Here is a 144179-nt window from a genome sequence, read left to right as displayed (position 1 = left end):
AAACATCAAGACACACGAATGTAAGAAATAAAATTGCCGCATTCTCAGCATTTTTAAACACAATCCGTGAAAATTTTTCAAGCAGTGAAATTTCACCAAATCTTAAACAAGACTTTAAAAAAATCTTAGCATGGTTCATAATTGCCTATTTCACACACAATATTGACTTAATTGCACAAGCAAGAAAAAATTTAAGACTTCAAAGTACCAATGATGACACGGTCCTTGCCGAACAACCAGATTATATTTGGGACCCTGATTGGTCTCATCCATTATTCCTGAACATCCCAGTAGACATCTCAAGTCAAGCAATCAGTACAATTTCTATTCACAAAGACTATGTATGCAACACCTTTAAACTTTAATTCATTTTTACCCAATAGAAGACAACATAATAGCTTAAATTCAACTCTTGTACAACAGGAAAACTTGAATGGAACTAGAAATCTCACACAACAGGATATTCAAACACCATCACAATTTATAAATGAAGAAATAGTTGAAACAATAGTGACAACTACAAGGCAAAGTATTTCACCAATACATCAAAATCTTACAATGCCCCAACCTAAAAATCAAACATTACCACAAGTAACATTACAATCCACGGTTAAACCCTCAGTTGCTCCAAAATATTTACATATGGATTATCAGACATATAGACCAATGACAAAACCAACACATAAACAAAGAACATTCACCAGAAGTATTTTCGGAGAACACAATTATAATTATGTAAACCCATCAAAAACAACTCATCCTCCCCGAATACATAGGCAAAATCATTTATATTCACAAAAAACGAATTTTCTTTTGACATCAACAAATTCAGTAAATTTCCATGACTATCCACATCCCTCACAAGACCATAGTGAAAATTACCCATTTTCCCAACAAAATAGAAATAAACAACAAAAACCATATCATACTTCAAATTATTTATCATCAAATGATGACGATTTTTACCAACCAGATAATTTCGCACCATACACACAAGAATATCGTGCATAAAAACCTCGACAAAATCAAATATCTCAACACATAAAACATCACCCACAAAACTTAGCTAATACACAAAGCTATCAACCGATGCACATACAAAATCAACCAAGCACACAATCCTATCAACCAGCACAATCACAAATCCCGGCCATTATGCATTCTTACCAACCAACACAAATGCAAAATGAAATACCACTACCATAATATTTACAACAACACGAAATAACAAAAAATCAACTTACAAACTTTTCACAAATGCCAAATGCCGCAGAATCACTACAAATGACAATGGATCCATACCTAATGGGTGGATCAGCAAAGATATCAAAAAAAACATTGATGGTATTTACAGGCACAGACCTTGAATACTCTGTAGAATCTTATTTAAATGCAGTCGCAGCAAATTTAATTTTAAATTTAGGACCTGAACCAATTATTACACCACTTCACCAAAATTGGATACATCGACGCACTGCGTTACTACAAACAACACTTGATGGCGCAGCTCAAAAATGGTTTTCAGTTTTACCTTTAGACATAAAAACAGATTGGAAAAAATTCACACAAGAATTTCAAAAATGTTTGACTCTGAAAGAAATAAACAACATCAAAGAGTTTTATGTAATGAAGTTCGCAGACTACCAAATGAAACAATTATACAATTGGCAGTTCGAATCAAAACACTAGTTCGAAAAGCATATTCACTTATCACTCATGATTATAAAAACACGAAAATGACAGAAACTTTGATGATGACTCTAACACCTCAATTCAGAAAAATAGCTATTAAAAAGAGAGCATCACATCCCTCCTCAATTCGAGAACCAGGTTTGGATTTCAGAAAATTAGTTGATAAACTAAACAAGCAGAAATCACAATGAAACTCGAAGAAACAGAAAATCTTAAACTACAACACGTCAAAAGAATCGAAACAAACACTACACAAATAAACAACATTCAAGATTCAGATGTAGATCTAACTGAAAAATCACTGAAAATTTAATCATATATGAGAAAAACCCAACTTTCAAAGGTAAACCATCGTTCAAAAAATGGTGTAATTATTGCCGAAGATACGGACACAGTATTGCCGAATGTAGACAAAAACAACAAGATAACCAGAACAAACCGCAAAAATACAAAGAACCAAATAAATCATTCTATCAATACATGAAAAAAGACCAAAATTTACCAAACAAAAATAACAACAACTCTGGTAAACCACTTCCAATCAATTCAAATTATTCAAGAAACCAATCACCCTATAATTCTACTTATAGAGGTAGCTCACCAGAACAAAGAAAATCACGAAATTTCTCACAAAATAGATATAGTCGATCAAACAGTCAAAATAATCAGTATAGAAATAACTATTCACGATCAAATTCAAACAGAAGAGATTTGTTTGATAACAGTTCCTACTCAATTTCTACGATTAGACACTATGCAAACGATAGATCACGAAACTCATCATACAACAGAAATAGAAACTATTCAAACAATAGGAATAGAAGTTATTCAAATAATCCAAATCAACGTTACCAAAACAGTAGATCAACAAATAATTCAAACATCAGATCCAATTATCATTGAAAAAATAACAACAACTACCATACTAGATCACGAAATAATTCACAAAATAGGAATCCAAACTATAACAATCAGCAAAGGAATTATTCTCAATCTCCTGATAGAAATGATTATCGCTACTCCGATTCTCAACACAATTATAGAAGCAACACACCGAAACATCAAAGACAAATTAATCAGGTACAAACAACTGAAGAAACAACTTTAGACCCGCCTGGTATCGATGATACAGACAATAAAGAATTACAATTAAATCACATTAATTGTGAATCAACAGACAGCGAAAGTGATACAAATAATACTATTTCAGTTAATATGATCAAAGTTGAAAATGATTACGAACCTATTATATATGAACAACCTTTCACTTCACACATTTACGAAAATTATTTGGAACTCCTTCAAAACTACTACACTACAACTATTAGTAAAAATGAACCAGTTGAAAAAGAAATAAATAGAATTAACACTGTAATTAAACCCGAAAAAGACGAAGTACAAAGCTCAAGTACAAACCACATTTATCAAAATATACAAAAAGAACAGCCAAGAGAAAAAATTTGGACAATTCCCCTTCTCTTAGTAAGTCCAAAAAGTAAAGAATTTTAACCATCAGATCTTGAAACAGATTTTTTAATTGACTCAGAAGCAGAATCAAATATGAAATCAAAACACTACACCCAACCTTAATACCTATAAAAACAGCAAGCAAAATAGCAACAGCACAAGGCTCAACATTAATAAACTATGGAAAAACCCATATTTTCCTCGTTCCCCCTAGAACAATGGAACAAAACAAAATATTAAACAAACCATTTAAACAAGCATTCCACATAACAGATATAAAACACAATATCATTGGCATACCGTTTATAACCAAGTAATTCCCACAATAAACATCTTAAATAGTAAACTTCATATAAAAGACAAGTACACAAGAATGAAGAATACATCTTTAACAATCTTTCAAAGATTAAACAAACAACCACCATTTTTCTCCAAATTTTACCCTATATACAATCAAGAACGAAAATACCTGAAACCACTATCAGGAAATGTGTATAAATTTTCAATCAAACAAGTTCACCAGTATGATAAAAAACGAAAACAAACAATATCTCTTTATGTCAGACCTTGAATTTAAACCCATTCTTAATTATTTCGGATCACAATTTCATCCATAAAATATATGAAACAGTCAAACTCCAATTTTATTTCATTGCACGTGTATAACAATTCACCATACCAGATAACACTACCTCTAGGACTCTTAGGATACTGTGAAACAAATGCCACAAATATAATAAGCAATGAAAAAAGAAACATTGATTATTTCACAAAACACCATATTTTATACCAACATTTAAAATATCAAAATATACAGAAGAACAACAAAAATTTCTAATAAATGACTTAAAATACACAATAAATCAAAGTTTTGACCTTCATGACCCACTCGACACAATTCCCCTATCGAAAATAGAAGTCGAAAATATATTTCCAACACCAACAGAACCAATTACACTACAATTATTACAAAAATACCAAAATTTTGACCCTGTTATTAGACAACTCAAATCATGGCACAAATATAAAACAAAGCCAGCAAAAGCTGATGCAACAATATTAGGAAACAAAACACTCCTCGGATACTTTTGAAAATTTAGTAATACTACTATAAATGAAAACACAGATCTTCTAGAATACCAAACAGCCGATTTTAAGGTACCCTGTCTTCACCTCAGTATGATGTTGGTAGCATTCAGTATATCACACACACAAAATACAAAAGGACAGCCAGGATCAGAAAAGAAATATTCAAATTTTACACAAAATTTTCAGTTCCCAAATGCACCAATTGGATTAAAGTATTATGCAACGATTGCATAATATGTCAATTAAAAAAACCTTATCCAAATCAAAAACAAATAGCACCAAAACAAGATTTTAAAGGACAAAGTCTATAATTCAATCATAGAGTTTCATTAGACACAAAAGGACCAATTTCACCATCCTCCGAAGGAAAATCTTATATTATGGTCATTGTTGATGCATTTACGCACTAAGTGGCACTCAACCCAGTACCCCATTGTAATGCTTATTACGCATACACAACAATTTACAAACATTGGATAGCTAAATTCGGACTACCCGAGATACTAGTCGCAGATATTGGAATAGAGTTTATAAATAACGAAATCATCACATTATGCCACCTATATAATATCAAGCATAAACCACGTACATCTCATGCACCTTGGATAAATGGATTAGTTGAAGGTATGAACCGTTCACTACAAGAATATCTTCGATGTATCATAAATGATAATGATACACGATACACTGAATGGTCAGCAGATGTAAAATTATTCCCCTTATCCTATAATTCACAAATCACAACAACTCTAGGAATGTCACCATACGAAATTGTTTTTAATCAAAAGCCTCGAAAACCAATTATGTTCACAGCAAAAGCCCATAAAATTACACAAGGATATTGTCAACCAAATAAAGATTCAATTTGTATTTGTTATAATCTACCATTACATACACATGATGAAAACCGTTTTCATCATCCACAAACTTTAAAATTAGCTTCCGGTACACATACCGAATGAATTTTAAATAGAAATAAAAAACATAATGAAATATACCAAAAAGTAACAAAGAAATTGTTACAAGGCAAAATATAAACACCCAAATTAATTCACGCTTCATGCCAGCCACCGATTTAAAAATTGGATCATTTGTTTTAATAACTAATTTCAATACACAAAAAGGAATATCCAAAAAATTACAACCACTTCGAAATGGACCAAACCAAATAATTGATAAACCTACTGAAGTAACATACAAACTTACTGACTCCAGCAAAGAAGAAATCGTTCAACACCCTAACAACCCTCTTACCTTATTATCCAAAAGATTACGCACTCCGCAAATTAACTCAATTATATTCCTTCACAGGTTTACACATCGTTCAAAACAATCCACAAACGGAACAAAATCAAAACGATAATACCAATAAAAATCAAAAAACAATCCAACAGCAAAACGCAAATCCTCAAACATCAAACACACCAGAACCAAAATCATCTCAAAAAGAAAGAAAAAATTGAAAAATGACAAAAAAATCTTACCACAGGATCAACAACGAAAATTCGAACATAGAAAATTATCACGTCTTAGAAGTCAACCTCGAAAAAACTATAAGACATTCATCCCACAATCTAAAATATTAAAGAAAATTGAATTTCAAAAACAACTTTAATTTTGATTACCATCAACATTCTCTTTAATCACTTTAAACTTTCAAATTTCAGTAAAAACATGCTGAAAATAACCTCAATCAATTCTAATTCAAATTCAGTCAATAGAAACTATTCAAATTGCTACCTTTATATCTCTAACACAAACTCATTAGCCGACAGATAATAATCTCCAGGCATATCTATAACTATAACTTTACAACCTCCAGGTCAAAAATAAGCAACTTGCTAAAAACTGACAGCTAAAATAAACACTACTTCAATATTACAACCCTCCCCTATTAGATTATGCAAAAATCAACAAAATTTTCCCAACTCAGACCTCAAAAACTCTCCAACCAAAAATGGCAAATTAGCCTAAAGCAAAAAAGACTCATGATCATTTGGCCTAAGGTACAAATAATCCCAATATACCCCCAATTACCCAACAAATAAAAACAAAACTATGAAGACCTCCCAAATACCATAAAAATACACCCTCAACAATTTTTGACAAAACTCAACCCACTTGTCAAAAAATCAATAATTAATCCAACCACACTTGAATTTCGCCTAAAAATTTTTAAAAATATTCGACAAATCAAATCATTTCTTAGACGCTTCTTTCTATAGCAGTTGATAACATAAAACAAAAACTTTCAAACCTTTTTACAAAATTTTCCACTCTATTAAAATTTTTGCTCTTCCTTTTCATTGAAAATTTTGAATCTCTAATAATCTTTTCTATAACTTTTTGCAATCTTTTTTAAATTTTCTATTCCCTATTCGAAATATATCTCCAATTTTCCCAAATCTTTGACCACAACTACAGGTAAGAAAACATAAAATCTATTTAAATGATACGAACCATTTTTAATCGAAAAGATATTTTTCTTTTATTCATAATTTTTCTCACATTTTCAATATCCCTAATCATGACGATGTGCAAATGTATAAAAAAGGCAAAAGTCACATTCGCCTTGGCAACTATTCTTTTGATACTTTTTATTGAAGAATATTATAATAAACACAAATTTTGCCAAAAAGAATTAAACCCTCAAATACCTTTTCAAAATTGCTAATCAACCACCACCAAACCAGCCCCCAACAACAACATCCCAAGAAAGTCCAATAACACCAACAACTAATCCCCCACCATCAATACAAATTTCTTTTCAATACAATCCATACATTTTGAAGAACGACACGCACGATTATCTGAACCCTTAGAACCAGTTCATCGCCAAGCATCTTTAAGCAAACCAACATATAATTTATATCCCACCTTAAGATCTTAATCGAGTAGGACATATAAGCCAAAATCAAAACACACTTGTAACAAATAGACAGACCATACACCCAAGAAGAAATAGAATTTTTCAAACCCACAGAATTAATTTTAACATAACCCAATTGCCGACACCAACTAGCTCAGAACTTTCAAGTAGTACCCTACCAGAAACTCCTACATTTGCTTCACAACAAAGCATCTCAAACATTCCATCAGACTATCTAGGTTCAACTCCAGCATCAGAACAAATTCGAGAAAATCCTTTTAACCCTCCAGACCACCATATTGGACAACACACTCATACACTCAAGGTGAACCAAATTTAGTGAATGAACCAATAGATTTTTCTTCTGATACAACATTATCATCTCTACCAGAAACACTTTCGCTTCCATTAACACCATCTTTATGTCAAAATTCACCAACACTTTTCCCCCTTAATTTCCCCACCAATCTTGACGCAAGATACCAAGAACATTCATCGACAAATACCCCTCTACGGTTAGATTGGAACACTTTCGTAGCATCTCCCCCACTATTTGGACAACATCCAGAAATTAGCCGACTCCACAAGTGGGCACTAAATAGATTACAGTATAGGCAAGATATTCACAAAGATATTCAAGAACACAATATTCAAATACTTCAACAAAGTAGTCTCCAATTAAAATTTGAAATCACAGTCAGACTTAATAATATTGTTCAACAACCATTTCCCCTAAGTCCACCAAATATAACAGCTCAATCATTACCTCCCCTATTTATAACGACTGAAGTCATATATAAACACGACAGATATACCAAAAACACAATTGGATATATCACTTTTTATAACCCATACTCAGGATTATCATACACATGTCTATTTTAAAAATATTAATATTTCAACACATCCTTTTCTAATTTTTTTCCGAACAAAACACAAACCCATCTCCTCGCGCAGGACCTCAGGATTTGTTAGTAACACACTACGATTGTGTTAATTACAGCACTCAATTACAGGGTTGGTAATATCAAACTTTGCAAAAGTTTTTATATTCAAGTTTTTTGAATTCAAATTCTGAAAAAAAAACTTAAATTTTGAAGTTATATATTGAAAAAATTCAAAATGAACTAAGGATTGTCACATCTCGGAAACTGAAAGCAATTGAGCAGTTTCATTTAGTCGCTAGATTTGCTACTCCCGAGAGTACTCTTAAAGTACCCAACTACAGCGTTGGGAAATTCAAAATATGAGAAACTTCAAACTTAATTGACATATTTGGAGGAAAAGCTTACAACTCTTGGGAGTACACTGGTAGAGCCTCATTGTAGACACTAGAACTTCAATAATTGTAATTCAAAAATTTGTGTCTAAGTTCTTTTTATCTAAGAGTACCCCCACAGTTTCCAACGGAAGGATTGAGATCTTCTACAGGAAAATGGAAAAAAAATCTCAACCATTGCAATATACGACATAGCTCAAATGTGAAAAAAATTTTTTTGTTAATTATGCAAAAAAAATACATTGAGAAAGCTCAAACATGGCGCGATTGTGAAGCCAGCATTTAATTATATAATAGATATGAAATCAAATCATAATACCTGTCTTTTCATAACACATTTTCATAATACCTGTTTTTATCAAACATGAAAATTAGGCTTATGGGAAGAAACTTGGAAGTTGAAAAAATTCAAGAAAAAAGACAAGTTCAAATTCTTGTAACAAAATTTGTTAAAGGGAAAAAAGTCTAGTTCCCGATTACAAGTCACTAGTTCTCAATAGCTTAAGTTCCCGATTACAAGCGTCTAGTTCTCGATTACAAAAGTTTAGTTCCCAATTACTAGATATTTGCACTCGATAGCGAAAAATATATTTAAAAAAAAAATTGTTTTTTGATTAATATATTTTTCACTATCGAGAGCAACTTATTTTTTTTAAAAGCTCATAAGCGCTCAAAGTACAAAGCAGATGAAAAAAAAACTTTCAGAATTTCTCAGATACAAAAGGATTGTTAATGAAAAAAATCTATATCATTATAGCAACAGCGATTAGGGGGAGAGAACAAGTACAAACGGCTGCTACACAATTAGTAATGTTAGCTCTGACGACGTCAATTCTGGTTAAACATAATTTAAACACAAAGATTCCACAGAGAGGCCAAAAGAGACAAAATAAATGAATATTTCAATGAACATTTTTTTGAGCTAATTTCGAAAAAAGAAGGTTCGCACTAATACATTACACTCGCAAGCTCGCTAGTGAAAAAATCAAATTTCAAAAAAATCTGAACAAAAAAATGTACTGAAACTAATGAGCTATTTTATCAGCACCAATTAAAATGAGGTAAATACAGCCGATCGAACAACCAAAAAAAGAAAGAAGTCTAGTACCCGATTGCAATATTCTTCCTCAACTCAAGGATAAAAAATGTGATGTAAAAACCCTAGCTAGAAAAAACATTCGGTTTCTAAAATATTTCAATCGCCTGAAATTTTGAAAGTTATGTTTGAAAAAAATGTACGGAGCTAGAATTAAATTCTAATCATTATGGCAATCAAAAAACATCGGCGCCAAGACCGAAAAAAAAACAAGACGAAATCAATGGACCTAAATAACTGATTCTAAAACATAAAAAATGCGGGCTGTATAGGAGGTGAATGTCCCACGTTTCGCCTCACACATTTCGCCCCTTCTTAAATCTAGTGGCACATTTCGCACCTAATAATTTCACACATTTCATCCTCGCACGTTTCGCCCCGAACGTATTACACAGTTAATTAACGCCGCTTTCTTAGGGGCGAAATATGCCAGTAATTTGAGGGGCCAAATGTGCCACCAGATTTAAGAGGGGGCGAAAAGTGTGAAGGGCGAATTGTGTGAATACCATAGGAGGTGTACTTACTCAATTGAAAGAACATTTCGCTTTTATTAGCAAAATTGCTAAAAATAGGACTTGAGAACATAATCTTAAGCGTGCAACGCAGTCCACGGGTTGGTAGCAGTTTTATTCGAAGCAGTTTTATACGCAAGCGCAAAATAATTCGAATTTTACTTCGCTCTAATTATCCAAACGCAACCAAGCATTCTATAAGTCTCATCAAATTTTACGCGATAGCTATTTTTAAATCATTCGACGAGCTATTAGATAGATCATTAAATTATGTTCACATAACCAAAATTTAAAAACTTAACCACCAAACGCCTTGTTAGTTGAAGAAAAATATAATTTTTGACACACATCTTAGATAGATCATTAAATTATGTTCACATAACCAACATTTAAGAACTTAACCACCAAACGCCTTGTTAGTTGAAGAAAAATATAATTTTTGACACACATCTTAGATAGATCATTAAATTATGTTCACATAACCAAAATTTAAAAACTTAACCACCAAACGCCTTGTTAGTTGAAGAAAAATATAATTTTTGACACACATCTTAGATAGATCATTAAATTATGTTCACATAACCAACATTTAAGAACTTAACCACCAAACGCCTTGTTAGTTGAAGAAAAATATAATTTTTGACACACATCTTAGATAGATCATTAAATTATGTTCACATAACCAAAATTTAAAAACTTAACCACCAAACGCCTTGTTAGTTGAAGAAAAATATAATTTTTGACACACATCTTCACAGCCTGAAAGAAAAATGGTTGATCTGTACGTAAGAAACGGTTGTATGTGCTACTTATGCGGAGAGCCTTTTAATAGACCGCGGGTGTTGGATTGCGGCGACTCTTTCTGTCACGAATGTCTGGATAAGATCTTGAAGGAGAATAGAGGCAGCGCTCTAAAGTGTCCCCAATGTTACCATCCACTGGACAGTAAGAGGACTTATCCGATCAACACAAACCTCCAGAAGAACGTCGAGTTGAGTGCAACTTATTTACAACTCATTTTCAATATTTACAATGAACAATTGATTCTAAGATGCACAAGTATCGCAGACTTTTTTTCTAAAAGTTTCAGATCACGGTTTCCATTTTTTCAAGTAAAATTTCCAAAAAAACGCGTTAATTCAGACCATAGAGGCAGTCCTCATAGAGTCCTCAGCATCGAGGCAGCTAAAAAACGACGCGAGCAAGTGGGAATATCGTTGGAAGCCTACTCACGATCTGTAAAAGAAACATCAGAAACTTTGAGCAAGATGAGCGCATACATCCAAACATTTATCTCCAATGATTTGCAGAGGGCTGAAGATATCTGCTATATTTACCAACAATCCTCAATTTATGAAAGAGAACTGAAAAAAAAGCGGGAAGTGCTAGACGAAGCGCTAGAGGAGCAACGAATCCTGGTTGCTAGATTCCACAGAGAGGCCAAAAAAGAACTGGATGAAAAGTTTACCGCGGTTGAAGACGCTCTGAGGAAAGTTGGCGATCAGAATTAGCCTTAAATGCCTGAAGAGTCTACAAGAAAAGTCTAAAATACCTGAAAAGTTAAAACTGTCGACTGAAGTAATTGGCTTGAAAAAATAAGACTTTCTTTTGTTTGAAAACTAATTATTTTAGCCAGACGTGTTAAATCATGAATTTATTTCGTTAACTCGTTCTCTCTTTAGAATCTGTTCAAAAAAGCGGCCCTTGTTCACACGTATTTTGTGAGATCGTATATTTTTTTGGCTAATTGTTCCGACTTTCGATACGAAAGTAACGGAATATTTGTGCTCGGGGTGGGTTTTTTTTTCTTCAGACAAATTTCGACTTTTTAACTAGCCATTTTTGACGGAACTTTTTTTATATATCATTCGAAAGGTATTGTTGTCCTGAGCTCAAACTCGAAAAAATATTTCACCTGTGATCATTTTTCGTAAAGTTATGGGGGTTTAAAGATTGCCATTTTGGCCAATTTGGGACAATTAACGCGCGATATATTTCGCGCTATTAACGCGTAAGCGCTATTAATCCGTCTTAGAAATCGTTTCAAATTGGTTAAAAGAAGCTTATTTGCCATAATTGATTTGTTACAAGGAGCGAAATCTATATTTTTGTATTTTATATGGCGTGTGGGGGGATGATTTTCATTAAAAAAATTTCAAATTTTACAAAAAAAAATATTTTCATTTTGTTTTATTACTTTATTTTTTTGATGTTATTGCTGCTCCATAAACCTTTAAAGGCAGTCGGAACATTCAGGGCTTCGCCCTGATACGAGCAGTCTTGTTTTCTTTTATGGGCTTTTCTGGAAACCCCCGTAACAGCAAAAAAAAAGCTTGTGCCACACGCAATTTTCCGATGAAATACTGTTGCAAGCACTGGGAATTTTTAATTTTTTCTCTTCCACTTCCTAGACAGGGGAAGCTGCAGTTCGCACGTCAATAAAATGGCCACGAGGCAATTGCCGTATTCATTAATTAATCCACTGATGCTCGGACATCACAACTTTCGCCGATAGGTAACAAGATCGCTCTCGAATCACGCTATATTATTTTTTTTTGTCGGATCAATTCGCTGCTTACTCCGCTACAAGCCACCAGCGGATTTAGCCCCCCCCCCCACCTCAGGGATTCGACCCCCAGCCGACCCAAAGGGTCCCCCTTTGTAATATTTTGAGATTTCAATTTTTGGCTGACTGACCCTAAAATTTTTGTAAAGGCGCCAAAATATAGCAATTTTGTGTGTTGGGGGGGGGGGGGGGGGGAGGAGGTAGCACGAACCGAAAAAACGCGATTTTTGGTCAAAATTTTCCAAAAAAATCTTAAAAACGCCTTTTTTGACTGTTTTTTCAAAAATTTGCCTGCGCGCAGCAAATTTGGTCAAAATGGGGTCTTTATAGCGATGCGATTTGGGTGAGCTCAGAAAATCATTTTAGTCGACCTAAAAAAAAGGTCGACAAAATGTTCGAACTTTTTTTTGGAAAATCCGCCCCCCCCCCCCCCGAGAAAATCCTAGATCCGCCCCTGCTACAAGCTGAGAGAAAACTGGTATTTAGCGCGAATCAATTGAACCAAATTGGTTCTATTATTTAACGTTCAAAACTTTGCGAAAAACGATCACAGCTGAAATATATTTGATTTTTGCTGACGTCATCGAAATATTTCAGATGGTGTAAAAAAATTCCGTCAAAAACTGTCAGTGAAACAATCGGACAGTAAACAATTGCCTGTATTAAAATTGTCTAGGATTTTACTTTATCGCTGGTTTAACTATATGATTTAGTGCAGAACACCCGAATGCAGAAAGTGAGTAATATAGAATCCGCAATAATTTTTGTGACGTAGAAGGGAAAATCTGCCAATATAGACTCTTGCCTCAAACGAAACGCCAAGAACAGAATAACAAATTTGCACATATTAGCTATATATGTTGCTGAATTACCTTGCTTCAATTCAATTACTATTTCTACATCGCATAATTTTTCTCACATATTTAATATCCCTAATCATGATAAATGGCAAATGTAGAAAAAAGGCAAAAGTCACATTCGCCTTAGCAACTACTCTTTTGATACTTTTTATTGAAGAATATTATAATATACATAAACTTTCCCAATAAGAATTAAACACTCAAATACCTTTTCAAAATTGCTAATCAACCACCACCAAACCAGCCCAATAACACCTACAATTAATCCTCCACCATCAATACAAAATTCTTTTCAGACAATCCATACATTTTGAAGAACGACATGCACGATTATCTGAACCCTTAGAACCAGTTCATTCCCAAGCATCTTTAAGCAAACCAACATATAATTTTTTATCCCACCTTACAACAAGATCTTAATCGACTAAGACATATAAGCCAAAATCAAAACACACTTGAAATAAATAGACAGATCATACACCCAAGAAGAAATAGAAATTTTCAAACCCCCACAACTCATTTTAACATACCCCAATCGCCGACACCAACTACCTCATAACTTTCAAGTAGTACCCTACCAGAAACTCCCACCCTTCTTTCACAACGAAGCATCTCAAATGTTCCATCAGATTATTTAAGTTCAACTCCAACATCAGAACAAATTCGAGAAAATCCTTTTAACCCTCCAGACACCACCGAAAGACCACCATATTGGACAACACACTCATAAACTCAAAATGAACCAAATTTAGTGAATGAACCAATAGATATTATTTCTGATACAACATTATCATCTCTACCAGAAACACTTTCACTGCCATCAACACCATCTTTATGTCAAATTTCACCAACACTTTTCCCCCTTATTTTCCCCACCAATCTTGACGCAAGATACCAAGAACAATCATCAACAAATATCCCTCTACGGTTAGATTGGAATACTTTCGTAGCACCTCCCCCACTATTTGGACAACATCCAGAAAGTAGCCGACTCCACAGTTGGGCACTAAATAGATTACAGTATAGGCAAGATATTCACAAAGATATTCAAGAACACAATATTCAAATACTTCAACAAAATAGTCTCCAATTAAAATTTGAAATCACAGTCAGACTGAATAATATTGTTCAACAACCTTTTCCCCTAAGTCCACCAAATATAACAGGTCAATTATTACCTCCCCCATTTATAACGACTGAAGTCATATTTAAATACGACAGATATACCAAAAACACAATTGGATATATCACCTTTTATAACCCACACTCAGGATTATCATACACATGTATATTTTAAAAATATTAATATTTCAACACATCCTTTTTCTAATTTTTTCCGAACAAAACACAATTCCATCTCCTCGCACAGGACCTCAGGATTTGTTAGTAACACACTACTATTGTGAAGAAAATGAACAAAAAACGCTACACAAATAAGCAACAAACCAAGTAACACAATGCGAATCAGAACCACAAGCTATAGAAACCACAAACATAGTAGCAACATTATACTCACCGAGCAACAACCGAGCAACAACACTAACAGGCTATAAATTTACAGCAACCTTTTCCGAAAAGAAAGTACATTGTTCACAAGTTTTAAATGGAAATAAAAACCGACTTGATCACAAATCACTCTACCAAAGTAACATAGAAAAACTTTTACATCTAAGTCCCGAAGATTGTAAAAACGAACTACTCAGATTAAGCTTGACAAAGAATAAAAAATCAAACAGAAAAATAGTAAACTTTCAAGTTTTGGCAGACTCTGTACATCAAGCAGAACTTGAAAGATATTAAGGTCATATTAAACTAGACGAAAGATATCCATACAACGGCGCACACGGACGACTAACTTATGATATTCACGACAAACACTGGATACCACATATTGGAATAAATAATCCTTCAAACTGCACAGCAGATACAAAAAATAAAGGATACCAAGAAATAATGTTTTTTGACTGGAAAATACAACTCGAAAAAATACAACTCACATGAGATTCAAAAGATAACACTTTAATTTATCAAGGCATCAGACCACTTTGCAAAAATGACCAAGGTTATTGTGACCCTACAACAAGGACACAAGCAACAATTGTTTGGTTTCCCGAAGATACTTGTACAACATTTCAAGTAGCCAAATTCCACGCTCGAATGATTAAATTCAATAAAAAATATTTCATTAATTCCATCTCATTTGACAATGTCAACCCAAGTCAAATTAGAAACCGCAATATTAAATTTAGGAACATTCGCAATATAGAAAATAAATTAACACGTTTTCAAATCTACCATGAAACAGAATTTGCATGTAAATATAAAAATCCACTCCACAAAACACAATATTCCGAAATACTTGTCAAATACGGCGAAGGTTTCGGTATGACCACTGGAAAACTAAAATATAATCCCCAAGCAACACATCAACCTCTCAACGAAAGAACATCATAAATCCCAGTAAATTTATTAAAAAAGCAGGAAACCCTCGTGGAAAAGCAAAACCACAAGACACTGAAAGCACACGATTACAAGAATTATCACTAATGAAAAATACGTATTTTAGTGCAATACACTATGACATCTACTTAGATATGAAATTAGACTACACAATTAGTAGAATTTTTCAAGAAATGTCACTTTCAGAATTAGAAACACTACATCAACTATGTGAATTGGAACAAACTCAGATTCTACAATCACTCGCACTGGCAGTTTTAAAAATACCCTACGCAGGATATTTATTCTCCGGAAATAGATCAAACTTCCTTGAATATGAAGGAAATATATTATGGTTTTATACTTGCACCAAAAAAGTATCACCATTATATGCTTTTGAAGATAAACGTTGTTACAAACGAATCCCAATATTCTATAAAAATAAAGTTCATTTTAATGATACACTTTCAAGACGAACATATTTTTGGGATACCGCAGTCCCATGTGGATCAGAAAAAAGCCACAACGTCGTACAATTAAATCCCGACGAAGAAAAATACTACCCACTCACACCATACCCAACATTAATGCAACCACTGAAAAAAATTTCACCCGAAAGTATTCGAACTATTGCTCGAAATCCTAATATTGATCTACAATCAATAGGAGTTACTCTAAATCAGATATGCAACATCACATTCGTACACAGCAATTTCAGGAAACAATAGGAGTTACTCTAAATCAGATATGCAACATCACATTCGTACACAGCAATTTCAGGAACTACAAATGGACACCATACAACGACAATCGATAGATCAAAATTTAGGAAAACTTGCAGAAACCGCAGGATTTTCAGACATCTATACACAAGACTACAGTGGATATTTTAAAGATATTAAATTTACATATATTTAAACGGTGAAAAGTATAGACAACAAGATATCTCACCAATAAATATTTTTATTTTTGTAACCTTAAAAAACGAAATCCTTGCCTTTCTAGGATGGCCATATTACATCTTAGAAAGATTGACTATCTTATACGCTATGTTTAACTTTATTGGATTTCTTTTCTCATAACTGAAAGGAATCTCTAACACATGTGCAATACACACACAAGTAAGCCGACAAGCAAGCGTAGCACGCATATTATTCGCAGGATTTTTCGGAATATTTTCATCATCAATAAATAAAATCCTCTTAGATGCACAAATCAAAGAATACAATACAAAACTATCAACAAACCCGAACACATACGACAAACCAAACAATAATACAAGTGCATTACCTACAGCACCACACTTATCAAATCTCCATCATAACCATCCATTATCATTAGTCTCACGAAATTTTAGGAACTTAGCAATCACAAACCCCCCAAACTTGAGACCAAGTCACGTACAAACCCCATTCAGCATATAGTAACACAACACCTCCAAATTGACAATACATATGAACAAATTATTGAACAGCCCCATACCACCACTTTTTAGTCTCAAAATAATCATTTTTTCAGCCCACGATGAGCAGACAAATTGGATCACTCCACCGATCAAGCTCCCACCCTTCCAACTTCCAAAATCCAATCCATATTATTCCACTTTTTGCTTTCCCGCCACCTGATTCACCACAAACTAATACATCATCAGGCATGAAATCTGATACTAACTCAGATATCACAGTTTTTCAAACAACATAACAATTTAATAACTCCTATCTAGAAACTCCCGATGAATTTGCAGATTCCGAACCATCCCCTTCTACCCACACCCAGACCAACTCCTCAACCTTCTCAAAACCCTCTTTTCAACCTATTCAACCCCAAAACCAATGTACATCTCCGTACACCCCTTCTCAAGTGACCCCAACCTACTCCCCATTTCATTATGAACGATCAATCAACAATTCCCCAGATAACTTTCAAATTTCTAATGAATTAGATAATTTTATAACATTGCAACAACATTTACTATCTCCCCACACTCTCACCATTCACCAACTATCATCAACGATCACATCATCAAATCCACCAACACCTACACCAATTTCAGATAATACTTCATCACTCGCTCAATCGACCATATCAACAGAAACATCCACTAGTACTAACCTTATAGAACCTTTAGCTTATAGAACCTTTTAGCTTATAGAACCTTTAAATGTAAATTCCCAAATCACCCGTTTCCATCCAAACCCGGAACCGCCCGAGAATACGTAAACTATCCAGACCACACCAATACTACAAATTATTTTCAAATAACGCTACCCTTTTTCACCCAATATACGCTAAACTAATCCGACCCTAACCCTGAACCACGTCATTTTGTAGATGAGAATGTATTAATACCCACACTTCATTGGACAGCTTATTATTATTTTAATGACCCCCTTACGCTACCACTCTATAACACCACAGAAGATATTGAGAGAAACAAGGACGAATTATTCAAATTAACCACATCACTCACACCTCGACAATTTACATACGTAGGATATAAAAAATACTAAGAACATTCACTGCACCCCGAGCTAACGACTTTTCAATTGAATATTATGATCATAACATCATTAGATCTAATCAAGACCAATTTCGTGACGACGATCAGTTTGCAAACCCTTAATTAACCGAAAAATTTTTCATTAAAACACCCTACTTATTCACACTTAACATACTAGATAAAAAGCATGACCACATTCTTTCAAAAGCATTATCAGACATTCAAGCATGCGAATCATTTCAGGAAAAATTTCAAACATTTTCACTAACCTTTCATTTCCTCACACCACAAGAACGTGATTTGCACTGTTCACACGACATCATGTTGCGAACTAAACAAACACACACCTACACTTATTATCGTTTTATCCAAAATCATTTTCCTTTACACTCACCATCACGACAGCCACACCACAGATTTCAATTCATCAATTCTAAATACACCTCACAGTTTTTCCTAAACTTCACGTATTGTATTAAAAATACTAACCTTCAAGTCATCCTCCGGAATTATGACCCAATCACCGAGATGTATATATTTTTACCCTCACCAAGACTTTCAACGATGAAGAATCCCGTCCCCTAATAAACCCGCATGAATATATTCAACCTATAGAAGTACCCATTTTAGAATTCAATCACAAAACTAAATACAATCATAAAATTTATAATATAATTCAGAACACACTCATGAATTTGCAGTAGGCACCGAAGAACTTAAATCCATAAAAGCATTTCAATTGCTTTGGCCACTGCTTCAAACTAAAAACATCATACGCATACTAGCAAAATTACTAACCACATCAGATGGTATTCACGATGTTTTCCCTCATGGCTTTTTTCCCGAAGACTAAGGTAAGGATGAGTTTAATATCTTAAAACTAACTAATTTAATATGAAAACTAACCATTCTTTATAAGTAATTTACATTTTCTTTAGTCTTCACACCATGATCACCTACAACAAGAAGAAAAACAAATAGAAATACAAACTCTTTCTCATAATAAACTCTATTAAACCTACAGCACTGAATGATGCAGTAAAATCCAATTCGAAAGCAATAAGTTCATGTATAAATTATTTTCCTAAAAGTAGTAAAATTCAATACGGTGATAATCAATTTATAATTTTCAACCCCACAAAGCAGTAAAATTTAATCTTAAATTAGTAAACTTATACAAAGAAATGCAGTACTAACCTTTTATATATCTTCTGTTCACCCGCACAAGAATCCAATCCACAATCGCACAACTCGCCCACGAAGAATTGTTTAAAAATAATGAATTTAAGTTTTAAGTTTGCACTAACAACAAGTTAAACAAGCGATAACAAGTTTCCAACTTTCCTTTAACCCGGTTGGAATGGAATTATATAATAACCAAACTAACCAACTCAACTAACTAAACACCATAAACCGCAAACTAACAGCATGGCTAAGAAAAGAACACCTACGGTACCCAAACTGGATCAAAACCAGCTTAAAATTGAATAAGTTATTCTTTTGAAGACTATTACCAAGTCTAAAAAAGAAATAATAAAACACCAAAAAGTCGCAAGACAAACCCAAACAAAAACAATTTGATTTTTGAGAAAAGTTCACAACCAATGTAACAAAAGAAAAACCAAAAATAATATAACAAAAACGTTAACACAAAACAGGACCCCTTAAAAAACCAGCATGAAATCATACTCCCACTCCTGGCCTAACCCACCAGAGAGGACGTCCTGAGCATGCTCTATAGCCGGCCTAACCCACCGTGCTACATCCACGCTTTGTGACTACACTATATTTTTGACAAAAGGTACTCAAGGGTGAGTAACTCTCAAAAATAACTGAACTAAAACTAAAACGCTTTTGCGAAAACAATTAACCAAAATCATAACTAAAAAATTGAATTAACAAAATTTTATAAAATGTAAATTAAAATGTGCAGTACTTTGATCACAAACAACCACAAAGACGAGCATCCAAAGACTAGACGACCCCATCACACTCAACCTACAGAATGGCTAAACACAACCGACATGCCGCCCACAATCACGACTCAAAAAGGATTTAGAGTACGACTTGACTTCGCAGAAAAGGACTTCATTGAATCAGACCAATTACCACCTCGATGTTCAAGTATACGTACAGATCCGAGTTACAAGGCATTCCCTCGAAACACTATCTTCACGCCATTCCCAGACAAGAGTGACACTCGATCAATTCTCCACCAAAGCAGAACAACCAATCATAACAAACCATCTTGAATTCAGATTGATTTCACCTGCGATCGCTCTCATCGTCGAACAAACAGCTAACAACTTCATATCGACGATTCCAGCTTCCTGGAGCTTTCTTCTCCAAGAACGAAACAAGAAATGATGCTCGCCAAATACCAACGATCATCATCCATCCTTCATCACAGATAGAAGATAAAAGATTCAAAACTCTGTAAGCCCCGGATGGGTGGAACCAGATCTAAACTACATTTTATTATTGGTTATATATTAGATATTTTATCATTATATTGCAGTATATAGATCAACACACAACAACCAAACATCCAAAGACTAGACGATCCCATCACACTCGAACAAAGAATGGCTAATCACAACCGATATGCCGTCCACAATCACAACTCAAAGGATTTAGAGTACGACTTGACTTTGCAGAAAAGGACTTCATTGAACTAGACAAATGACCACCTCGGTGTTCAAGTATACGTACAGATCCGAGTTACGAGGCATCCCTTCCACACACGATCTCAACGCCATTCCCAGACGAGGTTGAACACAAAACAAGTTCTCTACAGAATACAGAAAAACCCGTCATAGCAAATCATTTTGAAATCAGATTGATTTCATTGGGGATCACAGTCGTTGTCACAAGACGACGCAACGATTGTATGTCCCTAACTCCAGCGTCCTGGAACTTCCTTAACAAGAGGAACTGGACAAGAATATGATGTTCGCCAAATACCAACGATCATCATCCATCCTTTGAATTGCAGAAAGATAATTCTAAAAAACTCTGTAAAACCCGGATGGGTGGAACCTGATCTAAATTACATTTTGTAATTGGATAAATTGGATATTTTACCACTGTAAAATATTTAATATTAACCAATCATAATCCATCTAACTAACAACCCACTTATTTGTAAGTGCTCAAATTACTTGTAATTTCAGCACCAGAGAGATTTGAATTTAACTTAGAAATTAGTTGCCTCTCCAAGAGAACTTCAGCAGCCGCAATAAACCAGTATACCCTAGATCTATTGAGCCTAGCAGAGACTAGTTAAACACCCTGAGACTAGTAAGTATAAGAGTAAGATTAGGATCGGTATTAGACTAAGAAGTTGCACGAATTTATCCGGCCGAAAATATGATAGCGTGACGAGCAGACGGTGTACCCTATCCGAAATTACTCTATGAGTTAAACCTCAGACATAACTCACTTTGGTCACAAATACAGGTTTTTGTCTCAAACGATTTTAAATGTAACTGGTTTCAAATTTTTATGGACACCCAACCTAAAACAATTGAATCATGAAACGTTAGAAATATCAGAAAAGCAGCAATAAAAAAAATTGTTGTTTTTGCTTTTGTGTTCAGAAAAATTTTTCAGCAGCCAGAAAAAAAATTCTTCATTATTTTTTGTTTTGAACTTTTATAATTAAAATTTAAAGCATAGTGTTAAATTATAAAACTAAATATCTCAATTTTGCTATTGCTTTGGAAAAACAGAGATTCCAACCCTTTTTTGGGAACTTTACTAATATAGTTTAGTTCAAAGAAATTGAGTGAAACTGTTTAGTTTTATCATTTAACACTATGCTTTAAATTTTAATTATAAAAGTTTAAAACAAAAAAGAATAGTTGGGATCTCTGTTTTTCCAAAGCAATTGCAAAACTGAGATATTTAAAGAAATAAAAAACCTGCAGATGCTTAAATATTGATTTAGTTTTTTATGTAGTTGTTTTTTAGTACCAGGTTTCAGTCTCAAATTGATTTAGGGAGAGATTGATGATTTGGTTATGACTTTTTAATGACTCGTCTTCCGTTTGTTTGGGTAGGGGAATAGTTCATTCGGTCAACTAGGGTATATTGTGATTGTTCACATGTGCAATTAATTACTCACTAAGTACTATATGGATAGAGGTTAGAAAGTAGATATAATGATTGGTTAGTACCTTCTGATTGGGTTATTGGCTTTCATTTTTTGTCTGCTAGCTTTGCAATGAAATTTTTGCGTGGTATTGCAATGGTGCGAAGCTCCATTTCGCCTCTGTGCCTAATTTCTTGATATATAGGGTAAGTAGTAGCAGTGCAAAAAAGTATCAAAATTGAATATTTACTGCTATATTAAAAGTTTTTAATGAAAAGAGCAAGTTTCGTACAGAAGAGAAAAAATTAGAAATTTTCTATGATTTCGTTTTAGAAGAGAAAAAAATTAGAAATTTTCTATGATTTCGTTTTAGAAGAGAAAAAATTAGAAATTTTCTATGATTTCGTTTTAGAAGAGAAAAAATTAGAAATTTTCTATGATTTCGTTTTAGAAGAGAAAAAATTAGAAATTTTCTATGATTTCGTTTTGGAAAGTACAGTTTCAGCCATCGGCTTCAGAAACTAATCACTTTTGCTAGCTGATAACAGGTTTTGGAATGATACATGTTTAGCATCTCATGATTAAGGACTCGTGCTATACAAAATAACTTAATTAAGAAAAGCTTGAAACCGTTATTTTTCAGGGAAATTATTTGTCACATCACGGCTGAAAGGGAATTTCTATCATATAAATCGACTGTAGACCGGTTTATCTAGTCTTTTTATTTATTCCACTCAGAACTGAAGGTTTAAACTACATGAACTGAACTAGTGTTCAAATCCACATAAAACTAAACTGAATCGGCCAAAAAATCCTGGTGATTTCTGCGGTCCGAAGAGGATCTATGAAAAGGTATTCAACCTGTACGGGATTGTCTTTTTCTTTTATCTTCCCTCATTCCAGACTGATTTATTTTGTTTATGCGACTCAAGGCATTTTTTCGTGTCTAGACGCTTTGACGTGGCACCACTTTTGTAGACGCTCTACCTCTTTTCTAAGTATTACGATTATTCTTAGTCTTTCCACTATACTAAGTACCTCTAAAAATCGAAAGTTAGGAGTTTGGCAAAATAAATCGAATAAAACGTAATTTTTTACCCAGATCCAAAATTAAAACAGAAACAAGACTGCTCGTATCAGGGTGAAGCAGAAATAACTTGTAATGTTCCGACTGCCTTTTAAGGTTTATGGAGCATTAATAACATTAGAAAGTTAATGTAACAAGACTGCTCGTATCAAGGCGAAGCCCTGAATGTTCCGACTGCCTTTTAAGATTTTATGGAGCAGTAAAAACATTAAAAAATTAAATGTAAAATAAGGGAAATTTTTTTTCTTCTAAAAATTGAAACTTTTAATGAAAATCATCACCCCACACGTCATATTAAGTACAAAAAAATAGATTTCGCTCATTGTAACAAATCAATCATGGCAAATAAGCTTCTTTCAACCAATTTGGAACAATTTCAAGACGGATTAACTCTCAGCTTACGCGTTAACAGCGCGAAATATATCGCGCGTTAATTGTCCCAAATTCGCCAAAATGGCAATCTTCAAACCCCCATAACTTTATGAAAAACGATCACAGGTGAAATATTTTTTGAAATTTGAGCTCAGGACAACAATACCTTTTGAATGATATAAAAAATCCGTCAAAAATGGCTATTTAAAAAGACGAAATTTGTCTGAAGAAAAAAACCCACCCCGAGCACAAATATTCCGTTACTTTCGTATCGAAAGTCGGAACAAAAAAAAACAAAATGAAACTTTTTTTTTCTAGAAATTGAAATTTTTTGTGAAAATCATCTCCCCTCAAGCCATATAAAGTACAAAGAGATAGATTCCGCTCGTTGTAACGAATCAATTATGGCGAAAAAGCTTCTTTCAACCAGCTTGGAACGATTTCTAAGACGGATTAACTCTCCGCTTACGCGTTAATAGCGCGAAATATATCGCGAGTTAATAGTTCAAAATTGGCCAAAAATGCAATCTTTAAACCCCCATAATTTTACAAAAAATGATCACAGTTGGAATATTCTTTCAAATTTAAGCTCAGGACTACAATAATTTTTGAATGATAAAAAAAGTTTGGTCAAAAATTGCTAGTTAAAAAGTCGAAAATTGTCTGAAGAAAAAAAACCTACCCGGAGCACAAATATTCCGTTACTTTCGTATCGAAAGTCGGAACAATGACAAGAAAGAGATAAAAAAGAGAGGAAAAATTGGTAGCAACAAAAAATTGCTTTTTTACACAGAATATTACGTTTTTGCTCTTAATTTCGGATGCAGTTTCACTGGAATTTTATTAGAATTTAATAAGTTACATAATTGCGTACACTATTTTTTTTTCGTCTTGAACGCCACAAAAAAAGCGAACAGACACTATCGAGCACCCAAACTATGGGCTGTTTTGGGAACTATATAAGAAAGGGTTTGATTTTTACTTATCTTCCTAAATTGTAGCTATAAAAGTGAACTCTAATTGCTAAAGTCTTATAGTTTTATAAGTTGGAATTTACGAAATGTGACTTTCTCGCTGCTTAAGATAGCAATTCACGCTGCTCGTAATATTCCGAGCGAAAGAAATACAAGACTGCTCGTATCAGGGCAAAACCCTGAACGTTCCGACTGCCTTTTGAGGTTTATGGAGCAGTAATAACAAAAAAAAATTGAATGCAATGAAATAAAATGAGTTTTTTTCTAAAACTTGAAATTTTTTTAATGAAAAACATTGGATCATGTTAACTATCCCCCCCCCCCCCTATTGCAATAGGGGGGAATAGTTAACAAGGTTTAGATGAAATTTTTTTAAACAAAGTCAACCAATAGGAATGCGAATTGAAATAACGTCAACCAGTAGGAATGCGACAGAATAAATTTCTGAGAAATACAAAAGCAATCCAATTGAGCATAAATTCAATATGTTTTTATAGGGGTGGGGATTCTTTACAAGGTGCCATAGGGGGGGGGGGGGGGAGGAAATAGTTAACATGATCCGAAACATTCCCCCACACGCCATATAAAGTACAAAAGGATAGATTTCGCTCCTTGTAACAAATCAATTATGGCAAATAAGCTTCTTTCAACCAATTTGGAACAATTTCTAAGACGGATTAAATCTCCGCTTACGCGTTAATAGTGCGAATTATATCGCGCGTTAATTGTCCCAAATTGGCCAAAATGGCAATCTTTAAACCCCCATAACAGGTGAAATATCTTTTCAAATTTAAGCTCAGGACAACAAAATCTTTCGAACGATATTTAAAAAAAATTCGTCAAAAGGGCTAGTTAAAAAATCAAAATTTGTTTGAAGAAAAACAACCCAACCCAAGCACAAATATTCCATTACTTTCGTATCGAAAGTCAAAACAAAAAGGACAAAAACGTGCCATCTGAGAGTTCTCTTACAATTAATGACACATGCCAAACTAAAACTAAAACTGCTTCACCAAATTGAAGTACTGAATGCCTTTTGCTTTTTATGGGGATGCAGGTTGATAAATCTTCCCTGGAATGAAGTATACATGTCTCTGGAAGTGTTTGACATGAATTCAAACAAAAGATAATATTTGGAGACATCTGGTAACGAGAAAAGAGATTGGGAATTGTCATGATTGAAATAGTGATTGGTAAAATTAACGTCTGGCAAGAAATTGAAATTCCTCAAAATATCGAATTTCAGTGTCAAAACAAATGAACGAACTAACTTCAACACAGTGGCTGCATAGTTTTTTTATGAAAAGTTCTTGTTCCAATTTTTGAAGAAAATGAGGAACGTATATGCTCGGGTGCTTTTTTTCATTTCAGTTTTTTTTTCGAAAAGAACTTTTGATTTTGGAGGATCAATCCCTGGTTCTTCGCTGGCCCCAAAGTGTGCGTACAACACTTTGTTAACCTGACAATCGCCAACCTAAAATGCTCGTTTTTTTTAGAGTGACGCTCAAATTGTGACGCGAAATATTTATGCGTAGCAGTTTATTCTGCACTAAAAATCATTCAAAATTGAATTGAGGCAAGCTAATGGGCCATAACGATTACATGCACGACTAACATTTTAACACTTAAATAATGATCTTATCAGCCTGAAGATCATACTTTCCAATATTTAATATACCAAAAACTATTTAACACCATCTAAAGGGCTGCTGAAACACTCAAGATTTCGCCACTATACGAATAGTTTTGTTGAATCTGTAAAATTCAATAAACAAATTTCTTTACTCCAATGGCGGCTCAGTGAATATCATTGAAATTGAAAAATTGAGTATTACCAATCACTGTCATTTTTGGTACTCTTGAACATGTAATTTTCCTTAAACACGCCCATGAAAGCAAACAGAAATTCTTCTTCCAAATCACGCATTAGTTCAGTGAACTAAACAATTAATGATGTTATAATCATCTTTTTGGCCCTAAATTAATTCACAAAATACCCTGCACGCTGCTTTTATAATTTTCTACGTTCTCAAATAATTTTAAAGCAGAAAAATTGTAAGGCTCTTGATAGATGACATACGGGATGACCCTCAGATTAAGGCATGTCAAAAGATTGAACATCGTAACCAAATATCACATATAATGGTTCTCAAGTTGCCTTTGAACATTTTAGGAGTAGTCAATCAAAAGAAAAATTTGACATTCAGATTTGAGGGGAAATAGTATCATAAATGAAAGTCTTGCAAAAAAGGAAAGAGTTGGACCAATCGAAATCTGCCGCATTCATTGCGAGGCCAAACCATTTCGAGGGATAGGCGCAAAATTTTGTGTTTGTATGTTCCTGGATTCCACAGACAAATCTTTAAACATGGTCAAAATTTTTAGGAACGATCAAAGAGAATGAAATAACAGAAGAACAAACGGAGCATCCTTGTTGCGGAATTCGCTTACAATTCAAAAAATACACCGTTTGGCCTAGAAATGTTTTTTTCCCAATATTATTTTGCCAATTATGAATGGCAAGATTAAGTTTTTTGCTTTAGAATCGAAAAAACTTTGCTCTTTGTTTTGATTCAAACGCGGCAGAAAAATTTTGTCTGCAAAGAGTTTCTTCTGCTTCTTAAAACGGAGCTCAGTCATAACATTTGATCTTATACTCCGTTGCAAACTCAATGAAACTTCATCACAATTTCAGAAGTTTAAGACTTTCATTTTTTGTCAGTTTTCATTACTCTTGAAAGTCCCAAGAGAAAAATAACATATTTTTTTTCTGCTAAACCACGATGTGTTTTTTAAATTTAATGTTAAATGTTCGTACTTATTCTATCCTGACTGAAACTTTGAAAACAAAATCAAGTTACGTGGTTTTTAATGGCAGCATTTAGTAAAATACATCTGGATAATAAGTCAAATTTTACGACCAAAAATATATAAAAACCCACAATAAAAGCCTTATGACATGACCAAGACACTGGTAAATGTCAAATACAAATGTGAATTTTTGTTTCAGTTCAGATTAGGAAAAGGTTTTTGTTTTTTCTGGGCATACATCATGCATGTTCATCAATCCTCAAAGCTAAAAAAAACTGCTGAGAGCGCACATCAAAAATTTAGCCTTGCAAAGGGGGACCTTTTGGAAAAGTTGGACAATCAGATGATTTCGCGGGGGTTGGGCGATGAAGGTTGTGAATAATGAAAAACCATAGCAGTTTTTCATTGGATTCCGTTTGGTAACTGAAACGCAGTTTTTTGCAATTCTTTATGATCATAATGTGAGAAAAAAAGATAAAAACTGTTTTTTTTTTCAGCGTTCATCAATACTGATAAAATAAAACTTCAAATCTGACGTTTCCAATATTTAATTCACCAAAAAATATTTAGGATCATCTAAAGGGCAGCTGAAACACTCAAGATTTCGCCACTATACGAATAGTTTTGTTGAATCTGTAAAATTCAATAAACAAATTTCTTTACTCCAATGGCGGCTCAGTGAATATCATTGAAATTGAAAAATTGAGTATTACCAATCACTGTCATTTTTGGTACTCTTGAACATGTAATTTTCCTTAAACGCGCCCATGAAAGCAACTATAAATTCTTACAAATATATAAAAACCCACAATAAAAGCCTTATGACATGACCAAGACACTGGTAAAAGTCAAACACATTTCCAGTTGAATTTTTGTTTCAGTTCAGATTAGGAAATGCTTTTTGCTTTTTCTGGGCATACAGCATGCATGTCTACCAATCCTCAAAGCTAAAAAAAACTGCTGAGAGCGCACATCAAAAATTTAGCCTTGCAAAGGGGACCTTTTGGAAAAGTTGGACAAACAGATGATTTCGCGGGGGTTGAGCAATGAATGTTGTGTCACTATGATGAAAAACCAAAACGAAATGCTTGCATCAGGCAAAAAGGTTGCAGTTTTAATTGGATTCCGTTTGGTGGCTGAAACGCAATTTTTTGCAATCCTTTATGATCGTAATGTGAAAAAAAAAAGATAAAAACTGTTTTTTTTTCAGCGTTCATCAATACTGATAAGATCAAACTTTAAATCTGACGACAATCTTATGACAAAAAAAATATCAGCGCTTATATCAGGCAGGACTTTCACATCCAGTATAAATGCAAGATTCTGTCGCATATTTAAGAAACAATTTCCGATTCAGTTTGGATAAAAATGAAACAGACAAGAAATATATCAAGGTGGTATAGCTCTTGACTGTTTCATTTTCAGCTAAATTAAATCTGAAAATGTTTTCCAATTATGTGACAAAATTTTGAGTTTATACTAGAAAATCCGCATGATAGAAAAGACAATATTCATAACTTGTTATCAGGTTTAAAGTTTGAACTTAACAGAACTGATGACTGCTGGAAAAATACAGTTTTCAGTTTTCAACTTTTTGTATGTTATGAAATTAAAGGCTTACAAAAAATTACGTTTCAGCTAACAATCGGAATCCGGTTATAGACTGCAACCTTTCTGATTGAGGCAAGCATTCTTTCTGGTTTTGGTTCTTCCTTATTCACAACACACACTGCTCACCCGCTGGAAATTCTCTGATTGTCCAACAATTTCTGATTGTTCAAAAGACCCCGCGTTGGTTGATCACACCTAAAATGTATTCTCAGAACAGGTTTACACTAATTTGGAGAATTTCTGGAACTGCTGCATGCCCTGCTGTATGCTGTCACTTTCTTAGAAATTAATTTCACATTTGTTTTACTTGAAAATAAAACAGACAGTGCTATACCACCTTGATATAGCTATTGTCTGTTTCATTTTTATACAAATTAAACTAGGCATTGTTTCCTAAGTATGAAACATAACCTTGCTCTTGTTCTAGATAAGAGATTCCCGCATAATAGTAAAATTTGATATTTGAATTTAATTCTTTTTTTTCCGAGAAATAAAATAAAAATTCCAAAATGTGATGTTTTACGACCAATTGGAAGACGCTTAAATAACGCTTTTGACTGATATAATCGGTTCCATGACATTCTACCCTATTCCAATCTACCCTATGCTAATCTACCCTATACTATTCTATCCTACATACCAATCTACCCTATACCAATCTACCCTATACCATTCTACCCTATAATTAAAGCAATTGAAACTTACCCCATCCTCTTGAAGAATCCGAAACAGTATATTTCCGAACAAATCAAAGAACCATTAATTATGATCAAAGAATAATTGACGCACGTGAACAAAATATCAAAGCAACGTAAAACTTGCGCGTTCAAAATGGAAATGAGTTCAAAGCATGAACGAACAGAAATTTTAATCCAATGTTGCTATAGAAATGCGTTGCGGCTATTTCTTAAACAAACAAAAGTCATATCACATCAAGTCGACATAGCGTAGCGGATAATGCCTGTGTTTGAAAATCAAAAGCTCGAAAGATCAAATCACCAAGAAGTCAAATTTTGAATGAAATTCGAAAATTACTGAGGGTTTGACTAGTTGATCACAAAAGGAGGGGTAGACCCCCCAGTACCAGGCCAAGGCGGTACTGGGGGGCGGGGTGAGGGAGAAGGTAAAATTCTTTTGGTATTGGCCTCTATTACCTCCCAAAATTTCAGCCCTCTACGGCCACTGGGAAGAGAGGTTCGCGAGAATTCCTTCCGATGGTTTCGCCTTTAATGTAGGTGCGCTGAAAGTATGAGGCTACCTCATCAAGTTTTTGAGTGATATTGTCGTCAAGATCAAATTTGTCCGACACGTTTTCGATTTCCTCAATGACCAAGTCAAAAGCAGCATTGACCATTTCAACTGGTACGAAACTTAGAGCTGGAATTAAGCGCAATGAACAATTTCCTTAAGTGAAAGACTCAAATTGAGTCCAAAAATTTAGACTCAAATGAATTAACACGTGCTGTATCTTTCCGATTCTAATTAGGACTTTGAAAGATTACATTATGATACCTCATTATGGTATATAGGGCAGATTAGTATAGGGTAGATTAGTATAGGGTAGATTGGCATAGGGTAGATTGGTATGTAGGATATAATGGCATAGGGTAGAATGGTATAGGGTAGTTTGGAATAGGGTAGATTGTCCTGCCACCATATAATCAATTCATCAATGATATAGGCCATTCAATGATGACAATACCCCTCCCCACTCAATCCTCTGATTGTCAATTTTTCGAAACCTTCACTCTTTGACTGATCGCCCGAATTATACACCACAAAATTTTTTGTTGTGGTCTGATCGTTTGTAATTTTTCTAAACTTTTTGTCCCATTCAATAATTTTCAGGAAAACGAAGCAATCAGCGTTTGTTTTCAAACATGAAAAAGAATTAAAAAAGTGTTTTCAAAATTTTAATTTCATGGTACTATGCGTAATTGAATGAAAAAGCATACATTGGTAATATAATTACGCTCAGCGACACAATATTATAAATTTAAAAACATTATTTCAAATTATTCGTCAAATTTTAACACCTACGCTGATCGTTTCATTTTTCTGAAAAATTTTAACTGGAACAAAATAAAGAAAATATTCGATTCAGTAGCCAGCAACTGAAATAAACTAGGGCATGAAGAAATTGTATGTAGAGGTCAATTGAAATGGCAGCTTTGGGTGATACTTTTGCCTAAAATCAAGAAGTGAAAAAAGTGGCAGGTAATGAACGCTAGCTCCGTTTCCCTCCTTCAAAATGAGAGGTGCATTTCACGATTTTGACACTAATTTTTTTGCATTTTTTTTTGCATATGAATTAAGTAGTGATTTAAAATAATTAAGTTAAGCTAGCTTTATTTTCGACAAAAATTATTATGGTGCTGTGTTAGATAATTGATAATATAATCAGCATATGCATTATGGCTGAGGCTAACCTTATAATCAAATCATAAAATTTAGTTGTTATTTGAGCAAATAATTGTCGGATCATGGTATTTGATTTGATTTATTTAGAGTGTTTTGAAGGTTCATTTCCAATCTAATATCAAATCAGTATTGCGTGAAATATTTTCAGCATTTTCTCCAAAATGTATACTTGTCGTGGCTTCTCGTTTTTCATACTTTTGAGTGTTTCTACAATGTTTATTGATGCAAAAAACATCGTGAGCAGTGAAAACAGAACAAACATTAGCCAGTCTTTAGTGTCAGCAATAGTGGATGGAATAGACAGTAAATCTAGAATGTTCTTTGTTATTGTGCACACTACTGATAGCTACTGTGGGGGGACAATGATAGATCGCCACTGGGTCATAACAGCAGCTCAGTGTGTTTTCGGCAGACAAAGTAAGTCTGGTGGTATATAAAAATCAACCGAAAATCAACCGAACTTACGTATCAACCAGCTGAAAATACGTAAGTATTACATACTAGTTATTTAACAATTATGTGAAAGTTGCGAGAGTCATGAAAAAATCATTGATGTGACGTAACGTTTCTGCTGGCTTATACTTTCGGTTGATTTCGCGCGTTTTCGGTTGGTTCGGCAGGGCATACAACAGACACCTCATTTTACGTGTGAAAATCAGCGAATGGTCCAAACAAGTTACCTGGAATGATGTAAAGAATCTCAAGGTTACGAATAATGTCATTAATTTGGAATTAACAAAATGTTTTTTTTTCTGGCTACAAAGTTCAACTGGAAAGGTCTTTAGCGATTAGGTGTATTGATTAAAGTTCTATTCAAGTGATAGACATCGCTCCTAGTAACAAATCAGTTATGGCAAATAAGCTTCCTTCAGGCGATTTGGAACGATTTCTAAGACGCTTAAATCTCCGCTTACGTGTTAATAGCGCGAAATAAATCGCGCGTCAATTGTTCCAAATTGAAAAAAATGGTAATCTTTAAACCCCCATAACTTTACCAAAAATGATCACAGTTGAATTATTTATTCAATTTTAAGCTCAAGACAAGCAGAATGGATATCTTTTGAATGATATAAAAAAATTGTCAAAAATGGCTAGTTTTTGTCTGAAGAAAAAAAACCACCCGAGCACAAATATATCGTTGATTTCGTTAGTAAAGCCGGAGCAAAAATTTGTTTATAATTTTCGCTGATACTTTTTGCTGAAGGTATCTTTAGAAAATCCCAGCAAAACTGTTTTGCTTAGATTTCGAGATTTTTACGTACAATGAAAAATGATAATTCCTTTTTGTTTGAGAGGCAAGATTTATGGGGTAAAGATCGAACCTACATAATAGAAAACTTTGAAGCATCTCGATGGCCAGAAAATAATGATGATATTGCTTGCCATAATTGTGTAAATTGTTCGATGAAATACTTCTGATTTGAAAACTTTTTGATAATTTTACTACTAAATAAAAGATTAAAGAATATTGTTGCACCGCGATTCAAGACTTTTTTCTAGGAATAAATTTTTTCAAAGAATGACTGAACTTCGTAAGCTGCTCCGACTCTCTTAATTTTTCATTCAGAAGGCATGTTGCATATTTCGTTTGATCGTGTCACTATTTTAAATGCAGAGTTTAATCAAAAATGGAATCTACTATCCGTTTTTTTTATCATTTCCGCTTTCATTTCTCATTTTTAATTTCTTGTTTTTTCGTTTATTTGCTAGAAAATATTTACCATTTACATATTTCGAGATAGCGTGTTTTTGATTAACTATTTTTTTGTGAAGCAACTTTTTTGGCTTCAGGGCTGTCTACTAATGACATCAAGGCTGTCTGCAAATTGTCGGTTATGAATTATAATATAAGTTTACTAATTTAAGCTTCATAAGACTAGCTTTGATGCTATATCAACATTCAATTGTCTTTTTTTTTTCAAAAAAGTTCCAGACAAAGAAACAAAATAATTCGTATTTAACTATTTTTTTAGCATTAAAATGCTTTAAAAATAGTTAAATACGAATTATTTTGTTTCTGTGTCATGAATATTCTTTAAAAGAAGACAATTGAATCTTGATATAGCATCAAAGCTAGTCTTATGAAGCTTAAATTAGTAGACTAAATATTTTTTTGACTGTTTTTCTCAGTTTTTGTTGCCTAAACTGTCATGTAATGTTTGTATTGAGTTGCCAGTGGTGCAAAACTTGCCTTATTTTGATGCTTGTTTGAAAAGCTGAATTTTGATTGACGATGAGCAGCCATTCCGACGTTGGGTATTGGAAATGAGTACTGGAAGGCTGGGTGTCGGAAATCTTTCTTTTTGACAAAAAAACCTGTTGATTTTTTGTCAAAAAGGCGCAAAAAAATTTCATCTGATTTATGAAAAATTTTACAATGAAGTATGGGCTGCTTACTTTCTATTGGGGGATGGGGCTAGCTTCGACATAAAACTTGGTTATTACTGCTAATTTTATCCGACACTGAGTGGTGAAAAATTACCTACGCTGTGGTCAAACTCCAATCTAAGACGATAAAAGTTCCTAAAAATGACTTTTATGAGCGCACGAATAGAACCGGTTTAAGCGAAGACGGTTGAAACCACACAAAAAAGTCTACTATTGGCGTCTAATTGATCAAAACACGCTCGGTAGCACTTAACTACACAAAAATTGCAGCTAAAATCCAAGTTCTACAGTCATATTATACCATTTTTGCTTACAAGGCGCAATTGAAAACGATCAAAATTTAATGCGATGCCCTTAGCGCATCCAAAACTAACAAATGACAAGAAATCAAAACCAGAAAAACATTCAGTTGAGACCCAGAGGGTACCCAAAATTTTGGAGCAGGCTCAAGTCATCTTTCATTACCTTCTGCGTTCTCCATTATTTCCGGTACTCTCAGGAAATTTGCATTACTACTGACATCAATTAGTTGTAGGATGCAAATTAAGCTGAACGCAGATAACAAAAACTCAGATTTATCATCCATGTCGCTTTTTACTTCCTTTCTTAATATATTTAAAACATAGAAGAAAACCACACAAAGTTTTCTTCTTACGACACAATTTTTTTTCTAAAATAGGAATACTCAATGATTAAATGTCTTTTTTATGAAAATTTGTTTTCTCCGTAAATTACCTGAGACATGATTTTTACGATTAGTTGAATCATAAAAACTTCCATTAAACGATGCACTTGAAATCTAAATCAATGAGTATGTAAGTTTTCAATTTCGTATGTAAGTTTTCAAATTTCGCTAAAAACTGGAGAAATTAAGAATAAAAACAATTGAAAAGAAAGAACAAATTTTTTCGTTCAGAACTTTTTTTTTCAGAAAAAAATTTTGAGGTCATTTTTAAGCTTGCAGCGAGCTGCTGAAAACAATTAAAAGACGCTTTAATTAAACTGTCTGACTCAAGCTAATTAAAGATGTTTATTTTCCAAATTTTTTTACGTCTTTTGTAACTTTTAACGAAAATTTTTTGAAACGTGCAGTCAACGCCAGAAAAAAGATAATAAGTCATATTTTTTGAAATAAAAACTGAATTTAAAGCTCTTAAAAAGTTTAAAAAAACATGCATGATTGATATTTTTTGCTCTCAAAATATTTTTTGACCTTGCGATGATGATGAGAAGAGTGAAATGTCATTATTTGGGACAATATTTCATAACAAGGTACCGGCAATCAAAATTCTTTTAAGCTCTTTGATTGCAAATTCCTTTTATTTGCTCCAACTACTTTCTCATGGGATTGCTCCGCATGCTCAAAAGTACTTTAATTTTTGCTTAATGCCGTAAATTGACTCTGTGAGTTTTACTGCTCCAAGAAAAAGTAAATCAGTCCAATGGGCTTAACCCCGATTTTTTGACACTGCGAAAGACAAAATGCAAAAACAACACGCACAAAAAGCCACAGTCGGACTTTGAGTTTAATTGTAAAAAAAACTCTGTTGGCCAATTTTGAAAACCAAATATTGTATCAATCAAAAAATAGATGAAATTTTTGTAGTTCAAAATTCTCTTTATTTTTAGAAAAAAGATGAGACAAAAAAAAATTAAAAAAATTTACATCAAAAACTGAGTTTTATTCTTCAACGAGTCGTGGATTATCAGTGCTTCAGGATCTTTTTTTTTGAAAAAATTGGCTTGGTTTTTTCGGTCTCATATCCTTACAACACTGGTTGCTCTAAGTTAATTTAGATGTGGCAAGTTTCAAACAACTAACTAGAACTCTTTCAGAGCTGTAGAGCCTTCGCTTAAAACTAAATTCACCACAGTTTGTATGAAGTAAATATCATTTAAAAAACAATTTTGAGGCGGCGCGTCCATCAAGCTAGCTTCCTGTGAGCTCTACTCCATGCTTCACCCGCTCAAACTTGAACAACTTCCTCGCCTGTCTATTTTTTTCTTTGGCAAATTAAGTTTTTTATGCCTTTTTTCCATTGCGAGGCCAAACTGTGCACTGGATAGGCGCACAATTTTGTGTCAGTATGTTCCTGGATTCCAGAGACAAACCTTTAAACATGTTTCAAAAAGTAAGTGGATTCCACTTTCAAAAGTTTCGTGGATTCTGCGTACAAATAGCTGTAACGTAAATTTTATCGGCCCATTTGTTTTGTGGCGGGTTCCGCAACAAGCAAATATAGCTAGTTGTTTTGAATTCCCCAACTGCAGGAGACTTTCGCAAAATGTTAGTGGAATCCGCAAAATGTAAGTGGAATCCGCAAATATAAGTGGAATCTGCAAACAAAATGCGGATTCCACTTACAATTGGCGGTTTCCATTTACAATTTGCGGATTCCACTTACAGTTTGCAGATTCCCCAACAGCTCAATGTAACTATGCACATGTCTTATTATGTGTTCTGGATTCCGCAATTTTTTCCTATTTTTGGAGCGACTTTGAGCTGTACAATGTTTTAAAAATTTATTTGTGGAATCCAAAACAGCACAGAAGATCAAGAAAAACTAGCAATGTTGCGGGTTCCGCGACAAATTTAAATTTTGGCGTGTTGCGAAATCCGTTTACAATGCACAGAATTCACAGTTTGGCCTCGTAATGTCTTGTGTATTAGATAAAAAAAACAGTTGGCCTGATTTGTCTCGGCAGAGTGACCATAGTTTTGATAAATAGATACTCCCAACCTTCATGCATAAATCCTAAAACTGTTCCCGTACTCCGAACACTCAAAACTGCATGAATACACGACTAGAAAGAAAAAAACAGACATTTATGATTATGCAAAAAAAATTTTCAGACAATCAAAGGAAATTGTGATCACAAAAAAAAAGTTTCTACTTTTGAGCTGATGCAAACAATTCAAATTGTTTCAAAAGATCTTAAGTTTTTCAAAAATACATTTTATCACATTTATCTAGCTTTTGTTTACTTATGAAAAATGTTTGTGAAAAAAGTGAAATTCAACCAAAAATGATCATAAGTCGAATCTTGATCAAACAATTAATTGTAAAGCTCTTAAAGCCTCGCAAATTCAAAAAACTGCACGGATGATTTTTGTAACCTCAAGTTTTTGACACGGCTATTCAAAGTGAGTCAAAATGATATTCACAATTTTCTCCAACCCATTTGATTGCAGAATTGTTTGAATTTGATTTTCTCCAAGTATTTTTCCACAAGCTCAAAATTGCTTTAATTTTTCCTTAATGATATAAACTGCGTCAAGACTAAAGTAGATCAATCAGTTTAGTTTCATTTTGATTGCAATTTTTTGGTACTTATCTTCAGACTTATGTTCAGGATTTACATCATGTACCAAGGCGGATCGATTCAGACTTATAAAGCCTGAATATAAAACCACGGCCTCGACCCGGGGTATATGGTCGTCTTCTCTCCTCGTTGAGATAGCTGGAAGTCGATCTTCTGAACGTTAATAGGTTTCACCCAGGCAATTGAAAGTTGAAGGCAGTTTTTTTGTCAGTAAAATAGTTTTCCTCCAAACCGGATGCAGTCATACAATAGGATAAAATTGCAGATAACTAGCATCACTGTGTGGATGTTTACAATGGGTACGGCATGATTACCTCTGTTACACGCTTTTTTCCCATTGAGTCTCGTTTTTTTTTAGCCGTAATTTTTGGTTGTTAACTATCGCTGGCTCGTTTGGATCCACTTTTTCTGGTTTGGCTTGGTTTGTTGGTTCTCAATCAGTAGTCGGTGGTGATGCATCTTGATTTAATATCTCGAACTGAACAGATCTGAGCTGTTCGCGGTAATTTCAAAAATGGCATTATCCATCCAGTTCTAAGTCAAGTCAAATTCTGCTAACACACTTAAAGCACTTGAATGAAGTCTTTAGTTATGGGAGTGTATCTTCTAATGAATGTTTTTCAAAAAACAGCGAAAATAAATCAACCGTAGTAAAGGAACCCTAAAAACAGTTAAAAGTTACACATATTTTTTTGCTCAACACCAGCAGCTCGATTTGATATCAAAATCATTTTGCAAATATTAAGCAAATAAAATGGGGGGCACCATAAAAATCATCGGAATGGGTCGAGTGATAAATAACATTAAAGACTGACCCAATCGTATTGTAAAAGTTTTCGTTAAGGTGTCCCATTGTCGAGAAAATTCAGTGTGAAACTTTTGAGTTTTAGTCTTATTTTGAGCAGGCATTTTATTGAAAGATAAAACGTCAAAAATAAATAAGAGTTTAGCGCCATTTTGGAATGAAAAAATTTTAAAATGCAAAACACATTCTACAAAAAAAATTGGAAAAAAAATTGAATTTTTTATGACTGTTGTTTTTTTACTAGTCAATTTTTGACAAAAAAAACTTTTACCTGATTTGCTTATTTTACTGTCAGTCAAATATAGCTAAATCAGTAGCTAATTCCATAGGGATTCGACCTCCTGCCGACCTAAAGGGTCCCCCCTTTGTACTGTTTTGAGATATCCATTTTCCTGGCCTTAAAATTTTCCTAAAGACGCCTTTGACGCCAATCTACGCTAATTTTGAGGGGGGAGCGAGCGGCGAAAAAACGCGATTTTTTGGTCGAAGTTTTCCAAAAAGTGCCTAACAACGGTATTTTTGGCCTGTTTTTCAAAGTTTTGCCTGCGCCGCAGAAATTTTGGCCAAAACAGGGTCTTTATAGTGGTTGGGAGAGCTCAGAAAATCAATTTGGTCGACCTAAAAAAAAGGTCGACAAAATTTTCAATTTTTTTTGAAAATCTACCCCCCCCCCTTCGAGAAATTCCTAGATCCGCGCCTGAGCTAAATTTCAGTGTTTTTTTTTCAGATCCTTTCATCACACTACGCAGAAACAGAACACTATTTGAACTTTTTTATGGCTTTTTAAGAATACGGTGGGAAGATTCTGCGCTACTTGCACAGCGATCTTTGTTATGATTATTATCATCGATCTTGTTTTGATTTGTGCTTTGATTAGGATTATCAAGATCATTTTTATCTCGAGTTTTAGTTTTCTCATTATTTTTTGATAACAGTCAAAATCAAAATGCTTTCATGAACAGATGACTGTTATTTTTTTGATGACAGTCAGGGGCGGATCTAGGATTTTCTCGAGGGGGGGGGGGCGGATTTTCAAAAAATTTTCCAAAATTTTGACGACCTTTTTTTTTAGGTCCACCAAATTGATTTTTCGAACTCTCCCAAAGCACTGTTTTGCCCCTATTTTGGCAAAGTTTTCTGCGCCGCAGGCATATTTTTGAAAAAACAGTCAAAAAAGCCGTTTTTGGGCACTTTTTGAAAAATTTTGACAAAAAAATAGCGTTTTTTTGGCGCGCGCTCCCCCTCAAAGTGAGTATATATTGGCGCCTAAGGCGCCTTTAGAAAAATTTTAGGGTCGGTCGGCCAAAAATGGATTTCTGAAAAAGTATCAAAGGGGGGACCCCTCTAAATCCGCCCCTGATGACAGTCAAGTTCAAAATGCTTTCATTCCACAATCTCGATAACTGACATCTAACCTCTCAAAAACACAATTTTGACGTCATCAAATGACACCAATTTTCGGCCTACCCATAAGGCTCAAAACGGTGTTTTGTTTCATTTTCTGAAAAAATTGTCTCTGGTACTAGATTTTTCCCCAAAATAAGGTCTTCTTAGGTTTTTCAGGAAGGAGTATTTTGGTGAGCCATGTTTTTTGCAGAATTTCTATCGAATTATTTTAACATTGCCGGTCTCTGCTCTCAAAAAACTTAGTTTGATTGTGCTGTGTCATTCTCATCAGACGTGTGACTTGTTAACTTGACCCACGAGGTAAATTGTTTTTAGCGAGGTATGGTTTCTCACAATTTTGTTATTGATGGCTTTTACTAATTTAATAACTTGTCGTCTTTGCTTTTGACTGAAATGGTACTGTCAATTTGAAAACTTTTGCATCCTTTTTGCGCTTCAATTAATCAAATTAGTTGGGTTTGGGTTCTATTCTAATGTGATTCCCAGTTTGAATTATTCTGACTTCGTTCTTGAACCTCTAGTTAATTTTTGGTTTTTCGATACTTAGTTTTCAATATTTATTTTGCACCACAAGAGGAATTGAAATAAGGAGTGGGTTTGTAAGGCTTGCTTTTAGCAACAAGTTTTGCACAACAAGCAGAAATGAATTTATGATTGAGGTAATAGAACTTGCTTTTAGCCACAAGTTTTGGACCACAAGCAGGTGTGAATTTAGGTGAGGGGTTATAAGATTTGCTTTTAACCACAAGTTCTGCATCACAGGCAGAAGTGATTTTAGGATTGGGGTAGTAAGACTTGTTTTTAGCCACAATTTCTGCATCACAATCAGAAGTGACTGTAGGGTTCAGATAGTAAGACTTTGTGTTAGCCACAAGTTTTGCACCACAAGCAGAAGTGAATTTATGATTGAGGTAAAAAAACTTGCTTTTAGCCACAAGTTTTGGACCACAAGCAGGTGTGAATTTAGGTGAGGGGTTATAAGATTTGCTTTTAACCACAAGTTCTGCATCACAGGCAGAAGTGATTTTAGGGTTGGGGTAGTAGGACTTGCTTTTAGCCACAAGTTCTGCATCACAAGCAGAAGTGATTTTAGGGTTGGGGTAGTAAGACTTGTTTTTAGCCATAATTTCTGCATCACAACCAGAAGTGACTGTAGGGTTCAGATAGTAAGACTTTGTGTTAGCCACAAGTTTTGCACCACAAGCAGGTGTGAATTTAGGTGGGGTTTTAAGATTTGCTTTTAACCACAAGTTCTGCATCACAGGCAAAAGTGATTTTAGGGTTGGATTAGTAAGACTTGCTTTTAGCCACAAATTCTGCATCACAGGCAGAAGTGATTTTAGGGTTGGGGTAGTAAGACTTGTTTTTAGCCACAAGTTCTGCGTCACAAGCAGAAATGACTGTAGGGTTCAGATATTAAGACTTTGTGTTAGCCACAAGTTTTGCACCACAAGCAGAAGTGAATTTATGATTGAGGTAATAGAACTTGCTTTTAGCCACAAGTTTTGCACCACAAGCAGATGTGAATTTAGGTGAGGGGCAGTAAGACTTGCTTTTAGCCACAAATTCTGCATCACAGGCAGAAGTGATTTTAGGTTGGGGTAGTAAGACTTGCTTTTAGCCACAAGTTCTGCATCACAAGCAGAAGTGACTGTAGGGTTCAGATAGTAAGACTTTGTGTTAGCCACAAGTTTTGCACCACAAGCAGAAGTGAATTTATGATTGAGGTAATAGAACTTGCTTTTAGCCACAAGTTTTGCACCACAAGCAGATGTGAATTTAGGTGAGGGGTAGTAAGACTTGCTTTTAGCCACAAGTTCTGCATCACAGGCAGAAGTGATTTTAGGTTGGGGTAGTAAGACTTGCTTTTAGCCACAAGTTCTGCATCACAGGCAGAAGTGATTTTAGGTTGGGGTAGTAAGACTTGCTTTTAGCCACAAGTTCTGCATCACAGGCAGAAGTGATTTTAGGGTTGGGTTGGTAAGACTTAGTGTTAGGCAGAAGTTTTGCACCACAAGCAGAAGTGATTTTAAGAGTGGTTCAGTAAGACTTGCTGTCCTCAAGAAAACTACTTCCTTGCCAAGGGTCTATCATTGTCGCTATTTTACAGAATTCATATCCGGCCGCCGAAGCATAATACTTCGCTAAAGTTTTCTCTAGTGCCGGATAAGTGAGCACCAAAGACGCATTTTTGGGCCAAAACCTAAAAAGGATCAAAATTATTTCTTTCGTGTTTCAGCTGACACAACACATATTCAGGCCGGAGACTTCACCAAACAATCTGCTAAGCAATTCTATGAAGTAAAGAAGGTTATTTACGCAGACGGGTAAGCATTTATTTTTAATGACAGTTATTCTTAATAAAAACGGTCATTATTTGGACTATTTTTGAAAGCACTGTCATTTGAAATTTTTTTTGAACACATCCAATTTCGGTCAACCAATCCTGAACGTTTTCTTAAAATTGTTGTAAACGTTTTCATAAAAAAAAAATTTACGCAGATTATCTGTCGCATAATTTGTAGAAAAACTGGATTGGTTTGGTGCAGATGTCAATTGTTTTGCGCATTTCAAATATTAGAAAAAATTGAAAAACATTTTTTTGAGGAAGCGAGAGGATCTCAGTTTAAAAATCATCACGAATAAGTCAAACACATTATTCAGTTTTTTTTTCATTTTTCTGATAGCTCTAAGCTTCGTAACAAGCCAATCTTAACTTCATTCGGGAGCCAAGAGCAGGTTAACGAAATTTTTGCAAACTTATACTGAAATGACGTAACTTTCGACTGGTTTGTTAACTCTGCTCTTTTTTGACATGCTGATATTTTAGTTGGTTTTCTCCACACTCAACAATTAAATTTGTGTAACTTATATTAACTTACAATAAATGGCCATACTTCTAGTAAGAGGGGGACTCAACGAAAATGTTACACAAATCGACGATCACACAGAAAAATGTTTTATGTACAATAAATTTTTTGTTACTTGGTATTGTTAACTAAATTGAAATGTTGTTTCAACAATTTTTCGGCTTCTAAAAGATTTTTGTTAGATTTTTTGTTTTCCTGTCTGTAGCTTTGATAGCTTTTGCCTTGTTTGGTTATTCGGGTTTTGTAGTATAAAATATGAACTTTTGTTTTTTTAACCAAATTTTGAGGGTTTTTTTCTTTTATCGTTCAGTTTTGTAGAAAAACTGATCTAGCCGTTAAACAGAAATTTGCCGAACGTTTTTAAAACCTAGTTGACAAAAGTATAACTTTTAGCCTAAATAGTCATGAAGTATGGCACAAAAGCAATCACAAGACAATTTCTTTCATTTCAAAAAATCAAATTATAACTTGACCTTAGTTTTTTTATATGATACACCAAAATAGCGGAGCAAATTCATGAACTTGTTTCTTTTAATCTGATAAAACAAAACTTTTGAAAAAAATAAACAAACAAAAGAACCAGGAACCAAATAAAGCAACAAAAAATAGACGAAAATAATTCTTTTCCTTCGCGCTCGCTGTTTTTTGAAGAAAAAAAATCAAGAAACAAGAATGGTATTTCTATTTATTTCTGAGTTCTGTTTGGTTTATTGGACGTTCAGCAGTATCTCAAATGAAATTAAAACGGGCAAGCAGAGAAATGCATGCCACTATATGTTTCCAGATTAGCGCTCAAAAAAGTTATAGAAAATGGAACCTGATCTAAACTATATTTTATGATTGGATAAATTAAATGTTTTACCAATGTAAAGTATTTAATATTAACCAATCATGATCCATCTAACTAAAAACCCACTTATTAATTAGTAAATTAATTTATAAAATTTTCCCCCAAAAAGCAGTAAATCTAATTATAATGAAAATTTGTATCTTAAAATTCCCCCATAACTAGCTGTAAATTTCCAAATTCTATGCAGTAAATTAATAAAATGCAATTGCAGTACTAACCTTTTGATATTTTCATTCATTCGCACAGAAATTCTATCCACACTCGCACAGCTCGCCCACGAAGAATTGTTTAAAATAATGAATTTCAGTTTCAAGTTTTCACACTCAACAACTCTAACATATAATAACATGTTTCAAACTTTCCTTTAACCCGGTTGGAAAGGAATCATATACTAAACAAAACTAACCAACGCAGCTTACTAAATACCACAAATCATAGAATAACAGCATGACTAAGAAAAGGAAACCAACGGTACCCAAACCGGATTAACCCAGTTTAAAACTGGATAATTTATTCTTTTGAAGACTATTACAAAGTCTTAGAAAGAGATAATAAAACACAAAAAAGTCGAAAGACAAACCCATACCACAAACAATTTGCTTTTTGGAAAAAGTACATAACCAACAAGACACAAGTAAAACCACAACAAACCCAACATAAAACGTTGTCACATAACAGGACCCCTCACAAAAACCGCATGAAATCATACTCCCACACCTGGCCTAACCCACCAGGAAGGACGTCCTGAGCATGCTCTATAGCCGGCCTAACCCACCGCGCTACATCCACGCTTTGTGACCACACCTTTATTTTTAATAAGAGCTACTCAAGGGTGAGTAACTCTTCAAAATAACCGAACTAAAACAAAAAGCTTTTGTGAAAACAACTAACTAAAATCATTATTAAAAAATATTAAACTAATAAAAGTTTTATAAAATGTAAAATCACATGATGCAATATATAGATCAGAATACAACACCAAGGACGAACATCAAAAGACAAGACGACCTCACTACACTCGAGAGAGAATGACCAACTACAATCGATATGCCGCTCACAATCACAACTCAAAGGATTTAGAGTACGACTTGACCTCGCAGAAAAGGACTTCATTGAACCAGACCAATGACCACCTCGATGACCCAAGTGTACGTACAGATCCGAGTAACCAGGCATCCCCTCCACGCACAATCTCCACGCCATTCCCAAACTAAGATCAGACACAAAAGAAGTTCTCCACGAAGAACAGAAAAACCTGACATAGCCAACCATTCTGAAATCAGAATTGATTTTGTTGCAAAGACCCAGTCGTTGTCACAAGAAGAAGCGGAAGAAAAATATGATGTTCGCCAAATACCAACGTCCATCATCCATCCTTGAATTACAGAAGAACTGTTCTAAAAAACTCTGTAAAACCCGGATGGGTGGAACCTGATCTAAACTATATTTTATGATTGGATAAATTAAATGTTTTACCAATGTAAAGTATTTAATATTAACCAATCATGATCCATCTAACTAACAACCCACTTATTTGTAAGTGCTGAAGTTACTTGTAATTTCAGCACCAGAGAGATTTGAATTTAACTTAGAAATTAGTTGGACTCTCCCGAGCACTTCAGCAGCCGCAATAAACCAGTATACCCTAGATCTATTGAGCCTAGCAGAGACTAGTTAAACAACCTGAGACTAGATAGTATAAGAGTAAGATTAGGATCGGTATTAGACTAAGAAGTTGCACGAATCTATCCGGCCGAAAATAAGATAGCGTGACGAGCAGACGGTGTACCCTATCCGAAATTACTCTATGAGTTATACACCCCAGTCCTAACTCAAAAAGCAAAAGGCGATATCTGACTATGCAGACAACATAAAGCACTTTGTGCATGACCCGCAAAACCACGGGAAGCGTGAAAATGAGTCTCCTGCCTTCGTTACTTATCCCAAATTTTAAAACCTTAACCTAAATATTGAAAACTATAGAAGCAGTTAGTAATTTTGTCTTTTTGTAATCAAGTTTTACTGAGAAGAAACTCATGATTTGAAATTTGAAAAACATCAAAAAAATCTAAGTTTTTTTGTCAGATCCATGTTGTTGCCATTTTGCAGAAACCTATGAACAACCTCAGAATTCAAATATCTAATATGTTTTCATCCATTGCAAATTGGCTTCGAAAAATCGTATAGCCTCAATTTTGGTTTTGGAAAAAATGAAATAAAACATTTAATGAGATCAGCTTGAAAATTATCAACTCTCACATAACTTTTTTGACAAACAAACTAACTTTGCATGGCTGTGAATCTCAGTTTTTTCACTTCTTATTCTGTTTCCTCCGTTGCATACTTTTTTGATCAGGCGACAAACTAGCCGTATTGTTTTTGATATGTTCTAGGTATCTTAACACCGCAGTAATTTGTTTGCTTTTGATAACTTTTTAATTTTTCATTTTTTTCATTATCAGTTCTATAGGGGTTTATGCAATGTAAGCAAACTTTTGTCTTTCTCGTTTCTTTATCATTTTTAAATCGAGGTTTTGCAATGTTGGCAATCCTGAGTTGCTATCGCAATTCTCAATTTCATTCTAACGGCGGTTACTTTCTATTCATAGAAATCCTCAGACCAATTTTTTATTTGGTTTTCCAAGCTTTGGTTTTCACACTTAGTAGGCAATGTTTTTGTTATCGAAAACAAAACTAAGAAAATTACTAGGCATAAATTTCTGGGGAAACTTTTTGTAGTCTGCCAAAAAATGACGCATTGTCATTTTTTCTGATGTAAAACCTTAATTTTAGATCAACCTTGAAAAATTTCTTTAACAATTGAACAAAAAATACTTTTCAAAAGAACATTAACAGGAGTTCTCTGAAAAGGCAGTTTCCATTAGATATTGTTACGTATTTCTAAGTTTTTCCTTCATATCATGCGCTACTTTTTTTAAATCTCTTAGTTCGTTATCAGTTTGTGGTTATTGACAAACACTTCCTCTTACGCTTTCTGCATATTATGCCAAGTTGCTACTTCCTCCCCGGGTCGAGGTACTCACTTTACGTTTTGACTTGTCAACTTATCATCGCAATAAATCTTATAAGAAACTGCACTTTCGTCGGAGCAGAGAATGGAAACCGTCTTTTTTTTTCGATTTTGAAATAGAAGATTTGGTACCACTTCCACGAATTGACTCTAAGGCAAAAAAAATGTTCAGCAAAACTTTTTAGTGACACACGGAGTAAGTTTTTCGTTTGGGAAATGAAAGTTATATAGAGAGGATTGAAAGTCACATTTTTTTTGTGGTGGCGTTGAAGAACTTCTCTCACTGACCATGGGCATGCCCTGACTTTCAATCAATTTTCTGTACAAAAGGTCTGCTGCCACTTTTGTTGGGCCAATTTTCAGGACACTGATTCATCAGCCATTGCGCCTTTTTAATTTCCATGGCCTCTTTAAGTTGCTCATAACTAAAAGCAATCTGAAAGTTTCTATATGCAGTGCTTTACATAAAACTTGTACTAAGTTAGAGCACAGCTTCTATAAATATTTATAGTTTTGCTAGTTATTAGTTTGATTTTAATAACAAACTACCCTTTTTTTTCTTAGATACGTTTATATTCAAATACAAGACTTGCAAAATTCGGTTTGAGTTTTCTTTACACTGAAATATCGATTTGGTTGAAGAGAAGTAGCGGGATCAAAAACAAGAATTGGTTCACCTGTGACTTTTCTAATAGTGTCATTTGTATGCGTCAGAGAGATTTTCTCCTTTGGGGTCTCATCATCATTGTTATTTGCGCGGAAGCAGTTTTCGCAAAACCAAACCATCTCGGTTGTTCCTGCTGCTGTTTCTACTACAGCTTGATCAAAGCAAACTCTAAACTTTCTGCCAACTTTTTGCAAGAACTGATGCAACGAAAGCGCCCATACATACATATATACATACAGACGTACATACATATATAAATACATACATACATACATACATTCATACGTACATACATAGATACTTACATACATACATACATACATACATACATACATACATACATACATACATACATACATACATACATACATACATACATACATACATACATACATACATACATACACACATACATACATACATACATACATACATACATACATACACACATACATACATATATACATGCATGCATGCATACATACATACATACATACATACATACATACATACTTACATACATACATACATACATACATACATACATACATACATACATACATACATACATACATACATACATACATACATACATACATACATACATACATACATACATACATACATACATACATACATACATACATACATACATACATACATACATACATACATACATACATACATACATACATACATACATACATACATACATACATACATACATACATACATACATACATACATACATACATACATACATACATACATACATACATACATACATACATACATACATACATACATACATACATACATACATACACACATATATACATACATACATACATGCATACATACATACATACATCCTTACATACGTCGGTGGGACTCTTTTAAAAATTTTCCCTTGGTCGAACGTGATCGAAAACTACTTCCTCTGACGAACACCATCGAAACAAAGACAGTTTGAGTAGTCTCGAAACATATCGATTGTGGTTCGAGGCGGTCGAAACATACCATTTTTTGGTCGAGTTGGTCGAAACATAAATCGCAAAAAAATAAAAATGGGACGGTAAAATGTCTATAAAAAAACGTTTTTCTTAATAAAGGAAGGTTTTTCAATGACATTTATATTTCGGAACATGTTATTTATAGTCAGAATATTAATTTTATTTTCAAGCCAAAAACTTTTAAAATTTGGTTTGGCTCAGGAAAAAACCAAAAACGTCTTAGTCTGTCGGGTGGTATCTTCATGAGCAATAAAGTTTGGCCTATTTTAAAAACATAGATCTTATGTACAGCTTTAAAAAAAGACTGCAAAATTTCTTATAATTTTAAAAGCTACAAAAAAAACTGAGATTCAACGCAAAACGCTAACTAAGATGACCGAAAAAACTATAACAAAGGGATGGAAATCTACCATAATATAAATAAAATTTGATCGTAGTCATAAATATTGATGTCTTTTGTTGTATGAAAAATATGTATTTGATAATTGTGAACGCTTCAAAAAAATTTTTAAAAAATCAATTGTAAAAACCTATTATATAAAAACACGAACCCTATTTTCCATTTTTTTCTGTAGCAAGCCTTTTTCGGCTGCGAAATTTTTTTCTTGTTTTGCTTGTGTTGATATTATCTGTTATCTCCTGTTCCCTAATGTTTTTATGAAGTTTTTTATTTCCAAAAAATTATCGTGCATTTCTAACCACGAATTTAAAAAGTTCAAATACATGTAACTCTCGAACCAGACATAGTTTTTATTTGTTTCGAATATGTTTCACACTCTCCCGTTTTCAATTGAAAAATTCTTTCAAACGAGTTATTGCTGGCTTTCCAGTCTTTTAAGTCCGTCATATTAGCTGTGCCATAGGTTAGTGATTTGTATTGATATATTGGTTGATTATATTTGATGTATATTTTAGAAGTTCAGAGGTTTTAAAATGTTATCTGAGATGATAGATAATCGAGCAAGACTTAGCTTCCTTTTTCAAAATGTTATCGGTGCGTGTTTTGAAATTTAGTTTTTTCTTCAAATATTAGACCTAAGTGTTGTTTTGGGATCTAATGCTAAAAAAATTATTCCTTTTAATTTCTATGGTGGCTGTTTTATCCTTATTCTCCAAAAAAATAGTTTTCGAAATTGCCTATATCAAAGTTTACCTGCTGCTGATTTCTAGTATTAGTTGTTGTATACCATGCGCATTCATCAGCACACAGAACTTTTTTTATTATGCGTACAGACAATTATAGATAGCAAAAAACAACAAAAAACTCAGAAATAATCCTTGTGATACAGCATAATTGATTATTTTAATGTCCGTTAATGCATTGTTATAACCTCGTGCCATAAATTTTACTTTTTTTTGCAACATAAACGATCAAAGAAACCGAATGTTAAGTGTGCGCTGAAAAATCATAATTCAGAAGGGGTAAATAGATATGACGGTTCCAGTTTGTGTATTGATTAGGTTTGTTTTGCAAATTGACTGCGGTCGGAACGTTTTGCGCCGTTTGAACTTTATTTATTTTTTTTTCATAAGTATTTACCTTGCCATGTAGGTACTTCGTTTTTTCTTGTTTTTGAAAACGAGGTCAACTTTAACGCGTTGAAAACTTTGTATTCAACGCCTTAAAAGCTTCAACGCTCCAGGCAAAAAGAAAAGAAAACAACTGCATTGTAAAACTGGGAAGGGTAACTTTCGCCCAAGTAATTTAGTGTTTAGATTCGACATGTTGACTTACAACAATGACATTGCTCTTCTTAAGACTAAAAAGAGCATGCGGTCACTTAGAAGCGGACATAAGTTCCTGCCGATGTGCAAGAGAGAGCCGGAGGACCTAGCAGTGCTGGGGTCATGCGGGATGGGCTCCGATTCTAGTTACACGATCAATCAACCTTCTAAACTGCAGGTATCTTTGACGACTCACCCTTAATCTCTCTTTTGGCTTCTAAATTTTGTGTACGCTATTCTTGCCTTCGAAGTTGACTTTACCAAATAATGGTAATTTTGTAAGGCGTTCCCCTCTCGAAATTAGTATAACTTAGCGAAATTAGTATAAATTAGTATAACTTGGTGATGGTAAGGATATAATCCTGAAAGATTTGATAAAGTTTTATGAGGAAAAAACTGATGTTAACAATGGGTGATCATGATTTTTTTTTGTTTTGCGCAAATTTTTTGAGTCATGTTTGGGGAAAAAGGTTTCAGCACTTCACACATAAATGATGTCTTTCCATACGGATAAACGCGTACCTCTTAATCAATCATCTTCTCTCCTAAAAAATAAAAAACGCCCGAAGACAAAGTTTCTTCCCATTTTCAGTGGTCGGAATAATAATTCAGTGGTCGGAATACGAGTCAAGTGAAATATCTAGATCGCTCAGTTAGCTCAAAGCTATGCAAAAATCATCTACTTCGGCGGATCAGTTATAAGTTGTTTAAAATAGTTGACACACTATTCACCTCTAAAGTCTAGCACACAAATTTGTGTATAAAATGCGAAGCAGAGGGGTTAGGAGAGGGGGGGGGGTTCAACCTGCACTTAAATTAAAGAGGGGCCAAAAGTGCAAGGGCTGAAATGGTGAGCCGCATTTATGTTTAGGAGGTGCTTTACGATCATGGAAGCAACTCCGCCGGATGTCCCGAGAACCAGTTGTGTCTCATTTCGTTCTTGTCTGGCAGCAGCATCTGTGTGTATGACCAGGGAAGCCCCCTCTATGTGATGAGTTGTGGTCAAACCAAACCCCAATGTCTATTCGGGGTAGCCAGTCACTGGACTGGATCGAACGTCGGAATGGGTCACTTATGTTCACGCGTTAATGTTTTTACTAAGATATTACCATTGAGAGACTGGATCAAAAACACAATTCGAGCTAATTAATTTTTTCTATAGATTTTTAATTCATCGGGTTTATTATATTAAAAAGAAGAATATAACTAATATAAAAATTTGGCTCTTTTTATATTTCCTCACCATAGCTCACAATAGCATCTATAGTGAAACGAATGGTTTACAAGGCTGAGTATAAAGACCAAACATGTTTGCATGCCAATTTTTGTAACAATCGGACAATCTGAACAAAAAATAGTCAGTAAAAAAAATGCAGGTGGGGTGGGGAGGGGGTGAAGAAAAAGAGAGTGTTGAAAGTTTGAACCTTGTACTTGCGATAATTTAAAAGCCAAGAGCTTTTTTTCAGCGTCAACTTTTTTTCGAATCAACTTTTCTGTTTATGCATTTAAATTTATTAAACCACTGCCAAAAAAATCCAATTTCGTGAGTAGCACCTATTTTAAACTTCTATACCGGACTTTTTTTGGCTTCTTCTGCTCGCTTTTTGATTCTCTTAATTCAAAAAATTAATCTTAAGCTCGTGTTTTTCATTTTGCTAGTGATAAAATATTACATTGTTGTAGCTAATTCTACTTACGTACAGATAAGAAGTTGAAGGTAAAAAGTGAATTAATCTCAAAGTTAAAACAATAAAAAGTGAGCGATCATTCTTTCCGCCGGAGAGAATGAATACATCAAGGTTATAACATCAGTACCAGTTAAAAAAAATTGCAATTAATTAAAAATGGTCAGATACTGCAATGCAAAACATTCCCCTGCTAGTGAAAAAAATAAATACGAGTTAAAATGTAACTGACCCTTTTCTCCCCTTAGAGGAGGCTGACGCAAGTTTTAACTAACTTCATTAAATATGCACCAAGTTAGGCACTATGAGAATTCGTCAAAACTAAAATTTGCTAGAATAAGCAGTTTAACTAAGTTACTACTGTAACTGAGTTGGCGAAGGAAATCCGACGGAATAAAGCATCTAAGTGCTACATTAAATTAGATTTTGTTGATGTCGTCCATAGCTATTTTCAATGATTGGTTGGTCAAAGAGAGGGATAGTAAGTCCGCTGAATAGGTGTCCGATGAATTGGATGCTTCGTCGTTGGAGTGGATCGAGAGAACAGGGGTTTTTTTATCCGAAGTTTGGGTCGAAACTTGACCATCTGTTCCGGATGAGAATAATGATCGAGGATTATTGGGTTTGTTGCTGATCCGGTCTGTTTGTTTCGTTAATTTATAATGTCTATAAAAAGCTTTTTACCGTAAAACTGGGGAGGATCTACATTTCGCCCCGACCGATGAAGTTTACACTCGTTTCCGGTGTTGTTTTGTGGTAAATTATTGAACAGCAGTATTTTCGTCAGAAGAAGCAATGATCTTGTAGATCGATAAGTCTAAGGCCGCGCTCTTTTGTGAGGTCTCGTTACTATCCGGCGGATTGTCCAGTTTGTTGGCCTCTGTAGTTGTTGGAGACTGCGCGATGGTAGGAGGTCGGGTCCGACTCCACCCTGCAGATAGGATGCTGATTGGGCAATCAAGCGGTTCCGACGATGAAGCGTGACCATCTAAAATCTCAGTTTCTATGTCATCCCGAGCTAAACGTGAGTCTAGGGTAAGAATAATAGGCTCCGGTTCTCTAACATTATCAGAAATGTAACGTTCATTAATCATATCTCTGCGAGGGAAACCTCCCGCAATCTAATCTTAATCACTAATATCTGAAGTGTCAGATGGAATTAGAATTGGTTCATCGCAAGCTAAGGAACCTGTGTTTGTGGTCTGTTTCCTGTTTCGTGAAGGTTTGTTTCTACCCTAGTGTCGTTATCGGAAGTAGCCAACTCGGAATAAAGTCTTGTCTTGGGGCCTGGTCTTGTGACAGTTGTCTGTCTTGCTTTCGTAGTCCAGTTTGAGCCTTCTTCAAAATAGTAACGAAAAGGACGTAGGAAGTGACGGAAAGGAGATATTTCCCCTAGAGGAACGAAAACTAGACGACTTTGATTTTGGTAAGGTGATGTCGGATTTTCCGATAGTGTTTTCGTCGAAGTATTCTTATCTGGTTTTATGATTTTCTGACCAAGTTTTCCATAAAAGGGATTTCCATTTATGCTCTCCTTAGTTTTCCGAAGTATGTTACCTGTGAAAGGACTATGCAGTGGCATTCGCGACGACGATGGCTTCGATGGTTAAGGGTAGTCCATTTCGTAGCCTTTCTTCATTGGAAAGTGATGCTTCTTGGGGTTTGTAGTATCCTTATATCCGTCTTCAACCCGGTCGTCTTCTAATCAAGTGCCCGTCCTTTGCTTAGGATTGATTTTCCTTTGTCTAAAAATCCATTGGATATTTTATTGCAGGCTAACTGATTCCAGATCGTATTTCGTCTTATATTGAAATCTATTTCGAAAGGTGAACGTTTGATTTTTGATTGGATGGATGATCAGGATTCCAAACAATTTTGAAAATCGCGTGTTGTAAAGTAGGTTTTTGATGTTCGTGTGCCACTGCTAAAAATTTATTATTTACAGTATGTACAAGTTTTTCGACTAATGCGTTCGAGCGATGGTCGCCTTCTGTTCAAAATTTCAATTTAATATGACTGGAATTGCAAAATACTTTGAAATCCTGACTAATAAAAAAAGACGCGTGATCAGCACGAATAGAAAATGAAATGCCGCGTAAAAAACTGATCTTCTAAGAACTCAATCACCTTATTCGATAATACTTGTCTTTACAAAATGAGAAGGGTTGGCTATCGCCCCTCAAACCGAACGGCCACTCCTTATAAATTCGAAGGACCTTATATGAAATGTTTTACTGTACACTGAATCACCTGAAAGAAACTTTGATTTCGATATCTTTCAAACATATTCAAAAGACAATCTATGCTTATCATGCATCTGCGACTATCAAGATTTTTTCATTCTTATTAGTATCTCATATTTCAACTAAATTAAATAGTTGAGGGTTTTTATTTCTGAACACTTTTTTCTCATATTTCTACTTTTATTTATGCTTATTTAAACAACACACGAAGTGGGCTTGAAATCATTAAAAAATTACTGTTTCCCATTTAAAATTAGTTACAAAAAGTTTTAGGTTATATCTGAACAAATCTAATTATAAATTTTATAATTTTGTACTGAACTTTTAATTGAAAGTCTAAACCAGTCCTCTAAAAGTTGCTAAACCTTGAAACAATTTAAATTAACACCCCTACCCCTTTAAATTAACAGCATATGTTTGAAGCTTTAAATGAATCAGTTTTTCAATATACAAAACCCTTGCGCTTGAACCAGGTGATGGAATAGGCACTTAAAGCTTAAACTGTAACAAACCCTGTTTGTGGAAATAAAATACTTATTGCTCAAGTTCACGGCAAAGTATAAATTCGAAGGACCTTATATGAAATGTTTTACTGTACACTGAATCACCTGAAAGAAACTTTGATTTCGATATCTTTCAAACATATTCAAAAGACAATCTATGCTTATCATGCATCTGCGACTATCAAGATTTTTTCATTCTTATTAGTATCTCATATTTCAACTAAATTAAATAGTTGAGGGTTTTTATTTCTGAACACTTTTTTCTCATATTTCTACTTTTATTTATGCTTATTTAAACAACACACGAAGTGGGCTTGAAATCATTAAAAAATTACTGTTTCCCATTTAAAATTAGTTACAAAAAGTTTTAGGTTATATCTGAACAAATCTAATTATAAATTTTATAATTTTGTACTGAACTTTTAATTGAAAGTCTAAACCAGTCCTCTAAAAGTTGCTAAACCTTGAAACAATTTAAATTAACACCCCTACCCCTTTAAATTAACAGCATATGTTTGAAGCTTTAAATGAATCAGTTTTTCAATATACAAAACCCTTGCGCTTGAACCAGGTGATGGAATAGGCACTTAAAGCTTAAACTGTAACAAACCCTGTTTGTGGAAATAAAATACTTATTGCTCAAGTTCACGGCAAAGTATAACTCTCGTTCATGACTTCTACTTGTCCTGGATCGCAAAACTCACAGTTTTTAGTCCTAGTCACTTCTCGTTTCTGCTTCATCATAATCAGTTTTACTTCAACCTTGAAACTTTCCTGAATTACTCGAGTAACTTCAGCAAACAAGGCACAACTTTATTTCTTTTGCAATTTTGCGACACTTGTTCCTTGCCAGCAATGCGAAAAAATAGCAGTGCGGAGCTCTAAAAAACACTTGAGAGGAAATGAGCAAAATATTCACAAGATGCTTCCTCCCCCTACTCCTCAAACTGTTTACAATGAAAGTCTCAAATCATTCAAAAGTTTGTCGGAAGCCTGAGAGCACATCGAGCTGGCACATGACATGACTTCCAATAGTCATTGTATCTTTTGCCATACAATGTTTCTCATAGCGCAAACCTATCAACAATATTTGCTGAAGAAGCACGCATTGCCAGTTTCATATGGCACCGAGACGAGATCTTCCGCTGTCCAACGGAAAGCGCGTTCAAGGGGAAATTGCATCGATATGATCTTGAAGTTGGTGAAAAAGAAACGGATTTGTTTCAAGTCATGATGCAAAACAAGGAAAAATAGATGCTCTCATACTAGAAAGGGTCAAAGAGGGCCCGAACAAAGGGTAAAAGAGGTACCATGCTATTTCTGAACATTAAGACATTGACAGTGTACTACGAGGAATTAGCTGCGGATCAAAACTTGGACCTTATTGATTATATGGTCAACCAAGTCATTTCGTTCTCTTCTCGTGCTAGCGGGTGGATTATTGGTCGAATTGAAAAACTGCAAACAGTTTTGCGGCGGCCTTCTCACCAATAAGAGCAGGATACTACCTCGAGCTACCTGAGGCGCTCAGTGCTGCTTCTATTCTGCTCACGAATATCAACAATAGAGATGATGACCATTGCTTTCTATACTGCTTTGTTGCAGCATATCACAACGTGAATGCGCCGGCTTTCTACCCCAAATGTAGACGGTGGCTCGAGAAAAACAAAGTTTCAACCTACGATCTCAACCAAAATGGATGGTGAATACGAAATACCAATAGCTCTGATGGTTATAGACAGATTTGAAAGGCTGAACAACTGTCAAATCAAGGTCTTTCGGTCAGCAAAATCTACTTGCCTTTTTAAAATCTTAATACTCCCTCATTAATATTTTTCATCTTCAAACCCCTCTACATTTCACGCCAAAATTTGATTAAAAAATTCATTTTCTGTTCAGGTTCAACGATGCCGAATGGTTGCTGCTGACAGATGGATCAATGCATCACTATGTATTGACAGGTGATCTCCACAAAATGTTCGATTACATGCGACACAAATTGCACCGATTCCAATCTGAGGTATGCCGCAAATGTTTCCACACATGCGCTTCATTCGAAACTCTGAGAAGACATCAAGAACTGTGCTACCAAGACGAAGATGTCGTCATAACAATGTTCAAGCCTGGAAAAGATGACCATGAGTTCAAAAACTTAACAGCTCGTTGATACGTATCCAGAGTAATCTACTTTGGTTCGGAGTCAGTGCTCTTACCAGTATACGGACCCCAACTTGATCCATAAAAGTCTAGCACCAACTGTAATCGAGTTTTAGAAAAAAGTAGTGTTTAAGTTTAAGCTTAAAAGAAGAACGAAAATTACGCAGAAAAAAGGAACTATTACACTTTCACCGATATAACAGACCAGGAACGGGAAGATGCTACAGTTTTTGGATATGCGAGGACGATTTTTCTGACAATGATCAAAATGTACTTGATCATTGCCGTTACACCAACAAGTTCCTGGGTTGGGCGCATAATGAGTGTAACGTTTATAGAAAATTTACAATCTACATTCCAGTGGTAGCACATAATTTGTCAAATTAGGATTTAAACTTTATAATCAAAGCGCTGGCGAAAAGCGATTCGGAAAACCTTTTTTCTGTAATACCCGCATCTGTAGAATGATATATATTCTTGACAACCTCAGTATTCATAAAAAACGACAAACACGGACAAAAAAGGAAAAATCACAAAAGAAAAATCTGAGATTCATCGATTCGTATAGATTCATGCTAGCGCCGCTGGCGAAACTTGTCGACAATTTGCCCAGCGAAAAGTTTTCATGCTGCAGAATTATTTTGAAAAACTCGGTCGCTCTCTGAAAAAGTCAGTATGTTGAAACAGAAAGTTTCAACATACAGAAAGTTTCAATATCCTCTACTCTTACTTCAAATCCTTCGAAAATTTCAAAGAAACTCGACTTCCCCTGCGAGCGATGTGGAAAAATATTCTAACAGGGGGTGATGTGAGTGTTATAAGAAGCGAGTAAAATCATACCCTAAAAGTTTTCACCGAACTGAAGCGTGGTTCACTTGGTGATTACCACAATTTATTTTAGTTCACGGCAAGTAAATTTTCCGCGGATGCCTTTCTAAAAGTTTTTAAGCCCGACCTGAAACTCCTAACGGATCTTGAATATCTGGACTTTGTCCAGCGAATGATACGAGGAGGCATGTCGTCGCTTTATGCGTGCCAATTTATGAAGCCAACATTAAATACCTCGACAATTTTTCGCCCTCAGAATCATCAAGCTACATCTTCATTATTGACGCAAACATTTTGTACGGGGCCATAATGAAACACTGCCCTTTGCGATTAAACGATTTTTCAATAGTTGAAAAAAGATCAGAAGACATATTGCGCACCAGCGAAACCTCAGAGTGGCAATGAGCATCGAGCAAGTCGAAATGTTGGGAAAATAGGGAATCAACCCACTGCCAAAGGTGCCAAGCTTCTGCAGACCTTGCATCCTAAAGAAGGTTATGTTTCGCATTACCTTACCCTGAAATTCTACCACGAGCTGGGAATGAAAATAACTCACCTCGAAAAAGTTCTTCAGTTCCGCCAAGGTCACTGGATGGCACCCTAATGGATTTTAGCAGAACTTTTACAAGCTGATTGTTAATTCAGTTTTCGTTAAGACAGTGGAGTCTAAGTTAGGAAGAAAGAAGCTGGAGATGGTAAGGAATGAGAAAGAGCTTCTTCAAAAAACAGCTCCGAGCACAATGAAGAGCTTTCAAATCATTGACGATCAATTAGCCACAATCAGTTTTTCAGTAAAAAAAATATGATCGGTTAAACCTATGATAAATGGTGCGACCATCTTAGATCTCGCCATGTTTTTCATGTTTCAATTTCATTATCAAAAAAAGAAACCAAATCTAAGATTGGAACTACTATACTCCGACACTGATAGCTTCATTTATGCCAAAAAAACTGACGACGTTTACCGAGACTTAGAGAAAATAAAAGCTGACTTCGACTTTTCAAATTATGATGAGGACCATTGCCTGTTCGACGATACCAACAAGAAAATTGTGCTGAAGTTTAAAGACGAAACTGGTGGGAAGCCGATCAGAGAAATCATCGCCCTAAAACCGAAACTAATTTTGGTTGTCCTTTTTGGTGAGTAAAATTCCCAACTTAAGCCACCCTTCCACCCCCATTTCTACGTTTTTACAGAAAAAACCGAAACCATCACAACCAACCTCCCTCCCTCCCCCTTACTTTGTTGCAATAAACTATGGGCATTTAGCTGATTCAGGCAACATTATACAGTGTTGCCTAAACGTTGAGTTATCTGAATCCATATTTCTACCCTTTTCCTCTTTTTCATCACAATTTAGAGTCTTCTGCTCTTTGGTATATTGAATGAAACTTTGTTCGGTATAAAATTGAGTTGCGGAAGTGAAATGAAACTATCCCCTGCCTTGTAGAAAAGAATAATAATTTGGCTTCTGTTTAGAAGGCACTCAGGAGAAAAATACGAGAATTGAACCATCAAATCTTCAGGGACACATTATTTTTTGGGAAAACAATGAGAGTGTACATTTATAACATAGTTTCAAAAGGTCACATTAATATGACTGTGGAACAAATCAAACTTGCATTATCACTATTCGACTCGAAGCCTTTTTTGCTTTTCGACGGGTTTTGACAGTTCCCTTTGGCCATTAAGCCGCCACAAAAATACATTTTTAGAAGACATTTGCCTGGACACCGAGTGAGCCAACTCATACAAAGAAGCTGATAACAGTTCGACCGAATTCCATTTTCCGGATTTGGTTTTTTTTACTGCGGCCTTATTCAGAAAGAAAGCTGCCAGAAGAAGAAGCTTCTAGTTGCCGATTCTGTGAACGTCTCCCTGTAAATAAACCATTTATTATATCTAAAGCTTAAGACGAAAGACCATCTAAAAAACAGCGCAAAGAAAAACAAAACAATAAACATTAAATTCTGAAACATATATTTTGAGATTATTTTCACTGCTCGTCATTTTTATACTTCGGCTTAAACTTGTTTTGGTTTTCACCAACTTACCACTAATAAATTATTTTTAATGGTCTCAATCCTTGCTTTTACATAAATAGCGTTTACATAAACAGCTTAAGACGAAAGATCATCTAAAAAACAGCGCAAAGGAAAACAAAACAAGAAACATTAAATTCTGAAACATATATTTTGAGATTATTTTCACTGCTTGTCATTTTTATACTTCGGCTTAAACTTGTTTTGGTTTTCACCAACTTACCACTTATAAATTGTTTTTAATGGTCTCAATTTTTGCTTTTACATAAATAGCTTCAGGCAAACAAACTAATTGACTCAAACCAAATGTTAGTTCAAACAAATGCGTGAAATCCTTTGATTCAGTTTTAATAACATTTTTTATGAGCATGACAAATATTTGACGAAATCAAAGAAAGCCAGGAAATTATATCCTCATGAAACTAGGACGAAACAGAAAAGTTCCGGAATTAGGACGATTAATTCTAATTATCGCCGGAAAATGGACCGCTTTACAGGAAATTAAGAGGAAAGGTTGCATCGGGTCCAGGTTGCTAAGCACAGCTTAACAAGATCCTAATGACGGGGTCTTTTACTTTAGAGGTGAGAACTTACGTTCTTTTACAAAGTACTAGGATAGCGGTCCGCCAAAAACTATGGACCCCTTTCCTAAGAGTTTGCTTTAGGACATCCCCCTTCGGAAGGGCCCCCAATAGGGTCCGGGCCACGATACAACACTACTAAGGCACCCAATTGGAACAATTGGAAGAGTTTTGTTAGCCAAATACTGAATCACTGTTTTTTCAAACTAACGATCAGCTTAGTGTATTAATACGGAGTTTATCTTTTTCTGACCTAACTCGCAAATAAAAGTGTTCATTAAAAGTATTCACTTTTGTGAAAATTTCACCTTATCATTAGAAATTTTTGAGCATATGTTCTCTGCTATATATCTGGCTAGTAGCTGGTACCTATTAAGGTCCAGTTGCTAAGGTTTTAGTGTGTGAGACCATTACTCTCCAGGTTGCACGTTCGAATCTCATACATAGCAGAATTTCTGATAAATCGAGGCTTATTTCTACTTTTTCTCATTGCAGTTTGAAGAGCTGCTTTTTGTCGTGTTCTCGCTAGTGTTTGCGAAGCGATGCTTGGCCTGTATGTACAAAAATTGTGTTTTTCGCCTTCGATTTGAGGGCAAGCTATTTTTGAAACAATAATTCATTTACCACCTAAGTTTTTTTTTCTCAGCTAAAATATTACCGTTCATTTTTTTTGTGTTTTGCTTGTTTTTATCTTCACTGTTTTTTATAATCATAGTAGAAAGTAGCAAAGTAACCGAGGTTACAGTCAGGGGTCCCTTCATCGCATTTTTCAGTCAATATTCTCGAAATTTTCTAGATAAGAAATTGATAATGTTAAAAAAAGATGATTAGTGTTGATGTGTTGAAAATGAAACACGATACGGATTACGTTTTTTTTTATAAACACATGTGGCTCGACACGAGAAAATATAATTAATCTATTTTGTGATACAAATAAAAAAACTTCGTCGAAAGTTGTTTTGTCGTTTCTTGTGCCGAGTACACAAGCGGCATTCATAATCTTTATTGCCAGGGAGATTCTCTGCTTCAGAAAACCAGCTATCCTGGGTTCCTCGGTACACGTGTACAAGTTCTTACAAAGATTTTTCAGAAAAATCTCAATGGTAGGGCCAGTGGCACCCTGAACTTCAAAAGCTATTGAATGAAAAATATGATTAACTCTCATTAACCCTTATCATTAGTTAACTCTCTATATTTGTCAGATCTTTGATCTTCCGCCTCGGCTGCGGCCGTTTCGGGGTTGCAAACCGAGCCTGCGCTTATTCTACTAGTGACAAGGGGGTCAATTACCGTTACATCCCACTGGTGCTGCCTGTCTGGTCGCTTCTGATCTGTCCTCTGGAGGTGTCGTGGCTGTAAAACAAAAGATTGTGAGTGGAGGCGAGACTTTGCTCTATGAGGGCATTCAAATTTGCATGCCCAGAGAACTTCCCTGCACTTTTGAGACAAGATAGGCCATGCCATCCATCTTCGGTTGTTTTTTTTCCGCAAACGCATCTGTTTTTCACAAACTTTCGAAACTAGGCGGAGTTCGATTGCAATTCTAAGCTGCTGATTCGACAATTTCAATCTTAAATTTTTATACGGTATGACATCAACCATTGCAATCCAAACTCATCCTGGTAAGCATTGAACCTTTTTACATCATTAGGTTCTAGTTTCAAAGTTATTTGAGAGATTTCTTTATGAAAAATGGGCACCGTGCATTTTTTTTGTTTTCGTTTTCCGGAGCTACTTCACGTTTTGCTGAACCAAAGCAAAGTTCTACTGCATTATTATATGTTCCATCCTCGTGCTCCAAACCAAAAATTAAGGTAACTTTCGCTCCTACTGCTGAGGCTAAAAAAGCGAGTAAAGCTAGTAGGCAAGCGGAAGACACAACCAGGCCACTTTTGGCTGCCAAGAGAACTGCTTGCAAAAATTGGCTATCATTCATTTTTCCAATTGTTACTTTATTTAAAGATTTTTCTAAAGTTTGATCGTAGTTTTCCAAGAAAAATCATTTTGCAAAAAAAAGGACTTGTTCGCAAAAAAAAATAGGAGCTTCGGATTTAGGTAAGAACCAATATGTGCATCCAGAGCTTATCGATAACTTCCGAAATTTGTTTCAACTCAGCTGTTTTTTCAATTAGCAGTTCTTTTTGAAAAGATTCGCTAGAAGGAAGCCCGAGATTACACGTTTATATTTGGATTTCATTTTTATTTTGACAAAATTTTTGAAACTGAAAATAATTGTGTTCTATTGCGTACTTTTGGTCTGTCCTAGAAAACAGACCTCACATTTTTTTTGTGTTTAGGCTGAACCCATGGTCGTTTTCTGATTTCAGTTTTTTAATGCTTCGTAGCACTATCTAGTAGTAGTCTTACTAACAGTCGAACTTCTCCATTGTCTAAATACCAAACGTTTATTTTGGACTCAAGCTTTTTTTATTAGTGTTTGTATGGTTTCAGCAAAAAAACGGTGGAGCCTCGAAATCACCTTTTTGAGTTCCGTCATCTAACATAAGGATGGATTTTCCGTAAAAAAGAAAACCTGGTTTACTGTTGGCGCAAGAAGTAGATTTGTACAACTCCGGTGGTCAGAAAAAAAGTGATTCAGCACAATTTCTCTATTAAGCGAAATAAATGCATTAGTAAAATCTAATTTAGATAAAACTGAGAACTTCGCGTTGTCAACACGCTCTATTAAATTTCTAAAGAAGTGGGCAGTAATTTCTGAAATTCGTTTTGTATTTATTCTATAAGATTTCAGTTAGTAAGCGATTTCAAGAAAATGAGCCACGCATTGCCGTTTGTACCTTTCGCCCGGAAATTACAATAACGACGGAAAGTAAAACTATATACTATAACGACTGGCTAGCGTCAAGACAGAGCTTCACGTGCTTTTCACCGTCTCTACCAAAGCCAGCTAAAATGGTCCTCATAACATCGGGTCAACGAGTTGTTATTACGTAAAAGCTATCGGCCGAGTCGCGCAAATTAACTTTTGTACAGTAGAGAAAATCACCCTATCCATTGGAGATGGATCGACCCTTTCCTTAACCCTTAGCTTCTCATAGCCTGAAACTGAAAATAGATGTTATAATTTTAATTCAGTACATTTCCGGAAGCTAAAAGTTAATAAAAACTAGAGTTCATGAGCGTGTCTCCAGACCCTTCCGATTTCTTCAATATTCTTGAAGCGACGTCTTCTTCACGACCAGAAAGGGTTGCCGTTTTTACTTTCAGCCTTCTTGATTTGCTCTATTCTTCCGGTTTCTTCTCGTTATTTCTATGACTGTCCCTGCTCACGTTATTTCTGTCTCGCTCGTCGTGGTTCTTGTTTATGCAAGCGAAGATCACGGTTCTGGTTTTTGCTGTCTTCTAGTTCTCACTAAAATAAAAAGCTGTCTTTCTTTTTGAACGAAATTTTAAAATTAAGCATGTCAACTTAAGTGACCCTTCCCAATTCGTTCTTTTTGTCAAATAAGACCGTTAATTGCAGAAACTGCTCTTTTGTAAAGCCGAACCACACTAGATGAAATTCGTTTCCACGAACCATTTTCTGACGGCGTTCTGGTCGAATGACACAGTTTGATTTACTAATAGGATCTTTAAAAACTTGGATAACAATCTTGTCCGGACCGGCTACTGAACCATTTGGAAAAGACCTAATTGCTATCTGTTTTTGGAGTTTTCAAGCTCCATTTAGGGAGTCATATTTTCAATCAATGTCTAGATCAGACGCGCCTCAGAGTCATTTAACTTTATTTTTTTATCTCTCGAATATATCTTAATTTAAGCTTTTTGTTCAAATCCCTGTATCACACGACGCAAAAAATGACACTGATTTGGAAAAAGAAACTAAAGCATAATTTTAATTGAAGCAGGGAATCTAGATAGCTATCCAGATTGGAAACGCAGCATCTGTCTTAGGGACTATGGGGGACAGTGATCTTCTTTCTGAGATTTTCTATCTGCTCAAACAGGCTCTTCCTTGTAATTGTTTTTTTGGTTCGTTGTTATTTACGTATCTAAATGGGCTATCGTAATTGTAAAGTATAGTATTGTAATAGTAGGGTAGGCTTTAGGATATCTCCATGGGTTTTGAACCCTCGTTTATAAGTTCATAATTTTTCCCGGTGGGTTGCAGTTTCTACACCAGCAAGGAATTCTCCACATACACAAGTTGTTTTCTGCAAATTTTCTGTTGAAGAATTTCCAATACGTGTTTTTTATAGATATTTTCAGGCTGTCATAATCTTGATTTTCGAAGTCCACAATTTGGCTAAAGTAGTTGTATAGCGTATTAGAACGTATATAATAATTTTCATTTGACTTTTTCAGTCTTGTTGCATGAACAGCAATCTCACCACGTGTTGCTTGTCTCGTTCGTGATTCGTTTTTATGAATAATTGTATTCAAATCAATGTCATGTTTATTTTTTAGTAGTAAAACTAAGTACAATATGTCGTATAATTCAAAGTACATTGAGAGTGGAAGGAGCTTTAAAAATTTCAGTCTTTCAGTATAACTCATTTTGAAGTTATTTGTAATCCAAGAAGTCATGGGTTTTTGTACTCTTTCTGGTTGTCTTAATTCTGCTTTGTTCGGATACCATGTTTGCGATGCATAGCTTATGATTGGTACAATGTATCCACAGTATAAGTTTAATTTTGACTTAAATGATGTTTTTTTTTCGAGATATTCCGTTTGATTTTGTAAAAAGCTCCCATTGCTTTTGATATGCGATTTTCAGCATTTACTGACTACGAAAGGTTGTCACACATTAAAATACCTAAGTCTTTTTGGGTCTTTGCGGTATCAACATTTGTATTAAATAGTGTAACTTCCATTTTCCCTTTGAGGTTTAACAGATTACATTTATCTTCATTCAGCGGCATTTTATTTTCTTTGCACCATTTTTCAAAATTTGTCGTGTCTTTTTGCAGATGAGTTTCTTCAGTAGACAAGATCTTCATATCGTCACAATAGCCAAAACAATCCGAATTCTCAATGCATTTGGGAAAGTCGTTAATGAATATGATAAAAAGTAGAATTCCAAGAATTGAGCCCTGTGGTACACCGCTAGTTACTTCTTTCAAAGTTGATGAACTTTTATTGATTTTCACAAATTGCATTCTATCTGTTAGATAGTCTTGTATTATGTCTTGTATTTGAATGCCTAGACCTATGTTCCGTAGTTTAGCGATTAGGATACTATGATGAACTTTATCAAAGGCTTTAGAAAAATCTAGATAAAGGACTGATAGTGTTTGAACATTTTTGTCATCGTAGAGTTCATATACTTTGCTCAAAAATTGTACCATTTGAAGAAATTCTGACCTTTTTTGCCGGAAGCCGTATTGTGCGTTTTCCAAGAAAAGTTGAACTTTGGGGTATATATTATCAAAAATATTTTTTTCGAAGACCTTCGAGGCGGAGCATAAAAGGCTAATTGGGCGGTAGCACTCAACTGACGCCTTGTTCTTTTCTTTAAAAATTGGGGCCACTTGACTTGTTTTCCAGTAGGTCGGGAAGAGCCGCTTGCTAATGAATGTGCGGAAGAGAAGATAGAGCGATTTTGACAGAGTTTCGGAAAGATTTTATAGGATTATATTACCTATACCATCAAAACCTGATGCTTTATTTGTTAAAAGATTTTTGAGAATGAATTCGATTTTGGTTTCCTCAACGTGTATTTGTGTACAGATTTCTTCTGTAGGAGAACAGTTTGTATTTCGTGCGAGAGGGTTAGGATTTGATTCCTTTTGATATACACTGATGAAGAATTCGTTAAAAAATGTAGTATTTTGGGTGTCATCTCTTGTGCATTTTTCCTTGTAAAACATTTTTTGGGGATATTGCCTGGAACTACTTATTTTGTTCAAGTATTTTTGTAGGTCACTGAATCGTCTACTGCTTGTTACTCTTTCTTCGTAAATTGCTTGATTTTCAGTCAATGCTATTTGAAGATTTTTTTCCAGTTTTTTGTGTTTTAGGATAAGGCTTAAAGTAGGTTTGTTTAAAGTAGGTTTGTTTTGCAGATCAATACGCCGTTTTAATGTTTGTACTCTTTTTAGCATGTGAGACGTACTTGGTGTCACCCACGGGGGGAGAGTTGATCTGTGTGATGTAACCTTGGGTACATTGTTCTTTATTTTGTCCCATAACCATGCATACCACTGACGCAGGAGCTCATTTACATTACTGTAACAATACGGTATGAAAAGTATCTTTTATTTCTTGATTTATTGTCGTCCAATCGGCTCTGTTAAATGCCAGACTTTCACCTTTGTTTATTTCTTTGATACTGGCTTCCATGTTAATTGTTGCAGAGTAAGCATAATGATCTGAGCATGAAACTTTGTCAATGCTGTATGTGTTTGTTGCTGTTTGGTCCGTGTGCCAGTTGAGTATCACTCCAGGGTTGTTTGTTAATAAAACATCAAGCTACTTTTTTTTGGAGTCGAATAATTGTTCATAGTCAAGTTCAATTAGCTTTTTTAACACTGCGTTTTCATATTCGTCCTTTGAGTGCATCATTTTTCAACGAGTGTATTCAAAATTTATATCTCCCGTAATCGACACTACGTTACAGTTGTGTTGTATTTGTAATTTTGTTAAGTTTTGGAACAAAATGATGAATTTTTGTTGTTTCCATTGGTATTTACTGTTTTTCGGGGGATTATAAACACAGCAGAGAATTTGATGATGCCCAGTTTCACCTGTTAGTTTGGCCACTATGCATTCTTCATTTTCTATTTGAGCATCAATTTCTTCGTAATGCACATTTTCTTTTATCGCCATGAGTACACCTCCGTGATTGGTTTTTAAAGTGGAGTTTTTTCTATCTTGGCGAATTATATTAGAACCAGCCAAATGCAGAGCTTTATCTTGTATTTCCTTTACCAGCCATGTCTCTGTGAGACATAGTATATCGTAGTCTGTTTGTAAAATGGCATTTGATAAAGCTGATCTTCTGCTGATGTCTAAAATACTTCTGACATTTAGGCATAAAATTTTTTTAAAGTACTTAGCAGTAGGTAGTCAATTGCTTTCTTCGACTTTTTTCCAATTTCCACTTTCTTCGTCATATTGGTAAAGGACAAGGTCCCTTAGCCTTAGGTTTTTAGCTGATACGCCAGTGTCTATCATTGTTCGTCTTTTCATAAGAAGTTTGTTCTCAATCAGAAATTCACTTGGGCTGAGCTCTTTTGACACAAAAAGAGTTTTGTCGTAGTTTTTCAATTTTGCCAAGGACATTAGTATCAGTCGTTTTTGCCATTCATTTGATACTTTTACAACTATTGTGCGTGGCCTTTTTCCTTCTTCATTTTTTCCTAAACGTTTCAAAACTGTGATTTTTGCTTCAACTGTTAAGAACGCAAACAGTTTGTTCACCTCTTCCAAGTCGTGTTCGTGTCTATCTCTTGAACTTTTTGAGTCCAGTTCAAGCAGTCCTCTTATCCGGATTCCGTTATAGCTTGATTCTGGTTTGTTTAAGGCATGTTGCTCTGGCTCATTTCTGTTTTGTGGTTTTTTGTTTGTATCATCTATCTTTTGCTTTAGTGAATCTATCTCTTGTTTAAAGGTAGAGAATTGTTCGGCGATTTCATTTAGTTTTGTTTCGGCAATGGATGGACGGGATTGCATCAAATCGTTGATCATCGACTCTTTCCTATTGTTTCCAACACAACAGTTACAGAGCAGGAGGACGTTCTGACTGATCTCCGAAATTCCAAGGATGGCAGGTTCAGATATTCCAGTGCATATTTTTGTCATGTGCATAACATCGCCTCAGGCAATGCAATTAAAGATTTGACTTTTGTTTGTGATCGGTTTTTGCATGTTTTACAAGATTTCTCAGATGCTTGCGAGACGCTAGCATTTCTGCGTCTTTCTTCTGAGCCCATATTGCTCAAAAAAATCTTCTCAGAACTGACACTCCAAGGTAAAAACCTCAGGAGAAGACCAGACTAGAGAAGACTTATTGAGTTTTTTGATTCCCCTGGACTGATACTCCAAGGTATAAAAACCTCAGGAGAGACTAGTCTCAAGAAAATCAGACTCACCAGAACTAGTGCGATGAGGATTGGGCTGCTTGTTTTTTCTTTGCTGCTGCTCTCTTTGATTTGGTGGGCCGTTTTCTGGATTTTGATCTTTGCTGAAGTACTAGTGAACGGAGGTTGTGACGTTTCGAAGGTACTTTGTTGAGCAACTTCAGCTCAAGAGACGGAGGGGGATGTAGTTTAGAGAGGGCAACATCTGTATCAATGTCGTTTTATTTTTGTTTAGAAAGAAGTCGTTTTATCGCGTCGATGATGAGAGGTTTCGTCTTCCGTAACTTTTCAAAAATGTGAGGGGTACCGTCTCGACGAATGTATATAATCGCAGCTATTTGATACTGAAAATTCGTGATGATTTCAGTTAACTGCTCCGGTGAACACTTCGTATTAAAGTTTTTGGGATTCTTTGTGATACTATTGTTTATCACGTCGTGCCAGAGAATGATTTCTCTGGATTTTAGGGAACCGTTTCTAAGTAACCACTGCAATTTCTTGAGTTTACTCACGTTGTTTGGGTTGAGGCTTAGTCCCGATTTTGCAAAAGTGAATCTTCGATACTTTACCCTTAGATCGTAGGGTAGGTAGTCAAGGGTCCTTCTGAGTGAGCTTGCTCCAACTACAATCATGTGATTCACCAACCTGTGTCCACCCACTAGTGTCCACGAGCGGTAGCAGTGGTAAATGAATCCAGTCAAAGTAATTTGAAGTAATTGCAGGGGACCACCACGGCTTCATTGCGTACAAAATATCTTCGTTTTATTACCGAGAACCATACGGAAATAATAGTACGCGGTTTCAGATTGAACATTGTCTATGAAGTGGTTATTTTGAATATTAAATCGAGAAGATTGCAAAATCTATCTGCGAACCAAGCGTAGTGTAATAATATGTATAGCCTGGGTAGTCTAATGGAAGAAGTGAAGCCTTTGTCAAATAAGCTGCTTGATTCTGTCCTTAGAGATGTTATTGACAATGGGAGTGTCTCATTCTCTGTACAGGATTCACCTTGTGCACTCGATAAAAAAAGAGTTCTGAAGGCCTGTAAATTGGACCATTGAATCTGTAAATAGTGAAGTGAGCGTTTCGGAAGAGGCTAATGAGTTTGTGAAAAGTTTAATCGAACTAGTGGTCAATATTGTCGAAACTGAGAAAATGGTACAGAAAGTGAGCGAGAGTTGCGCGGAAGTAAACTGTGCCAACATTTGCGACCTTCCTTATTGATGAGTGCCTAAGTATGGTTAAACACGAGGAAAAAGACAACGCAGCACCTTCTGATAGCTCGTGCAAATGAAATTTCAGACTAGCTTGCAATACGAAAGCAACTAGTTTTTTTCTAATTGGATGGAAATTAGAAGTCTCCAGCTCAAAAATCCAGAACCAAAAAGTCTCTAGCCAACTTGTGAATGAACTTTAAACATTTTTAACCTTCTTTTTCGGTTATACAGAGCCAACGGTACTCCTATTGAAGTTGTTATTCAACCAAATCCTGGCTATTTGGAAAAAAAGTTTTTTCTTTTCATGTATTTTGACCCTTGTGATAAGCAAGTGTATTGCAATTGCAATCGGGTTGCAATTACCGTAATTAATTGTGTTCTCAGAACTCGTCTGGACTCAACTTTAGTTGTACCTTGTCTTATAATATATTCCAATTTCTTAGTGTTCCCGGCAACTTAGCCTGGAGATAACGAAAATGCCTGGGACGGCAAAGGTCCTGGGTTTCGAATCGGATCAGTACTTTTTTTTTTCAAACGGAGAATATTCTGTTTCAGATGAAATTGTCGGCCAATTATTTGTCTGTTTATCTGTTGTCGGCTCTTAGAATGGATTTTTTGCTGCGCGATTTTTTCTTTAATGTTGCTTGTAGTGTTTGATTTACGCCTACAATTTGAATTTTTACTTACCTTGACTTCGTATTTTCGTTTTTTTTTGTTTCGCTAAAATAAATTCGTCGGTCTCTGTTTTATCGGCTGAATGTCCCAATGTTGTTTCCTTTTAGGGGAAATTAGTTTGTAACACCCCCTCAGCACTTTTCAAGTTGGTTGTCTGTTAACCAATCGGTATATTGAAATTTCATTTTTTTTTTCATTTTTGAATTTCAATTTTTTCTTTTTTTTTTCTCAGAATTTTTACTGAATTTCAAAAAAGGGATATCAATTGAAAGACCGCATACTCCCCTGTGTGCCTGCAAATTCCCCTATCAGAGTGCCTTCGAAAAACTCAGAGGGGCAATGTTTGACCCATGTTTTTTTTCTTTTTCTCGAAAACTAGCCCTCTCTGATCTGATATTTTGGTTTCAATGAAGATAATGCAACAATTTTTTTACACAAATTTATGGCCCTCGGTGAAATCAAGTTTTGATTTTTTGACCGTTTTTTTAAAACTTTTTGAATGTTCTCCAGAAAAACTACCTTACCATATCTGAGGTTTTGGGTTAAATTAAATTTGCAAATGCGACTACGCCCAACGTTTTGTCACCAAAAGGTATGGCCCTCGGAAAAGGTATGGCCCTCGGAGCTGACGTTTTGGATTCAACCAAAAGGTATGGCCCTCGGAGCTGACGTTTTGGATTCAATCGAAATCACCGGTTGCTTGAATCCTTTTATAAGGGGCAACGCCCTGTTTTCCCACAAAAAAAATTATGATTCTCGGAAATGTCAATTGTTTGGAAAATTTAAAATTTTTGATTTGTTGGCTGTTTTTTTGATTTTTCTGCTAATTAGCCAGCTAAATCTGATATCATAGCTTTAATTGAATAACAGGTTTTTGAAAGCCTGAATGTTTAATTGGCATACCCAGTTTGTTCAAAAATTATGCCCTTCAAACTTTTGAAACTTTTGAAATAAGTTTTTTTTGGAAACTTATTGACCTATGCGAAAACTACCGGGCCAATTCTTAGGTTAGGTTCAATCGAGAAACCCGGTTTTGGGAATCTTCTCTGCTTAAGCGGCCTCAACCTGCTGCTTGCAGAAAAATGTTATGGATTTTGGAAAATCTTTTGACAGTTTCTTAGATTTTTTGACCGTTTTTAGAAACCTTTCGGCCTTTTCTTATAATTTACACAAACAAATCTGCGATTAAAAGTTCAATTGAAAGAACCAGTTGCGATAATTGTTCCAGCAGAAGCGGCGACTCTTTAGTTTTGTTTGTAAGTGAAATGATATTCACATTGGAAAATTGATGATCTTAAATTTTTTTTACTCATCTCACTTCTGCAGGGAAACAACTAAGGTATTGGGCAAAGTCCAATTTTTGAAATCACACTTTTTGTGCCGCATCAGTATAGCAAATTCATTCAATAGGAAACATTTACCTCCAGAGTTAGCTGGGCCCCTAGTTGTTTTTTATCGAGACATACGAAAAATTTGGTTCACCTAGTTTTTTCAACATCTAAATTTTTTCGCTTATGTTTTGTTTATTTTTGTATTGTATCGCTAGCGATGCGCAGCTCCGATTCTCCTCTGTGTTTAATACTACGGTTGTGTGTTACTTGCTCAGTAAACCGCAATCCCCATCAATTTTAGGCAATTTTTGAGAGTCTATTTTAAAAACATATTTGCTGAGTTGGGTTAAGTGGTTTTACTAAAGATATTTCAGAGTATCTGACTAATTATCTTTCCACATTATTAAATTTTGCTTTAAAAAATTGAGAACTATTGTATTGCCTCTTGCTTTTCTTAAAAAAGTACAGATGAGAACATTAATACCTGGATGTTGCGCAGTTGACACATTCTGCTTACGACTGTCACTATCAAATTTTCTTGATAGTTGTTTTATTTTGGTGTGGGGGCTGGTATGCATGCAATTTATCTTCCCTGCACAACTAAGTTGACTCAATTAATGCAATGTTATATTTTAGTTTTTTTACTACGCGGAGTGTCTTTACTCATCTATCACTCGAATCAGTAAAAAAATTCAAATTTTTCAAAACAGGTGATATGTCAATATTGTGAAAACTGGTTTCTGAGTTTCTTTATTGCAGCTCGAATCAAGATTGAAAACAGTCAATAGATGGATATATCACGCGACTCAGCTGACATTCATTTGTAGTACCTTATTTTTTTGTGAAAAACCTCACACAAATCCAAAGTTTTCACATTCACTGGTCGGAACTAAAAATTGGTTGTTCTTGAATTGAGCATGTTTTCTTTGCGCGATGATGTTTGATTTAAAATGAATTATTCTGTTTCAAAAATTAATTGTTAAGCATTAATTCTTATCTAGCAACAATCGAGCGAAGCATTGCGTCATCACTGCGTAAATTAATAACAGTCTACGGGGTCGGAGAATGTTACTTAAGTCAAATGCTTGCAGGCTGTTTGATGACGATATTGCAAGATAACTTTTCTATACTTTTGCTTTTAGCTAATTGTTTTTGGCTCATTTGTCTCGTCTTTCAGTCTTATTAAGGGGGAAATGCACCGTTTCATTCAGCTTTTCCCTCCCAAATTAATCATGATGATTGAAAAAATATAATTTAGTCACTTTTGATTTCACGGGAATCAGAAGTCATATTTTGATTAAGTTTCCTCCGTTAAGTAGACAACTGTTTCAACGGTAAGTTAGCAAAAATTTCTGAAATGAATCACAGTTTCATTTATAATTGCAATTGCTCAAAAATGATATGTACTATTGGTATTAAATTCACTTATTTTTCCAGATTTAACTAGTTTGTTTGTCGTGACGCAACAAGGCTTGGCTTAAAATCAAGATCAAAATGGTGGAGACTGATTTCAACGACGAGCGATGTGGCTTCCGGGATTTGGAATTATCTGACGACTATGGAAATGGCAGTGGGTGTTTGAATGATGGTTTGTAATATCTATCGAATTGTTGATATTTTGACTCTTGCCGATGCTAGTGACAAAAACCGAGCCTAATAATAAAAGAGGTATAAACCTGCTTTAACTGATTTTTTTAAATGTGTGACAACAATGAGAACCGAAGTTTTACTGCCAGTTTCAATTGTCTGGATAAATAACAAATTTCATGATGTTTTTCGGGCTTTAAGTCGTTCTTGAAACATTGATGATGTTTTACAGTTCTATTGTGCGTTTTTAACAGATTTTAAATGCAGTGTCTTGATTGAGAATTAAAGTTTTGCGTCTTAAGTGCCTATTCGAACCACTTGCTCCTTGATTTCCAGGCTTTGATGTAAATTAGAAGTTTGTTTTCAATTTAGACACGGTTTGTTTTAGGAAGTGCTGCTGCGGCTCGTTCTTCAAAACTGGAAAAATTTGCCGAGTACGAACAAGATCTTATGGAAGAAATTGAGGAGCAATTTGAAAAAGTGTTCTCGTTCCACAAACCAAGTAGAGACGCGTGGTCTCTCCCTCCAGTCAAACGAGTTTTCACCGACATTCGAATGGACTCTATGCCGCCTGTATGGGCCGACCTTTTGGTCCTAAAAGAAGAACTCAACGATCTGAAAAGTCATCTAAATGATAAGGAAATCACGACGTGGAGAAAGCATACACAGCAGCAACACATGGGCGGAGATGTTGTTCAACATTTGAAAGGAACTGTGAACCCTGATTTGTGCACGCAGGCGTGGACCAAGATGCACGAGGTTCTGTTCCAGTTTGATGTCGTGCCAAAAGATGGCAAGTCATTCAAGTCTGTCCATCTTTGCGAGGCTCCCGGAGCTTTTATATCAAGCGTGAACCATTTTATCAAGACACATAGAAAAAACGTGCAATGGTATTGGTGGGCAACTACATTGAACCCTTACTACGAGGGCAATGACCTCGACGTTATGATTGCCGATGATCGAGTCCTTTCGCTGACTCTGCCCAACTGGTACTTTGGAATTGACGATACAGGCAACTGCATGGACGTTGAAAACATGTTTGGACTGATAAACTTCATCGGAACTGAAGTGGACTTCGTGACCGCTGACGGATCAATAAACTGTCAAGATAAACCAGATGAGCAGGAGTCGATTGTAACTGACCTTCATTTCTGTGAAATTGTCACAGCTATGAATCTACTGTCTCAGGGAGGCAAATTTGTGCTCAAAGTGTTCACTTTCTTCGAACACGCCTCAGTCTGTATGATTTACCTCTTAAATGCTGTGTTTGGAGAAGTGCATATATTTAAGCCTGCAACGAGCAAGCCTGGAAACTCGGAATTGTATATTGTGTGTCTGGATTACGTGGGACGTAACGCCGTGAAAGATTATCTTCCAGTGTTGCATAAGAACTTCTCAGAAAACGTATTCGATAGTCGCAATCTGTTTTTCGTAGATGATATACCAAAGTCATTCATAGATGAGCTTCAAGATTGTGCCTACATGTTCACGACGCTGCAGTCTGAAACTATTCGTCGGAACATATCGCTTTACGAGAACCCGACGTACGAAGACAACCATCGTGCGAGCAAAGGACGCGAACTCTGCACTTTTCTCTGGACGGACAAAATGGATGTAAAGTATATCAGAGATGCATGCAGATTGCATCCAGGGCTCAAGTTCAAGAGCCAGAATTTCACCCCGTTTTACTCGACCCGCCAAACTGGAAATTTCTACGAGCGCTTGGAGCAAATGGGGCTTCCATGGAGACAAAGAGTAGAGCTTGAGAGACCCGAAAGCTATCTTAAAAAAGTGCTCCCTAAAGTGCCAAGAATGAGCGCAGACTGGTTCGAAGATCGACGTCCGGTCAGTTTTGTCTCTGACTACAATAACTGGCGACCAGTGTTTGGAAAACAAATTACTGCCCTAAAAAACTCTAAATACTGCCTACCACAGTTACTGAGGGAGGTTAATGACGCTTTAGCTAATTGCAGATTCCTAAAAGATCCAGAGGCTCTAGCTGAGTTTAAACGTGAGTTTGTCATTGGAACTAAGGATCAAGAATTCAAGGAGTTCTTGCCACTATTCCAGAAGGATTTGGTTTCTAGGTTTAGAAGTATGAAGTCTTGGCGTGCTCTGCTCCTCAGAGGAAAACTGATATATGACGCTATCAAGCCGGCCTTCAATCCCGAAGTAAGCAATCAGATCTACATTCTCGAACATAAAGACGGATTCACAACTGTTAAACTGGTCGATAAAAGCAAAACGGATTTGGAACCTGCTAAATCTGCTGAAAAAGGAGGAGGTGATTTTATGAAAAAACTTCCAATGCCTTTCGCCAACGTGGACGATAATTTCAACTTGGCACTCTTAGCGGAACCGGGTCTGAAGATGCAGGCTCTCTCAGTTGTCGATCCCCTAGGAGCGGATCTGGTAATGATGGATATATCAACCGATGTCCTGACTGTCGGCAATTTCGCCGAAGTATACACCAAGAACGAGTTTTTGACCGCTGTTCTGATTGCCTTGAGAAGCCTGCAAATCGGGGGAACTTTATTGCTGGGAATTGATGAGATGCTGTCACGGTTTGACGTGTGCATCTTTTATATTTTGGCTCGTCTGTTTAGAAAAGTCACGATTGTTCAGGTCAGTCATTCGGTCACGTGTTCAGGACGACTTCTACTCGGCTATAACTACAATGGGATCTCGGAAGGACTTGTGAAGTATCTGGCGCTGATCGGCGAGAATCTCTACCGACGTCGAGGAGCTACCAAAAACGATGTGTTGCAGTTCGTTGACCATGTATTGATAACTGACCCGGCTCTTGGTTCTTATCTTGGATCGAAAAACAATGCCCACTTGTATCGCCTGTTGACTTCGCTTGTCGAGTTTGAAAAGGTTCACAACCCGCTTAAAATTTGCAACGAGCAATTAGTGCCGATCAATCAAAAGCCAACTGGGCGTCGAAGTTTCACGAGCGCCGCCAAGTCCAGTCCCGTACCTTCATCGCCTGGTTCCAGCAACTTTAATCAAAGCGCTCCAGCGCATAAATTGAGCTTCAACTAAGAAAGGCCCATCGAAAAATTCAAAAGCCATTAAGATTGTTTCTCTCCTTTTGGCATATGAGATAGCCTTATTTCACTGTTTGTTAGAAGGTATAATTCTTGCCAACGCGCGTTACTTTTATTTATTCTTAAACTTACGAGAAGTTTTCTCGAAAAATTTTGTTCACTTTTACTACTGTACAAACTATGTTTAGAAAAACCTTTTAAATGGTTTACCTGAATGGCGGTTAAGTATTTATTATTTTACTGTTTCACTCATTTTGCGCTCATCATATCTTTTGTTGATCTCAATTATTTATCTCTCGCATAATCTGCCACTAGTGGTGATTAGAAACACAACAGGGGCAAACAAAATTTTTTTTCAAGCTGTATATTTTTTGTCAATGACAAATTATAAATTGCATGACTTGGAATAGCAGTCAAAGAGTAATTTCAGCCAAGGGAAAGAACTGTTTGGCCCTGTCTTAATTTCTGAATTGAATTCAGAATTCGCAATACGAATTGCCAGTTGAAGTAAAAGTTGCAATATAAATACCAAATGTCCAATTAACTAGTGCTATTTAGTAGCCGTATATTAGATATTGCTATTATGACCCAAAAGTATCAGTATATATGTAAATTTTAGTTGCTTAATTAAATTAGCTATTTATTGACGGTTCCGAGTTCTGCTGTGCACGAACAACGTTGCTGTGGACATTTGTAAATGTTGGTCGCAAGTGTAAAAATTCAACTGAAGTTGAGAAATGTTTTGGGCTCTGAGCTGCCCACTTCTTGGAAAAAAATAAATTTTGTTCTCTGAATTTTCTTGATAAGGTCAATAAAAAGGATGTGATATCAAGTTGCTGTTGCTGTTGCCGCTGCTCCTTCAATTGTTCAAATACCGTTCTTAATACTGCCATCACTTAAAATGAACTTATTGTTCCGACTTTCGATACGAAAGTAACGGAATATTTGTGCTCGGGGTGGGTTTTTTTCTTCAGACAAATTTCGACTTTTTAACTAGCAATTTTTGACCAAACTTTTTTTATCATTCAAAATGCCTTTTGAGGTTTCATGAGCAGTAATAACAAAAAAAATTAAATATAATAAACAAAATGAAATTTTTTTTTCAAAACTGAAAATTTTTATGAAAATCATCCCCCAACACGCCATATATTCATAAAAATTTTCAGTTTTGAAAAAAAAATTTCATTTTGTTTATTATATTTAATTTTTTTTGTTATTACTGCTCATGAAACCTCAAAAGGCAGTCGGAACATCCAGGGCTTCGCCCTGATACGAGCAGTCTTGTTAGATCTAAAATCATTCGGTTTCTACATGTTGTTCCGACTTTCGATACGAAAGTAACGGAATATTTGTGCTCGGGGTGGTTTTTTTTTCTTCAGACAAAATTCGACTTCTTAACTAGCCATTTCTGACAGAATTTTTTTCTATTATTCAAAAGCTTTTGTTGTTCTGAGCTTAAATTTGAAAAGTTATTTCGCCTTAATACGAGCAGTCTTGTTTGATATTAGTGTCTGAACTGAAATATAGGTCTTCGAAATAGTTTTTCTTGTCACTTGCGAAAGCTTAGTAATCGGGGAAAACTGTTTTTCCTTAAACAACTTTTCTTACGCTTTTCTGCTTATTTGCTGTCGGCTTAGTTGTCATATCTTGTAATCGTTTTTTTGATCGCGAATTTTTCTTTTATGTGGCTTTTATTGTTTGATTTACTCCTACAATACGTAATTTTACTTACCAAATTAATTCGGCTTATTTTTCATACACCTATTGGCCTAATTTTGGGTCGTTTCGAGGGATACACAATTTTAACACTTCCATCCGCACTTTTCAAGTTGGTTGTATGTTTATTAATCGTTTTGATGCAATTTTTTTCTTTTGCAAATTTTTTTCTCACACACTTCTTCTGAGTTTCATTAAAAAAAAGGTCCAAGTTGAAACACCGCCGACTTCCCTGTGTGCGTGAATACTTCCATAGAGTCTTTTTCTTCTAGACATCTCTATTTACCGCCTTCGAAAAAGTGTGGGAGATTATTTGACCCAGAGTTTTGATTTTTTTTTTCAATAACTACCCCTCTCAAATCTGAGTTTTTGGTTTAAATGTTTGAAAAGCTCCCCTGCATAAGCGGCATCGCCCAATTTTTTTCTTCACAAAAAGTAATGGCCCTCGAATTATTTTTGACGGTTTTGTAATTCTTTTTGACTTCTCTCGAAAACTAATATCTCAAATCTGATATTGTGGATTCAAGAGAGTTAACGGGCACTGAGAGTTAACGGGCACATTCTCAAAAACTTCTCTGTCATATCTGAGATTTTGAGTTCAACTCAAACAAGGGGTTGGGGGAAGCTTATTTGGTTATGCGTCCACGCCCTTTTTTTCCGACACCGAAATTTATGGCCCCGGGGTTTTGATTTTTTGACCGTATTTTTTTGAGATTTTTTTTGTTTTTATTGAAAACTACTCTCCCAAATCTGACATATCGGGTTGAATCGAAATTATAGGTTGCTTGAATTCCTTCTGCATGAGCTGCTTTGCTCCGTTTCTTACACAAATAAATATGGTTTCGGAAATAAAATTTTTAAGATGTTGACCGTTTTTTGGATTTTTCTCCGTTTTGTTTAAGAAAAAATAATTTATTCAAGTAAAAATAACTTTTCGCCGTGCCCAGTTTGTTTAAGAAAAAAAGTTATGGCTTTCAAACAAGTCAAAGTGTAAAAACTTACAATTTTTTGAAAAATTTTTGATTTTACGCGAATACTACCGTACCAATTCTCAGGTTGCGTTCAATCGAGAAATTCGATTTTGGGAGTCTTCTAGTTTTTTCAACAATTTTTTTTTTGATTTTTTTAATGTTTGTATTTTATCGCATGTGGTGCGAAGCTCCGCTTCGCCTCTGCGTTTAAGTTTTTCCGCTGTTTGCTGATTTCAGCATGGTGTGGAATATAATTTTTTAACAACTTTTTTCTCAGTTGAGATTCGCGGGATTTGTGTTGGCTATAGTGCCACGGATTTTAGGACATGAAGGTTTAGTTTTTTGATCTCGATTTGTTTTCACTGAGATTTTGGATTTCATCTTATTCTTATTTCAAATTGAAAAGTTGGTTTACAGAAATTCGTGTTAACGGAGCCTTTTATTTATTTAATCTGCTTCAATTTTCTCTAGAAAAGAGTTTGTGATTGCTTAGATTGTTTACGGTTATGCTCGGATTTAGATTAAATCATTCAAAAATCTTTGAATTAAGAAACAAATGACGCGTTTCTTCTATTATAAATTATCTGAGTGTGTTTTGTTGTTTCACAAAAGATGAGAATTGTGTGAACAGGTCATATTTAACTTATGGCTTGGTACATTTGCCTGATTTTTTTCAATTTATGGCTCATCGGTCTAACCACAGTTATCGATACAAAATTATTATTTTTCTTGCGACTAGCAAGGGCCTTGCTGTCGGGTATTTTCCTTTTCCCTTTTTACACTAGCGAACTTAAAGTGTTTTACTACGACTATTATCTTTTTCTAAACTAAGTGGCAAATATCGGTGCCACGTTTGGGGTACCTTGACGGCTTTTTGATAGCATGTGCATTGACATTCGAATTGTGATAAGTTGTCATAGTTGATACATTTTTAATTCATCAAATCAGTATAACAATAACAAAAACTCGACTTCAGAAATTTTCTAATTCAATATATCTCGCAATTTTTTGAAATGCATAATTTATATATAATTTGGCTTTATTCTTTCCAATTTTTACTTGCGAATTTAGTTTGGATGCCTTTAGTTTGTTTTTATTCCAATTTATTACTTGCAAAGTTGAGTCTATTTCTATTTGATGCCACTTTTGCTGCATAGCATTGGCGATTTGTTAGCATATGTAGCTGCTTTATTTGTGACTATTGCTTGCCGGTTGTTAGGCGTTCGTTGCCGAGAGGGCAGGTTGTGAGACTCCACTTATCGAAGTCGCAGGTTTGAAGCCTATACGTAACAAAGGTTTACTAATTCGAGGCTTATTTCTATTTTTTTTAGTTCATAGAGCTGCTGTTTTGTGTTCTCGCTAGTTTCTCGAACTGTTTTCTTAACCTTGGAAAATATAGGTTTTATGTAAATCCAAATGGGTTCTCGTGTCTCCTTGTTGATGTTGTTTTGCCTGGAGCAGCGCTTCTGCCACGAAGATAAAAGTCTTGAATGGTTTGTATATATAGTTAAGTACAAAATGAACCAATATTGTCTTGGTTTTTGATAGTTTTCAGCATTTATTGCGAAAATTGTTTGTTTTTTCTTAAACAGTACCCACACTGACGGCCCGTTATTCTATTCACTGATTTCTCCTGCTATTCTGGTTTCGTCCCCTGTTTTAGTGAAAGCTCATGCGGTCAAATGGGGTGTTGTTTGCCGAGCAAAACTATGGTAGCGAAAAAAAATGTTTCTTCATCTGTAGAACACATCATTGAGACGTGAAACTTTTTCATAGGCGAGATGAGCCAGTTTTGAGTCGACACTGACCGCCAGGAGTGAACTCAACTGATTTGCCAGAAATGGTCTTCACTCGTTAGGAAGTTGTTTGCTTCGACAGGGAAGGGGGTGGTAGACCATATGGAAAAATAGTAGGGTGGTGGTTTTAGCGACACAGCAGGATAATACTGCCATAGTGGAGTTGAATCACTTCTTTTACAGCAGTTGGGTCAAGTCTGCTTAGATTTCTCTATGGGAAGTAACCGTAGCGGGCTCATACTAGGTTGCAGCGGGCCTTGCGGCTGAGTTTGACTTCGGCTATGGGTTTGAGAGAAGAATCTCATTAAATTTGTTGGATGGGACCTATCTGATGTACTTACACAGCTTACGTATTGGTTACTTTATGGAGAGGTTTCTGTGTGCTTGAGTCTTCTATACTCAAGTCGATAGATAAGATTATTTGGCGCATCCCGTGACTGTGGAAAGTCTTCAGCATTGCTCGGTTTGATTTATGGGCTTGATTGGTCTGGTGGCTTTTGCTTTCTTTGGTCTGGCTGGTTTTTGTAGTACTAGGAGGAGAGGAGAGGAGATGAATGCGGGGGATAGTGGCAGTAGTTGACAATCAGAGAGGTGAGCTGTGTAATTAATTTTGGCGCATCCCGTGACTGTGGGAAGTCTTCAGTTTGCACTTTCTGTAGTTTTTGGATAGAATAGCAAATGGCCTTCACTATAGAATTTTTGGTTCCCACAATGATATAATACCCTCTGAAGTCCTGGGTCAATTTGTTGGAAAAAAGGAATTTAGAGGGTAAACAGGTAGAGTACAGGGAAAAGGCGCTTTTAAAGTCCAAGACTGGTCGGATCAATACTTAATATGCGTGCTTAACAGAGATTCCCTATTTTGACCCCAGGTGGATCCCGCGAGAGCTTTTCAAGCAGAGCTTCTTTATTTGCTTTAAATTGTTTAATTTTTGTGTTGATACAGAATTTGACGAAGGCATTAATCCAAGGTCATTTTAATTATTTTGGGATGATGTTAGTAGAGTGGTTGTTTCCTGTTTTGGATACTAACTGGAAAATGGGTTTTGTAATTTGAGAGTGACAGAATAAAAGCATGAAATAAGAGAGTGACAGAGTATTTGGAAGGAGAAAGTCCTGTGTCACTTTTTTTAAAGAAAAAATGGAATTTAGAGAGTAAACAGGTAGAGTATAGGAAAAGGCGTTTATACATTCAAATCTTCTGTTGATCCTTTATTGGCTCTCTACTCCACCTGCTACTCCTTCCAATTTAACGAAGTTGGAAAGAACTATGGCGCAAATAGCTTTTTTCCAACGCTTTTTTCTGCTTGGTGTGATAAAAGGACCTGACGTAAAAATATAATTAAGGCATATTAGACAGTCATAGGAATATAGGCTAATTGGACAAAAAAATTTGTAGAAAAATTACTAGAAAAACTTTAAAAAATTTGAAAAATGAAGCTAAAAAACTCCAAAAACTAGTTTTCATAGCTTAAATTTAAGTTTTAAGGCCTTAAAAGGGCATAATTCGGCTGTTGTAAGCCTGCTCGCTTGCTTTATCCGCTCGAATTAAGACGAAAAATCAAAAACTTCAAACCGGTTTTACTCGACACTGGGAAAATTTTTTGAAAAAAGTTTAATGTTCGAATCACGAGTGAAAGGGGCTTTAATATGACTCAACCCAGTCCGATGATTTTTTGTGCTACCTGATTTTGCATGGAAAACGAAAAAAAACTAAAACACACCCGAATATAAAGTTCCTCTCCATTTTTCAAATGGTCGGAACAAAAAGACACGGGGCTTTCTTTCGATTCAGGGATTCTTGAAAATCGCCCCGAAGTCTTAGATGCAAATATTTCTTAAATCGGCAGAGAAACCCAAAAAATTGGTAGAGAAACCCAAATTTTGTAAGAGTGCAGACTCTTGTCGCATTTTTATCTGAAAAACTCGGAAGGAAAAAGACAAGACACTTCTTCGGCTATAATAGAGGTAGGTTTCTCATCAATGTTGTACATTCGAATACACGAAACCGTCTCGATCCTGAAAAAGTTCATGAGGTGTTTTTGTATGCGGCTTCTCAACTCTAAACCAGTTGCTGAATGATAAGTTTCGTGTGATTTGTTTTTTTTTCGATCTAATTACAAAGTTTTTGGAAGAAAGTTTTACAATGGCTTTTTGCGTAGTTGCGTTTTGTCGAATGAGAATTTCACGAAAATGGAATCTGCTCAGCTTTTTATTAGTTGGTTTTTTGTATTCATGTTTATATGTGGTTTTACACAAGCGATGTACCTCCTTGTTCGCTTGTGTAAAAATCGATTCCGTCTCATGGATTGACTTCTGGGAGAACCTTCGATTGGTTAGTACAGCAAATTACGCTAAGCTTCGATCCGCCTATGTGCTCAACAGGGTCTTCTCTATCCATCATGGTTTTTATCACAAATAAAGCGACAAAAGTTTTTTTGAATCCTCAGCGGTATTTGAGGTAATTTGACAGGGCAACAAGTGTTTTGGCGAAACTTACCCAGACATATTGGGTGCGACAGGTTGAATTTTATTATTTAAAAGATCTATTTCGTTGTTTTGATAGCATCCCGTATTAAGTTGCAATGATGTCTTTGTATGTCTTTGTATTTTTCTTACTTAAGGGATATAACTCACGAAGTTCGTAATTAGGAATGAAAATCGTTCCTTTTTTGATTCGTTTCAAAGTTTTTTGCTTTCAGAAGTGTGTGTGAAGTGTTGTCAAGCATGTTGTCATCTCTGCTTGGCTTGAGTTGTTTCGACGACATCCGGCGACTCAACTGGCGCCAGGGGTTGTACCAGGTGCTCAACTTCGCCATGGTAGTCTCCTCCGCTCTCATGATGTGGAAGGGACTCATGGTGCTGACGGGCAGTGAGTCGCCTATTGTAGTGGTCCTTAGTGGATCCATGGAGCCAGCATTTCACAGGGGTGACCTGCTGTTCCTCACGCATTACGAGGATTCGCCTATTAGAGTTGGAGACATCACAGGTTATTTTTAAGATTTTTTTTCGATTATTGCATTGCTTTTTACAGATTAAGCCTGAAACTCGTGTGGTATAAAAATCAGTTCACTTTTTCTGAACAATCGCAATTTTCTGTGATCAAGGTTTGTTTTGGTACGCATTAGTGTTTCTATTTGGCGATGCGAAATTCCATTAGAGTTAGCTATATCCGCTTTATTAAATTGCATTCATTGCTGCAGGATTAATTTCATTAGAGCGTATGTGAGTCTGGTTATCCAACAACGAGTGGAAATGGACAAATGTTTTTATTCTTGTATCGCAGATGATATAATATTGACTTCCAGCAACCCAAAGGCAACTAAAATGAAAAGTTAAGAACATCTGTCAGATTCATATTGTATCTTTTTTTTCAGTGTTCCGCATCGAAAACCGTGACATTCCGATAGTTCACCGAGTGATCAAGGTACACGAAAACAACACTGGTTACGTCAAGTTCCTTACCAAGGGAGACAACAACAAAGTCGACGACAGAGGCCTCTACGCAGAAGGCCAGCTATGGCTAGAAAAGTAAATCTATTCACTATTTACATGACTCAGAAGTAGGTGTTCATCCGAGAGATTATTTATATACGCAGAAATAGCCATTTATTCAAATATGATTTTAGCGAATAATGTTTCTCGGGTAATTTTTTACTGGAATTTTCGGAAAAGTTAAAAAAACAATGTTTTTTTTGAAAGAAATACAGTATCGGAAAGTTAATTACTGTATTAAAGAAATAAATATGAAAGAAAATACTGTATTGCTGCAGTTGACCTGATCTAATGATTAATTTTTTCGAGGTTTCATTTTTTTAGCTTTGGTCCAAGCTTTCATTTGAAGATCCATTTTGCAGCAGGCGATCAATCTTGCACTTGAATATTAGTCGAAATGAAATTGACACGTAGTTTTGGAGTTTTCATATGTAGACTGAGTCATGACTGAAATCGCTTTAACCTTTTACCACTCACTTCGGTTTTTGGTGGTCCATGTGTTGTGGCGTACGGTATTTCGCTTATGTAAACCCCCGATTCCAAAGTGACTCACCATTTCAGTTCAAAAAGAGAAGACAAACCAGAATGGCCAGTGAGGAGTTTTCGCTGAAATGATTTTTTAGATATTAAATTTAGGGTCGAACAGCTGTTTTGATTACTTTCAAATAATTATCCTCGTCTTCTACTGCGAGTATGATTGCTATTGTGAATAACGATGTACAGTCTGCAAGCACACATCCCTCATTTCATACGCGTCAATCAGCAGACAAATTTGATATTACTCAATTCTGATTGGTTGAAAAAGGCGTGAGGATTTCAATTTTTCATTCAAAACTGGGTCCAAAATTACTTGATTCAAAACAAGTTTATATAAATTGAAATACCGCACAAACTGTGGTAGGTTAGGCTCCACACAAATTGGTGCCACACAAACTGCGGATTGTTCCTATGATCTCTGTGTTTCCAAAATATTGCTATGATTTATTGATAGTGGCAATAACTCCACGGAGGGGTTCCAGTGTCATCCACCTCCTCAAGGTGGGACCGGCTGCGGCAAAATGGATGACATCTTTCTCCCCAACGGAAAAAAGGCCCAAGGTTGAATGGTGGAAGCTAAGCCGGGGGCTAACTTAAAAAATAACTCCAGGAAAGACAATGTTTTGTGTTTAGGAAAGACGTTTTAGGCAGAGCACGTGGGTTTGTGCCCTACGTGGGAATATTCACAATCCTCATGAATGACTACCCCCAGCTGAAGTACTGTGTGCTCACATTGCTAGGTCTCTTCGTACTCCTACACCGTGAATAGCAGTCGACCATTTCATGTCAGCAATTCATTCACACGCAGTTTAATAAGTGCGCACTGTGAACAAATGCATATCCGATTGTTCCACCATCACTTACAAAATCAAACTGTTTTTTTTTTGGAAAAATAAAAATAGAGAAAAGTAGGTAATCGGGTGAACCGTCGGATATGTATGTTAGCCTCAATGTTAAATCTGCTACGAGCAAAGCTAAACTAGAACTGGATGGGGGCTTCTTCAATTATCAGTCGTTTTGGCCCTCGAATTTCAGAGAGTTAATGTAATCAAGTATAAATTATGTTTGAATGATTTTTATTTATTTTTGCTCTTGATTATCAAGGTGCAACTTCAGTGTTTCCTCAGTGTTTTTGCTTTAATTGTTTATTATATTGACTTGTGTAGTTTTGGTTCATATGGTTTTGAGAAATGAATTCTAACGAAAAGTGTTTTCAATTTCATCTGAGCATTTAAGCTTAAATTTCAAAATATTTGTCATGAAAAGTTCGTAATCTTTTAATAGTTCCGAAGTAATGAGTATGATACTTAGATTCGTTCATAGTTAATTTATTTGCCTTCTTTGGCAAAGTTGAACTTCTTAAGGTTAGATAGGGAGTCCATCATTTCGATTATGTATACTACGATTAATGTAATTTCAGCTGTATTAGTAGGTAAATTATTCCTAACCGCTGCGCGAGGAAATGTAACGGTGTTAAAAACAAATTGCTGTTAATGGCACTTAATGATTCTGACCATTTTACAAAAAGGGAATTAATTATGGAATAGGGTGTGGTTTTCAAGTGTTAATAAACGAATTGAGTTTTCGAACTAAACATGGAAATTTTCACTAAGATTTCCCGGTGTCAAGAAAAACCGTTTTTTTTAAACCTTTGTCTAATTTTGAGTAATTGAAGCGGGCGAGATGCTTTGTAATAGGCTTATGACACTAGCAATCAGCGTAGTGTATTAGTACGAACCTTCTTTTTCACTTATTTGGTGGCTCCTTTGCTATAATCACGATCTAGCATTAGTAGAAATTTCATAGAATTTGTTCTCTGATTGATTTTTGGCTAGTGTTTGTGATGTATTCTGCGTGCGTGACTGAGTGGTTAGCGTGTGAGACTCAAAAACTCTAGGTCGGAGATCTAATCCGAGATGTAGCCGAGTTTGTACTAATTCGAGGCTTATTTCTACGTTTTTTTTATTGCAATTTATAGAAATGTTTTTTGTCGTGTTTTCGCTAGTGTTTACGAAGCGAAGCTTTGCCTCAGTGTAATAGTTAGTTTCATATTCAACTTAAACTTACTCTTACTTAATTTTTTCAAGCCAAATAATTATGGCTTAATGTGTGATTTTTTCTTCTCGGTCTTATCTACCTCAAAGAAAGCTTATAAAGAGTCATATGTCGTCTCATTTCAAAGCCCATTTAGTCGAGATTCGGATTTCAAAAAAATGAAATAATTTTCATTGCGAAAAAACTGAAAAAAAAAAAAACGATTGGAGACTAGTTGCATGGTCTGAATCGAAACATGTCTGGGGAAAACTGAAATTCAGTAATCATTGTAAACAATGTCATTGTATGCGTAAGGCAAGTTTGATCATATCTTTACTGCAAAAGTGATGTTAGAAAAGTAAGGCATTAATTCAAGATATTGTTTATTACGATTGCGATAGCAAGCGTTGTCAAACCGGAATATACTTTTTTTGGGTTATAACAACTAGTGGCATTATTGCGGTGGTAACACCCATGCCTGAGAGACAAATCACAGAAGTTCAATTTATGTCGGCACCTGTTTCTTTATCGAAACTGAAAATTTTTGAATGTTCTACACTTTCGTGTCTGCTAGTTTTGTCGGCTTAGGTCCCGCATAAAGGTTTGGTTTGTTTTTAGCTTTTTGAAAGCTCTTTGTAAAGTTTTTAATGGTGCAGGTAATTTTGTTTCAGGAATTTTTAGTCCTTTTTGCAATTTTTTTTGTTACAAAAAAAAAGATTTTTTTTTCTTCATCTTTTATTTTTTTTTCATTTCCCGGTAATCAAAGTCATACATCCTGTATCGCAAGTGATTCGAAGCTCCGTTTCGCCCCTGGGTCAATGTGAAAGATGTTAAGTACTGTTGTTCTACCATTTATTTTGCCTTCTGCCAATTACTTTTTGCAATCTAGAATAGATTTTGAAACTAATAGTTTACTATTCGATAAAAAAAAATGGATTTCAACCTCTTATATTTGAAAATATTTATTGAAATCTTGTGATTAGCGGATAGTTTATGTGACAGTGAAGTCATAATGCTGGCATTTTACGTTGTGCTTTGTGCAGTCGGGGTCGCAGTATCCGTCTCTCACCGGGAACTGCATGAACTCCTTGGATGTCACCTCTCCCGACAGAGAGTCGGTTGTCTTCATTGACTTCTCTATCTGTGTGTCATGCACCGGACAGCTGAAGTGGTGCTAAACAAATAATTGAAGTGGTGCTAAACAAAGACGAGTGATTAAATTTGGATCCCTGATCGTTTAAGTGACGTTGAACGATCTGACATTGAACGAAGACACTTATTTAGGTCGTGATGGTTTTTGGAACATTTTGAAAGTTCAGAGAACCGTTTGGAACCAGTTCTTTCTATTATTGTTCCGAACATTTAAAAGTGCAGACGAGCTTTTTATTCGGGTGTGTTTTAATTTTTTGCTTACTTTTTTATAATTCTTTTTGTTTCCACACAAACTCAGGTACCAAAAATATTCATTGAACTGGGTTGAGTGATATATCATATTAAAGTCCTTTCTGTCGCTTTTTGGTAACTTTCGAGCTAAGGTGAGCGTCAAGTCTTACAATAGCTTATTTGTGCTTAATCTAAACCGTGAAAACTTAGTTTACTCGAGTTAAGTTAGTTTTTGGAGTTTTTTACCCTCAATTTGGAAATCAAAAATTCAAAAAAGTTTCGGAAGTTTTTTTAAATATATTTTTTAGTCATTTCTCTACAAAACCTGTTTTCTTATTGGCCTAGTTTACTATGACTGTCGCATATGCCTATAATCTATTTTTTTTCGATCAGATCTTATCACACCTCGCAGAAAAAGCGACATTAGTTAAAAATTTTTTTTTAGGACTATGGTCGGAACATTTTGTACTACATGCACAGTAACCGGCTCTCTTGTTACCACATGTAAATGGCTCATTAATCTATTGCATAGCACGCTGTGTTCTGCAGAATAATCTATTCACTTTAAAAACTCACAAAAAATACATTTTGAAAAAAATTGTTTGTTTGTTTGTTATTTTGGCAATGATAACCTTTGGTCGAGACCTTTGCGTTACTCGATTAATGAAAGTTGGATCTGGTTTAAAAAACCTAACTGATTTGATGAATTTGTCAAGGAATGATGGTGGCTCCTGTTGAGCTGTTTCGTTATCTACTGAAATCTCGGTCTCTGGTCGTAGTATGCCGGTCAGCAGCCAGTTGTCTGAAAGTCAAAATTATTTACGCGAGCGAACCATTTTTTTTCAACCCAAACTGCAAACTTCAATACCAAGTAATTGCTAAGCTTATTCAGTATTTAAACAGCCTATGTAACATCTAGTTCTATATCCGCTTGCTCAAAGTTAATTAACTGCTTGCGTGTGGATTTCACGCAAAAAGTGCGAGGAGTTCGAATCACGCAGTCTCGGTAGATTTATTACTTCTTTTTCAGACTTATCGCATTTTTTTCATAGCCCGGATTTGTCGTTTTACAAAAGTTTCTTAGTTAGTAGTTTCAGTTGTGTTCTTAGATTAAAATGCTGCATTGTTTGCGTATAAAAAGTTGGTAATATTTATAAAGTTGATTTGAATTTCTCACCGAATACCATTCTTTCGACTACCAATTTTTCCTCCAGCTCGTCATTGAGGATGACTCTGATACCTTCTCCCATAAATATGCGACTGATGCCTCCCTTCGGCCTGGGAGTTTTCTCCCACGCGGTGATGTAACCTGGAATGTTTCGACTCCGTACAAGTTAAGTTTAGTTTCAATAATGAAAAACGTCAACAAATGATGTATGGACAACATTTGGATGGGTTTTGTGTGGTCGAAAAGATAGTTGATCATGTTTTTCATCAAAAAAATGAAATCTACTTAAAAATTTGGAAAATAGTTTCATTTTGATGCCCCGTCAAGCTGGTGTCGACCCCGGATGTATCGAACAAAAATCTTAAGTGCCGCGGGCCAAAAGATTGATTTCTTGAGTTTCTGGAGTTTTATCTGAAGGGTTTCTATTGAAATAATCTTCTAAATATATAGGTAAGTCAACTAAAAGTCGACTATGGACTTGATAGCTGGCTCAGCAAATTGGTCCTTAGGAATCTTTACTTTGATTAAAGGTCTACAGCCATTTGGTAAAATTGAATGTTTTAGCGGAAAAAGTTCAATCTATCTAAGCGCTTAATTGACAAAAGTTATGGCTTAGATGATGTTTGAGGCCCAATTGAAACGATTTTGAGTCAGTTTCCTTTCTTATCTGAAAGCGAGTTCAGTTTATCATTAGCACTTGCTGGTCTTTAACATTAATGGATTTGAACATCAAATAATTAACTAGAAGTGGAAGGCTTCCTTGGAAGGGGACAACGACGGATTTGATGATACGCTTTGATATCAAGAAACTGATTAGAGATGATGCATGATGTGTTTTGAGAGTGAATCGGAAAATAACTCTTCTGCAAAATTTTCTGAATGTGTAAAATGATGATTTTTTGAACGAAATTTCACATTTTTAAAAAATGTCCACTCATTTTCCAATTTTGAGAATTATGAGATAAGATTTCAACGTAGTTTTAACTGTTGAAAAAGAATCCGCGTTTTTGCATTTTCTTTCTTTTCAGGAAATTATTTCTATTGACGCATCCGCCTGGATAGTTTGTCAAATGAGGCTTAATGAAGCTAATTTGTTGGACAATGGGTCGATTTTTTTTCTTTAACTTGTTCAGTTAAAATTTATGATACGCTTGCGAAATGCAAGTGTTGTCAAATCGAAACATGGACAGAAACTATTTTTCAGGTTAACAACCTGCTTGACAAAGTCACTTGAATCAATTGGTCAGCACTGTGCTTTCGTCATCAATAGACATATCTTGAGATGTCTGCATCTTAAATACCCCTTTCTCGTGGAAATTTGTTTTTATGTTAGTTGTAAATTGATCGATCAACTCTGATTTGGTCTATTTGATTTGTTGCCATCTTTTTGTCGATTTTTGTGCTTTAATTGGTATAAAAGTGTTTGGCTCACAGTAAATTGTCTTAGGCGATTCATACTGGATCGTTTGACGGCAAAATCAGTTTTCTTTACGCTTGTGTGTTTATTCTCATGCGCGAAGGACCGAATCCGCGAAAAAACTCGTGAGCGAATCACCGAAAATTAAATTAACCGAAAGTCAAATTTTAAAAAGAAGCAATTGCCATTCAATTAAATGAAGCAATTTTTTGCTTCTTGTATAACGAACCTCTTTAAATATAAATTTGTTCCAATTCGGCGGCGTCAGTGACAATTTGCAAATTAAGCATATATCTGCCGTTTTTATATTCGGCCAATGTCAAAACTCATTCCCTAAAAATGTTTACTTTCCTAATTTTAGATTACTGAAAACTGATTGGCTGATTTTTATTTTCGCGCATTCGGTCCTTCGCGTATGAGGGATTCCACCTGTTTGTGTGGCTTAGAGTTCGAGTTTCAAAATTTTTGATAGCTTAAACTTTTTTGTAACACCGTTTTTTCGACTCACTTGTTGTCTGCTCAAGTTTTGTCGGCTTAGTACGCTGCTAATTATTGTTCCGATGGTAATTCAACACTGGCAGTTGTCTTAAATAGCATCATTTTTCATTTCCTTGAATTGATTTTATGCACGAGACAAACATCATTATACTGGATAGGCGCTCTTATTGGTGTGTGTAGGTCGCTAAAATCCAGACACAAGTCTTTAAACGTGTTCAAGTTTGCCGGCACGAGCAGAGGAAACATAATCAAAGGGAGCGGCTTTGTTACGAAATTCTCTTGAAATTCACAAAATACACAGTTTGGCCTCGTAATGATGAAAATTATGTTTTTTTTAATATTAAATCAAAGCGAGTTAGCATTTTTTTGTCTTAGTTTTGTCGGTCACGTTTCCATAGGTAATCGAGTTTTTAAACAAATTTTTATATGGTTTTGGTGTTTTATGTTGAAAATGATTTTTTTCTTAAGGACCTTGGGAATTTTTACAAGGGTTTCTCAGTAATGGTTAATATTTATATAGTAAAATTTGCACTAATCATTTTTTTCAAACAAACTTTTTAAAACAAATTTTTGTAAAAGACGATCTGTTTGCCTATTTTTCGTAATAAATGCTTTCACCTAGGCTGAGTGAATGAGGAGGAGTAGAAGTGAATATAGTTCTTACAACGGATAGATTTTCTTCTCAAAATTTTTCCCTGTCCATTGTTTTCAAATAACTATTATCTCGCAGCTTTATGTTTCATTACTATATTTGGTACATTATCGTTGATTTTTAAAAACGGTGTAATAGATTCGCTTTGCTTCTGTGAATTTTTTTTGCACAATTCAAGAATCCGCTATTCAATTGCGACCAGTTTTTAGCTGAAGTCACGTTCATGAAGGAACTGTAAATCGCTAAAGAAGATCACCTGGAGGTCTTGGATAGATACATTTTGAAACCCGCTTCTGTATTCGAATAACTTACCACTATGTTTGTCGTACCATTTTTGAAGTTGACCATAGTCCAGAATCTGCTCAGGGTAGATTGTGATGAATCTATCTCTTGTTATAGTTCCGCAGCAATATCTGTTAATAGTGGGCAATTTAAATGATAGTAAGACGCGGTTACGATGAATGTTAATTTTCAAATTTTAGAGAAAGAAGTACTAGCCCCCATTTTTCCAAACGTTTGCCTGGCATAACTAGTCTTTTTCGGCGTTGATTGCTTCGTTTAATACGGGTTATGTCATGCTATGGATTGATAAGTTTTGCTCAAAGGCGTCGATCATTTGTGAATGAGTCTGTGATTTCTGTACAATTATAAAGCATGTGAGTTTACTGTATATTTTAGTATAGAATCGAGTTGATCAGAAAAATGAATGACGAAGAAAAAAGTATAGATGAATATTCAGTTAACAATAATGTACTGATATGCTAGCGCTGGTTTCAAAAGTATTACCATCAAAATTCAAAATCTTTTTTTTTAATATTGCTTAAAAACTAATCAGCTGGCTTGTGTTAGGGCTGTGTTGGGAAAGTTTAGAGTTGAGAAAGCGCTTACAAAAGTTTACTTTGCAGCGAAACACAGAAACAATTTTGTAAGATCCAAGGATTTCTAACAGAGCTTTCAGGGCTAAAGGACTGAAACGGGGACAAAATGGTCCTTATTTTTCAGTTATCATACCAACTAAAAGTGCTGCTGAATTGAAGTATTAGACGCATTAAAATTTGCCACAGCACAGTTTCGAACAATGTTGAAAAGAAACGAGGATAGCCGGTTGCTGTGCAAGTAGCACAGAATATTCCGACCATATTCGTAAGAAAAAATAGAACATTTTTTCTCTTCACATTAGTGTCGTTTTTAGTGGTTGGCTTGATTCGAAAATTGTACGATCAAGTAAAAAAATTATTGAATTAGACATTTGAAAATTTGTCTTCAAAAAATGAATAAAAAACAAAATATTTTTAAAAAATATTTTTAAAATATTTTTGCACAATAATTTAAAAAAAAAACTTTTTTTGCCAAATACGCGCTATAAAAACATGGAAAACTAGTTTTTGTAAAGTAAAATCAAGGTTTTTATCCTAGAAGTCTGAAAAAACAGTAAACTTCAATATAACGAGCATCGAAACTAGACTAAATCTCAAAATGTTCAGACCCATTTTTCTCGACACAGGGACAACTACTTGAAATTTTTTTAACGTTCGAATCATGGTTGGGACAATAATTTTGTGGTTTAAAAACTCATGTTGAAAAAATGACACGAAAGCCTGTTTTTTACTTATAGTTACCCTGATCAGGGTTGAATTATTTTTGACGACATAGTAGTCATCCTGGGCTGAAGGAAACAATAAAATGATGTTGCCGTGAGTTTGAAATCACGAGTTTTTGCAGTGACGTAAAAACATGGTAGACTGAAACATTGGTTGCACCATCTCGATTTGTTTTCAGATTGGTAGTTCCCTATGTCTTCAGAACAAGAGAGTTCGGTTGGTTCCGAATCAACCCCCGCCTCTCCTGCCGACAACAACAGGGAGGAAGAAGAGCAAGACCAGGAGATGAAGAGTGAGAGTGGAAGTGACCTCTCAGAGGCGGAGGCGGAGGGGGAGGGCGGTGAGGAAGAAGACGAATCGTCACCCGTCTCACCCTCAACTACCAATGACAAAGAAAGCAATGTGAACAGTCCTCAGGGTAAAAATAAGTATTTAATTGTGTCTATCGGATATCGGTTGATTCGAGAAAGACGGACCGATTATAGACTAAAACTAGACTTGGACTCGCGGCATACTAAATCTTGTCTCAGACTGGTGGAATACTTAATTTAGGCTCAGACTGGAGGAGCTTTTTGCGACGGTTTTTAATGTATTTTATAGTTTTCTACAAAACTAACCCAACTTCAATTAATTTTTGGGATTGTTAACTAGACAGAGTGGCGGACTAAATATGGGCCTTCAAGATCCAAAATCAAATAAGTTTAAATTTAATTTGGAGTTTTTTTTGGCTGTCTGGTTTCTTGCCTTGCTTTGAACAGCAGATAGTAAAGCAAAATGCACCCTAAAAGAGACAAAAATTAAGAAGTATTACTGATCAAAAACTTATGAAAGAAATTCAGAAGAAGTCAATGTCAAAATTTCCCGCGAGAGGAAGATGGAAAGGAATAAGTATCGCAAAATGCTGAGAAAAGAGCAGGTGCCACATGCACTTTTGTTTTATTTCTTTGTGAAATCGTAGTTTTTAAAGTGAATCATTCTACTCATTTTTTCACTCTGTCATTTTTTTTGTGATTTAATAAAGAAAAACGTGTCTTAAGAAGAAAAACGTTCAGAAACGTTAGTGGAATTTAGATACTGAGAAAAACTTCTTTAGAATTTTTGAAAATTGATCAAACCACGACTCAATAGGTATTATCACTCGACTCGATCTGACTTTGCTTCTGACATTACGTTAAAAAATAGTTCAATTAAACCAAATATAAAAATTTAAATAAAAAATTAAATGAAAAAAATTGATCGTACTAATTAGGTTAAGCTTGATTAATTTGGTTGTTCTACAGTTTTTTTGCGCCTCTCTACGGATAGCGTGTTGTTGTAGACAGTCTGAAAAAAGAAATACTTCTGTTATAGAGTCTATTCTCGGTATAAATGTCTGAAAAGTTTTAAAGGGATTTAGAGTCGATTCAAGCAGTCCTCGCTGAATGTTTACTTATCGGTCTTCGAAAAGTGGGATTTTTCGAAGTTGGATTTTTGGAAGAGGGATATTTTGGCATTTGAGATATAATTGTATGCAATATAGTGACGAACTAAATATTTTGTCATGTGGGATGAAATGGCGTAGAATAAATAGCATTACCACTAAAAAACTCGATCAGTCATCACGGAGTGTTTCAGAATCGGCAAATATCAAAGCAGAACAGACTGAAAAGACGCCAACTAGTCCAACAGGCGGAGACGGAGGAAAGAAGAAGACGCCGACGAAAGTGGTGGTGCCTAAGAATGCGGGAGACAAGAAGCAACTGGATGATCAGATGGACAAAGACAGGACCAGTCGGTTTGAGTTCCTCCTCAAACAAACGGAGATCTTCTCATTCTTCGTATCTTCAGGTACAGTTGAACTTGATTATCTTTTAAGTAAGCTAGTGCTGACATGTATAGAAGCAGAGTTTTCAATCGGCTTGTCAGTTTGGCTGATATAGGCGAGTGACATTATGATCATTTTAGGTTTTTAAGGTTATCAAATGATCAAATTGATTAACGAGGTAGTAGGATATGCTGGGCGTATGTGTGCCAAGATTCCAAATCATGGGATCAGGCTCCTCGTTTTGATTATGCATGTGATAATGACCCGAAAATTAAACAATTTAATTCAACCCTACCTTATTGCTAGTTTGCGCCGACGTGAATATTAACACATTGTTTTGTGTTGTTTGTAAATTTTCGGAGACGGGTCGAAGCATGTCGGCTTTCCCTCTGTAGCGTAGAGTTCAATTGGTAAGTGTTTTTCACTTATTTTCCAGACTTACTTTGTGTTTAATGGATTGCTCATGAAATATTTTGAATGATTGCTCTTTATGGAGATTTATTTCGCGTATTTCAGTTTGGTTTATTAACTATTGAGTTTGGTGTATGTTCAATACAGGGGTGAATCTAGGATTTTCTCGAGGGAGGAGAGGGGAGAGGGTTGGTTGGTCGGATTTTCTGAGCTGTCCCACGTCACCTATGATGACCCTATTTTGACCAAATTTTTTGCGCCGCCGGCGAATGCTTAAATAAAAAAACGGGCCAAAAAAGATGTTTGTATCCACTTTTTGGAAGATTTTGACTACAAAATCGCGCTTTATTGGAGCGCGCTCTCCCCTCACAATTAATATATAGAACAGTTTTAGGGTCGGTCGGCCAAAAAGGGATGTCAAAGACCCTTTGGATGGTCAAGGAGTCAAATTAGCTACCGGTTCAATAACTGATCTATTAAAACACGAATAGCTGAGTTTTACTTATAAAGTAGTTCAGAGACATCTACTGAGCTAAACCGAGTTAATACCTAGCTAATACTGCGCTCTGCCTCAAAAGTTAAGAATCATTAGCGGCTTTGGAATGTTTGAAGGGCCAGTCAGGCAAAAATTATTGAACAATTGTTAAATATAAACTGTCATTTCAATTGAACTTGAGTTGTTTCTGTTTAAAAGTTAATGCGCTATACAGACTCCAATATTGTCTTTTCAGGTGAGAAACCAACGCCTGGTGTTTTAAATGCAGCTTCTGCAGATTTAGCAGCAGGAACATCGGGGGCAGATCCCAAGAAAGCCTCGTCCTCCAGAGCGACTTCAGGGAGGAAAATAAGAAAGAAAGACATGGAAAAGGTCAAGTTGAAGGCTGTCGCCGGAGACCACAGGCACCGCAAGACTGAAGAAGAGGAAGACGCGGAGCTATTGGAGGGTATAGTGGAGGAAAAGGGGAAGGATGGTGCTAGTGGTGGCATCCGGTTCGAATCTACTCCGTTCTACATCAAAAATGGAACTATGAGAGACTACCAAGTAAGCGATTATGGATTCTTGCTACTAAAATGATTTGTGAACTTTTTTAAATCACTAGTTGATCAAATGGAGAGTATATGGGTAACTTGCAGAATCTTGCTTTTCCTAATTATTTTGTTAATTGTTATAATAATGGCGAATCTTGCCCAGACATATCGAGTGCGATAGTTGAACTTGATTCTTCGTCATCATCATCATCGTGTTTATTTAGGCTTTCTTTTCGTAATAAACGCTCTAAAGTGGGCTGGCACAGTTGTTGAATTCGTTGTAGAAATGTTCTCTGAATAGGTGCGTCTTCAAATATTTCTGGAAAATCACCAGATCTGTTCTGATCGCAGGGATAAAGGTAGGTAGAGTTCCAGAGTTTTGCGCCAGCACAATCGATGCTTTTCTGTCCGAATGCTGTCTTCTTTTGTGGAATAGAGAGTTTGAGGCATTTTTGGGGTCTTTGATCTTTAGTATTCAGTTGCCATGGTTAAGTGTTTTAATAGCGTTATTTTTATTTAAGTGTCCATTATTTTATGGCTTGCTTTCTGTTTTATGAAAAAAAGTTTCATTTTCTGAACGGCGTATCAAGTCGAAATGGTCGCACCCGATATGTCTGCGAACATCTCTGCCTTATAAAGTAATCGGCGGTGGTGTATTTACAATTGGAATCGAACCGAATAATGATTGTAATTGTTAATTGAATCCTTGCACTAGTTATTGTTTTGGACGAAATCGAAAAATGTTTAGGTGCGTGGTCTGAACTGGCTGATAAGTCTGCATGACAACGGAATCAATGGGATCCTGGCGGACGAGATGGGTCTAGGGAAGACATTGCAGACCATATCTATGATAGGATACCTCAAGTTCTATAAGCAACTCAGTGGGCCCCACATAGTCATTGTGCCTAAGAGTACACTGCAGAACTGGAAGAATGAGTTCGAAAAGTGGACTCCGGATATTAAGGTAAGACCGATGACTTATGAAAGGTTGCTTGATAATGTAGATAACGGTTTCATTTTCATGCGCGCAGTTTTCAATAAGTTATTTTTTTGCTATAATTGTGCTGCTCTATTAGAGCTTATAAGCCTTCCCCCATATTCGCAGTTGCTCATCTCATGTAGTGGCCTTCTGTGAAAAAAAAATAACAGAAAATTTGGAAAATAACTAAATTTTTTTGTGCGATGTGCTATTTTTTTTGAAATTGTATTCTTTAGTCATTGTGATCGGAAACTTCTGTCGTAATTTTACATCAAATAGCTCTCTTTATTTCGATTAGAGTTATTGTTCCGACTTTCGATACGAAAGTAACGGAATATCTGTGCTCGGGTGGGTTTTTTTTCAGACAAATTTCTACTTTTTATCTAGCCATTTTTGACGGAATTTTTTTAAATATCATTCGAAAGGTATTGTTGTCCTGAGCTCAAATTTGAAAAGATATTTCACCTGTGATCATTTTTCGTTAAGTTACGGGGGTTTAAAGATACCTCCCAGTATCAGCAAAATCAAAAAAAAATTAAAAATAAATTTTTGCTCCGGCTTTAGTAACAAAATCAACGATATACATGTGCTCGGGTGGTTTTTTTTCTTCAGACAAAAATAGCCATTTTTGTCAATCCATTTTTTCAACTAGCCATTTTTGACAATTTTTTTATAGCATTCAAAAGATATTCATTCTTGTCTTGAGCTTAAAATTGAAAAAATTATTCAACTGTGATCAGTTTTGGTAAATTTATGGGGGTTTAAAGATTGTCATTTTGGCCAATTTGGGACAATTAACGCGCGATATATTTCGCGCTATTAACGCGTAAGCGGAGAGTTAATCCGTCTTAGAAATTGTTCCAAATTGGTTTAAAGAAGCTTATTTGCCGTAATTAGTTTGTTACCAGGAGCAAAATCTATCCTTTTGTACTTTATATGACGTGTGGGGGGATGATTTTCAATAAAAAAATTTCACATTTTAGAAAAAAAATTTCTTTTATTTTATTTTATTGAATTTTTTTAATGTTATTACTGCTCCATAAACCTTAAAAGGCAGTCGGAACATTCAGGGCTTTGCACTGATACGAGCAGTCTTGTTTATTTTTGTAAAAGGAATTTTTACTGTGTTTGTTGATTCATCTTTTTGTTGTTTTTTGCAAAGGTTGCCTTTTTTGTATCATACACTTGCCTGCTCTGTGAGTCTGATGCAATTAAGTTTTTTTTCTCGCTGAAGCTCTTATTCGAAAAAATTAGCCGAAGTTCATGTTTCAGGCCGTCTGTCTGATCGGAGGCCAAGAAGAGCGAGCAAGACTCATCAACGAGGAGATTCTAGGTGGCAAATGGGACGTTCTAATCACTTCATATGAGATGATCTTACTGGAGAGAACTTTCCTCAAAAAATATAACTGGCGCCAGCTTGTAATCGGTATGTTGTTGTAGTTTTATTGTTCCGACTTTCGATACGAAAGTAACGGAATATTTGTGCTCGGGTGGGTTTTTTTTTTCTTCAGACAAATTTCGACTTTTTAACTGGCCATTTTTGACGGAATTTTTTTTATCATTCCAAAGCCATTGTTGTCTTGAGCTAAAATTTGAAAAGATATTTTACCTGTGATCATTTTTCGTAAAGTTATGAGGGTTTAAAGATTGCCAGTTTGGCCATTTTGACCAATTTGGGACAATTAACGCGCGATATAATTGGAACCTGATCTAAACTACATTTTATGATTGGATAAATTAGATATTTTACCAATGTAAAGTATTTAATATTAACCAATCATGATCCATCTAACTAACAACCCACTTATTTGTAAGTGCTGAAGTTACTTGTAATTTCAGCACCAGAGAGATTTGAATTTAACTTAGAAATTAGTTGGACTCTCCCGAGTGCTTCAGCAGCCGCAATAAACCAGTATACCCTAGATCTATTGAGCCTAGCAGAGACTAGTTAAACAACCTGAGACTAGATAGTATAAGAGTAAGATTAGGATCGGTATTAGACTAAGAAGTTGCACGAATCTATCCGGCCGAAAATAAGATAGCGTGACGAGCAGACGGTGTACCCTATCCGAAATTACTCTATGAGTTATACACTCAAAATCTAACTCATCTGGTGCGACCATAAGTCTCGAACAAGACCTTAATAGCTTAGAATTAACCAAAATAGATTAGAAATTAGACAAAAACATTTACAAAATGTTATACGACAATAATTTAATCGAAATGTCTCTACGACTCAATAGATCAAAGCCAATATTCCGAACCATAACAGAACTACCCGGAATTGGAAGAAGACCTCGAACCAGAGACGACATACGACAAAGTAGAAACTTGCCATATAGCTATATGATAGTTAGGCAAAAACCAGAACAAACTTTTATATTTAGAATACTACTGGCAATGAATTTAGATTTTCATTTGCAAACATAAAACCTTGAAGTTAATCTTCAAAATCATTTCAGGCGCTAAACAAAATTAATAATATACAATAACGATTGATAAAAAGATCTCAGATCGTTTTCCTAAAACTCTGCAGTAATATACAAAACATGTTTGAAAAATATTTATTGAAAAATAAAAATAAAAATTAGTAGCATGACAATAAATGGTTAGTAATCATAAATCATCCTGTTGTTCCAGCTTCATCACCTAAAACATAACAGCAATCATAAACCCACTAGTATCATAAAACACTAAATCTTTCCTTTACACAAATTTAAAATTTTATTAAAACTTAAATTCACTTAATTTTAAAATCAGATCATCAAGGCTTATCCTTGGATCTTAAATCATTTTCTACTTAATTAAATTTCAAATTTGATCATCAAGGCTTATCCTTGGATCAAACAGAACAACTTTGTTCTCACCCACCCACTTAGCAAGTGTCTAACGACCTCAAACGTCGATTCACTATCCAACCCTTTCTAAAGACCTAAGACTAATAGAAATTTTTAAACAAAAATAATCATTCAAATTAGGATAAACAGTGAAGAACTTCGGTTATTCATCCTTCACTTGACCCCCCCTCTTACCAGACCCAGGATAAATCTTAGACTTAGTAAGTTTAAAATAGTATCTAACGAACTACTCGCGTTCTAATTATACCTGAACCTTGTGGATCGATTTACTATTCTCCAACCTTTGAACACAATCACTACCCCTAAGTAAGATTAAGTAAGTTAACACCTTAACTTATACTAGTCACGAGAAAGTAAAAATCATTCTCCGGAATAGATATACTGTTCTCTCCAACCCTGAACAAATAGACCCAGGTTAAGCTAACCAAAAAATCGTAAGGACTAACAGTTTAAGCAATTAGAATTCACTTAACACCTTTTTGCATCCGTCATCCTAAACCTTATGTCATTTAAAAACCTAGGAAATAAACAAACAATCGTTTTACACAATTGTGAAATAGATAACAAAAAATACGACCTTGTAATCACACCTCATACACAAACAGTAGGATACATTCGAACAAAACGACAAACACTAAAAAGAAAAATAATAACGAAACAAAGACAAATAACACGAAAAAGATTTTCAAAAAATCGAAACGCATTTTCAGAATCAGAAACCAACAGTTTAGACGAACTTTACAAACTAAAAGAATCAATAGATAAAAATTGCCCACTTCACGATCAATTATATTTTTCTGACTCAGAAACAACTTCAAATTCATCAAAAAGAGGAAAAAGAAGAATAAAAAAGCAGTATAAACATAAACCAGTACATTTATACAATTGGAATCAACCAATTCGACACATTAATAATTACATATTAACAGTCATCGAACGAAAAAATGAGCTCAACGCACACCCCAGGTGACGAAACTCCAGATGATGATGAAATCTTTCCTTTTATAGTAGATGCAACCACTGATAGAGGACAGCATATATTTTGCAAAATTTTACTATTAAATTTATTTGAACCCGGAATCAGTCCATGTAAAACAGAGTTCCCAGATGTAAAAATCAAAAGACAAATCATAGACCACTACCTAAAAGATATATGCAACATAACACAACAGTATGAAATCTACTCCATAGAATTCACCTCACCAAACCATAATCATAGAAAATATACAATTCAAACAGACGATCTTGATTTAGAATTTTCAAAAGTTTTTTCAGAATATATAAAAAGCATTCAATACCATAACTCACAAAGAGCAAACTCCATTTTCACTAATGAAGTTTTCGCAATAATATATAGTTATATTTCGATATTAGAAAACGAAATCCCAATAACAAATGTCTCACCGACAGAAACATCTAAACATTTAAGAGTACGACATGAAATCACACTACTCTCTAGTTATTTAAACATTATTAAAGAAAATTTCACGAAAGACGACGTTTCACAACATACAAAACACGATCTACAAAAAATTTTGGCATGGTTCATAATAGATTACGATGATACCGCTATCACAGAACAATCAGATTATGTTTGGGACCCCGAATGGTCTCATCCCGCATTTATAAGCTTCCCACAATCAATCTCAAGTCAAACATTAAGTACAATATCTTACATAAGAGATTATGTAAGAGTAATACCATTCACCATTGATGCAACACCATTAAACTATAATACATTTTTGCCCGATACACAAAATAATAGCTTAAACTCTACAGTCATACACAACGAAAACCTCAATGGAACTAGGAATCTTACTCAACAAGATATCCAGACACCATCACACTTCATAAATGAAGAAATTGTACACACAACAACTACACAACAAAGTATTTCACCAATACACCCAAATTTAACAACACCAAGAAATACAAATCCTTCACAAACACAAGTAACCTTACAATCAACCGTTAAACCTTCGGTTGCTCCAAAATATTCACATATGGATTACCAAACATACAGACCCATGACAATACCATCAAAAACACGCAAAACATTCACTAGAAACAACTTTGCAGACCATAATTATAATTATACACATCCATCAAAAACAAATTACCAACCACGAAGAAATTTTAACCAGTATACAAGATCTCGAAACTGGGATAACCCAATGGCCCAACCTAATTCAATAAATTTCCAAACAAATCCTCCACAGGATCACAGTGAAAATTACCCATTTTTTCAACAAAATAAAAATAAGAAACAGACATCTTATCAAATGGATTATTTATCCTCAGATGATGATTTCTTACAACCAGACATATTTGCACCATATACTCAAGAATATCGTAGACAAGGAATACAGAAAACACGTACAAATCATAGAAATTTTTCTTCACAACCGATAGATGCACAACATCAACAACCAATTCAACAACAAAATCTAATTAATACACAATCTTTTCAACCAATTCAACAACAAAATCCAATGACTGCACACTCGTATCAACCATCACAAATGCAAAATGAAATACCACTCCCATATTATCTCCAACAACATGAAATAACAAGAAACCAACTTTCAAATTTTTCTCAAATGCCAAATGCAGCAGAATCATTACAAATGACAATGAATCCATACCTTATGGGTGGATCATCAATAACATCAAACAAACCTTTAATGGTTTTCACAGGAACAGACCCTGAATACTCTGTAGAAGATTATTTAAATGCAGTAACAGCAAACCTGATTTTAAACATTGGACCTGAACCAATTAATACGCCACTACATCAAAACTGGATACATCGACGCACAGCGTTGATACAAACAACCTTAGATGGCGCAGCCCAAAAATGGTTTTCAGTACTACCTCTAGAAATAAAATCAAACTGGAAAAGGTTTACACAGGAATTTTCAAAAATGTTTGACTCTGAAAGAAACAAACAACAACAAAGAGTTTTATGCAATGAAATTCGCAGATTACCAAACGAAACCATCAAGCAATTAGCAGTAAGAATCGAAACACTAGTTCGAAAAGCATATTCACTAAATACACACGACTATAAAAACACAAAGATGACAGAAATCTTAATGATGACCTTAACACCACAATTAAGGAAAATAGCAATAAAAAAGAGAGCATCCCATCCTTCCTCAATTCGAGAACCCGATTTAGATTTTCGAAAACTAGTAGACAAATTAGAACAAGCAGAAATCACGATGAAACTAGAAGAAACGGAAAATCTGAAATTACAATACGTTAACAGAATTGAAACGACTCCCACTAATATAAACAATATACAGGAATCAGATACAGACCTCGTTGAGAAAATCACTGAAATACTCAATATTTATGAAAAGAACCCAAACTTTAAAGGCAAACCATCTTTCAAAAAATGGTGTAATTATTGCCGACGATACGGACATAGTATTTCCGAATGTAGACAAAAACAGCAAGATAGTCAAAATAAACCTCACAAATATAAAGAACCAAATAAGTCATTTTATCAATATATGAAGAAAGATCAAAATCTACCAAACAAAAATGTATATAGCAACAATAGTTCCGGAAAACCACTTCCGAACAATACAAGCTATACAAGAAATCAATCCCCATATAACTCAAGTTATAGAGGAAGATCGCCAGAACGAAGAAACACACAAAATTCATCACAAAATCACTACAATAGACCAAATAGTAGAAATAACTACTCCAGATCTAATTCAAACACAACACAGTTTGCTTCTAGATCTAATTCCCAATCAAGAAATAGATACTATCCAAACAATCAATCACGAAACTCATCATATAATAGAAATAGAAACTATTCCAATAATCGAAATAGAAGTTATTCAAACAATCGAAATCAATATTATCCAAATAACCGATCAAGAAATAACTCATATAACAGACCAAACAGCAATTATCAAAATAGATCGCGAAATAATTCACAAAATCGACATTCAAGTTATAATAACCGTTATAGAAATTATTCCCAATCACCACACCGGAATAATAATCACTATAATAACTCTAATAATCGTCACAGAAGTAGTACACCTAAACATCAAAGACAAATCAATCAAGTACAGTCTAATCCAGAAACAACATCAGACCCTCCAGGTATTGATGACACAGTAACTGATACGTTACAACTCAATCAAATAAACTGTACATCATCAGATTCAGAAAGCGATACAGAAAACACTCTTTCTATCAATATGATAAAAGTCGAAAATGACTATGAATCTGTCATATATGAACAACCTTTTTCATCACACATATATGAAAATCAATCAGAATTTCTTCAAAATTATTACACTACACCCATAAATTCCACACCAACGACGCAAGAAACGAATGAAATTAACACTACAAATCAAACCAATAAAAATATCAAAACAAAATGCTTGAATACAAACCACATCTATCAAAATATACAAAAAGAACAACCCAAAGAAAAAATTTGGACAATACCATTTCTCTTAGAAAGCCCAAGAAATAAAGAATTTCAACCACCAGACCTTGAAATCGATTTTTTAATTGATTCAGGAGCAGAATCAAACATAATAAACATTCCCACATGGAATGAAATAAAAACTTTACACCCAAAGCTAACACCTCTTGAAACCTCCAGTAAGCTAGCAACAGCACAGGGATCAACATTGATAAACTACGGAAAAATCCAATTATTTCTCCTCCCCACCAGAACAATGGAGCAAAGCAAAATTTTAAATAAGCCATTTAAACAAATATTCCATATCACTGATATTAAATATAATATCATTGGAATACCATTTATTTCGAAGTATATACCAACAATTAACATACTAAATAGTAAAATATTAATCAAAGATAAATATACAAAAACAAAAGAAACATCCTTAACATTTTTTCAAAGATTAAATAAACAACCACCATTCTTTTCAAAATTCTACCCGATATTTAACCAACAAAGAAAACACTTGAAACCACTATCAGGAAACATCTATAACTTTTCAATTAAACAAGTTCACCAATATGATAAGGAACAAAACAAACAAAAATTTTATATGTCAGATTTTGAATTCAAACCTATTCATAAATTTTTCAAAATCAAAATTTCTTCAATAAAATATTTGAAAAATTCGAATTCAGATATCATTTCCTTACATGTCTATAACAACACACCTTACCAAGTAACATTACCTTTAGGACTTTTAGGATATTGTGAAACCAACGCTACAATATCACCAATACACGAAAAAGCCTATCGCGTAAATAATATACTCCAATTACTAGATATTTGCCAATCTACAATTCTTAATGAAGAATTATCTATAAATAATATAATAAGTAACGAAAACAGAAATACGGATTATTTCACAAAAACTCCATATTTCAAACCTACATTCAACATAAGTAACTACACAGAGGACCAACAGAAATTTTTAACAATGTTTAATTTCCAACATTCACAAATAACACAAGACGAATTCGAAAAGTTAGCCAAACAGCTAATTAAATATTCATCAGTCTATGCAACATCAAAATTCGATGTTGGCAAAATCAGTTCATCACTACATCTCCCGTTAAAACCAGACGCAGTTTTCAAAAAACAGAGAGCAAGTAAAGTACCAATTCACTTACATGATAAAGTAAACAGATTACTCGATATTTTAGAACAGTACAATATTATATCACCAGTTAATAAAGAAGAACAACCAAAAGGCAACACATTTATCAACCCCGTTATCATTCTAGCTAAAGGAGAATCATTAAAAATCGTTCTCGATGCTAGATACCTCAATTCACTCATAGATGAATCAAAATGTAATTGGCCCATTGAACCAATACAAGTTATTTTAACAAAAATAAACGGCAAATACTTTACAACCGCCGATATGAATAGTGCATACAATCAAATGCCACTAGATGAACAATCACGACGTTTAACACAATTTGTTATCGGAAACCAACAATATGAATTCAACCGCTTATTCTATGGAATATCCATAGGACCAGCAGCATTTTCAGCTTTTATGAGCAAAATTTTTAGACCACTAATACTCAAGAAAAACGCAATCACCTATTTAGACGATGTTTTTATGCAATCACAAACAAAAGACGAGATGTTCAATGTTTTAGAAAAATATCACCAAATACTTCAGAACGAAAATCTGAAGGCCGCCCCCGATAAATCACACTTCTTTTTGACAAGAGTTAAATTCTTAGGACATAATATAGAAAGAAAAACAATCACTCCATTGAAATCACGCATTGACGCTATTCAAAAACTTCAACCACCAACAAATAAAAAGAAAATCCAAGAATTTCTTGGAATGTTAAACTTTTTAAGTAAATATGTTTATAAAATGCAATTATATCTACGACCATTTTATAACATCCTTAGACAACAAAATAATTTTGAATGGAACACAGAACATCAAGCACGATTTGAAGAAATAAAGAAACTTTTAACTGAACAAATTTCAAACACAATTCCAGACCCTAATCAACCATTTTATGCAATGTGCGATGCTTCGAACTTTGGCATCGGTGCAGCACTATTACAATCACATAATGGTACAAATAAAATGAACCTCATATCAGCAAATTCTCGATTATTCACTCAAGCAGAGCTACGACTCTCAACTCTAATGAGAGAATGTACAGCCATAATATATACACTGACAGAATATGAATTTCTGATACTTGAATCAAAACACCCCACAGTTTTATTCACAGACCATAAACCAATCATCTTTCTCTTTACACAGAAATCTAACCCAAACCACCGAGTTTACAGATTTCAACTAATTCTAATGAAATTTCCAAACTTACATATAGTTTGGACTGCAGGAAAAAATCTTGCATTACCAGACACCTTAAGTCGAAATACACCACCTGAATTACTTACACGAAAAACAACAGTTGAAATACCCAAAAACATAAAATTCTACCTTGCAGAAAACGAAACATCACCCCGATTGGAATGCAAATATGCAGTAAAAACTGATATTGAACAATCACAAATAAATAGTTTACAACATTTCCCACTTTATTTAGATTGTCAAAATAATCATTATGAAGTTGATCTACTTGGAACATCAACTTTCAAACCAATCCCATATTCTCAATGGATAAAAAATAACACCCAACAAAAACGAACAAAACAACACCAAACTAAAAAAGACCATTTTCCACTAATTGAAAAAGAAAATTTAACTGATAAAGTAAATTTATCAGGACCACAAACAAACGATTCAAAATACACAATAAATCAAGTTTTTGACCTCCACGACCCACTTGATACAATACCCTTATCTAAATTCGAAATTGAAAACATTTTTCTCCCTCCAACAGAAACAATTACAATTTCAACACTAAAACAATATCAAAATCTGGACCCAATAATTCGACAACTAAAATCATGGCACAAATATAAAACTAAACCTATCAAGGCAGATTCAACCATTCTAGGCAACAAAACACTCCTCCGATACTTTCGCAAATTTAATAACACAACAATTAATGAAACTACAGACCTTTTAGAGTATAACTTAAATGAATCTACAGTCCCCTGTCTCCCTTTAAGTATGATTCTCATAGCTTTTAATATTTCACATACACAAAATATTAAAGGACATTCTGGATCAGAAAAAAACATATTCAAACTTTATACAAAATTTTTATTTCCCAAATGCACCAATTTGGATAAAAGTACTATGCAATGATTGTATAGTATGTCAACTAAATAAACCTTACCCAAATCAAAAACAAATAGCACAAAAACAAGATTTTAAAGGACAAAGCTTGTACTTTAACCATCGTATCTCATTTGATACTAAAGGACCAATTTCACCCTCATCCGAAGGAAACTCCTACATTATGGTAATTGTTGACGCATTTACACATTATGTAGCACTTAACCCAGTACCACATTGTAACGCTTATTATGCTTACACAACGCTTTATGAACACTGGATAGCAAAATTTGGACTACCAGAAATTTTAGTCACAGACAACGGTACAGAATTCATAAATAATGAAATAATCACACTATGTCATTTATACAACATTAAACACAAACCACGTACATCTCATGCACCTTGGACAAACGGCTTAGTCGAAGGTATGAACCGTTCATTACAAGAATATCTTAGATGTATCATCAACGGAAATGATACAAAATATACCGAATGGTCAGCAGATGTAAAATTATTTCCCTTAGCATATAATTCACAAATCACGACAACTTTAGGAATGTCACCATACGAAATGGTTTTTAACCAAAAGCCACGCAAACCAATAATGTTTACAGCAAATTCTCATAAAACGCACAAGGTTATTGTCAACCAAATAAAGACTCAATTTGTTATAACCTACCTTTACATACACACGATGAAGATCATTTTCATCACCCACAAATTCTTAAACTAGCCTCCGGTACACACACCGAATGGATTCGAAATAGAGATAAAAAACACAATGAAATTTATCAAAAAATAACAAAAAAGTTATTACAAAGACAAAACATTAATGAACAAATCAATTCACGTTTTACACCAGCCTCCGAATTAAAAATTGGAACATTTGTTTTAATACCTAATTTTAATACTCAAAAAGGAATTTCTAAAAAATTACAACCCCTTCGAAAAGGACCATACCAAATAATTGCAAGACCCACTGATGTCACATATAAAATTACCGACTCAAACAAAAAAGAAATCGTTCAACATCGAAACAACCTATTACCTTATTACCCAAAAGAATACGCACTCCGCGAATTAACTCAATTATATTCTTTCACAGGATTAAAAATCATTCAAAATGAACCACATCTGAAAAACACAGAACAAAATGATAACCCCACCGAAAATCAAAACACAAAACCAACCGCCACCAAAAACAATACACAAAACCATAAAGAATCCCCAAAACAAAGAAAAAATAGAAAAATGACCGAACAAATAATACCCCAAGAACAAATCGACAAATCAGAAAATAGAAAAACAACAAGACTCCGAAATCAACCACGTAAAAACTATAAAATATTCATCCCCCAATCTAAAATTTTAAAGAAAGTGGAATTTCAAAAGTAATTTTAACATTATACTTCACAATCTTGAAACCTCCGAAACATTTTTCATTTACATTTTTCAAAATAACATGCTGACAAGTACGCAATAATTCTAGTTCAAAATAGACCAATAGGATTCATCCAATCCGTCACTTTCTCTAACTCAAACTAAGACCAATTAGACGAATAATATAGAACTCCAGGCACATCTATAACTATAACTTTACGACCTCCAGGTCAAAAATAAGCAAACCACTCCAACTTGACAACTAAAATAAATATCACCATAATACCGTACCCCTCCCTTATCTAATAACCCAAAGATCAACAATATTTCCCCAACTCAGACCACGAATACCCCCAAAACAAATTTGTTAACTTAGCCTAAAGTAACAAAATGCACATTTTAATTAGCCTAAAGTATAAAAATCTCACCATACCCCGGATCATTTGACAAACAAAAATAAAGAAAAAGACGACCTCCCGATCAACATAAAAATTGCCCCCAACAATTTTTTACAAAACTCAACCCACTTGTCAAAAAACTAATAAATAATCCGACCACACTTGAAAATCGCCCCAAACAGCAAAAAATATTCGACCAAGAGATCATTTCTTAAATGCTCTTCTCTCAAACAGTTACTCAAATACTCATAAATCTTAAACATTTTTTTACAATACTTGAAACCTTTATAATATTTCTTTTTGATATACTTGAATCTTTTCTAATAATCCTAATCATTTTTTGTAACATTTTTTTATATTTCTACGCTATATTCGAACTATTTCTCCAACTTTCCAAAACCCTTGATTATATCCACAGGTACGATTCATATAACTTGCCTAAATGATACGAACAATTTTCAGTAGAACTGATATTTTTTTATTGTTTGTAATTTTCATAGCATTCTTATCATCCCTCATTTTGACCATATGTAAATGTATAAAGAAAGCAATCATCACATTTGCCCTAGCAACAATTTTTCTAATTATTTTTTTGGAAGAATATTATAATAAACATAAATTTTCTCATTAAAATAATAATTCAAAATTGCTACCCAACAGTCACAAAGTCAGTCTTCACCGACATCATCCCAAGATAACCCAACACCACCTTCAACTACTCAAAATCCTCAAACATCTACACGAATTTCTTTTCAAGATAATCCATACACTTTTGAAGAACGGCACGCTCGTTTATCTGAACCACTAGAACCAGTTCAACGACAAGCATCTCTAAGTGAACCAACATATAATCTTTACCCAACACTACCACAAGAACTAAGTAGAATACGACACCTTAGTCAAAACCAAAACACAACAGAAATAAATAGACAAATTATACATCCTCGACGAAATAGAAATTTTCAAACTCCCCGAGTTCATTTTGAAATACCTCAATCACCACCACAAAGCACTCCAGAAAATCCCACTGGTAATACACCAGAAACTCCTACACTTTTTTCACAACGAAGCACTTCAAGCCTACCCTCAGACTACTTAGGTTCAACACCAACATCTGAGCAAATACGTGAAAATCCTTTCAACCCCACAAACCAAACATCACGATTTCCATATTGGACTACACATTCATTCACACAAGGTGAACCAAATTTAGTCAATGACCCCATAGACATTTCTACAGATACAACATCTTCATCACTACCCGAAACATTATCACTCCCATCAACACCATCAATTAGTCAAACTTCACCGACACCCCTTAACTTAACTTTTCCAAACAATCTCGACGCAAGATACCGAGAACAATCATTAACAAATATTCCTTTAAGATTAGATTGGAATACATTTACAGCACCTCCACCATTATTTGGACAACATCAAGAAAGTAACCGCCTTCATAACTGGGCACTTAATAGATTACAATATCGCCAAGATATTCACAACGATATCCGTGATCACAATATTCAAATACTCCAACAAAACAGTTTACAATTAAAGTTTGAAATCACAGTTAAGTTAAACAAAATTACCCAACATCCCTACCCATTAAACCCACCTAACATAACAGCTCAATCACTACCACCACCGTTTATAACTACTGAAGTAATATATAAATACGACAGATATACCAAAAACACAATTGGCTACATTACATTTTATAATCCATACTCAGGATTATCATACACATGTATATTCTAAAATTATTAATTTTTCTCCAACTCCTTTTTCTAGTAATCTCAAATCAAAACATAAACCCTTCCCCCCGTACAGGACCACAAGATTTATTAGTAACACATTACGATTGTGAAGAAAATGAACAAAAAACAGTACACAAATATGCAATAAATCAAGTAACACAATGTGAAACAGAACCACAAGCTATAGAAACCACAAATGTAATAGCAACACTCTATTCAAAAGCCCGAGCAACAACAGTTACAGGTTATAAATTCACAGCAACATTTTCCGAAAAGAAAGTACATTGTTCACAAGTCTCGAACGGAAACAAAAACCGACTTGACCATGAATCATTCTATCAGAGTAATATAGAACGTCTTTTACATCTCAATCCCGACGATTGTAGAAATGAATTACTTAGACTAAACATCACACAAAATAAAAACTCCGAAAGAAAGTTAGTTAACTTTCAAGTTTTTCCAGACTCTGTACATCAATCACAACTTGAAAGACACCAAGGACATATAAAACTAGACGACAAATACCCGTATAACGGCGCACACGGACGATTAACCTATGACCTACACGATAAACATTGCATACCACACATTGGTATAAATAACCCATCAAACTGCAAAGCAAACACAAAAAAAAAAGGATACCAAGAAATAATGTTTTTCGATTGGAAAATACAACTCGAAAAAATACAACTCACACGAGATTTATCAGATAATACAATGATCTATCAAGGAATCCGATTACCTTGTAAAAATGATCAAGGTTATTGCGACCCTACAACGAGAACACAAGCAACAATTGTTTGGTTCCCCGAAGATACATGTACGACATTTCAAGTAGCAAGAATACACGCTCGTATGATAAAATTTCACGAAAAATACTTTATACAATCAATTCCATATGAACAAGTACATCCATCACGAAAACAAAGTACTAATTTTAGAAACATACACAATATAGAAAATAAATTGACACGTTTTCAAATATATCAAGAAACAGAACTTGCATGTAAATACAGGAATCCACTTCACAGAACACAATACTCTGAAATATTAGTTGAATACGAAAAAGGATTCGACATGACCACTGGAAAAACAAAACTTGACCCATATGCCACAGGTCATCCTCCAAACGAAGGAACATCCTATATACCAGTTAATTTTGAAAAAAGCAACGGACAACCTGGTGGACATCTAAAACCCCATGACACCAGAAGCACACGCTTACAAGAATTATCACTAATGAATACTACATATTTCGGTAATATCCACTATGATATTCATTTAGATATGAAACTAGATTATACAATTAGCCGAATTTTTCAAGAAATGTCACTCTCCGAATTAGAAACACTACACCAACTATGCGAATTAGAACGAACACAAATATTACAATCACTTGCACTAGCAGTATTAAAAATACCCTATGCAGGATACTTATTATCTGGAAATAGATCAAATTTTTTAGACTATGAAGGAAACATCTTATGGTTTTATACTTGTACTAAAAAAGTATCACCACTATACGTTTTTGAAGATAAACGATGTTATAAAAGAATCCCTATCTTTTATAAGAATAAAGTACATTTCGTGGATACACTTTCACGAAGAACCTATTTCTGGGATACCGCAGTCCCATGTGGATCAGAAAACAGCCACAATGTAGTACAACTAAACCCTGATGAAAATAAATATTATCTTCTCACTCCATATCCCACATTAATGCAATCACTCAAAAAATTTTCACCAGAAAGCATTCGCGCTATTGCTCGAAACCCAAATATAGACTTACAATCAATAGGAATCTATTCAAAATCAGATATTCAACATCACATTAGAACACAACAATTCCAAGAATTATTAACACAAATGGACACTATACAAAGACAATCAATAGACCAAAATTTACGCAAACTTGCAGAAACCGCAGGATTTGCCGATATCTACACGCAAGACTATAGCGGATATTTTAAAGACATTAAAGATTATATATATCTAAACGGTGAAAAATACCGTCCCCAAGATATATCACCAATTAACATTTTTAGCTTTGTTACACTCAAAAATGAGATCCTCGATTTTCTAGGATGGCCCTACTACATCTTAGAAAAATTGACTATTTTATACGCAATGTTTAACTTTATTGGATTTCTTTTCTCACTTTTAAAAGGAATTTACAACACATGTGCTATACACACACAAGTAAATAGACAAGCAAGCGTAGCACGCATACTCTTTGCAGGATTTTTTGGAATTTTTTCTACATCTATAAATAAAATTCTTTTAGACGCACAAATAAAAGAATATAACACAAAAATAGCAACACGACAAAACACATATGACGAAGAACATAACAATGTAGACATAACGCCAACGGCACCACAATTACCACCCCTACCAAATAACCATCCACTATCCCTAGTCCCACGAAATTTTCGAAATTTAGCAATCACACATAATCCAAATTTTCGACTCACCACATCACAAAGTCCCATCCAACATATAATGACACACCAGTCACAAGATGATAATACTTATGAACAAATTATTGAACAACCCCATACCACCGCATTTCAGTCTCAAAATAATAATTTTTTTAGCCCACGATGAGCCGCCAACTTGGATCACTACACCGATCAAATTCCCACCCAACCAATCTTACCTCTCCAATCCCAATAATACCACTTTTTGCTTTTCCGCCACCCGATTTTCCATCTAGTAATGTAACATCAGGCATGAATTCCGACACTAATTCACACATCTCAGTTTTATACTCCATCTCACAACTCAATAACCCGAATATTGAAACCCCCGATGAATTTGCCGACTCAGAACCATCCCCATCCAATAATTTTCATAACTCTTCTAATTTTTCTCAACCCCCTTTTCAACCCATATTATCCAATAACCCTGACCCAATCACTTCCACACCCTCTTATGCTTCCCAAGTTACCCCAACCTACTCCTCATATCATTCTGACCAATCATCTCATTCTCCAGACACCCCCCGAATCTCCCCAGAGCTAGATAATTTTATTACCCTTCAACAACAACCCTACCACCTCCATACCCCAACAATAAACCAAATCTCCTCCACAATAAATTCATCCAACCCCCTACCCCTACACCCTCTTCAAATTATACTGAATCATTAGCACCGTCATCCACATCAACTGAATCTTCACTCAACACTAATAGAGCTTATCGCACTTTTAAAAGAAAGTTCCCCAACCATCCTTTCCCAGCAAAACCAGGAACAGCCCGTAAATACATCAACCACCCCAAGCATACTAACACAAAAGAATTTTTAGCCATCACCTTACCCTCATTCCCACAATACACCTTAAACACCCCCCACGACACTAACGAAACACGCAACTTTGTAGATGAATACGTTTTAATGCCCACTCTCTCTTGGACCTCATATTATCATTTTACTAACCCTCTTTGCTTACCTTTATCTAGCACTCACATCGATATGGAGCGAAATAAGGACATGCTATATCGACTCACTACACCACTAACCGCTAGACAATTTACTTACGTTGGATATAAAAAATCACTAAAAACACACACTGCACCTAGAGCTAACGAATATACACTCGAATACTATGATCACAACATCATCAGAGCTAACCAAGATCAATTCTTAGACGTCGATCGCTTCGCTAATCCACAAATCACCGAGAAATTTTTCATCAAGACACCATATATATTTACACTAAACATCTTCGACCGAAAGTTTGATCACATTATTTCAGAAGCACTAACAGACACACAAGCATACGAAAGTTTTAAAGAACGCTTCCAAATATTTTCACTAACTTTTCATTTCCTTGCACCACACGAAAGAGATTTGCACTGCTCACACGATATTATGTTGCGCACTAAACAAACCCACACATATAGTTATTATCGCTTCATCCAAAATCACTTTGACCTACACACACCCTCTAGACAACCACACCATCGTTTTCAATTCATTAATTCAAAATACACTTCACCATTTTTCCTAAATTTCACATATTGTATTAAAGACACTAACCTCCATGGTATTCTTCGTAATTATGACCCCATAACCCAAATGTACATCTTCTGTCCCATCACCAAGACCTTCAACGCCGAAGAATCCCGACCCTTCCTTATCCCGCACGAGTTTGTACAGCCTATAGAAATCCCAATATTAGAATTCATCCATAACATTAAATTCAATCACAAATTATATAACCTAATCCAAAACACACCTTATGAGTTTGCAGTTGGCACTGAAGAACTAACCACCATTAAGGCACTTCAATTGCTTTGGCCACTACTTCAGACTAAAAACATCATCCGCATCTTAGCTAAACTACTCACAACTTCAGATCTCATCCACGACATCTTCCCCGACGACTAACAGGTAAGTATGAATTAAATGAATATTACTAACTAATTAAAATATTAAAAACTCACCATTCTTTATCCATGTTTTCTTTAGATTTTTAGCCTTCATCCGACAATCACCTACAAAAACCACAAAAGACAAATAAAAATCGCAAATTTCATCAAACAATTTTCAAAAATTCTATTAATCTCTTACACTTATAAATTTATCAATTTAATACCAATGCAGTAAATTCATTTATAAAATTTTCCCCACAAGCAGTAAATCTAATTATGATGAAAATTTGTAACTTAAAATTCCCCCATAACTAGCAGTAAATTTCCAAATTCTATGCAGTAAATTAATAAAATGCAAATGCAGTACTAACCTTTTGATATTTTCATTCATTCGCACAGAAATTCTATCCACACTCGCACAGCTCGCCCACGAAGAATTGTTTAAAATAATGAATTTCAGTTTCAAGTTTTCACACTCAACAACTCTAACATAAGATAACATGTTTCAAACTTTCCTTTAACCCGGTTGGAAAGGAATCATATACTAAACAAAACTAACCAACGCAGCTTACTAAATACCACAAATCATAGAATAACAGCATGACTAAGAAAAGGAAACCAACGGTACCCAAACCGGATTAACCCAGTTTAAAACTGGATAATTTATTCTTTTGAAGACTATTATAAAGTCTAAGAAAGAAATAATAAAACACAAAAAAGTCGAAAGACAAACCCATACCACAAACAATTTGATTTTTGAAAAAAGGACACAACCAACAAAACATAAGAAAAACCACAACAAACCCAACATAAAACGTTGTCACATAACAGGACCTCTCACAAAAACCGCATGCAATCATACTCCCACTCCTGGCCTAACCCACCAGGAAGGACGTCCTGAGCATGCTCTATAGCCGGCCTAACCCACCGCGCTACATCCACGCTTTGTGACCACACTCCTATTTTTAATAAGAGCTACTCAAGGGTGAGTAACTCTTCAAAATAACTGAACTAAAACAAAAAGCTTTTGTGAAAACAACTAACTAAAATCATAATTAAAAAATATTAAACTAATAAAAGTTTTATAAAATGTAAATTACATTATGCAATACATAGATCAGAATACAACACCAAGGACGAACATCCAAAGACAAAACGACCTCACTACACTCGAGAAAGAATGGCCAACTACAATCAATATGCCGCTCACAATCACAACTCAAAGGATTTAGAGTACGACTCTACTTCGCAGAAAAGGACTTCATTGAACTAGACCAATGACCACCTCGATGTTCAAGTATACGTACAGATCCGAGTAACCAGGCATCCCCTCCACGCACAATCTCCACGCCATTCCTAAACTAGATCAGACACAAAAGAAGTTCTCCACGAAGAACAGAAAAACCTGACATAGCCAACCATTCTGAAATCAGAATTGATTTTGTTGCAGAGACTTAGTCGTTGTCACTAGAAGACACAACGTCTTATGTCCCTAACTCCAGCTTCCTGGAACTTCTTTAACAAAGAAGAAACGGAAGAAAAATATGATGTTCGCCAAATACCAACGTCCATCATCCATCCTTCAAATTAACCGAAGAACTATTCTAAAAAACTCTGTAAAACCCGGATGGGTGGAACCTGATCTAAACTACATTTTATGATTGGATAAATTAGATATTTTACCAATGTAAAGTATTTAATATTAACCAATCATGATCCATCTAACTAACAACCCACTTATTTGTAAGTGCTGAAGTTACTTGTAATTTCAGCACCAGAGAGATTTGAATTTAACTTAGAAATTAGTTGGACTCTCCCGAGTGCTTCAGCAGCCGCAATAAACCAGTATACCCTAGATCTATTGAGCCTAGCAGAGACTAGTTAAACAACCTGAGACTAGATAGTATAAGAGTAAGATTAGGATCGGTATTAGACTAAGAAGTTGCACGAATCTATCCGGCCGAAAATAAGATAGCGTGACGAGCAGACGGTGTACCCTATCCGAAATTACTCTATGAGTTATACACTCAAAATCTAACTCATAATTCGCGCTATTAACGCGTAAGCGGAGATTTAATCCGTCTCATAAATCGTTCTAAATTGGTTGAACGAAGCTTATTTGCCAGAATTGATTTGTTACAAGGAACGAAATTTGTCTTTTTGTACTGTATATGGCGTGTGGGGGGTTGATTTTCATAAAAAATTGCAAATTTTAGAAAATTTTTTTAAAATTTTATTTCATTTAATTTTCTATGTTATTACTGCTGCTCCATAAACCTTAAAAGGCAGTCGGATCATTCAGGGCTTTGCCCTGATACGAGCAGTCTTGTTCATTTTAGCATCCAATTAGTCTCAGACCAGAATTTATATTTCTTGTTTCAAAATGTGTCCATATTTTTTTTACCATAAACACTAGCCGTATCGGGCAAAGTGGAGAATTTGCCCCCTAAAGGAATTCAGTTGGATCATTTACTTGTTGAAGTCATTTAATTGCTGCCAAAAATTTGGCATTAATTTAATGTATGCTGACGTGATGCTTTATTTTTCACCCTGAATTTTCCGTCTAGTTCTAGGGAGTGATCGTTCACTTTGTTTGCTTAAGGTAGAAATTGTCTACATGGTCCATTGTAGCTTTTTCATCAGGCATCGAATAAGTTAATTGTGTTCACATATATGTCTTTATTGTTACTAATGATTTCTAGACGAAGCTCACAGAATCAAGAATGAGCAGTCCAAACTGTCAATATTTGTACGTGAGTTGCGATCTCAAAGTAGACTCCTCCTCACTGGAACTCCTCTCCAGAACAATCTCCATGAATTGTGGGCTCTGCTCAACTTCCTGCTCCCGGACGTGTTCAACTCCTCGGAGGACTTCGATGAGTGGTTCCAGGAGAATGACGTCATGGGAAACCAAGACATCGCAGTCAGGTGCGATGATTATATTGTTTATCTAAAAAAAAAAACTTTTACTCCGATGTAATGGAGTGTATATGTATTGTTCTTTCTTTCATGAAGCGGTTCATTTTGAGTTTTGATTGGGTCACATAACCTCTCGAAATCCTTTAAATGAACCAAAAGATTTATTGTTCTGAACTTCTGCCAGTAATTCTTGTGTCAATAACAAACGTCTTGTCAACAATTGTAAGTTTTTCATCTAGAATGAATTAAATTTGCCATTGCTTTTTGATCTTTTCAAACTCGTTATGTTTAAGACTGCATACAGTACTGCGCCCCTTTCTGCTGAGAAGAATCAAGGCAGACGTGGAGAAGAGTCTGTTGCCGAAGAAGGAGCTGAAAATATATGTGGGACTGGCTGCTATGCAGCGGGAGTGGTACACCAAGATTCTAATGAAGGACATAGACATTGTGAATGGAGCTGGCCGGATGGACAAACTGAGACTAGCTAATATTCTGATGCAGTTGAGGAAGTGTTGCAATCATCCCTACCTCTTCGATGGTCAGTTTTGTCTGCTTAAACATCTATCGTCTTGGTGTTTCTGAAAGTTTTACGTACATAGTATGTCATGATTTTATTTAAAAAATAATTTAAAGATATCAATTTTTCTAGGAGCTGAGCCAGGCCCTCCCTATACGACTGACCGACACTTGTACGACAACTGTGGCAAGATGACAGTCCTGAATAAACTACTGCCAAAGCTGAAGGAACAAGGCTCCAGAGTTCTAATCTTCTCCCAGATGACACGAATGCTGGACATCCTAGAAGATTATTTCTGGTTCACTGGCTACAAGTACTGCAGGCTGGATGGAAACACAGACCATGTTGATCGGCAGAAAATGATCAACGAGTACAACAAGCCGGGCAGTGAGCTGTTTGCTTTCATCCTCAGCACCAGAGCGGGAGGTTTGGGAATCAACTTGGCGACTGCCGACGTCGTGATAATTTATGACAGCGACTGGAACCCTCAGGTATATATTTTGGACGAGGAACTAAAAGTTCCATAAAAGCAGTGCACAGATGCAAAAATAGAGGTCAAAGAAAATTATTTGTTCTATAGTCGTAAAAATGCAATTAAATTATTATTATTGGGCGGCCTTTCAATAGTGAATAACGAGAATTGTATTTGAAAACTTCAGTAGCTTTTTTTCTGGAGACTGAAGTTGAATATGTCAAGCCAGTAAAACATTTCATCCTTAAACGGAAAATAACTAAAAAGCAATTTTGAAATTACTGGCAACCATAGTCTGGCTGTTTTTTGCTTTTCACCTCAAGCCGTTTGTAGTAAGTACCTTTTTAGTGGTACTGTAAATTGTTCACGCTTCATTTCATTTCAAGGCTGACTTACAAGCTATGGACCGAGCTCACAGAATTGGCCAAACTAAACAAGTCAGAGTGTTCCGACTCATCACTGAAAACACGGTTGAGGAACGAATTGTGGAACGAGCACAGATGAAATTAAAGCTAGACAATCTAGTGATCCAACAAGGCCGACTTGTTGAAGCCAGCAAGTCTCTAAACAAAGACGAGATGATGACTATTATTAGGCACGGGGCAGATCACATTTTTAAAAGCAAAGATTCCGAAATTACTGACGAAGACATCGATATGATTTTATCACATTCCGAGAAGAAACAGTCCGAATTCGACGAAAAGTTGTCCAAAATAGCTGACGGGCAATTGCGTAATTTTTCGATTGATAATTTTGATGCTAGCAATACAGAAGACGGAGAAGCGAGATCTATTTATTTGTTTGAGGGCGAGAATTGGAGAGATAAACAGAAAGAACACGTAGGTTTGAGATGGATTGAGCCACCAAAGCGAGAGCGAAAAGGCAAAGCCAACTATCAGGTATCGGACTATTTCAAGCAGCAACTGCAAACAGGCGATAAATCCATTCCGAAAGCCCCGAGGCCTCCGAAACAACCCCATCTTCAAGACTTTCAGTTTTACCCTCCAAGATTGTTCGAAATCCTAGACAAGGAAGTGTACATTTATCGGAAGAATTTGGGATACAAAGTACCACTGAATCCAACATTGCCGAATGCAGAGATGAAACAACAAGAGGAGCAGGAGAAAGTAGACAGCGCTGTTCCTCTCACAGAAGACGAAGAACACGAAAAGCAGTTTTACTTGGATGAAGGATTCAAAAACTGGTTCAAAAGAGACTTCCAACAGTTTGTGAAGGCTAACGAGAAGTATGGTCGGAAGGATCTGGCCAATATTTGTCAGGAGGTAGAGGGAAAGACGCCGGAGGAAGTGAGCGACTATGCTAAGGTGTTTTGGGAGAGGAAGGATGAGTTGCAAGACCACGACAAAATAATGGCTCAAATTGAAAGGTAAATTTGGGAAGGTAAGTGGTTGCGCGTATTGGTGAAAGCACTTGAAACCAATTGGTTTAGTTTTCTCAAGCTCGATAAGTTTTATTAGAACATATCAATTTTGGATTTTTTTTTTGGGATTGAGGGTTTCTTGAATATGTTTTAATTTGTTGATTTAAAACGAGCCGTACAACCAAGTTCAATTACTCTTTATTTCCCGAGTCAATTCAAGACTGGTTACTGGCTCACTCCAAAAATTTGAAAAAAGTTTTTTAGATTTTTTTCATGGTTTTAGTGAGTTTATACGTGTCAATGAACTTACTAAAGACAAATAGGTCTTGATGGTTTTTTATTGATCTTAAAATGCTCCAATAACTATAGAAGTGCATCATACTTCTTAATGTATATATGATTACACGTAGGTATAAATGCCCTTTCCGAGTTCAATTCAAGTTCGTTTGCGCCAATTATGAAAGCAGAAATGGCGCAAAAAACGTGATTGATTTCTAGTTTCGAAAGGGGTTTTTAATTTTTAGATTTTCTAGTGGAATAAAATTCACCCACTGATCCGTTTTTTAACACTTTTGGAGCACAATGTGATGGTACTGTGCAGCTTTTTGTTCCAACTTAGCTCGAAAAAAGTGCTCATTTGATGGCACTTTTGCTATAATCACATCTGTAGCTTTGGAAATTTCATAGCATCTGTTCTCTGCTTTATTGGTGGCTAATGTTTGACGTTAGTGAAGCGTCCGTGGCGCAGAGAGAAGAAGGTGAGATTCCTAAGCTTTCGTTTTTGTTCTGACTATCGTAACGAAAGTAACGGAATATTTTTTAATATTTGGGGCCATTTGTGCTGCTTATCATTGGAAGTTTATTAGTATCTATAACTGCATCATTGGTGGCTAGTGTTAAAAAATTTTCAACGGGCCGTGGCGAAGATGCGAGATCGTGAGACTTCTGGTCTCTATGTTACAGTTTCGAATCTGTCACAGCAATTTTCTTCTGATTAGAGGCTTTTTTCTAATTTTTAATTTCACTTCAAAAAGCTGTTTTTGTCCCTTGGGTTTGCGAATCGCAGCTTTGCCTCTGTTTGATTTGGAGTAATTATGTCAATATGGGTTAATAAAAAAGTGTCAGTGATAAGCCATTTTTGAAATTCAAATTGCTTTAATCTGGTATAGTTTTCACAACTCGAAAGAAAGTTTAAATATGTTCAAAAATTTCTATCAATTGTTTTTTTTTCGGTTTCCTTGTTCTGTTACATTATCTTCAACCTTCTGTTTAATATTTAAGTTCTGACTATTTATTTAATTTTTGTTACTATGTGTACATTCTTGAGAACAAGATCTGAATGCGTTTCTGTCCACTGTAGCAAATTCTGCACTGTCATTTTCATGCAGATAGATTTTATAGCTAATAAATGATTTATTTCAGAGGCGAGGCTAAAATTCAGAGGAAAGAATCGGTCAAAAAAGCACTCGACACCAAAATGAACAAGTACAAGTTCCCGTTCTACCAACTCAAAGTAGTCTACGGAGCAGCCAAGGGCAAACAGTATAACGAAGAAGAAGACCGCTTTCTCCTCTGCATGCTTTACAAACTCGGTTTTGACAAGGAATCCGCCTACGATGAATTGAGAACAGCAATCAGAAATGCGCCCCAGTTCAGATTCAACTGGTTTTTGAAGTCGAGAAATTCAGCTGAACTTCAGAAACGATGCAACACTTTGATTAATATGGTGGAGAGAGAGATTGAAAATGAGAATAAGGTGAGAAATGGTGGTGTCGATACTAAAAAGAGAACAAGGGCACCGAATGGTGCAGGTGCTGCTTCAGCTGCGAAAAAGAAGAAGTGATTTTGAATTTCTACCTCGCCGAAATGCATGAACTTTTTGAAGTGACTATAAATTGTTTTCTGTCTCTGAGTAAAACGTATAAAAGGTTTGTAATATCTTGATCTTTAGGATTTAAAGGATCTCTTTATTGATTTCCCCCTCAAGTGCAAGGAGGAGTTTCGTTGCTAGGCAAATTTTTTCAGCGAATATTCCCATTTGCTGAACAATAGAAGTAGCTTGTTAAGATGATGGATATTCTGTTAAAGAAATCCGATTTGCGATCAAATAAGTTTTCGATAAATGAAGATTTTTTTCTAGTGCATCGAAAATTAGTGTTGTTTTGCGAAAACTTTACTTTTGTAATGCCTATCAATGTTTCCGATGTGATGAATAATCGAATTCATATTTTTGTTCTTACTAATTTAATTTCTACGCCGTTTTTCTTCTGTTAAAGTGAACATTTGAGTCGAAGTTTGAATTGCCTTTCTTTTGTTACTTACGCAAGTTTTTGTTTTGATTCAGATACAGTTATGTAGTTTTTATTAGTATGGATTTTGCTATGAAGTTTGTTAAGGACTGGGGTCTTAATATTCTTGATTCTGTGCCCTCAGAAACGAAAAATCTTGTGTTTTCTTGTCAGAAAATCTATCAACTAGCAGTCAAAGTTTTGAACTCTGAGAAAACAGAGAAGGAAGCCAATCAAGAATTCAAGACCTCGTTGCCTCTTTGTGCCACTCTCTTGTGGAAATGCCACGAATTGTACGAAATCGTGGAATGGCGCAAAAGTTCGTACGCAACTTTCGACCTTCCGGAAAGTATGCCGATTGAACTAGTGCGTCAATGTGCGAGCTACTCTTCAAAGGTGTATGACATCTGGCCGGAGCTGAACCAAAGTATGCCACTGGCAATTTCGAGGATCAAAGAAGTTTACGGTTGTCTTCCAACCGATATTGTAGCTCACGGGTTTTTGACTCGGCAACCGGGCGAAGTTTTGAGCGAATCAATCGATATAAACTTGCCTAAATTCACTCTCACAGTTGATCATACTTTGAAGAAATTTGTGATTTGTATTCGAGGCACCTTTTCAATCGAGGACGCAGTTACCGATATGCTTTGTGATGATGAACCCTTCTGTGACGGAATCGCGCATAGTGGTATTATAGCCGCAGTGTTGGCTATGGAAAAAAACTTTAAAGGTGGCTTCATGAAAGCATTAGAAAAGTACCCGCAATATGGAGTGGTTCTGACAGGTCACTCTTTAGGCGGAGGCACCGCAGTTTTGATGACTTTGAGGTTTTACCTTGACACCTTTTGGAGTGGGATTTTAAAGGACAGGGATGTAAAATGCGTAGCGTTGGCTCCGCCTCCTGTCTATAAATCATCGGAACAGCTGGCAAAAAATGTTCTGGATAGTGTACATATATTTGTAAATAACGGTGATTTAGTTCCACGAGCTAGCATGGCAACATTGGCGCAATTTATAACAGATATCAAGAGTTTGGACGAAACCAACCCAACGCCTTTAAATCTAGTCGGGCTTATAAGACGGAATGATGCCGCCGAAGTTGAAAAATATCACAAATTGTTGGATAGCAAACTACAGTCAAAGTTTTTATACCTCCAGCATCCAGGAACGTGTTATAGAATATCGATTACTGACACCGACGAATTGGCCGTGCAGAGAATAGAGAGTGAAGCTGTTCATAACAAAGTGGTGTTGTTCAAGAGTCTAATAGCAGATCACTCAATTATCAAATATAATTTCATCTTGCAAAAGCATCCTTACCTGTCATCTGAAACTACCGCGAATGGAGCAGATAGTTCATCTCTGATCAGCTTTTAGAATTTGTCATCACGGGTCTGGAGCGAAAGTTTGAATATAGACTCAAAAAGAACTTTAAACTGCTCGGCTTAATTAATTAGGTATAAATGGGCTGTTTGTATATAATGTTTTATCTGTGAACAAATTTGGTGGTGCTATCTAATTAATTTTTTCATTCTCAAATTTAAACTTGAAGTTTTTCAGCTTGAAAAAGATAATATCAACAAAATGTTATCTACTTACCCAGGCATTTATTTTTTCATCTCGAGATCATTTTTCCAAGAGAAGCCGCCCATCGCTATGACTAGGTTTCTGTTTCGAGATCGTTTTGTCATTTTTAAATGATTTCGGCTCTTGTTTTGTCCGCTTAGTGAGCTTATTTTGCATCGGCATAAGGATAAGAAGTGATTATTCATGTTTAAAATAAATTTGCTTGGCTTGTTGTATAAAGCTTAGAAGTTCAAACTTTTTAATCGCTCAGAATTTTTTTATGAGAACAATTTCCCGTGACATTTTTTTTGGATTGATTGGCTTCTAACTACGACTTATCAACTTAGTGAACGCTTAAAAAATACTTAAATTTTGTTTTATTTTAGTGGCTAGTTTTCTCTCTGTTTTTCAGAGATTGAATTTTTCGTATTTCAAAAAAAATGTTGACTTTTCTTTTCTTTATGACAACCATTTCCTTCAGCATTTTTGGTTTTCGGATCTATTGGCGTCTATCCACGTGTTGCTGGCTTAGTGAACGCTCGGGAAATACAAAAAGTGTGCTTATTGCTAGTTGTTGTGTTTGTCGTCTGTTTTTCTGTGATCGAACTTTTGGTAATTCTATTTTTTTTTCTCTTAAATATTTCCATCTCACTGACAATTTAGTAGCTTGATAATTTAGTGACAATTTAGTAGCTCAGCTTCGCCTCTGTGTGAAATTTGCTTGCGGAATAAAAAGTTTACTCATTAATCCTTGTTTCTCAATTGGTTAATTAATCAAAAAAAAGTGTCAATCATTAATTGTTCCTGAAATTCTAAAGACTTTGAGGCCATTTATTTTATTTTGAATGGATCTCTGCTAACTGTCTGTTGGCTCTGTTTCTTCTTTAAATTTTTGGGAAACTTTCTTTATCTGTTCAATGTGCTGTTAATCCTGATTTTCGGGTCGTGTTTTTTCATCAACCTTTTGTTCATGTTAATTTTTTTCGGGATTTTTTTGGTTAATGCTGGAATACAACCTTTTTCTTGAATGAATACAACCTATAGTATCAACGGGGCAAAGTGGGTGCAGAATTGTTTTACCATGTTCTTAATCAATTACCGTTATGACACGTTTATCCGACTACCCTCTTCGTGATTGAAAAGAACTATGTCGAATGGTCTGGTTTTTTTCTGCCAATTTTGACTACCTCAAAACAAAAGTTGAAGATGATCAACTGTCGTATCATGTTGAACCCCTTTCAGCCGTAATACGGGTTCTTGAAATTTTTTCGAAAGTTATCCCAGTCTCGAGAAAAACTGGTCTGAGTATTTTCGTTTCTCAGATTAAATTAGGTAAATACTGACAAGATTTCCATAAAACCTTACCCACAAATTTATTTTCCTATGTTTTACCGTTACTTGAGCTATAAATCATTACTCATTCGTGCATTTTCAAGTGATAGCTCAGATAAAGTGAGATATCGTTTATTGAGGTTGTGTTTTTCCAGAAGGTCTCTCTCTAAGTTTGTTTATGTTGAAATTTGAAGTTTTTAGATTTGACTTTAAATGGATTTTTTTTAGTTCAATTCAAATTAATTTGTTGAATGCAAGGAAACTAACGCTCTTACAGTAGGAAAAATCGAATTGCTTGAAAAACACGAATGACTTCGATTTTCCAGCGGAATAAAATAAATTTACTTGTCAACCCAGTTTTTTTTTATTGGGCCAGTTTTCCGAAAAATGCGCCAATCATAAAAAGTTGTTCAAAAAACTTTGAAGTGGTTTCGCCGAAATTCAGAAGTTGAAAAAACTTTAAAAAAATAACAACTTTTTGTTATTTTTTTTTGTGTCTATATGTTTTATTTTTTGACTCCCTACTGTATATCTTTCTATTTAATTATATTGCCCTTTGTATAAAAACTACCAGAAAGCTTTAACAAAAAAATAATACACTAATTTGTATAGGAATCTCGAACAGATTCAATTATTCGCATATAGCGCGACTTATTTAAGCCACAAAATTTTGATGCGCATCCAAAATTATGCAACGAAATACAATTCAATACCCCAACATTTTGGAGTGGCTTGCAAACTAGAAAAATTCAACTCCAAGAAAACATTTCTGGCCCCAAATTGGAAATTTAACCCTGCAGGGGGAAATTGAACTCATATTAGTGGCACATCCAAAATAAACGGTTTGGATTGAAACCCTTTTAGTTTTCTAGCCGCTTTTACATACTAATTTGATTTGTTTCTATCGAAAAGGAAATATATATCCCTTAAAATAACTTATCTAGAAACTTCACAAATTTTGCGTCAAACAGTTTTGCGAATTGTTTACCTTTGTTTTAACTTTCCATTGCGGAGGAAAGCGCTGCACGAAGATCCAGTTAAGATCTAATGAAGTAAATTTGAATATTTCACGGCTTAAAAATTTTCTCCGTTTATAACTCCTACTCGTTCGAAACTTTTTTTACCGCTGCTGCAATACTGAGAAGGCTTTTTAAGAGTCGATGAATTCAGACTCTTGTATAAGTATTGAGGCTCTAATTACAAAAGAAGTGCATTCATACTCATACACCAAAGTGCATTCATGTATGGTGCCATCTAGGTAATTTTGTCCTTTTAAATTTCAAACTTGTAGTTTTTGACCTTGAAATAGATTATGTTTTTATTTATCTTGAGATCGTTTTTTTCCAAGAGAAACCGCTCATTGCTATGGCTAGGTTTCGTTTTTGAGATTTCAAAAAGCATGAGATATATTTCCGCGGAATTAACGTGCATTGCTGCATGCACTCATTGTGCCAGAAATGGTTCGATGCCAGGTGTATACGTTTTCAAGAATCAATAAACGTAGTAAAGTATCTTATAAAGGTCGTTATGATTTTTTTCATGAAATTTATTCACGCTCAAGTTTTGTTTTTCGTGTTTTGATGTTTGATCTAAAGGTCAGTTAATTTCGTTTGTTAAAAGAAATGTAAACTCAACTAGTTAACAGCAAAAGCGCTGAGGTCATGAAAAATTGGATCAAATTCTAATTTAGAAAATGGATTTCAATTATTAAATTTTCCAGCTACGTTTAAACATTAATCCACATTTCGTTACTCCTCAGTTTTGGTTAATTTAATCAAAAAAAAGGTTCAATCAATAACTGTTCTTCAACTTCTATATCCTTTGAGGCACCATATAGTTTTTGGAAATTTGTAAGATGATTATTTTGCAAAAACAAATCAGTATTTTTTTGTTTCGTGGCATTCATTGAATTTCTAACTATTCTTCTAACAAGATTGCCATAGGCTTTTCCCCAAATGACTAACGCTCTCTAGATAGGAAAGAGCAAATGGCGTTAACCACCGCGAATGATTTCTCAGCGGAATATATAGCTTACTTGATGATCCTGTTTTCTCCTATCGGGCTAGTTTTCTGAAAAATGCGTCAATCATAAAATTTTCTTGAAAAGACTTTGAAGTGTTAGTTTCTCCTAGATTTGAAAGTTGGAATTTTTTTTTTAAATAAACAATTGTTTGTTTCAAATTTTTTTGTGAGTGTAGATATAGTTTTATTTACACGTTTCCAATATTCTTTTAGATATCTTTTTTCTTATTTTTATTGCCTTAACTGTACTTAACTTGAATAGAAAATACCAGGAAACTTGAGAAAAACTTTTTACTACACTAATTCGTATACAAATCTTTTGAACAGTTATGTCCAAGACGAGGAAATTTTCCATCCTATAGCGCTACAAATGTGGTCTACGAAGCTGATGATGCGCATCAAAATTCATGCAAATTTGGCAGCAAACTAAGAAGTTTTAACCCCAAGGAATTATTCGTGGCCGAAAAACAGAAAATTGTCCCTGTATGGGAAAAATTGAAGTTGTTTTAGTGGCTCATCGAAAAATTAATGTTTGGGCGGAGACCCTTTAATTTTCAGCACTTTTTTCATACTATTTGTTTGTTTCATTTCTCTCGAAAAGGAAAAATATATCCTTGACATAAATTTATCCGAAAATTTTTCTAAGTTTGTGTAAAACAGTTTTTCGAATTTTTTACCCTTGTTTTTACTTTCTATTCCTGTCTTGCCTGCGTTCCAATTGTGGTTCCAGTTTTAGCGCAAGTTCCAACTTCAGTTCTAATGGAGTGAAACTGAGTTTTCCACGGCTGAAAAAAGTTTTTCCTATTATAGCTCTTACTCGCTCGAACTGTGTCTGAAAGGCAAAAACTTTTCACCGGTTTTTTTTTTCGATACTGCGATACTGATAAAATTTTACAAGAGTCGATGAACATAGTAAGTATGCAAAGTAGGCAAAATGCCTTCTCCAACGATGAAAACTGAAATGGCGGAAAAAACACGTGATCGTTTTCTTGTTTCAAAAATTGAATTTAATTTTATTTTTCAGCGGATTCAAATTTAATATATTGATCCAGTTTTCTCGGGTTGAGTTGATTTAGTCAAAAAGTGCCAATTAAAAAGTTTTCAAAGAGCTCAAGTCATATCTATATTTTTTTGAATTTCGGAAATTGAAATTTTTCAAAAAAAAAGTTAGTTTCTTTTTTCGGTTTCTTTACAATCTGAATATCGATCCAATCGTGACTTTGAACAATTCAATTTTGTTTCTGGTACCTGAATTTGCGCGTGAATTTTTTTTTAAAATCATCCTTTAGCAGTTTTTTGCCAAGTTTAGGTGAACAGAATACAAAGTTTCAGGCCTTGCTATGTTTTATATAAAGTAAAGAAACGTTTTTTTTTCGACAAGATGTCATAGAGGTTAGTTTATCAAAAATATTCAAAAGTATTTGAACTGATTGATACCTTAAAAATTGCAAATGGACTTTTCAATTATTTTACAAGCTTTCTTTATTTATATGGATTCGTTCCAAAAACATAATTATCACAAAGCTTTTCTCGCAAGTTTAAGTTTCAGATAAAGCTGTCCTGTAAGGTTTTTACCATTGACGTTACGGCAACCGTTTAATTAACAACACTAGAATACCAGCTCGTCGAGGACAAAAATACGCTGGATCAATTATGATTAAGTTTATCGCTACAAAAGGCTCGAAAGTTTTTTATTTCAATTTTGTTAAGCAAACCCAAGTCGAACAAAAATTGATAATTTTTGCGTCATGAAAACGTTTGTCGAAATAGCATATTTATGTCCTCGACGAGCTTGCAGAAGACAATCATTAAAAAAGCATAATACATTATTTTTTCTTTGAACTCAATTACGTATCAGTAATACCTAATGGTTGTATCTAGTTTTGATTTGATCATTTTTTTTAAGTGCGATGCTTTTTTTAACATGAGTCGCACTTTTTCGGGGTCTTTCTGCTGATACCCTAACCTCCTCCCCCCTCCCCCTACACTGAAGAAAAGAGACCTAGATTTTTAGTATAAGAGATTGAATTTGTTTCCAAATGCTCAAAATTGATTTCAGATAGGAGGCCAAACTGAACAATATCGACTAAAAAAGCCTCATTTTTTTATTTTTTTTATCTGGGTTTAATTTTTTTCGCAAAAAAATCCAAAACAAAGTCCAAATGCGTTCCACATTAACGTTTAACCCATTTTACTAATCTAAGTTTTCATTAGTCAAATTATCAATCGAATCACGGCTGTGAACGATTTATCTTTCATTTATAGTACCTGATTTTGAGTGAAGCAAATTTAAAAAGCCCCAATTTATTTTCTTTGCCAAATTTGGATGGGCAGAACACAAAACGTCAGACATTAACACCATTAGTTGAGATCAACTGAAAACTTCAAGGGTACATTAATCAATGCTAGTCCGACTCATGCTAGTTTGCTGAACTTTTGAAAGCAAAATCGACAAAAACTATTAAAATTCTTAACGAAGACCTTAGTACGTTGAAGTGAGCTATCTAGTTTTTTGACATTGACTCTGCACTCTTTTACGGACCAAATCTGGTGTTTTTGATTTTTTGAAAATCAAATTGTACTGCTTGAATCTGATTGGTTGAATTTTACAAAAACTAAATAAAATTTTCAAAATATATTTAAATTCAAATTTATTCAAATGTTTCCATATAAGGCTTACTTTTTTACTCTACGACTTGACTGGCTCCAAAATTTCTAATGACTTTTTGGCTTGATGATTTGGGTGGCAAGTGACGCGGATCACTCTGTTTGCTAGTCTTTGATTGTCAAGCAGACAACATGATGCTCAAGTTTTTTTTCAATCAAAATATTGAAATTAAAGTTTTTACCCCAATTAATTTTTTGAAACCCTTCAATGATGTAGAAACAATGGCGACAGTTCAATTTAAAATGTTTTAGCGGACGCTTTTAAGAAGATTAACAACGCAAATTTTTAATGTCAGGTTTGAGGTTTCGCTGCTGATAAATTTATTTTTAAAACATTTCAAAGTACAATCTCATTTAATTTTCATACGTAACTATATATCTCCGCTGACGAAAGAAGCTTTAATATTGAACCTAAATTCTTTCTATCTTTTATTTAAAAGAGATTGATTTCAAAACACGAGCTCGAGATTTTCTATCAATCCTCTAAGTCGATAAACGTCAAAAATTAAAATCAAACAGTCCATTTTATCCGTTTTTTGCAAATTCTAGGTTTTTATTTTGTTTCATTTTTAAATTGATTTGCTTTGCTCTTAACGGCTTGAAAAACCATGCTAAGATTAATGTTTCTATCATAATGATATTTGGTTACTATGGTTTGACGTTCTTCATTTTGATTTTGTTCAAATTCTTGTCTAATTCCGCCGTTAGCAATTTGTGATATATTTATAAGCTTTTACTTTCATTCAAGTTTGCTTTCGTTAGTTTTCCTCAGTACAGTACGATCACTTCGTTGGTCTCAATTAAATTTAAACTAGCAAGCTATTGGAGTCGCAATTTTGGAAAAACTGAAAGTAAAGCGCACCTTAAATTTTCCAATCTCTCAACTTAAAAAATCAAAAACTTATGAAAATTTTGATAAATCCAACTGTTTCAACTTGAATTCAGTGCTTCAAAAATATTAAAGTTTCACTAAGCAACCTACATTCAATCAAAAATCTGTTAATTCGAGTACTAAAATTTTCGAACTCTTTAGAATGTCTTTAGTTGCAACGAGGTCCTCAGTGCCTGGTTTCCGGCCAGGTTGAACACCTGCAAAAAACTTAAATTGAATAATAAAATTGACAAAAATCTAGAACTCCCGTAACTAGCTGATGCACTGAAACCAAACACTCATGCATTAAATGGTGATGGATTCGATATACAAGGCCATTCGGAAAAATTTGCCATGAATGTAAATCCTACTCAAAGTTCTTTGGGGTTTTATTGGAGTCTCATCTTGCAAGTAGTTTTTTGTGTGTCTTTTCTCACTAGAAAAATTGAGTTGAATTGATACTCTTTTTCATGAATAAAGAGTTTAACGGTGCCATTAGTTTAACTGGCATCCTTTTGTAAAAATAGCATGTAAGCTGCAAGTAGCCTTATTGACATCCTTTCTCACAGCCAAATAACTTTGAGTCGCAAAGTAGCGTCTATAGTAACCCATAAGTTTTGAGTCGCTTTAACGAAGTGGTTACGTCTCCGCTCTCAATCGGAAGATCGGATGTTTGAGGCCCCCAAGATCCGTGCTCATTGCTGAAGGGTGAAGCAACATTATCCAACCAAGAAAAATAATCAAAAAATGGCATGTAGTTTTTAAGCTTGAGCACAACAGTTTATGGAGTTAATAAAACCAATTAGCTGCTTCAATTCACTTTGGAATGATTTTGTAGTGCGGGATAATAAAAGAAGCAGTTTAAGTCATCCGCATGGTATGATATTGCAGTGGTGTGCAAACTGAGCTGGCCCCTTGCAGATCATAAGATCGATTTCCCGAGTGACCGAGTTTTTTAGGAGTTCTGAAAAAAAGCTACCCGAGCATGCATGTTCCTCTAGTTTTCGAAAGTCGGAACAATAAAAACTATAAAAACTATTGTTTTGAAATTCGAATCAGAGGGAGGAAAGCGAAGGTAGCCAAAAAGTCTTTATTTATCTCTTTTTCTCTATAAAATGGAACAAAAAATAGCTTCACAGTAGACTCACATAACAATTTAATATTTTCATAGGCTTTACTTCCATTTTCTAATTCGAATAGCTTAAATCAGCAAAACATCTTTTTCAAACTGCATTTTTGACCAGATTGATTCGACGGCTGGTGCTAGATTTTTGAGAAGACCGGTTTTTAGCAGACCGATGTTTAGCAGACTCAAAACAATAAGCAAGTCAGAATACTAATATTAAACGCGGCATTGGCAACTGTCATGTTACATGTTATTTTGCAAGTAAATCTGTGCACTGCCGCTAATTTGTACTAATTTTTTTTTAAGTTATTAGTTATGTTGACAAATTGTCAAATATTTACCTTATATAGAGAAGCTTGACCTTACCCATGACTGAGCATCTTTTGACGTCTGTCAATCAATTATGCGTCAGTTTTGTTACGTTGGTCTGCTAAAAGACTTTTTTTTACTTTTTGCTAAAAAGTTGGTCTGCTTAATAGTTGGTCTCCGAGTGGACTGTAACAAGCTATTTCAAAAATGCAAGCTAACAAATCTACACACAACAAAATCAAACCACGAATATCACTTAAGTGATATTCGTGGTTTGCTTGTGTGGCGATTTGCTTGCTCTCATAGGAATCCCAACCCAGTCTTAGTATTCAAAGAACCAGAGGAGAATCCACACATAAAAAGACCCGAACACTAATTAAAACCAAGGATGAAAAACTCAATAACTATGACCTTAAAACTTGCATATTGACAATTTTAATACAGACAAAAGGAAACGTGAAAGTCATTAACTAAAGATTTAAAACTGAGTATTACTTGTCACAACCATACACGCACCGTTAAAACGTCTTCAGCCAAAAATCAGAACTCTTGAGCATGCTAAGGCATATCGGCCTCACCCACAGCGCTCAGCTTAACCCACAGAACCAAAATAAAAAAACTTATCGATAAATTCGGCTGGAGAATCTAGCTCATGCATTGATGAAAGGCCAACAAAACTGCTGGTATCGGGGCAAAGCTCTGAATGTTCCGACTTCGTTTTAAAGTCCATGGGGGCAGTATTTGCTTTAAAAAATGATTGAACAAAAAAAATGAAAAAATTCCAAATCATCCGCCCACACGCTAAGTAAAGCGCAAAGTAAAAAATTTGCAAAGTTTTGAATAGACCAGATATCATGCTTCAATTTAAGTTGGATGTGATTGTACAAAACAGTGCAATACAAAATAGCCCAAAGCAAAACAGTGCGGTAATGTATGAAAACGAGCAAAAAAAACAGTCCGATACAAAACAGTGATAATTGTTCCGACCATTGAAAATAGGTCGGAACAATAGGTCGGAACAAAATAGGTCGGATACAAAACAGTGATAGTTGTTCCGACCACTGAAAATAAGTCGGAACAATAGATCGGAACAAAATACGTCGGATACAAAACAGTGATAATTGTTCCGACCATTGAAAATAGGGAAGAACTTTGTATTCGGGCGTATTTTAGTTTTTTTCTTTTTCAACTTTTTGTTGTCCACGCAACATCAGGACAGGGACAAATCATAATCGGAGAAGTTCGAGTGATATATCATAATTTTTTTCGAGCTTAAAGCGATTGAGTAACCTTTGGTATGTATGAAAATTAGCAATTTCGGCTAAAAAAATTCTTTTTGATAAAAGGAAAACTTGCTTTGAGGCTCCATTTAGTTCTTCTCTCGCAAAAAAACTTTTAAAAAATATTTCTAATTTTAAGTGCAAAAATTTGAAAAAAAAATTAATTTTTTTCGAATGTTTAAAAAATTTTATTCGTCTTTTGACAAGAATTGGAGTAGTCTTTGCCTAATTGACTACATTTCTACGCGTTCATATACTTGTATCATCACACGACTTATATAAAATACACTAACATAGAAAAAAGCAAAAAAAATTCTTAGAATGTGGTGGGAACATTTGTGCTACTTGCACAGCAAGCAGCTATCCTTGATGGTTTTCAAAGTCGGTAGGCCAAAATTATTTTTTGCTCACACAAAATACACAACAAAATAGTGACTGCCGTTGTCGCACCAACGTGTGGCGAGCTTGCCAACAGAAGGTAGGTTTCTATACGAAAATTATTAGAGCCTGTTATCGCCGCGAAGCTTGGAACATTTTTTAAAACGGTTCAATTCTCCGCTTGCGCGTTAATAGCACAAAATGTGTTGCACCCTAATTGTCCCGAATTGGTTCAATTGGCAGTTTTTAATGCCCCTTAATTTTACGAGAAATGATCACAGGTGAAATATCTTTTTCAATTTGTCGTCATGATGATTTTATAAAATGTCGTCACAAATTGCTAGTTAAAAAGTCGAAATTTGTCTGCGAAAAAAAACTCCCCGAGCAAAAATGTTTCCTCACTTTCTTCAAAAGTAGGAACAGTAAACACAATGTAGCTATGTTTGTAAACAGGTTTCTCTAAGTTTTCAACCCATTGGCTGCTATGTTTTACCAAACACCAGATGCCAGCACTAGAAAAATATCCGCTACAATCTGTTCGCAACAATTCGTAGGCTCATCGATACCTTTATTTACTAATGGTTTTACACGATTCAAATCTAACCCAAATCAGTTAATTTATGACCACGAGACTTTTATGACAAAAACACCAACATGATCTCCACCGTCAAATCATCAATTAACCATTGATCATTTTTTTATTCCCCCAGATTTTGCTAAATATATCTTTCTACACATTTCTAACTATCCCCTCCTCTTTTACAAAAGCGCGAGATTCGTTACTACGTGCAAAACAAGCATTATCTTAGTCGTTGAATTACTTCAGTATAGGAGTGACAACTCGCTACTAGGTACCAAAATGGGGAATAAAAAGATAGATCCTTGCTTACTTATAGAATGGAATAAAAATAATTTTTCGATTTTGCTCACAAAAATCTTGATAGGTGCCATCAGATTTGAAAAAGTTCTTTGTTATATTATCGTGCTTCCAAACATCATATCTTTGTACTTTTAATTGGTTTACTGCAAAGTATATCAGACCCATTCGACAATGAATCATTGCAGTTAAGTTTATGATATTATCGAAAAATTTCCAGACAGACGAAATTGCTTTTTAGCTTTCAACGACGCTACTACATCCGTTGCAATCCAAAATTAGTTAAAAAGGTTCCAATGTCGAACTAATTTTGATGTTAACTTTATATCCTGCAAAAACCTATAAGCTCTTTAAATTTACAAGAGTTTTATGTCTTTTAAACTTAAGAAAGGAGAAGTATAGAAGTATAGCTTAATTGAAAAAACTCAGAAAAATATGATAAACTTTAAGGTGCGCTTAAAAAGGTCAACGTTGTCAGTCGACGGAAACATGTTTGTAGGTTTCATTTTGAGCGGTGGGCGTGTATTAGGAGGAGTTATTTCTCTACTTGGTGTTGTTGGAAATATTCTGTGTTTTCGTGTTGTGGACGATCTACCTCATTCGTCTAGTGCATTCATCTTAAAGTATCTGTCTGTTTGGGACACTTTGTCGGCGAGTGCTCATGGTTCATTGATGTTATATGGCATCAAATTGCAGGACTTTGGCGTAAGTAAAACACCAACTTTCAAAATCATTAAAAAACAATGGGAAAGTTTGAAAGAAAATGGGGGACTGAATGGTTAAAATTTAATATGAGCCAACCAAAGTTCAGTTATAAGCAAAATTCTCAAAAAAATGGCAACAGCTTCAAAAAGCAAAAAAGAAAGAAAGATGGTCAGTTACTAAGCAAGTAGCACAGAGTGTTCCATCCATAGTCTTTAAAAAAGTACAAAAATTTTTTCTTCTTCTTATTAGTGTAGTTTTCTCTGCGTGGTGTGATAAAAAGATCTGACGTATAAATATAATTCAGACATATTTGACAGTCATAGTAATATAAATAAATTGTACAACAGATTGTACAAAGAATTTTTTTCTCAAATTTTGCAGAAAAAGTTCAAATTTTTTGAAGTTTTTGAATCATGAAATGGCGCTAAAAATTTCCATAAAATGTTTTATTTGTGTGAAACCTAAATTAAGTAGGAATAAGCTATTGTAAGCCTGCTTGCGCGCTTTATTCGCTCGAAAATGAACCAAAAATCGTAAATTTCAAACCAGCTTTTTCCAATGTCTAATGAAATTTTTTAAAAGTCGTTCAAATTACGACTGAAAGGTTTTCCATTTGAAATATTGCTCGATAATGATTTTAATGATTATTTGTGGTACTTGATTTTGAGTGGCAAAACATTTTAAAAAGAAAACAACTAAATACAAGGTTCCTCCCCATTTCTCAAATGGTCGGAACAATCAACCCATTGTATTGAGATTAATGTTTTCCAATTACAAAATCAGCGGATAAGCAGTCGGGCTAATAAGTGTTGCGAGCGTACTTGTCAGCTTAGAAGCAAGAACTGTTTATGGAAACACATTCGGTTATTGATTCAAAACTTTCGGCGAATAGGACTGTAATCGGGTTTTGAACCTTTTTGAATAATTGCAGACTCTCCACCATAAATCGATCACTCTATCATTATTCTCATGATAACAGGTCCCGATGACAATCTCAGGTTTTTATCCATCTCCCATTTGAAATTCATTTTTGAAAAAAAAATTAAGTGTCATAATACATAGAAATTTGGCTATAAACCAACTATTGTGAACAGAAAGTTGTTCATGGAGGCGGAGCAATAAGCAGAATGGTCCAAGTGCAGAATGGTTCCAAGAGCAGAAAAACAGAAAAAATTGACTTATATTGTTTTATACGGGCTAATTGATAATACGATTATTAGAATCGTCAAAAAATACCAAGAAAACGAATAAATTAATCATGAATTGGTTAACTTCATTAAGTTTTTTATTAGTTTTTTTTTTAATTCTTAATTAAATTTCTCAAATTATGCGTAGAATGTTCGTTGCTTTGCTATTATTTACATTTCTGATAATTAATGTACCGATTAGCTTATTGAAGTTGATATTTTTCTATTTTTCTTCTCTTGGAACCATTCTGCTCTTAGACCATTCTGGTTGTTAACTGGCCACCGTTGTTCATACTATGCACTGTAAGATCACGCATTTAGCCAATAAACCTCTATGGAGAGGCAAATCCATCTATTTAAGACGCTCAAGTATTTAAGAGGCTTAAGACTATCAAGACAACAATTTTTTTTTATTCGGGTATTTTTTCAGCTTCATTTTCCATCTTGCTTAGTGATGTTGTTATTTTATTCGAAGGTTAATTTTAAAAATTTTAGTTTTTCCATTCTACGTTTGTTAAGATTTTTCATGTTAGCAAAGGTTTAATGCAGTTTTCCAATAAAATATGAGTTGAGCTTTAGAAAATTGGTTCAATTTTTAGATCTAATTTATCATTCTCGCTGGTTTTTTTTTTACTGCAAGTGCATCGAAGCTTCAACTATGTGCATATATGCAGTTTCTTTGTAATATTCAGTGATATTATTTCCGTTTTGCTTAATTGCCATGTTGGAAGTTGTATATTGTTATATATGAAACGCTGTTATAAGTTTCATGAAGCAACGAATCATTTATTTCTTAACGAATTAATTTAACTATTAAATTTAAATAATTTTAAAAATTTTACAGAAATTTGAACATCTCTTAAGTTTGGCCATTGTTTTGCAGTAAAACTTTTTAAAGTGGTTTACATCCATTTGTTTTGTCTTTTTTTTCTACAAGATCTATTTTTAATTACCATTGCTAACGGACCGCTTTAAGAACCCAATTTTTTTCAGAAACTAATAAGTAAGAAAAAAACAGTTTTTTTTGTAAATATTTTATAACTTTAAAGATTAAGGAACAAGAAGTGCTCCTAATGTTCAACAAGAAATTGAAATTTATTTTAAAAACTTAATAGAAAATCTTGCAAGCCGGAGAGAATATTGGAAGGTTTGTTTGTATTTGTGTATAGGATGTTATAAAAGCAAACCAGAGTGCTCGTATCAAAGCAAAGCCCTGATTGTTCTATCTGCGCGTTAAGGTCTAATCAGGTCAGATTATTATTTTTTGATTTGCACCACAAATTATTTAACTTAAACATTATAAAAAATTTTCAATCTTTTATGTTTCTGTTGTATCACAAGTAGTGCGAAGCTCCGCTTCGCCTCTGTGTCTTTTTTTATAGACTGTTAATGAAAAAAAAACACAGTTCAATGCGTTATTACTGTTCCGACTTTCGAAGGAAATACGCAATATTTATGCTTGGGTTGATTTTGTTTTCACTTATTTACGAATTTTAAACTAGGCGTTTTTGACGGACTTTTTAATACCATCTGAAAGATATTGTTGCAGGAAGCTCAACTGTAAAAAATGTTCACCTGTGTTCTTTTTTTGTAAAGTTACGGGGGTTAGAAAATTGCATTTTTGGCTACTTCGGGATAATTAATGCTCGGCGTTTTTTTATCCTAGAAAAACACCCATAAAAGACATATTAATGCGTTCCAAATTGAATTGAGGCCATCATTTTGTTAAAAATGAAACACAAAATGACGAGAAAAAAATTGTCAAATATTCAAGCAAAAGATTTCTTATCGGCCTTTAAATTGAAGGTTGTATTTAGCGTGTCGTATATTTATGATAGAACCTGGAAAGCAATAATACGCGGCTAACGCGCATTTGTGCGATAATTATCCCAAATTGGCCAAACTAGCCATGTGCAAACCCCACAATTTTACAAAAAATGATAACAGTTAATTTTTTTTCGGCTTTCGTAACAAAAGTAACGGAATATTTGTGTTCGGGTGGTTTTTTTTTTCTTCAGACAAATTTCGACTTTTTAACTAACCATTTTTGACGGAATTTTTTTATATCATTCAAAAGGTACTGTTGTCCTGAGCTTGAATTTGAAAAGTTATTTTACCTGTGATCATTTTTCGTAAAATTATCGGGGTTTAAAGATTTCCATTTTGGCCAATTTGGGACAATTAACGCGCGATATATTTCGCGCGATATATTTCGCGCTATTAACGCGTATGCGGAGATTTAATCCGTCGTAGAAATCGTTCCCAATTGGTCGAAGGAAGCTGATTTGCCATAATTGATTTGTTACAAGGAGCAAAATCTATTCTTTTGTACTTATATGGCGTGGGGCGGGTGATTTTCATATAAAATTTCAAACGTTAGAAAAAAAATTCATTTTATTTTATTACTTTCTAACTTTTTTATTCTTATTACTGCTCAATAAACCTTAAAAGGCAGTCGGAACATTCAGGGCTTTGCCCTGATACGAGCAGTCTTGTTAGAGTTAGCAACGTAAAATTTTTTTCTCACTAACTGGCTTGCTAAATCAAATTGGACCAATTTCTGGACTGGACTAAATAACAGCTTGCGCGTTAATAGCTCGAAACATATCCCACGTTTATTGTTCCAAAGTAGCAAAGCTGGCAATTTCAAACCGCCTTAAATTACGAATTATGCTTGTACAATATATTTTTACACTTAAGCTCACATCGTCTTTAATTTTTCAGATGGCATAAAAACGAAGTTCAAAAATGGCTCCCTAAACTATCAAAATTTGTCTGAAGAAAAAAATACATCGAACACAAATATTCCAATTTTCTTCAAAAGTCGAAAAAAATAAGGAAAACTTGACAAAACAATGTTGCTCATGTTTCTTTACCACTATTTTTTTGTATTTGTCAATTAATTAGGCTTCGTATGGTTTTTTCAAATTGATGGTTCTGTTGAATGAAATATTAAAGGCTTGGTTTTCGTTTGTTCCTGTTTTTTTTGTGCGTTTCTGTTTTTCGTTTTTTTTTCTGAAACCTTTGGCGTTTTTTGTAGTTGTTCGGGCTATCTGTGAATGAGTTGGATTCAGTTGACATTGCCGTTGGATTCCATAAAGTTTGCAGAAGATTCCACAAAATATCAAGGAAATGGAGTCGGTGGTTTTTTGTCTCCCGACTCGGGTGCAAAACCCTCTTACACATAAAAGATAATTTGGCGAAACTGAGAAACAAGCTAGGTCACTTTTCGTGATCTCATAAGACCGACCTTGGCGTCGTAAAGTTGGTTTGTTGAAAGTTTAAGGCCCTATCAAGTGCATATTCAGGATTTTCAAAGAAATGCAAAAGGAAACTTGGACATATTAAGGAAGGATCTTAGTAAATTGCATTTTTTGATGCGCACTTCTACTTCTAACGAGGCGCCCAAGAAAATGTCACTGAAACTGGTGCAAAAGGCCCAATTTTTTCAATTTGCACTGCGGTAGATTTTTGAAAAACTATTTAGAGTCAGACTAGCTATCAAAAACTGCTAATTAAAAAGTTCCGGCGTAAATTTTCCCAAGCCGACGTATAGTGGTGAACGTATAGTGCCGACGTATAGTGGTGAACGTATAGTGCCGACGTATAGTGGTGAACGTATAGTGCCGACGTATAGTGGTGAACGTATAGTGCCGACGTATAGTGGTGAACGTATAGTGCCGACGTATAGTGGTGAACGTATAGTGCCGACGTATAGTGGTGAACGTATAGTGCCGACGTATAGTGGTGAACGTATAGTGCCGACGTATAGTGGTGAACGTATAGTGCCGACGTATAGTGGTGAACGTATAGTGCCGACGTATAGTGGTGAACGTATAGTGCCGACGTATAGTGGTGAACGTATAGTGCCGACGTATAGTGGTGAACGTATAGTGCCGACGTATAGTGGTGAACGTACAATCTCATACCTTGTTTGATTATAAGTTTCTGGCTGGAAAATAAAATTTTTGTAAATAGCTTTTTTTTTTTTAAATTGATTTGCTTCTTGCTTAGGAGCACGATGAGTCCGCCCTTACACCAATCATTGACATTAAATGGTATTTATGACGCAATTAGTAGCGATTCTAGCCTTGCAATCAAATTGCCGGTTCAAAATTCGCGGTTTCCGGTTCGGAATTTGCACGAACGATACCATTTGCAAAATGAGCTCTTGCAAGTTTCATTGCTGAAAAAAAAATGAATCATTCAACGTTCCGATAAAGCGTATGGCTGCTTAAATAAAAAATAAAGATTTTGATAACCAATTTTCCTCGAAATGTTTTGTGCAGGATGGAGCTTGCAAACTTATAGACTACGTTTCTTGGGCGACAACACAGGCTGTGACGTTGCAAATTTTCGTCCTAGTTTTGGATCAATTCCTCAAACTGAAACTACCAAACTGGCATGCCAGCAACTCATCCAAACATCTCGCCCTCAAGTTCAGTATCGGAAGCGGCATACTAGCTTTTATATCGACCACACCAATCATCTACTTTTCCAAACAAGAACGAAAAGCAGAAAACGGGGGCAAGTTTTGCGCACTCCAGTCCAAAGCGAATCCTTCACTGCTCGTGTTGTACTTTCTCTTGCTACTTTTTGTGCCGGTGGGTACAGCTATTTTGGGTGTCGTGTGGGACATCGTCACAGCGTGCAATCTGAGACCGGACGACGAACAAATGAATTCAAATATGGTGGGTTTACATTTGAAAACTCTTTGTTATGTTTACTTTTGGTTGCAGAACTATCTCTTCTTTCTGACACTGAATTTGACCCCAATATGTTTTTAATTCTTTTTAAAACGATCTTTTAGATGTGAAAACATCTCATTCCTGCTAGTTTACCATGTTCAATCCCCAGGTCGAGATGCTCACTTTAAGTTTCGACCGTGCTCGAACCAAGCAAGATAAATTTCGACCGTGCTCGACCGAAAAAAAACTTCTCGACCGTGACCCAAGCAAGATATGTTTCAACTGTGCTCAAGGTATGTATCGCTCGCCAGTCCACGAGGTGCCTTTCGAATGTGCTCAAAATAGGTTTCGATGATGCTCAAGAGGCGTTTCAACCGTGCTTGAGGTTTGTTTCTAACAACGTGCTTAAGGTATATTTCCGTTGTGCTCGAGGTATCTTTTGGCTCTGCTCAAGGTATGTTTCGACTGTGCTCGAGGCATGTTTCGATTGTGGTCAAGATATGTTTCGACGGTTGTCGAGGTGTATCGACTGTACTGGAGGTTTGTTTCTAACATGCTAGAGGTATGTATCGATTGTGCTCGAGGTTTGTTCCAGCTATGCTCGAGGTATGTTTCATTCATTCTCGAGGTTCCTTTCAACCGTGCACGTGGCTTGTTTCCACGTGCTCGATGTGTGTCTCCGCCGTGCTCGAAGTATGTTCCGGCTGCGCTCACGGTATGTTTCGACCATGCTCCAGGTATGTTTTGACCGCGTTCAACAATGCGCTTCGACCGCGTTCAACAATGCACTTTCGACCGTGCTCGACCGTGCTCTAGGTCTATTTCGACCATCCTCGAGATATGTTTCGAATTGGCTCGATCGTGTTCGAGGTATGTTTTGAATTTGTACTTGACCCAAACCCCTGCCTCGACTATTTTTTCGGTCGAGCACTGACATGCGCTCGACTTTAAAAGTCGAAAGACAAAGTGAGGACATCGGTCCGGACCTTTTACAATAAAAGTTTAACAGGTAATTAAAACTTAATATATAGAAAGAACGCCTTTTTGATTATGTCTGCTTTATTTATTGGTTATGTCTGCACTGATCGTGATTTTGCGGTTTTGCTCTCGCTGATTGCCCATCTTCCTGATTTGCGCGGTTCTTGCTTCCTTCTAGTCGGTTGCAATTGTCTTAAATTGTTTTTCTTTTACCGCAGCTTTAAATAATGAGCATGTCAGTGCTCGACCGAAATTTAATATGGAGCACAAATTCGAAATATACTTCGAGCACGACCGAACAGGGTCGATCACGGTCGAAACAGCTCAAAAACGGTCGAAATATGCCTCGAGCATGGTCAAAACATACCTCGAGCATGATTGAAAAAATACCTTGAGCACGGTTAAACATACCTTGAGCACGATCCAAACGTACCTGGAGCAGGGTCGAAACATACCCCGAGTACTGTTGAAATATAACTCAAGCACGTTCGATTCATACCTCGAGCACGGTCGAAACGAACTTCGAGCGCGGTCAAAACATCCGCAAGCACAGTCAAGATATACCTTGATCACAGCGACAAAATAACTCAAACAGGTTGAAAAAATACATTGACCACGGTCGAAACACATCTCGAAAAGCGCTAAACCATACCAGGAGCACCGTCGAATCATAACTTGAGCACGGTTGAAACATACCTCGAGCAGTGACAAAATTTGAGCAAGTCGAGATATGAATGTTTGTCGGTTTTTAGTAAAATTGGACAACATGAGCAATTAGCTAGTTGATCAGAGAAAATCCAAACATGACAAGTGAATTCAGTCGAGGCTGTTTTTATAATATATATGATTTTCGAAAAAAAAAACGTTGTTGTCAGAGTTTCTTTAACCACAATAACTG

General features: G+C 35.1%; 6 protein-coding genes across 6 annotated transcripts; 5 read left to right on the top strand and 1 right to left on the bottom strand.

Annotated features, from left to right (window-relative positions):
* Positions 1 to 10774: 10774 nt before the first annotated feature.
* On the top strand, positions 10775 to 11515 carry LOC134840385 (nuclear factor 7, ovary-like). Its single transcript, XM_063856166.1, has 2 exons — positions 10775 to 10949; positions 11148 to 11515. The coding sequence occupies exons 1-2, from the start codon at positions 10775 to 10777 to the stop codon at positions 11513 to 11515; spliced, it is 543 nt and encodes a 180-aa protein (XP_063712236.1).
* A 20323-nt stretch (positions 11516 to 31838) lies between these two features.
* Positions 31839 to 50991, top strand: LOC134857163 (chymotrypsinogen A-like). Its single transcript, XM_063873539.1, has 4 exons — positions 31839 to 32155; positions 41902 to 41989; positions 49810 to 49996; positions 50690 to 50991. The coding sequence occupies exons 1-4, from the start codon at positions 31900 to 31902 to the stop codon at positions 50966 to 50968; spliced, it is 810 nt and encodes a 269-aa protein (XP_063729609.1). The 5' UTR covers positions 31839 to 31899; the 3' UTR covers positions 50969 to 50991.
* Positions 50992 to 72399: 21408 nt separating this feature from the next.
* On the top strand, positions 72400 to 76557 carry LOC134851562 (cap-specific mRNA (nucleoside-2'-O-)-methyltransferase 2-like). Its single transcript, XM_063867706.1, has 3 exons — positions 72400 to 72460; positions 72564 to 72714; positions 73102 to 76557. The coding sequence occupies exons 2-3, from the start codon at positions 72621 to 72623 to the stop codon at positions 75756 to 75758; spliced, it is 2751 nt and encodes a 916-aa protein (XP_063723776.1). The 5' UTR covers positions 72400 to 72460; positions 72564 to 72620; the 3' UTR covers positions 75759 to 76557.
* A 6394-nt stretch (positions 76558 to 82951) lies between these two features.
* On the top strand, positions 82952 to 85485 carry LOC134851556 (signal peptidase complex catalytic subunit SEC11A-like). The gene is made up of 3 exons (XM_063867693.1): positions 82952 to 83235; positions 83624 to 83777; positions 84912 to 85485. The coding sequence occupies exons 1-3, from the start codon at positions 82974 to 82976 to the stop codon at positions 85045 to 85047; spliced, it is 552 nt and encodes a 183-aa protein (XP_063723763.1). The 5' UTR covers positions 82952 to 82973; the 3' UTR covers positions 85048 to 85485.
* Positions 85486 to 87261: 1776 nt separating this feature from the next.
* Positions 87262 to 92181, bottom strand: LOC134851546 (uncharacterized). The gene is made up of 5 exons (XM_063867680.1): positions 91929 to 92181; positions 91743 to 91843; positions 88873 to 89004; positions 88391 to 88497; positions 87262 to 87486 (listed from the first exon to the last, which is right to left on the bottom strand). Exons 1-5 carry the CDS (start codon positions 91955 to 91957, stop codon positions 87304 to 87306), a joined length of 552 nt encoding a protein of 183 aa, XP_063723750.1. The 5' UTR covers positions 91958 to 92181; the 3' UTR covers positions 87262 to 87303.
* Positions 92182 to 93213: 1032 nt separating this feature from the next.
* On the top strand, positions 93214 to 123211 carry LOC134851537 (chromatin-remodeling complex ATPase chain Iswi-like). Its single transcript, XM_063867670.1, has 10 exons — positions 93214 to 93449; positions 94646 to 94858; positions 95978 to 96288; positions 97024 to 97239; positions 98527 to 98680; positions 118421 to 118646; positions 118931 to 119175; positions 119287 to 119645; positions 120013 to 121013; positions 122430 to 123211. The coding sequence occupies exons 1-10, from the start codon at positions 93224 to 93226 to the stop codon at positions 122848 to 122850; spliced, it is 3372 nt and encodes a 1123-aa protein (XP_063723740.1). The 5' UTR covers positions 93214 to 93223; the 3' UTR covers positions 122851 to 123211.
* Positions 123212 to 144179: the final 20968 nt, after the last annotated feature.

The sequence above is a fragment of the Symsagittifera roscoffensis genome, chromosome 1 (genome assembly GCF_963678635.1).
Source record: "Symsagittifera roscoffensis chromosome 1, txSymRosc1.1, whole genome shotgun sequence".
Classification (NCBI taxonomy): domain Eukaryota; kingdom Metazoa; phylum Xenacoelomorpha; order Acoela; family Convolutidae; genus Symsagittifera; species Symsagittifera roscoffensis.
The sequence above is the reverse complement of the archived record's forward strand: the minus strand, read 5'-3'. Positions and strand labels throughout refer to the sequence as shown.

Bases quoted from the DNA above. Each gene is read 5' to 3' on its own strand.
- LOC134851556 (XM_063867693.1), top strand. From the start codon at position 82,974: ATGTTGTCATCTCTGCTTGGCTTGAGTTGTTTCGACGACATCCGGCGA. The intron at 83,236-83,623 runs GTTATTTTTAAG...CTTTTTTTTCAG, and splicing joins TAGAGTTGGAGACATCACAG to TGTTCCGCATCGAAAACCGT. The intron at 83,778-84,911 runs GTAAATCTATTC...TTTTGTGTTTAG, and splicing joins GGCCAGCTATGGCTAGAAAA to GAAAGACGTTTTAGGCAGAG.
- LOC134851546 (XM_063867680.1), bottom strand. From the start codon at position 91,957: ATGCCAGGCAAACGTTTGGAAAAATGGGG. The intron at 89,005-91,742 runs GTAAGTTATTCG...GAAACATTCCAG, and splicing joins ATGGTACGACAAACATAGTG to GTTACATCACCGCGTGGGAG. The intron at 87,487-88,390 runs GTTAGGTTTTTT...TTATTTGTTTAG, and splicing joins TTGACAAATTCATCAAATCA to CACCACTTCAGCTGTCCGGT.
- LOC134851562 (XM_063867706.1), top strand. From the start codon at position 72,621: ATGGTGGAGACTGATTTCAACGACGAGCGATGTGGCTTCCGGGATTTG. The intron at 72,715-73,101 runs GTTTGTAATATC...GGTTTGTTTTAG, and splicing joins CAGTGGGTGTTTGAATGATG to GAAGTGCTGCTGCGGCTCGT.
- LOC134851537 (XM_063867670.1), top strand. From the start codon at position 93,224: ATGTCTTCAGAACAAGAGAGTTCGGTTGGTTCCGAATCAACCCCCGCC. The intron at 93,450-94,645 runs GTAAAAATAAGT...GGAGTGTTTCAG, and splicing joins CAATGTGAACAGTCCTCAGG to AATCGGCAAATATCAAAGCA. The intron at 98,681-118,420 runs GTATGTTGTTGT...AATGATTTCTAG, and splicing joins CTGGCGCCAGCTTGTAATCG to ACGAAGCTCACAGAATCAAG.
- LOC134840385 (XM_063856166.1), top strand. From the start codon at position 10,775: ATGGTTGATCTGTACGTAAGAAACGGTTGTATGTGCTACTTATGCGGA. The intron at 10,950-11,147 runs GTAAGAGGACTT...GCGTTAATTCAG, and splicing joins ATGTTACCATCCACTGGACA to ACCATAGAGGCAGTCCTCAT.
- LOC134857163 (XM_063873539.1), top strand. From the start codon at position 31,900: ATGTATACTTGTCGTGGCTTCTCGTTTTTCATACTTTTGAGTGTTTCT. The intron at 32,156-41,901 runs GTAAGTCTGGTG...TTCGTGTTTCAG, and splicing joins GTGTGTTTTCGGCAGACAAA to CTGACACAACACATATTCAG. The intron at 49,997-50,689 runs GTATCTTTGACG...ATTTATGTTTAG, and splicing joins ATCAACCTTCTAAACTGCAG to GAGGTGCTTTACGATCATGG.